We start from the raw sequence: 144,179 nt of genomic DNA, 5'->3' as shown, positions 1-144,179 counted from the left end.
CTTCGCCTTTCGCGGCTTCACTCTATCGCGGATTTTATATGTAAGCATATTTAAATATATATCGCGGATTTTTTGCTGGTTCGCGGATTTCTGAGGACAATGGGTCTTTTAATTTCTGGTACATGCTTCCTCAGTTGGTTTGCCCAGTTGATTTCATACAAGGGACGCTATTGGCAGATGGCTGAGAAGCTACCCAACTTACTTTCTCTCTCTCTCTCTTGCGCTGACTTTCTCTGATCCTGACGTAGGGGGTGTGAGCAGGGGGGCTGTTCGCACACCTAGACGATACGGACGCTCGTCTAAAAATGCTGAAAGATTATCTTCACGTTGCTACCTTCTGTGTGCAGCTGCTTCGTGAAGTGACATGCTGCACGGTGCTTCGCATACTTAAAAGCTCAAAGGGCACGTATTGATTTTTGACTGAAAAACAAACTCTCTCTCTCTATCTCTCTCTCTCCCTGCTCCTGACGGAGGGGGTGTGAGCTGACGCCTTCAACAGCTTTGTGCCGCGGTGCTTCGCATACTTAAAAGCCAAACAGCCCTATTGATTTGTTTGCTTTCCTCTCTGTTTCCTTTGAAGAGGAAGATATGTTTGCATTCTTTTAATTGTGAGACAGAACTGTCATCTCTGTCTTGTCATGGAGCACAGTTTAAACTTTTGAAAAAGAGACAAATGTTTGTTTGCAGTGTTTGAATAACGTTCCTGTCTCTCTACAACCTCCTGTGTTTCTGCGCAAATCTGTGACCCAAGCATGACAATATAAAAATAACCATATAAACATATGGTTTCTACTTTGCGGATTTTCTTATTTCGCGGGTGGCTCTGGAACGCAACCCCCCCAATGGAGGAGGGATTACTGTATAGTAAGTTTCATGTCATCCTGTAACCATAAATTAGAATAAGAGAGTTTGAAGTTATTTCATGCTATGTTAAGTTTCATGAATGTTTGTCTTGGTAGAGTAATATATTACTCTACTTTTCCTTTTGTATTATTAATGTGTGGCCTTTATCAGACTTACCACTGTTTATAAGGTATTGTACCATATAACTTCTCCCCACCTTCCTTTCTACATTTATAACCTTAGGAAATTAGGTGTAGTAAAAGACAAGCAGAAGTTAAGTTACACTTTAAATAATGTATTATTGATAATATTCATAAACAATAACAATAAGCAAAGTACAAGTGAATATTGGCAACCATACAACCTGATAAATGCTGATGTGTAGTTTCAGACAGCACACAGTAGTTATCTTTAAATGTCTCTAGTTAAGGCATCATTTTTGGTCAGCTTTCTTCAGAACAGGCCACATGCCTGTCTCAATATGACTGCAGAGTTGTGCTCCTCATGGCAATGGTGTGACAGAGTGATGGGTGCTTCTTCATGGTGATGTTTGTAAGAGAAAGGGAAGGGTAAAGCAAGTCAATTTATAGATTCTCTGTCCAAATTCTACAGCCAATAGGGCGTCATGGTACTTAATGGCTTCAGGCAACTTTAGACCAATAGAATTCTGGTGCAACACAATCGTTTCACACCTGCCCCCAAAACCATTTGTTAAGGTGAAGCTTGCCAGGTCGGTAGATTGGCTTTCCTGTGGAGGTTGATTAAGAGAGTCCTGCAGAGATTCACTTGCCGAAACTGTTTTTTGGCACTTCCTCCAATCCTGTTGTAAAATTACAAAATTTACAGTTATAAAAACCAGGCGGTGGGTTGGGGGGGTTCTTAAGCATCAATCCAATGCTATTCTTATCAACGTTGTAACACTAATGGTTACGTTACAAATAAAGACATACAAAATATTTATCAGTTTATATACAAAATTTCACACCACAACAATGAATTTGTGAGTGTCTCGATATGTGGGTACTGTACTATATTTCGGAAACTATAAATTGGTGGATGTAGTAAAAAATATTACAAATCAAGCTACAATTTCATTGAACCTAATAATAATAGTCATCATCATGTATACAAATCTGCTGCTTTGGCTATTGACACAAAAGAGTTAAGCAGAAGAGGACAAGTGTGGTCTTAGACTATTACTTAAGTACAAATGACCACTTGATTTTTTTTTTATTAAAAGGTCAAAGCTTTAGTATATTAACAGCAATATGATGCCTGGTTACCAGACTGAAGAACCATGTGAAATATAAATTGACATCTTACACTCAGTCCTATTAACTAGCTCTCATTTTCAGGCTTTAAAAATCAAAACCATTTTAACTGAAAGTGGCTGATAATGTGGCATTGTGCCAGCCCTGCAATGCTGTACTAATGTGCCTCCAGCTTGAAGGCAGTGTGCTCTGTGCGCCATATTTATCTCGATCACTAAATCTGTTTCTTTGTTTGGCTGCTGCACTCCATTAATTTTTGTTTACCTCATTTCACATTTTTCTTCAATGTTTCTGTGTATTAAATTTGACTCGATGAGCCTGTTGCCCTGACAACAAGTCGCCCCTATGGGTCACATGTGATGCATGGAAATTGGCAATTGCTATGAATATGTGCACTGTGTCAGGGCCACTAGTCAGAGCTGAGCAAAACCAGTTTATTTTGCATTTTCTTTTGGAGCTGTTGGAATAATATGTCAACTAGCACAGCTCTTCCACAGTAATTACTACAACCTACTAGTTTCAGGAGGACTTATTTGTGGACAGAAAATAAAAAAAAAAACTTTTAATCCTTATATTAGGTATATTTCATTGTTTGACATGAAAGTCAATCGGCAATATAAGGTATTAAAATTACTTACTGTACTGTAAAAGTTTAATCACAAAAGTCTTCATTATATACAGTATTTATTTGAGATAGATAGATAGATAGATAGATAGATAGATAGATAGATAGATAGATAGATAGATAGATAGATAGATAGATAGATAGATAGATAGATAGATAGATAGATAGATAGATACTTGCACTCTAGATATACATTGTCTCTCACGGTCAGTAAATGTTGTCACACCATGAAAAATGAAAACGTAGCAGTAATTAGAGGCAGCTCTGTGAAAATGCCCAAAGCAGTAGATGTGAAAAGGTCACAGTGATTGAAAAATAAAGAAGAATCAAAAGGTTTGCTTAAATAAATAATGATACCATAGCACATTTCAAAATGTCAGTTTTTTGTAATGTAAGATTCAAGAGGCATTAACAGAGCAATAAGCGTTAATATTCTGCTTTTGTCCTATTCAACTCCCAGTGGATATCATCTCAATGTATGCCTGCGATAGGAAAAACCTACGCAGAAACATAAACTTCTCAGGGATATTTATTTATTGCTTCATTTTCCGATTTACAAATGAATCTCCTATGCCTGAAAATTCTATTAGAGCTAATTGACTGCTGATTGCCTCTGCGCTTCTTACATTCAATCATTTTCAAATTGTGAAAACATAAAACAAAGGCAGACAACCAACACGGTGCATTTTGGTGATTGATTTATTCGTTTATTTCTGTCCAGATCCATTTTATTCCATTGTATGATCACAGGACTGACAGCCAATCAAATCTGCATTAAGCAGGACCAAGTAAGAGATGCCAGTATAGTGCAGAATACACGTGTGTTTACACCAGCTCTGGGCATGAAATGGGCATCTTTGTGATGCAGAAAGGAAAGGAAACCCACATGAACATGAGGATAAATATGCAAACTCCAGACAGACAAAATTAATTGAAGCTAGTATACTCTGACACTAACCAGCAATTAATTAATTCATGTACGTACAGTACTGTGTGTCTACAGTTCATAACTGCCAGTTACTGTACATCCAAAGCTACTTGCAAATAACAAAGGAAAACAGGAGCACAGCTGGATTAAGTGTCTTGGCTTGTTTCAGTGACTACAGGGGAATTGGGTTCCCAATTGGTATTAATTTATTTTATCTTGAAGCTGATGCATCAAAAAAGGTTAACAGAGGCCCAGCTTGTTGATTTCAGAAAGGTAAATTCTTGCCAAATTCTGAATAAGCTCTGGACTTTTTCTCATAGAGAAAATAAGATACCTTCTACATTTTCTTTAACCTTATATGACATGAGTGCCAGGCATTTCCAAAATATATGTGACCTAATGAGCTTGATGAAACTGTTTTCTTCTTCTTAATACCATTTGGATACTCTTAGCTGAGATAGGTGTAGTGTTTGCAATGTGCAGTTTTTAGCTGAATTACACCACAAATTCATGGAGTGTGTATCATGTTGATGGTGGCGCTCCATTCATTATCTGAAATTCTAATTAAAACCTTCTAGTCCTGAGGCTGCCTTAGATCAACTAGGACAACACTCTGAAATAAATTGGTGGTGTCTGGAGATACTGCCTTCTTTAATGTAATGCAAAGAAAGACATAGCCAGTATATGTTTTGTTATAAAATGTTCCGTGGTAATGTTGTTGGAGATTAGAGGTTTCTTCCTGGATGTCTTTCTCTAAGAACCAGTTTTATTCAGTCTTTTTATTCTGACATTTAGCAAAGCAAGAGAGGCTGGGTGTAACCTTGAGAAATTAATCACATACTGGAAAAAACGAGGTAAGAGAGTCATCCACTCTTTGGTTAAATAGACATCATATTGAAAAGAAATAACTTTGTGATCCTACCCAAATATATACTACTCTATTTTTTAAAGATGGATGAAAATCTCCTTACGTCCTGTCAAGATTACTAGCTGCATTAACTAAAAGTCAAGCTTGCATATTGTCTGACTGTATACAGTGTACTTGAAGATTTACTTCCTAATAATTGACTAATTATTTATAATTGGCTTCTTAATAGACAGAAGAGAAATAAGAGTAAACATTTGTTTGCTCAACATGTTGAATGATTTTTTTGTGAATACGGCTAATAGCGTAGCATAATCTTTAGGACTAAGTTAATATCCATCCATTTTCCAACCCGCTGAATCTGAACACAGGGTCACGGGGGTCTGCTGGAGCCAATCCCAGCCAACACAGGGCACAAGGCAGGGAACCAATCCTGGGCAGGGTGCCAACCCACCACAGGACACACACAAACACACCCAGCACACACTGGGGCCAATTTAGAATCACCAATCCACCTAACCTGCATGTCTTTGGACTGTGGGAGGAAACCGGAGCGCCTGGAGGAAACCCACGCAGACACAGGGAGAACATGCAAACTCCACGCAACCCAGGTCTCCTAACTGCGAGGCAGCAGCGCTACCACTGCGCCACCGTGCCGCCCCCTAAGTTAATATCTTCTTTCAAAACCACTCGGTCCAGTTTAGGGGCCAGAAGGTATCTCAGCAGCACTGGAGAGAAAGAAACTGGTAACCAGTTCTGGACAGGTTGGCAGATGCACTCACTTATCAGTTTATAGTTGACAGTTAATGTATCGGAGCTTGCCTTTAGCATGTACAAGGAGAAGCAAAGGACCCTGGGAAACACCCAATTGGAAACAGGCAGTGTGGCTTTCAGACCCTGAGGTTGTGGATTTAAATCCCACCACTAACACTGTGTGACCCTGAGTCAGTCACTTCACCAATTGGAAAAACAAAAGAAATGTAACTAATTGTATCTCATATGTTGTAAGTCGCTTTGGATAAAGGCGTCTGCCAAATAAATAAATGTAAACAGGGAGGACATGAAAACTAAAAATAATAATGCCTAAATTTAAATAATACATATTTTATCTTTACTTTCAAGCATAGCAAATATTTTAATCTTAGTGTTCCTAACAGTAAACCATCATGAGCATACAGTAGAATAACCTTTGACTTCTTCTTTTTTTTTCAGGTAAACAGATTAATAGTTTGCAAGTGACATCTTTATATATAACATCAACAAAATTGTTTCCCTTTTTTTGCCTGAATTTGTTTCAGTCAGACAGACAGTGGTTTCCTTAGCGCCAAACACTGAGGCTTAGGCAACTTTTTCTGGATTAAATTTATGTTTTTAACAAAACATTTTCAAAGTCTTGTGTGGAATTTTGTTAGCACAAAGCAAATGCCAGAAGGAAATGATTCCTTGAATTATTATTCTTGTTAATTAATTATATACAACTTTTCTATTGCTAAACAAAACATCCAGTGATCTCATTACATTTTCCAATAACAAAAGACATAGATGTCTGCCCTGCCTAATTAGACCTAAATAAAGACAGACAGCAGGAGCAACTCAATTACTTTTATTCTAATTACTTTTTACCAAACATAGCAATTATCACTCTAGTAAGCAAAACACAGGGTAACAATTGCATTATCTACAGAAAAGGGATTTCAGAGGTGTTATTCTTTTAACAGTATTTATGGTACACTTCACAGTTCACGCTTGTTCCTTTAGTTTAGTGATTAAAGAGTTTATTTATGTAATCTGCTCTTTTGTTTAATGCAGGTGTACTCTTAGTTTAAGACATCAGATTTGCGATTAAAAATTTTATATATTTATCAATTATTTATGTAAATATGTGAAGACATAGATAGATAGATAGATAGATAGATAGATAGATAGATAGATAGATAGATAGATAGATAGATAGATAGATAGATATGAAAGGCACTGTATGACAGACAGACAGACAGACAGACAGACAGACAGACAGACAGACAGACAGACAGACAGACAGATAGATAGATAGATAGATAGATAGATAGATAGATAGATAGATAGATAGATAGATAGATAGATAGATATGAACACAGTCTTTCAGTGGATTCTGGCAGTTACTTTAAAACTTTAAAGTTGATTCTTTAACAATAACACAGGAATATAGTTTGAAAATTGCCATGAGTAAATTTCACACAAACATTAAAAAGCTTTTCTTCCTCCAAGTATAGAATTATAGACACATGGAGTTATCAAGTATTGTGATATACAGTAGCATTCTGAGTGCTTTCAAACCCCAGCTCAATGTTATTTTGAAGAAATGAGGTGAAGAGAGTTGGTGAGTTTCTTAAAGTGAATGTCCTGTTCTTGTCAACATTGTTCTAATGCTCTAATGTAGATTTTGTTGTAAGCTTGTCTGTTTCAAGACAGACAAAAAGAAGCTGACGCCATCATGGTTTAGGGTGTTTGACTCCTGGTTTGGCACCTTTCTGTGTGGATTTTACATGTTGTTACCTTTTCCAGGTCCTTTGGTTTCCTTCTTGTATTTTGATGTCATTCATATTTGGTTCACTGGTGACTAAATTAAATTGATATTATGATAGAATTTCTGGAGGGCAAAAGGGGCTGAAGGAAAAGTCTGGACAAGATATTGGCCTGGCTGAGCCTATCCAGGAGAACAAAGAATTGCTGATTGGGAAGGCTTCTCCAATGACTAGCTTAGGTAAACAGCTCACAGGGCACACTTTTCACTCTATGTTTACAGAGCTCCATGAAATAAGAGCACAACTGTGTGGTATAGCGGGTCCGCGGCTTCCGAAAAAAAAGGTCGGTTTTTAGATCAGTATAGCCGTGCCGTTCTCCGTGAGCGTGACTGCACGACCCTGGGGAGGTAATGAAGTGATCGGAGGGAGTCGCACCTGCACGTGGGGGTGCAGTCATTCTTGTTTGCCTCATTGGCTTCCTGCGGCGTGTAATTAAGGCGCTGCGCCCACAGAGGCACCCGTGGGTGTGTGTATATATAGATGAATGTATAAGTGAGTGGGGTGAGTAGGAGAGGTGCCCTCCCAAAGGATCTGAGGAGCGACTGCAACTGCGACTGCGACAAGGATCGAGGGAGGAGAGTTGACCTTGGCGGTCTGGCAGTGACATCCTGATGGAGGCCAAGATGGAGGTTAACTGAAGGAGCTCGTGGCTGTTGGTTCTCTGCCGGCAGAAGGTGCAATGGGAGGAGGGCTGGAGAGTAAGGAGAGACTGCGTTTTAATTACTGCATATATTAACCTTGTGTTTTATGGAATTATTTATTGTTGGTTTTTATCCTCACTGGACCCTTGTTTTATGGATTTATTTATGGAACTTTGGACACTGCACTTTTGCACTTTGTTTTGATTGTTTTAATAAAATCACTTTTTCACCTTTGAATATATCCCCTGGCTTCATGTGAGATTTGTCCCCATTTGTCAGCTCATCTCGGTGACATTACTGACGGTGATGGGTTCAGGGCTCCCATAAGGACGTTGGGAGCCTGAAGAGAACACGCATCGTCACAAACTGGTACACATAAAAGTGTTGTGACCTCAGTGTAATGCTGCCCCAGAATACTAGCTGACAGGAAGCCAAGTATACACTGGAGATCCCTAGTCCTGGTGAATCAGTCGATTTGGGGAAAAGGTAGCAGTCTGGGCTAATTTCCCCAACCACCAGTTACGCACATGGTGAAGGTGCAGCCCTGTGTCTAGTTATGCAGAATGGGATCAATCGTGTCAGAAATGCCTAAACCTCTAAGCGCATATTTGGGATCAAGGATAAATGGAAAACTGGGGGACATCAGAGGCAGATCTGGGGCAAAGGCCACACAATCCTTTTGAGAGTTTTCCTAACTCTGGAAGTGGTTGCAGGGATCACCCCAGAAGATATCTATGGCTGGAGTGTAAAGCCACCTTCAGCACCACATGTGCCCCTTCCAGTACTGATGATATAAAGGCCAGATAAGCAGGGAGCCTGTTGACTTGTGAAAGAGGAGGACAGAGAATCTGAATCCTGAGCTACAGTGCACTCTACAAAACAAAGATATTTAGAGCCAGTTTTTGTTTCAGTTGTGCCACTGCGCTGCTCGATTTCTGTTACTATTAAATGGGGTGATCCAACTAGTGCCCCAACTTTTAGCCTGCCTATGACAATCTGTTCCCAGCCATATTACAATACACATAAAGTTTTAGATTTGTTTCAACACACAGTGAAGCAAAGCAGTTCCAAACTGATTAATATATATATAACCTGACAACATAATATATTCATTAACATTTGTCACACTAACATTTGTGACACATGTGTGCATGGGAGGCAGCTAAAGGGCCTGAAAGAGAGTAATCCCACACCAGACCAGGGGGTGGTGGAGTGCGCCGACTCATTTTCTTGCTTTCCTGCAGACGTTCATGGGGAATTCCTCCTGGCCTTGATGACGTCATTTCCTATTACGGCCCTTTAGAGGACGTCACATCCAGGTCCAAGTCTATGTAGGAAGATCCTTCTGGTTCTGGCCCTTATGATGACATCATATCCTATTTTTACCTTTAAAGCCGCCATTTTACAACCAGTAAATCAGTTCTGTGTTGGACCCTGACTTGCACACATCATGCAATTCTATCATAACCCTTTTGCAGCCAAGGAGAATATACGAATGGCTGCCCCAAACCTTTTTATGACTTCTTGGTCTAAGTCTTGTGACACATTATTGTTTGATCTATGGGCAATTGATTCCAATCAGCAGCATCCCTTTAGATGAAATAAACCTCCAGGGTCCATCGTCAAGAGACAAGTCAGACATAGTCACAGTCCTGGAGACCTCGGCCAACTGGATGCCCACCCCTTCCAGGGGATTCTACAGTACAGTCTGTGTTTAGCTGTCTAATATGATGGTGGAATCTTTCCATCTGTTGATTACAGAGATCACAGTATCCCAGGTGTACTTCTCATGTGCAGGAAAAACAGATTAGAAGTAGAGAAGTGGCACAGCAGGAGAGACTAACAATTCATAATTTTTGTAAAACAGATATTTTTATGCAAATGACTAACAAACAGAAATGCAATAAGCACAGTTCATCAGTGAATGTTAGACTGAAGTAGTGAGTCGTCAGCCTGGATTTAAAAACTCAGACCAAATGTGAATCTCTGTAATAAGCAGGAAGATCATTCCATAGCTTTGAAGCCCTGTGTTATTTGACAGCCTCGGCCTAAGATTATTTATTTTTTAATTATTATTTATAATTTTTTTTTTTGCAATTTCTGTTATGTTTGTTAATTATTTAGTTTTTTGTACTGTGTCTCTAAATTTAAGGGACTTGTGGTCTGTGGCCACCATATTGTCACACTTATTGAACTGTTCTCCACTTTTATATTCTTTTGGGTAACATGGATTCCCTCAGGTTGTCAGTTGTAAGTATTACGTTTGTTATGATTTTTCTGGTTTATTGGATTTTATTTTACTTCTTCGATTTGCTCTTTTGACCATTTTCCTCTGTTTTTCTACTTTTGTTACTAAATCTTTAAGATTTTCTTTTGTGTACCAGTCACAGGATTACAGTCACTGTTTCCCTTATAGAGTATTTATTGATATATTTTGAGACTTACAGCTTATTTCTGAATTTTTAAAAGCTCTATACCCATCCATGTATAGGTTCTCTACACGTCACCCAATTACAGGACTGCAGGGGTCAGGTCCATCATAGAGCACTTTCAAGATGGGCCAATTTAGAGTTGATAATCATCCCAATATGCATGTTTTTTATCAGGGAAGAGAACCAAGCAGAAGGGAGTACAAGGACCTGTGTTCTTTACACTTTATGTTAGGATATTTGTAGGTTGTTCAGTGTTGGATTATTCCATGGGACTTCTTTACTATTTGTATCTTGTACTATGTCTGATGTTCTTTTTTTATTGTTAAATTGACTATAAAGCATCTACCTTTGATAACCTCTGTAACAGTATTATATTAACTTAACATCAATTGCTTGATGAAGGTACAGGAACTATCATTGTCTGCATTTCATTCTAGTGAATATTGCGTTCTTTTTCAGGGAATTTTAGCTCTTTCTGGGGAGGGAAAGTTTGCTCTGTTCTGATGGGAAAAACACATTCCAATTTCCCATTTCCAAACTTATTTAGAATTGGGTGGCCTGAGGCTGTTCTGGCAGCAGCAGGCTCAGTTATGATCTATACTCAGAAAAAACAAGGACAGACCCATGATGCTTTTTTAAGGGTTCAAGAGATAAATATTGTCAGATTTCAGGCCAGGATCATCATCATTATGTAAGAATACCTAGCATTAAAATCCAATATGAAATCCTAAACTCAAAGTCAAGAATTTTGTACACAGATTTAATAAAACACATGAACACTCGGACAACCTAGAAATGCTCAATTCCGATCTATATTTCTACATGCTACACGATTCTGATTGTCAGATACTAGCAATGTAGTAGAAACCACTAAATAAATATCCATAAAATGGCGGTGCCCATGGAATTCAAGATGGCAACACGGAAAGACAGGAAAGATAATAACATTCTCAAAATGAAACCAAAACAAAATAAGAATATTTGGATTTACCAAACCCCCAATGGGAGCTCAGTAGTTGGAATAATGTCAGACAGTATCCTAGAAAAAATTAAAAAATTAAACACAGGAAGAATCAACATACCATCGCAGACTTTGCTTGCATATACACTCACACTCACACTGGTCCAAATAATTCATGTTTTTTATGATGTGGGAAGAAAACTGAAATGTTCTGAAAAACTACACAGGAATAAATGTACAACTACACACAAAGCAGAGACAAAGCTAGGATTTGAACCTAGTCTCCCTGAGCCAGTTCCCCGGTAATGGTGCAAAGACAGGTTTCATGGATGCCAGTGATGAGGCTGATCAGTTTAAACGATTTGGCAGTTGATCATATTTTTGTGATATTTCAGTTAGAAGGATAACAATCTGCCTCCAGCATTCCCTTTATGTCATTGACTTTGTGTAAAGTGTGACAGAACCTCAGCTTTGGGGTTCTCTACTTAAGGTTTAGGAATTCTTCTGTTAGATTTTATTGCAACTATTAGATTTTGTGTTTTTTGATGGGATGTTGGTTGGTCAGACAAGTAACCATTTGGTAAGAAGCCTTCTTTTTCCTCTTCACCTTTTCCCATCAATGAGCTTGGTCAACCTTTTTCAAACAGTTTGGTCCTGCACCTCCTCGCCAGTCAAGCCCTTTTCCTTTAGATACCATCCCACTTTCCTGTATTTTCTTAGATATCTCTCCCACTTTTATTGTCCTCTCATTGTCTCATTTCTTATTGTTATTTTTTTGTAACACCATACATCCATCTCAACATTCTCATTTCTCCCACATCCTACATCTTCTCCTGCCCTCCCTTTACTGCATATGTCTCAGCTCCAAACATCATTAGTGGTCTTACCAATATCTTAAAATCCTAAATTGTAACCTTCATGTTTCATTTAGTCATTTTTGGTGGTCTATTGTCTGTTTCTGCTGCATTAGCCCTCGCCGCAAAGCATGAGCAATTACTTGAGACCAAATTTACAGTAAGCAGAGTCAAAGCCAACAAAAGCACATAGAGTTATTGTCATGGCTGGATGTGTTTACTGATGAAATGCTATAATATATAACATCTGACAGATTTATATCCCACACATATTCACAGCACCCAGCAAATGTTAGTTTCCTGGCTGACAATAAAAAAGGAACTCCTTTAACAGTAATGTAAAATTTTGAACATCTACTTCATTCATTCAGAAATTGTAACTGTTTCTTTAAATAAAAAATATGCTATTATATATTTCATAAAATGACTTGAACTTTGTCCTCTAGTAAATAAATATTGATGCAGAAGATTGCCAACTTGAAAAAAAACTATTTTGAGAAATTTCTTTCATTAGTTATCACTAATCATCATTAAGCCACCACTTATCGAAAGCCTAGTAGTGCAATTAATAACCCAAAGGAAGCTTACCATTGATGACTGGCTGCAAGATACTTCTAGATTATATTTTTGAATCTAATTAACTTTCATTTTCAGTACTTGCAGTTATTGATCACTCCGGTACCTGATATCTTTCCAGTAAAGTTGGTGAAGGGAAAGGGGTTAATGCTTGCATCTGTGATTCTCAGCACTATGCACAGTCTGAAGGCAAAGCTTGTGGATTGTGGTTTTATAGTGCATCAATCGAGTTGATAAAATTATCTGAAAATTATGCTGCATTTATTTACTACTGCAAAATCATTACAGCTGAATGCTCATGTTTTGCTATTTAATGCCCGCAGTAGAGGAATGCTGACTTTAATATTAGACTGAACAACAGCTGTCATTACCACTTTCCACCTACATTTCACATACACCTTTCCTTTCATATTTCAAAAAGTAATCCTATGTGTGTGTGTTTTTTGTTATGTGTTTTAGTTTTTGACTTAGTACTCTGCTTAGTTATGCTTCAACTGATGATGTCTTATAAAATTAGTAGTACAACTCATTATTTTGTACAATCCTAAAGAAATTATGAAAATGGCAAATATTGGGATACTGTAAGTGATGTACAAGCTACTACATTAGCATCACAGACCACATCCTAAGCCTTGACAGAAACCACATCTTAAGTGAAGTGGCCTCTAAGAAGAATGAAATGCTAAGATCATGTGGGAGATTTTATCTAATTATTTTTGAAAGTGTGTACTCAAATTCCAAAGAGAAATAAAAAAACAAAGAGAAAATACTTAAAAACTAGTTTATGGAAGAAGCACCCTGTGGAAATGGGAGATTTTGTTGCAAACTTTTATTTAAAAGAACCGCTGAGATCACTTCTTCATTGCTTTATTGAACAGATCTGAGGGGGCACTGGCATATGAGCACCTCAGTTCACTATGACAAATGTCAGCTATTAATTGGTTAAGCTGAGCTTGTATAGCCTGAGATAATTTGCACAATACAGTTGTATAACATGCATCCCATCATCGCACATCAAAAACTTCTTTTGGTTAGAAAATTTACTGAAAACTGTTAAAATCATTGAATAGCTTATAGGGGATGTAGGACAGGGCCGTCTTAACCACATGGGCACGCTGGGCAGTTGCCCAGGGGCCCCACAAACATAGGGGCCCGATTCTAATTATTGTATGTTGTGACTTGCTGAGTGGTTGTGTAGGTTGAGGCCCCAGTGCCCTGTTTTGCCCGGGGGCCTATAATGCTGTAAAGATGGCCCTGATGTAGGAAAGATTAAAAAAATAATTTTTGTAGGGGGACAAATCACTAATAATAGTGTGGTAACAGGACCACTCATTAGTTAATAAGGTGTGACCAATTAGTGGAACCATCAGACCTCAATTAGACTAAGCTATATATTAGTTCATATGGGAGAAAAATGTGATAACTTCATTCACGTGGGGCCAACAGAAAGATTTTGTTTTTTTAAATATTAAACAGAGAATTAAATTTCAAGTTACTAATGAATGACTTATCAGTAAATGTTACCCTAAGTTGGTCACTATGAGATGGATTCAGAGATGAATTGGTTCTTCGTATTTTAACTGTTATTTTATTAATAATTTCAGTACCCGTTATCTGAGAACGTGTACATATTTGTAATAACCAAAAATATAATCGATGGTGGTAAAATATTCAATATATAAAATCATTTGAGACTATTCAATGTTAGAAGAACACAACTTCATTACTAATAATGAGTGAAACTGTCAAGTTTCGATTCTCATACAGTTTTCCGAAACTGACACTAACATTAGCTCTACAGATGTTTCGCAATTGCAAAACACAGAACTCACTAAAGAGTTTTTTGAGGCTTTAAAAGATTTTTTGGGGAGGCTAGAAAATAGCGAGTATTGTTTCCTAAAGTCTTGTTCACACTTCTGTTCTAGTTATGCCTGCCATCCATATCACTGAGTAGTGCACTACATTTTTTTTCAGATGTTACGTTCTACACATTTTCCAGGTGAATTAAAACTTAAACACATCGTTTTGTACATTACTGTGTTTTCTTCACAACAAAATCTCAATAAATGAAAGCCACTTCTGCCGAACACCAACCACTCCTCTCCAACCCACCCTGCCTTACCAAGCTGAGGTTATTCAGACTTCTGGGTGTGTTTTTCTTTCCACTGGAAATCTTAATTTTAATTCTAAATGACAGGCTGACACATGCGGAATTAATGCATGAAATATTTCTGAGCTGGAAATACCGTATATACTCACGTTTAAGTTGTCCCATGGATAAGTTTGGGCTTGATTTTACCATATAATTTCCTGTATTTTATAATGTCAGTCGTATAAGTTGTATGAGGAAATCTCACACTATTAGTCTAAGAGATTGTGATATGCTAACGCCCACCTGAGAGAGTAACCACAGAACACACTGCCTTTTCTTTCAATGCATTGTGCCTACATGACCACACAGTAATACCTGAACTATTCCGAAGCGACGTTTGCACTGATTTGTGTTTTTTGTATCTCACACCCTCATGCACCTTTATTGTAAGAGCATCCCTTATCTATGAAGGAGCATTCGATCAGAAGAAAATTAAAAGTCATTGAAGTGTCGAAAGAAATTGGTAACTGCACTGTGGCAACAAAATTTGATGTGTCTGAGAAACTGAAACAAGATTGGAGGAAGCAAGAAGATGCAAAAAAAATGTAAGTGTTATATTTTTGAACGTCCATATAAGTCAGGGTCTAATTTTATAATTGATTTTTGGGTTTCAAGACCTGACTTATATGCAAATATATACGTTAAACATTTTTCTAATTGTCGTAAATGTTACTGATTCCACTAGAAATGAAATGCAATTTATTTTACTAATTTGTTTGGGAAGTAAAACACTGAGTTTTACTGCAAATTCAACATGACTCAACACAATTTATTACTGAATGCTCCAGAAGTGACATTAGTGAATAATATTTTGTTCTACTCGATTTGCTTCAATACAATAATCATTTATTTCTTTGTAGAAGATGCTATGATCTTTAAGGAAAGAATTATTGTGTATTTTTTTACCCAAATGTGGCTATTGTCTGCCACTGATTTCAGAAATAAAATAGATTCAAAGATGTATTAGTTCTTTGTATTTTAACTGTTATTTTATTAATAATTTCAGAAACATTGTTATCAGAGATTGCTGCCCTGGATTTAAAATACTTAAGAAGCTTAAAAACTTAGACACTTAGATGTAAAAGTGGAAGCTGATGCTTCAGACATGGATTTTGGTGCTGTTTCATCATAGAGATTTCTAATGAAATTACACCCTTGTGCATTTTGTTCATGTATACTCTCTAAATCAGTGCTCCGCAACCTTTTCTCACCTACGACACACCAAAGTTCTTCCTAGAATTCCGCGGCACGTCAAAAGCTAAAATATATAGCAGTGGCGTAGCTGGGCGGGGGTGGGGGGGCGGTCCAAACTACGGCACAGTACTTTACTTTTTTTTTTGTTCCTTGAGGAGGCGCAAAAAAAAAAAATTTCTTTCAGCTTTGGGGCGTCAAATTTTTCACCGCCCCAGGCAACATGATCTCCAGCTACGCCACTGATATATAGATATTAATTTAATACACAAATTTTACAATAATTTTTCATTTTTTATTATAAGTATACATTTATTATAAGTATACGTACATACATAAAAACTATACTATATTTACTTTTATGCAATCTTAATAATTATTATAACATAATGACTGATTAATGTGATACCTGCGCTTGTTTCAATGAACACAAAAGTTTTTATATTCGGCTCAATATTTGACTGCGCAACCCGAAGTTCTTGGTCAAGATCTTTTAAGCATGACCGCTTATCATTTTTAATTAACACAAGAGTTGTTTGTCTTTTTTGGCGTAACTGGGATGGTTTGAATTTAGATGGCGATTTAGTTTACTGGGTGCCATTGCCTCGTTTGATGGCTGATCGCCGCAAATGATGCATTGTGGCTTTGGAGCCGTTTCGTCACCACACCACGAAAATCCATATCGAATGTAGTCTTCGTTGTACTTCCTTTTCACAATCTTCTTTGGTTTTTTTTTGCAACACTTGTGCTGGGTTCTTCATCATCTGTACGTGAAGACGAATCTTTTCCACGTAAAAATTTATTCATATTTAAAGGGGTATAAAACTAATTATGAATCACACGAAGAACGTTAACCATACACAATTCAGCAACACAACTAATAGTAATGAGTGATAACTACTTTCGCAAGACGAGTGAATGCGACGTAGCACGACTAATACGTTGGCTTGAATTGAATCTAGGTGAGGACACGGAGCGCTCTGCCTATCAAAGCATACTACGGAGTTGTCTGGCGACTACGTAGGGCCTACGTCGTAGGCGACAGGCGATGGGAGTTATTATTTCAGAGAAATGACACATAAAATTATGAAACCTTTAAAAGGCTATTTACACGAATATTCCATTGCACGTATTCTCGTTTTTGTGTTTCTAAGGAGGACCGTTGAAATATTATTTAGTTAGAAAATTGTCTTATTTAACCGCGTCACACCTGTATCGGCTCAAGGCACACCAGTGTGCCGTGGCACACCGGTTGCGGAGCACTGCTCTAAATTATGATTTTGGAAACTGAAACTTATTTGAAATTGGAATATTACTATTGCCTGATAATGATTGTAATATCATATTCACATATCATACATAAAATAGATATACAATTGATAATGAATTCAGTTCAGCAAGATTAACTTTGCAATTCTAGATCACACAGAGAACAAAAATACAAATGATGATGCAGTGTCTTGGCAATTTAATGGCAAAAAAGCTCATTGTGACAAACAGTTTATGTGACAAAGAAACATTTTGGGCACCTTTAGAAAGGTCACTAAGAAGTCATTTCTTGATCCTGTAACCCTGAATTTAATAAAAAGGACCCTTTTATGACTGCCGCTTGGTAAGCATATTTATTTTTAAATAAATAATTGAATGGTTGGCTCACACAGCTGTAGGAGGTTGGTGAGGTAGCTGAGGCAGTGTGTGCGGTGTGTCTCAATTCCTTAATGGCCTTTCTGAGGTGCGCAATTGAGACACTGTAGCCAATAAGGCATATAAGGGGGAATTGGCATGAAGAAAGGGGATTAAAGAGAAAGAGAATGAAGGAAAGAAAGAATAAAAGGGGAGTTTAAAAAGACAGGAACTGGGAAAAACAGTTAGGAGTGAACTAGAGCTGGTGCCAGACAGGAAGATGCAGGTAGACAGGAACGTAAGCCCTAAGAAGGAACATGTGGTCTGCACTCAGGATGGGACTGAGGGGTCGTTCCTGTTGAGCAACCATGTAGCAGTAGTGGCCATTATCCTCAGGGTGAGCTCTCGCTGGGAGGAATCAGTTATTGGCAGCGGTGTGATCGTAGCAAGTCTCGGTGGCTCCCTGTGGAACCCTAGATTGACAGCAAGGACACTGGCTGGGATGAAAGGTTGCCTGTGCCTGTTAGATGATCGTGCTGCGAAGCTCAATTGGGGTAAGACGGAGAGACATCAGTTTTAAAAGGAAGACACCAGGGCTGAAAATTGTAAGGTATAGTTTCCTACCTGTGTTTTAACCTCATTTTTAATGAATTCTGTTTATTGAACTTTTTTAACCTCCACAGAAACATAGATTTTTATCAGATTATTTATTTATTATGGATTTTGAACACTGCCCTGTTTTGCACACTGATTCGTTTTAGGATTGTTTTTAATAAACACACCTGCACTATTTCACCTACCCTTTGCTATGTGTGTGTGTGTCCTGATCTGCTAGGCTCATTCCTTGGATATGTTATACACAGTGGTGGGGTGAAGAGACTCCCCGGAAGGACCCAGTAGCATGGGGCTGACACAAAACATCACACTCAGTATTTATTTTGGGGTATGAATATTTATTATTCAACACTTAGGTATCAATAAACTAAAGAGTTCAATTTAAAGCATGTTTGATGTAAAAGTCAGAATTTCACAGCTCTTGAGTGAAGGTTCATACTGTTTTGACTGATTTAGGGCCGATTTTAGAAACTCAGTTTTATCCATTGAACCAGTCAGTATATATTAACTTTAACAAAGTTAACAAAGTTATCCTGTTAATACAATTCCCCACATCTTCTGTCATCCATAGACATAGTCCTTTTCACTCAGCTCCCTTAACTGATGTCACATTATTGTGAATGATGAAGACAGCTAAACAGGAGAATAAAGTTTACGAAGCAGAAAACAATAACAAGGGCCAATTTTAAAAACAGAACTACTAGTCTTTATTGGAAAAGAAAACCCACACAGTAGAACTGGAAATGTGGCGTGTCACACAGGCTAAGAAAAAATATGTCTTATATGTGACATGACACCTTAGGGAGGCATCTGTTGCTAAATTCATGTAGGGGTGATTTAGAGCTCATCACATTAGACAACAGACAGTGCATTTAGCAGAACATGGGATGCCAATCCTATACTGGTATATTATCAAGAGGCACTGGTCCTAAGAAAGCTGTTGGACATTTGATTAAAGTTGTAATTTCTTTAGTATCTTACATTGTTTTATGTCTGTTTGTTCAATTTTTCACCTGGGTTTTCTTTAGCAGATGAAAGAATTACAATATAGTAGTATACCTACATTCTGGAATTAAATCCTAATCTTTCACAATCATTCTACCTTTTATGAGAAGATTTAAATAAATGACAGAACATAGGGAGATGATGTGGCGATTCATGGTGATGGCTGGCTACAGCTTGGGCTACAACGTTTTGCTTAGAATATAACCCATTACTCAATTTTCTATCCCATCTCAACTACCAAACACTTAGAAATGTGTTCTTTTTTTTGGGAGAAAGAAACATTTCCACAACTTTTAATTCACCAGTGAAGCAGCAGCATCCATCGCCAGAATCCAGCAATGGCATGGACTCATACTGGGACTCAATAAAACCTTCATCTAGTTTATTCCACCAGAGTGAACACATAGCTATGCAGGCCAACTTTGCAGAAATATGTTCTAAAAAGTGGTGTTGTTAGGCTTCAGAGGCTTTAGCCCCTGATCCCATGCATCCAGCCCCTGATCTTCGAAAGAACCCAACTCATCTCATGATTCCTGGAGTCCAAACCTTGATCTTCAAAAGCCTAGCCCTCTCTTCCTGCCATTTCCCTTTCTGACATTTATGGATGAGAGAGGAGGTTAGGAGCATGCACTGATACAGCGCATTGCCACACCCATCACATGACAAATCAATTCGGGATCCCAGATTAAGACCCGAGTGCAGCCATGCAATGGGCAACACCTCAGCATCACACAAGTTCAGGTGGAATGGAACAGTGTGAGGTTTTTTATGGTGGCTGGAGTGCCATTCATGAATGACTCTTGCGATCTTCCACAACACACTTGTCCCCACTCCTCAGCTGCTCAAACCTCTACAGGCACCCCCTGTGGGAGTGGACCCACTCTTTAATCCTGCAAATCTATAACAGAGAATCACCCCCCCGCCACTACTCTTCAACTGTTCATTCTCCAGGGGGGACTGCACCACTCCTCTTCAACTAACCACATTAACAGAGGTAGGGCTCAGCCCCGAATGAATGCTGAAGCTAGCAATGCCTATGGTTCTAAACTGGTCACCATTACAGCAGGGGAGCCAAAATTAAAAATAGATCACAACATATAAAGCTCAAAGAGGGTGACAAGAAAGATAATCTGATCTCTTTCCTAACATTGATGTGAGCCATGTGGATCCTGATATTCCTCAACTTTGCCCTTGAGGTTATGTGGATTAAATAATAATAATAATTTTTACATTTTTATAACACTTTTCTCACTACTCATAGCACTTTACATAGTGAGCGGGGAGTCAGTTCAACCACAAGTCAATGTGTAGCATCCACCTGAATGGTGTGACAGTAACCATTTTTGCACCAGTACATTCACCACACATTATGTGTTAGGTGGTGAAGTGGAGATACTTAATCAGGTATATACAGTATATGTGGTGTATATTCATTTGGTTCTCATACACTGAAAATTTAACTCTTATCCAAAGAGACTTCTCAGGTGTAAAGCATCACATTTGAAGGATCTTTTGAAGGAAGGACACTCTTCAGTCCTGGCCATGGCCATGTTTATTAAAAAAGCAGATTACACTGGGCTTAAGACATTTTTACTATATTCTGTTAAAACAAAATATGTTTTGGATCAGTGCACTTTTTTCCAATTCACCCTTCAAGGCACTTACTTCAATGGTTAATATTGCAGTGGGACCCTACTTGCCATAAAGATTTGGTTGATCCCATAGCAACTTCATTCAGCCTTTTATTAAACTGGATCATGTTGTGGCTGAAGTTATGATAGTTTTCCTTCAGGCTTATTGACTCACTAAATAATTTTTGTGTTGTTTCCTAACATCCATTATAGGTTGTTCTGGGTTCTTTGAATTACACTTAATTTTTTTTACTCCTGTGGTCATACAGGGACTTATGAGATTTTAACTATGATAATGGGTTCTAGAGGGGTCGATGGATGACTTATGGCAGCCACACTACATCAAGGTGTTGCCAGATGCTACATTTAAGCCTCACCTTCTTGATTACTTCTTCTTATATGCTTAATTACCACGTTGTCTATTGTTTTGTAAAATTTACTTTTTTGCTTTATTGTGAAGATGAAAGTTGGGAGTGGGGTTAGTTTCAAGCCCCATTGCCTGTTTTTGTTCTCTGACAGTTTTTTGTATTTCACAAAATATATGGTGCTCAATACTGTTGGTGGTTAATGGGTTAATCAGGGTTGGGAATATGGCTTGGTGGTATCAAGGACATATAGAGTAAAGATTACTACATCAAAATATTTACTTACTTTTCCAAAACCCCTCCTTCAGTTTTGAAATCATGTTTTGGTAACCATCATTTTGCCGCTCACACAGAATAAGATACCTCTCTTTTAAACGACTTATTCCTTTAACCAGACTCAAGGAGACTATAGAATCTACAAGTGTTTGTAAGGCCAAAGGAATGAATAGGCTTCCTTCTGAGTTAATTTCCTTCTTTTGGAAACAATTTAAATTCCTCTTTTTTGAAAGAACATAAGAGGCCACCTCATCAAGTAATTTAAACATGGAAGATATCACTTCGGTTTTAAACATGGCAAGGAGCCTGCTTTTTGTCAAACTTGTAAGCAACTCTGTCTTTTAAATTATTACCCAAAGTTCTGGTTCTGGCCTGTTACTTGCAACTAAGTTACTGATAAATTGATTAATCCATGAAGAGTCTGGTTTTCGGGCAGCACGGTGGTGCAGTGGTAGCACTGCTGCCTCGCAATTAGGAGACCCAGGTTCACTTCCCGGGTCTTCCCTGCGTGGAGTTTGCATGTTCTCCCTGTGTCTGTGTGAGTTTCCTCCGGGCGCTCCAGTTTCCTCCCACAGTCCAAAGACATGCAGGTTAGGTGGATTGGCGATGCTAAATTGGCCCGTGGGTGTGTTTGTTTGTCCTGCAGTGGGTTGGCACCCTGCTCAGGATTGGTTCCTGCCTTGTGCCCTATGTTGGCTGGGATTGGCTCCAGCAGACCCCCGTGACCCTGTGTTCGGATTCAGCAGGTTTGAAAATGGATGGATGAATGGAGTCTGGTTTTATACTCTCACAGCAGGCCTCTGATAACATACACAGACTCCTTAATTAATATACCAGGGGTGTCCAACTCCGGTTCTGGTGGGCCGCAGTGGCTGCAGGTTTTCATTCTAACCCTTTTCCTAATCAGCGAGCAGTTTTCACTGCTAATTAACTCCTTTCCCTTATTTTAATAGCCCTGTTTTTAAGAACTCAGTTCTCTGAATTGATTTGTTTCTTCATTAAATGGCAGTCAAACAGAAATGAGATGTGAAGTGAGCCAACAGATGACCAGCTAAATTGGAACGTCAAACTCCAGCCATGTTCATTCCAACTAGTTTCTTAATGAGAATCCAATTCTTGCTGTTAATTAAAGCCGTTATTGAATATCATGATTCGTTGCTGCTCACATTCTGCCAAAGCAAACTGTTGATGTTCTGTTTTTTCTAAGACCACCGTCAAGATGTTTTGGTGACGTGAGCAGACCAAAATGACCAAGACCTTCACCTTTCTTTATTTTTGGGTTAGCTGGTCATGTGGTGGCTTGTTTTTTGTCTCATTATTGTTTGGCTGCTCATTAAGGAAGAAGAAACAACTAAGGGGTCTGAGTCACGTCAATTAAAACTAAGGCAAAACAAGTTAATCTGCAGCAAAAACAGCTCACTAATTAAGAAGATGGTTAGAATGAAAACCTGCAGCCACTGTGGCCCACCAGGACTAGAGTTGGACACCCCTGCTCTATACCCATCGCCATTTGCAGTACTTCTGACCAATTCTAACATCTTGAGTTTCTTCTTGCAGTAGAGGATCTAGGCAGGCTTTTTCTTCCCTTCACCATTAAAAATCTCTCAAACAGATTGCTGTCACCATCAAAAACTCCCAGATCACAACAACTATTATAGTTTTCAATTACAAATCAATTATAACTTTATATGCCAATGTCGTTCTTTATTTATATAGTGTTCTGTCTGATATCCACCACATTTTAAAACTTTTCAGGACTTTTGAAATCTTATCTGGTTACACAATTAAGTGAACCAAATCCTCTCTTTTACTTCATGATAGTTTTTTTGTCCAAGCCTCTCTTCTCTCCTTTATTCAAATGTATAAATATTTCAGATATTTACAGTAAGAGTTGTTGCCTTTGGTTACAGATAATCCTTTAACAATGTATTTAAGAAAAAATCTATTAACAACTGGTTTCAGCCCACTCCTTTCAATCTGCCATTATCAAAACAATCCCATTTCAATTTGATAAATGCCCCTTCCTGGCATTACATTTTGAGCTGAAGTCAGGCCGTTAGTTTGGTGTGAGTCCTAAATCTTAAGCTCTTGCCTCTATGACAGACTGAGTGTTGGGTTGTCACTTTCTAACCCAGACATCCACCACTGTGTTGCCTTTCCCCTCTGTCCTATTTGGTTATGGTTATGTCTTTCTTCCCACCCACCTCCATGATTCAACGCTGAATTCAACTTTGCTTCTTTACTTTGTCTTCAGTTTATTCTGTTTGTCATCCTGAAGTATTGAATTTCCAGACTGTCCCTATGATCTACCTTGTCATACGTCATTTGTGTCTGACATTGTGTAGAAAAGCTCCTTGTATCCTGGGTGTTTCCTTATACGCAGCACAATGTGATTAGCATATTTGAAGATGTGGTTGATAGCTCAGAGTTGATGACATTGCACTTTTTACAGGCTTATCACAATTTTCCTTGCATGACTTTTTTCTTCAACTTGTTTCTGTGTGCTTGGGACATTTGAGACCCCTCTTACCTCACCTGTTATATTCTTTTTCATTCTTTTTTTTTTGCCCAAGAAAAAAAATGTCCCCATTCTCTACTCATTCCTTTGTAACGTGCCTTACAAACCTCCCCCTAACTTCTCTTTCGTTTCAGTGACCTTCCTCCTCTGTTTTCCCCTCACTGCTGGGACTTTAAATTCTCCAATGTTAGATGCTGCTACAGAAACTCCAACTATCATACAGTCAAAGCAAAATTCTTCAATAGCTTTTAAACAATGACGGGATTCATCACTGACCCACTCTGCCATGTCTGTCCTCTTGATACATCTCCCTCTTTTCTCCACATATTTTGGAATTGCCCTGCTGTTTTTTTCCTTGTGGCCTTGCATACAGTATGTCACTCTCCGTTTTCTTTAAACAGCCTTCAATTATCTCAAACCCTTCGTCTCACAGACCTTCCTATGCTACCTTTTAAACTATCACCTAATGTAAATTACTCTGTCCCAGCACTCTGTCAACCAAACTACTTCATGCTGGAAGGCCTCCAAGCTTGTTATTGTGGGCATCTGGCAAGCTTCCTACTACAATTTAATTCACCTTGAATGGTCTGTGTCACAAATTAACAGGACATCCAGGAGAATCAATTGTAACTGGACTTCTTTAGTGCAGCTGTTCAAATCCTGACTTGCTGTTTTCCCATGTTGCTTTCTTTAATCCTAGTAGCATGGTATGAATGTAATTCCTCTGTCTCCTTTACTTCTGACAACTGGTTATCCTACCACATCTGTCCCTTGTCCCAGGCAAGGAGGTGGTGGTATGGGTTGTTTTCATTTTATAAATGTATTCTTCCTATATTTTCTGTATTTAATATAATTAAAAAACATGATCATAAAAAACATGGAACACAATTTGCTGGAAACAAAAGAACAAATTTATTACAAAGTACCTTAAAAAAATGTTTGAATTAAATCATAACACAGCAGACATTATCTATCTATCTATCTATCTATCTATCTATCTATCTATCTATCTATCTATCTATCTATCTATCTATCTATCTATCTATCTATCTATCTATCTATCTATCTTACTGTAGCACAATATTTCATATTTTGAAGCATGCTATAGGTTGTAATTAAACAGCAGATATGATCATGAAAAAGTGTTAATGCTAGGGCTTTTCACCTTCAAATTAATATACTTTTAAATATCACTTTCTATCTCTCCTTAACTGATTTTCAGATTTCAGATTGGCAACTTGCTTTTATCGGTTCTTTATCAAAATAAACTGTTTTGCTGCCAATCAAGACGTGTCCAGACTATCTCAGTAAACAACAAGGATTTTTTTTTTCTGATCAAGTTGATAAAGAAATGTAATCCTTCACATATCAACATCTTGAAATGCCTTAAGCTAAAATATTTTACTGACAGATAGTTAATCCTTAAAGATACTTGAAACAAAAAGTCAATGCTTGGCCAAGAAATAAAGAAGCCTATCAGCACAGAACTTGAGAAGATAGATTTTAAATGACTAGATCTATAACAACAGTTCATTCTCTTTACAGCTACACCAGCATATCACTTTACACTTACAGTATATAAGGCCTAATGATAACACCCTCTTTCCAACTGCATCACTATCTACAGGAACACTTATTCAGAGCTCCACACAGCCCACAGAGAGCATAGAGTACTGGTATAAATGACAAGGATGAATAAATACACGTGGAAAAGCACTTTATCCACTTCATAACACAAAGCCAGCCAGTCAATCTTCATGCAGTTTGTGTTATCCACTTGTCGAAGGCAGTAATTCAGCAGAACAATTTCCTCATGGATTTTTTCTAATATTAAATTCTTAGTGTGTTCTCCATTGATTACCACACTTTCCTCATCAGAACCAATTTCAGCATCAAAACCTTTAAAAAAACACATAACATTTAGAAAATTCCTAAATACAAATAGAAGCTTCTTTTTAAAAGGAATTTAAAAATTATGACCAATGACTTCTATTTGCTAGTTTAAACTAACCATTTAATGGGTCTAACTGTGTATAATTTGGTTCTGATCTGAGATGGGCTGGCATTCCTTCCAGAGTTGGTTACTGTTTTGTACCTGATGCTGCCAGGGCCAGCCCAGAAACTCTTAATTGGATTATGGGGTCAAAAAATTAGTGTTTATAACGCACTCTGAGCTGCTTTTATCTATTAAAGTCTGTGTAAGAAGTAAATGTTGTTGTTGCAGTTGCTTAATTTGATTATTCCAAGACTCGATTCTTCAAAAACATTTATATGTTGTCTTATCAGTACTCTTGACATTTAAGTTGGAAGTGTCAAAGTATATGCTAATTTATCACAAATTGTGAGTAATAAAGTTTGCTCTTTTGAATATTTCTATACACTTCCATTTTCCTGACCAGTGTCTCAAAGGGCCACAGCTTTCACAGGAGACCACAAGAAAATGTATCATATGATGGACTGTCTTACTGCAGACTGTATTTGAGGCCGAATTTCTAGCTTTGCTTCTAAGTTAGCATGCAACCAGTTAGGCCAGGATGTTAAAGACTTTTATTATGATTGATCATAACTTATATGATTCTGATCGATCAGTAGTTTACACCAGTGGTGTAGCTCGAGTTCATGCCACTCGGGGCGGGGCAGTGCTTCAATTTGCCACCCTCCAACATATCTGAATATGTTAACCTATTTAAAGAGAAAATTAAAATGACGTATAGAGAAAAATTAAGATAAATTATGCATAGATTTATTGATATATAGAAAAACAGCATTAATTTTTCACATATAGTTATTTATAAGCATCAACTAGACAAGAATATAGTGTAGACGCACTGATAAGCCATGTTCTAATTATTAGTTTAATATAATTACGCTGAGAAAACCGGAACCAGTGTAGTGTACAAATGATAGATGAGGATGTTGTTTTCTGTGCAGAGCAAGAATGCATTCGGATTGATAACGAAATGAAATTATAAATTGTAAATTATTTGTTTATCTTCCTAGAAATTATTATCGGTGTAATGTTTATGTTTATTTTTGTTATTGCCTCATAAATTTCAACTGCTGTATCTGATGCCATCACAGAAGGACAGTCTGAAAATTATTTTTGAAGCATTTGTGGATATAAATCAGAGAATTTTACTTTTTTCATTCATGAGTGATATTTTCTGAACCCTGCTGCTTACACACGAATTGTACTGAGCCTTTTAGCCAATAATGCCACCCCCAAAAATGTGCTGCCCGGGGCAGACCACCCCCTCCACCCACCCCTGGCTATGCCACTGGTTTACACCTTAATCCATATAGTGGAGGACCTAATATCTAAGTCAAATATTTTGTTTAATTTCTCCAAAGAAATTGTAACCTCTGTTCTTATTATTAAAAGCATATTGCAAAGATGATTTTGAATTTTTTATATACAAATGTATGTACTATTAGAAACATTACAAAAATTGCAGTCCGCAATACCTATGATATAGATCACGTTAACGCCCCAACGTCATGTAAATCCTACAATGTCAAGTCACAAAACGCCCATCATATGCTCTGTTTACACTGTGGTTAAGATTAGGGTTGTGGGAGGATTATCTGACTCAAAGGGCATTTCATGACTGATCATCATGTGATCTATGTCTTAGGTACTGCTTGCTGCATTAGGGTGGCAATGGATGGTACTGCCAAGTCATGGTTTCTCTCTATGTCTTTGTGTTGTTCTTCACATACTATGATCTTCCACCCACATCCCTGTAGATGTCTTGCTCAGTGATTCTAAATTGGCCCTACAGTATGTGTGTGAATGTGCCCTTTGGTAGACTGGGTGCCTCCTCTGGACTGTTGTTTCTTGTTTAGCACCTAATGCTTATGGGATAGTTTTAAGCTCCTTATGCTCTTCAAATTTTAAAGTGAGTCTGAAAATACTTAACTAATCTCAGTAACAGCATAAGATGGCAAATTTCAGACATTGATAAACTTTGAATTTTTCTACTTTATTTAAAACTGACTCTAAGGTTATGAAACAGCGCAGTTTCAGAAATAAGAAATCTTACTTTGTATAGTTTTTCCGTACATTCTTTTGTCTTTTTTTAAACCCACTTATACAAAGTGAGTTCATGGACAGTCAAAGCTTATCCTAGCAGTGTAGGGTGCAAAGCAGCAACCAGTCCTGAACAGATGCTAGTCTGTTACACACACTCACTTACCTCCTGAAATAAGGGCTAACCATCACACAAATTTTTATTGCATTTTTATTATTTAATCAATTAATATATCCACCAGCTATTTAAAAAGGTTTGGGTTCATGAGGGACTTAAGCTGTCTTTGCACTTTATTTATTTGCTTGTTGATTTTTTTGCTTAGATGAATTCCTATGAAATGAATATCCTCATGAACTGTAGGGGGATCTATCTATCTATCTATCTATCTATCTATCTATCTATCTATCTATCTATCTATCTATCTATCTATCTATCTATCTATCTATCTATCTATCTATCTATCTATCTATCTATCTATCTATCTATCTATCTATTGTGGTGGACGGCTGGGGATCCTGCCCAGCCGGGACACCTGGAAGGTCCGGGAGAGAGACAACACCTCCCTGGGACCATGAGAGGGCAGCCACCCTGTTCTGCATTGGGTCCAAGAGATCAGAGCTTAAATGCTCAACCCAGTTGGGGCCTGTGGCCACCGCCAGGGGGCGCCCGGAGGATTGTGGAGGCCTGGATTGCAGCACTTCCGCCACACTCAGAAGTGCTGCCGGAAAAAATTCCAGGAACACCTGGAGTGCTTCCGGGTGCTCATGCGGCACTTCCGGAGGAAGAAAGGGCGGAGCTTAGGAGTGAGGGTGGCAGAAGAATAGAGGAAAGAGAGAAAGAAAGAAGGGACTGGATAATTGTGGCTGAATTAAGCATTGTGTGGTGCTGTAAAGATTGGGAAGAAAAAGTTATTAAAACGTGTGTGATTGTTGAACATCTGGGGCTGAACTTCCACACTATCTATCTATCTATCTATCTATCTATCTATCTATCTATCTATCTATCTATCTATCTATCTATCTATCTATCTATCTATCTATCTATCTATCTATCTATCTATCTATCTATCTATCTATCTATCTATCTATCTATCTATCACAAAATGTTTCTCTTTATTCACAGACCAATTCTAATCAGATTTTTTTCCAAGCCAATCATTGCATTCAAATCCATGTTGCAAGACTCCTTGAATGAGCCCTATACACTTTTCACCATTAGATTTTTCAGACATTTATACAGATTGATTCTGAGGAGCTAAAGTAAACTTTGATTTATTAAAAACAGTAGTTTATAACATCAAAATAATGTACATAGATATTGTAAATTTATACCCAGAAGACAGAGATTTACAGCCTTTGCATATTGACTCATCTGTCACTTCCAACACATTTACTAGAAATATGCTTGTCAAAATCATTATAGTATTTGTAATGTCTTACCTCTGATCTGATTGAGGTCTTCCTTTGTTTTCATGGACACTAAAGAGTTTTCATTAAAGATCAGGCTGGAAGACCCATACTTGGTGAACATAGAAGAAGAGATTGGTGTTCCTTTCACTGTTTTACCATTGTGATGTAGAAGTTTTACAATGAAAATGGATTTTGCCAGACTAAGAACCAATAATGCCATGCAAACAGCAAAGAAAACTCCTGTAAACAGAAAAAAAATGACTGTTTACTTGCTCCCTTTCCACATCTTGACAGGTGCCACTGTCAGTGATTTTAATGTTGTGCTAATCGCTGATCCCATTTTAATAAACACACAGAACACCAGTTACTGATTGTTTGTTTGTTTGTTTGCTTATTGTTGTAATGTCTGAGCTGTATTGTTTGGTACAGGCATTTGTGCGGGACAAGCCAAAAAGGGGAGATACTGTATTAGGGACAAACTGGTTGGGCTGCAGATTATGCAGAAATTAGAGAGGGTGCTTCAAGAGAGTAGTGGGGAAACACAATGCTTGTGCTTGGTTACAAATAAAGTTAAAGAAAGAGTCATCGTTGAATACATATTGCATTTTACACAGTAATTTAATGCATTTAAACTTTAAAATGTTGTAATTTTAATCAGTTCCTACATAACATTAATTGATTAGTTATTATGTTGTATGTACTGTATATACTGATGAAAAAAGAAACACAACACTTGTTGCTGGACTGAAATGCAAGCCTTCTTTGCTGAAATAATAATAAACAAAGAAACTAATAGTAGGAAAACAAAACAATTTACCAACAAATGGGGACAGCAATCCTAGCTGTGAACACTAACAACAGATGTCTTATAGTCCTTCAGTATCTTGTCAGACCGCCTCTTTCAACCACCACTGCTTGACACATCTGACACATTGAGCTTCTGAATCTGCAGTTGTGCCATGTTTTCTCATTTCTCCACAAAGGCCTGATGAAGTTGCTGCCCATTGGCAGGGAGTGGGTCACGTCTGTAGATGTTGTAATCCGGGGCATCCCGAAGGTGGAACGACAAAAGCACATGGGACAAAGGAGCCGACAAATGCATTCTGACAAAGGTGTATAGGAAAAATGTGCATAGCTAGCAAAGGGCCACTTTACTGTGGCAAGTTATAGTACCACAAATAAATCTTGCAAAGCAAAATATATAACATGAGCAGAAACAGAATACAGAAACGGAGTGACAACACAAAGCCATGTAAAAAATAGTAATGTGGCACCTTCCATATGTCATATTAACTGCTGGTGAAAATTAAGCTGGATGTATCTTGATTTGGACATGTCTGGCAGTGGACCAAAAGTAAGGTACTCAGGGCCGGATTTATATGAAAAGAGGCCCTAGGCTATTTCACTTATGAGGCCCTTTCACCTTCCTTTTTTAAGTTTGTAAATTACATGAGAGATAATAAAATTTTGCTAACAATTTGAATGTAGGCCCCTCTTGATCTTGAGGCCCTAGGCTGAAGCCTAGTTAGCCTATAGGAAAATCCGGCCCTGAAGGTACTGTACTTGGCATGAAGGCGAGAGCTTACAGACAGACACCACACAGAACAAGCAGTTTGAGCCTTGAGACATGTGGACATATTTACTGTTTCATTCACAACAGAAAAGGTAAATTGCTGAACTTAAGCACATCTGAGCAAACTTCCCCGCTGATAATTGTGGAAGTTGACTTTTGCTACCAACACCTGTCACTGCCAGTCTGTCTTAACTCCACTGAACTGTACAGCTGCTCTTCGATCCTCACACTAGTACTTTGACCTCAAATCAGACTTCTTTGGTCCACACCCAGGGGGAGGCCCTCTCCTGCTAACAAAATTGATAGAACATCAGGTAATCCCAGTGCTCCTATTTAAAGTGCCAATGCTTTGGCATACCGAGACCCTGGACAGTGCTTCCCAGAAAGCTATGGAACTTCCACTGTTAATCAGGTAGATGGTTTCACGCTCTCTGTAAGTGCTGTGTCCAGGTACTTGGCCCCAGCCGCTCAACAAGCACTTCTGTCTGCCAGCCACCACATTATCCACACTCTTTTCAAAAGCATCTGGCACAAACCCTAACTCTCATATTATTTAGACTTTCTGTAAAGGATTGCACATAAAGTGGTGTATAGTTTCACTTTAATTTAATATGTTTCACTGTTGTCCTTCCATTTCTGCATTGCATTTCTCCTTGTGGTTTACATTGTTTTTTACTGTAAGTTTTGTTTGACGCAGTATAATTTTCACAGTACAGCTGGTTGTACTCATTTCTCCTCCACACATTCGTCACGGCCTGTTGTTCATGGCACTGTAATGTCCCATGTGCACTCCAGTATTCCTCAAGGCAGCTTTGATCACAGCAGCCTAGCCTCCTATTGTAGGCTCAGGCTGTGTAAGAAGTGTGAGAAGAGGATCTCTGATAGATCATCATGTCAACAGCATGAAGCCTGTCCTGCACTGTCCTGCTGGCAGTTTATGCAGCAATTTATGCAACTGTAGAGATCAAAGACTATATATATGTCCTTCTCTGGTGTGGTCTGGATGACGAGATCTTGGGTTTGTCTTGTTGGTTTGCTGAAATGATGCTTGCAGTCATGACGCAGTGAAACACCTATAGTGTCTGGGAACAGTAGTACATGATATACCAATGGCCCTCCTGCTTGCTTCTGGGGATAGTTGAGACATTTGAGGCAATATGTCCTGATCTGTAGCTCACCACAATTTGATCACAGTTTAATCCACAAAGAGTTCCTTTGACTTTGTGGCTTGTTTTTTATGTTGGCACACATTATGAATTGTGGGACCATATATATACTGTATATGAGTGCATTTCTAAACAATGTCTAATCCATTCAGTTTACCTCAGGTGGATTCCAATATAGTTCAAGACACATCTCAAGGATAATGAAATCATAAAGGTTACCTGACCACAATTTAGAGTGCCACAACAAAGGGTCTGTATACTAATACTAATATGAAGGAGAGGTTTCAGTTTTGGGCGGCACGGTGACGCAGTGGGTAGCGCTGCTGCCTCACAGCTGGGAGACCTGGGGACCCGGGTTCGCTTCCCGGGTCCTCCCTGCGTGGAGTTTGCATGTTCTCCCCGTGTCTGCGTGGGTTTTCTCCGGGCACTCCGGTTTACTCCCACAGTCCAAAGACAAGCAGGTTAGGTGGATTGGCGATTCTAAATTGGCCTGTGGGTGTGTTTGTGTGTGTCCTGTGGTGGGTTGGCACCCTGCCCGGGATTGGTTCCTGCTTTGTTGGCTGGGATTGGCTCCAGCAGACCCCTGTGACCCTGTGTTCGGATTCAGCTGGATGGATGGATGGATGGTTTCAGTTTTTGAATTTTAATAAATTGCCAAACCTTTCTAAAAATGTGCTTTTACTTTGTCATTTTGGGTTATAATGTGTAGATTGATGAGTAAAAATGACAAATAAATTGAATTAAAATTAAATCAACAACACAATAAAATATGAAGAAAGTGAAGGGGTCTGAAAAACATCCTGAATCTACTGTATACAGTGCACATTGTAAATATATATATTTTGATATATTGTGGCGTACGGACGGGGGAAGGGAGCATATTCAGAGCATTGCAGTGGTGCCTTGGACTCAGACAGGGCTCCATGGGAGCTGAAGTGTTATACAGGCTTTTTGGGTTTGGTGGGCATCACCAGGGGGTGCTGCATCTGCTGCAGAGTCCTTTGGTGCAGCTCTTCTGAAGTGCTGCCAGAAGTAACTTAACAAGCACTTGGAGCATTTCCGGGTACCTTATAAAAAAGAAGCCAGCAGCCACTACTTGAGGAGCCAGAGTCAGGAGGAAGTAGACGAAGCTTGACCAGAAGAGTGGGAGAAAAAGAAAAGAAATAGTTTTTGTGTGAACTGTGCTGAACTGTGTTGTACTTGTGGGGAATGGAACAAGGCGTTTCCCATGAGGAAAAAGGAGAAAATAAAAAGCGTGTGTGCTTAACTTTTGCCCCAGCGGCTGTCTGTGTCAGGTTTTGGGCGGCAGGAGCGCCCTCTGCAGGCCACAATTTACATATACAGTCGATTCCGCTTAATCGGGACACCGGTTAATTGGGGCAGCCATTTATTTGGGCCAAATTGTAAAGAACAAATCTGGACAGAGTAATCGTACATGTTTTTTGTTCGGTTATTTGGGCCACCATTCCGCTTATTCAGGACAGGAGTCACTGGCTGTTTTAAAGCCGAGATGGGTAAGATGAAAATGAAAGAGCTCAGTTCAAAGTAAATTTTCCAAGAATCGCACAAATTAAAGATAAGATAAGGAGTCCTGTTAAGCGAGCCACTCGAGGATGCCCGCAAGGAGCAAGAGAAGGGTTGAGCCAGTGTTATCTTTAGGAGCTTCTTGGTCATTCGCTTCGGGAGCTCCGAAAGTCGTGTTTGAAACGTGAAGTGGTGCTGAAGATATTTTGTACGCTGAACTTCGACACCGCCTTTTTGGTAAGTGATAATAAGCAGCAATTTTTTTACCACTTGTTTTAAATTGAGTCGTGCAAATCGCCTGAAAAATGACGAATTCCATGACGGTTGATAGAATTCTTTTCTTATTTTCATTCATGATAGGGTGCCGCTAGTAGGATGCCACGGAAAGACCTAACGCTCTCCGATAAAATTGACTTGCTTGATAAAATCAAAAAACAAGCGCCTAACACAAGCACCAGTATGCTGGAGAAGATAACGGGCGTTTCAAAATCAACAATTTTGCGTGTTCTAAAGAACGAGCAGAAATTGAGAGGTGAATGGGCATTGCGAGAAAATGCACAGGGAACATCCCGTAAACGGAAGCGTGAAGGCAAGGAACCGGAAGTTGAGGATGCTCTCAATCAGTGGTTCACTAAAGTGACTACACGTGACGTAGCTGCACGAGACGTGCATATCAGTGGGCCTATTCTGAAAGCGAAGGCAGAGGATTTAGCTAAAAAGTTGGGTCGTGACGAATTTAAGGCAACAGATGGATGGTTGTCTAGATGGAAATCTAGGCATGAAATTAAGTTCAAGAAAGCACATGGCGAAAAAGGCAGTGCTGATGCTGATGGCTCTGAAAAGTGGAAGTCCAGTAAATTACCCGAGTTGCTTAAGCAGTTTTGTGCAGATGATATTTACAATGCCAACGAAACTGGCCTGTATTATCGTGCAACACCTGACGGTTCGCTGTGCTACGAAAATGAAATGCTAGTGGGTTCCAAGAAAGAAATGGATCATGTAACTGTTGTGGTGTGTGGCCGGCTAAATATTCCGGCCCTCACCTCCAGGCTGCCAGGTGGAGCTCTCCCAACAGCGTGGACATTCCCTGAATTCCAGCAGGGTCTCATGGACTTTGTTGTTTATATGCACAGCCCTGCTGGATACCATGGGGACCACCAGGAGTCGCTGTGGGGAGGCTGCCGGACTCTTACTTGCCCTATAACCCGGAGGTGCGTCATGATCACATGACAAGAGGCAACGACGTGCTTCTGGGTTGAAGAAAGGAGCTTTTTATCCGACCCGGAAGTGTTCATGATCACATGGACAGAAGGGAGAAACACTTCCGGGTCAGGGACTATATAAAGGATTCTGGGAAACCAGTACACTGAGCTGAGCTGGGCGGAAGGGTGGCGAAGTGTCTGGGAGTGTGGAGGATTGATTATTGTAGTGTTTATTGATTAGTTTATGAGTATTGTGGAGTGGAGGGTGCTTTGTGCACTGTATGGTTCAAATAAAAGTAATATTTGGACTTTTACCTGGTGTCTGGAGTCGAGTCAGAGGGTTCAAGAGGACGACAAGGGCCTCAAACTGCGACACTGTGTTATGCTGTTCTAACATGTCAGGAAGTGATAAAAGGAAATTGTTAGTTATAGGTAAAAGCGCTAAGCCTTGATGCTTTAAGTGGCTTAGAATGGACGAATTGCCAGTTCTGTACCATGCAAACAAAAATGCATGGAAACTTCTGAAATTTTTTCGAATGGTTGTCAGAATGGGATGTGGTATTGCAGCACAAGTTGAAAAAATTCTGTTGCTTCTTGATAATTGCGCGGCTCACCCTCACTTAGATTCTTTGAAAAACATTCAATTGGAATTTGCAGGTGCAAAGTGTGGAAAATTACGAGGGATTTATCAGCATTGATGACAACATCAAGTGTTACAATGAAAATGAAGATTGTGACGACGCGATCGTTGAGGAAATTGCTGCGAAACGCGAAGAGACAACAGATAACCAAGAAACTGACGAAGCCAATGCACATGAAGAAATTGAGCAAGTGACTCATCGGGATGCCAGGAAATTTATCGCTGGATTGCAATTGTATTTCATGCAGACAGGCAACGAGGGCAGTCCTTTATCTGCATTAGATGCATGAGCTGAATTTGTGCAATACCAGTCCATAAAGAGAACAAGACAAAGCAAAATCGACGGCTTTCTTAATAAACAGGATTAACTATCAGTAACCACATGTATGAATCGATTTACTACCTTTCTCTTGTTATTTGGATAGAAGGGAATATTATAATGTTTGGATGACAAATTTGTCAAGTCATTTTTAAAAGAATAAACGGCAATTTATGGTGTGCAACATATATTCAAACGTACGTAATGTCTTTCTATTACAAAATTTTACCTTTTTTTGCAAACTTCGCCAGTCGCTTAATTGGGACCAAATGTCTCCATCCAGATGTGTCCCGATTAAGCAGAATCGACTGTATACTGTATGGTACGTGTTATATAATGCTATTAATCAAGCATCACAGGAGTTTAAATAAAAACCGGAGAGTCTTGGTAAGGAACAGTGAGCAGTGTGTGGTGACCGTAAAGCATTTAGTAAGGAATATGCTCTGACCACTGTTCGTATATTCCTAATTTGCCCCCAGAGGACAAATTAATTAATTAATTAAGTTCTATCTATATGACCAAAATGTGAAGAAATAATAATATCATTTAAGACTGATAAGAATAAAGACTCATTTGACAAATCACCAGAAGACAAGTGACAAATTTTACAGATGAGCAGTCTGATTAGTGTAGTTATATTGTGGACAAGTCAGATTCCCCCAACCAGAATGAAAGGGATAAAAATCTTTTGGGTTAAGCCTTTTGGATTTATCATTCTCCTTTGTGCACATTTTGTGTTACTGTCCTTTATTTATATCTTTCTGTTGAATTCCACTCACAAAGCATTAGCCTGCTGTCAGGGACCTGATTTCATCCTGCCATGTCATGCCCCACAAAGTCCTACTCTCTGTTTTATGTTCTGAGTACAAATGTTCTCTGTCAAATGAGAGTTCAACCCCTGTGGTGTGCCTTAAATGGAAAAAAACTAAGTCTTTTTTCCTCTTTCTTTTGATTTTAAAACTTCAATTAAAGTTACTTACTAAGGACCCCCAGGTAAAGCCCATATGGGAAGAAATAATAATCACTGTTATTATTATCATTATCATCACCATAAGCACTAAAATGTAGATTTATTGAAAGGTTTTCAGAATATATGTTAATAACAGTTACCTGATTTATTATTCTAAATTTGAAGCTGTAATTTAAAAAAATGCTTAACATACTGTACCTATCAGAGGTGTCTGGATTGCAGTGGCCGGTAAATCATCAGAAATGTTGACTCTAAAAACAGTGTAGCCAAGCAGAAGACTGGCTTTAAAAGTAATTCGGGTACCACAGTTAGGGGGCAGATAAAAACTCATGACATCTACAACCATTAGGAAAATGCTTGGAATCAGCAAGCTAACAACATAGAGCAGAGGGCGCCTCCGAATGATGACCTGTGGGTGAGAACACAGAGACCCTGTTTTTACATTGGTACATGCCACATAAACATTTCAGTAGTAACAAAGTATAAAATTGAAATCATTTCAGTATGCATATAATAGAATGTAATTCCCTTTCTGTTGTAGGAAAATATGAAATGTGAGAAGAAATTCCAGTTTTATCTGTTTTCTCTGGTTGCAAGTAAATAGTACATAAAAATGCAAAGTCAGATGTGATCTTCTCTGTATGAACTCTAGTGACTTTCAAAGAAAGCAAACTTACATGGAGCACCAACCCATCACAAAGCACACTCATTCAGTTTAAGATTGTTAATCAACCCAACATTCATGTCCCTGAGATGTGGATAAAACCCTTGCAAATATAAAGAGAATGTACAAACTTAATGTAGACAATGTTATGGCAGATAATTGAACCCAATCTCTGAAGCCAACAGAAGCAATAGTCATTGGGCTATTGTGCCACCTTTGCCATTTTTCTAGGTGTTCGAAGAGTTTTGTGCCAGTCCCAATTAGGTTACTATTTACTCTGGAAACTGGGAACATTTTTTCCATTTCTTGGAGCAGAGAGCTACCACAAAGTGTCTCCTGTGGGGCCTGAGACACTGCATGTGGATTATAATAAACATGTATTATATTCATTCAGTGAATTGCATTACTGTATATATATATTGCACGTATACAACAGGGAGAATCAAGTGTCAGAGGGTATAAAAAACTGGAACTCAATCGAAATTATTGTTATGTAAGGCTAAAATAAATGAAAATGACTATTCAAACACTTGCTTATGTTGTTGGAAAAAATCTTTCTATTATGGAACAATTATATGCATCTCAATTATTTTATTCCTACAGAAGTTTTCTTCATAGATCCTACAATCTCTGAATTACTGTCAGTATATAAGATACTTTTGTGTTTTAGCATTGGCAGACTTTACCACTTAAAAAAAAATTGGTATATAACAGTTGCTATAGCTTTTGTCCTGTGTATAGTCAAAGCATATTTTGATTAACTTTAAATGATAGATTATTTGATACTTACTGTATTTGTTCAGATTAAATAATTAATAAATCATTTTGTGTAGTATGATGCTGATGCTGTAATAAAGTTGTTCTATTCAGTTCAATTGAATTTATTGAACTTATTGTCACTATTCCTTACAGTACAATACAAATATTTTTGCAAGTGTTATTAGTAAAGAAATAGACATCAACTCTTGTGTGGAGCTACCTCATTGCACATTTCATTCTGTACATGTGTTATGATATAATTAGGGGGCTTTGTCCCCTGCTCGCTTCGCTCACCAGCCCCTTTCCCCCACGCCAGCACTTTGGGCCAAGGAGAAGTGGCCGCCCTCCGAAACCCCTCCTAAATGGTGATACAATGGGAAACAAATACAGTGTTGTTTAAACCTCCTGTATGCTCAATCAGCTGCTGGCTTGCTGCCTCTGCCATGCCACGTGATTTGCACTTTGCTCGCCTATCCTTAAGCTGTTGTGACACGCCGTTGTGAAGTGAGGGGGCTGAACGCACTCCAAGGAGACGATGTCACTCCTCTGAAACACCTCTTTAAAGGTGATACAATGGGAAATAAATAACAGCTGTTTTTTTTACCTCCTCTTTGCGCGATCAGATGCATGGCTTGCTGCTCCTGTCATGCTGCGTGAACTGCATTTCTTGTGGTGCTGCAATCATTTAAATGCCTGTACAACACCTTCTTGTCCCCCAGACATCCTCAAACACCATGCGATCTCGTTTAACGGTGCTGTTATTTCACTGAGTATTATTTTCTGTTTGTTTGCGCTGATGCAATCTTTACTCTCATTTTTTTGAGACTTTCAAATTTTCCTACTTCCATTATCTCTAACCTGCTCTGCATGTGTATCACTGGACTTGCTTCCAAAGGTTGTAAGTATGACGTGACTTGTCCATCTCGTGGGACGTGAAAGTGTCTCTGTCTCTCTTCAAAAGATCTCTGTTCCAAAGATCAGGTGTCATTGCAAGATTTTTATTTATAATAGAGAGACAGGTAATCTTGAGTGAAGGAAAGTGAGCTGCTCAACAGTTGCTCTGTGAATATGGATGTGGTTTTGGAACAAATGGTTTAAACTGCTCTCTCCCTCCTTTTAAGGTGAGATACCTCCTGGTGAGGACGAGATGCAGATAACAATAGTCCACCTGGAAAATCAGATTGCCAAAATGGGAGTTTAAGGTGCCGTGTGTTACAATACAGGTGTGCAGGATGGTTTGGTTAACTCGTTTGAGGTAAACCTTGATATTGTTGCACAGTTAACAACATCACTCAAGATGATCAACAGGTTTTACACCACATTACAGAGATTATGGAATTTTTAGTTATTATATAACAACTAGTCATTTAGCCCGTTACAATAACGGGCACTAGATCAGTAGTGCATAAACATTAGTAGGAACAGTCTATATTAAATGGCAAGGGACTTTGACCTCATTCTTTTTGTTGGTCGTATTTTTCTTTCTTTCAGCCTTTCTTTTCTTGATGTTTACTTGCTGAGCTGACCGTTCTTCGTGGGCTGTCGCCGTGTATTGTGTGTCTTTAATTTTCTGTGACAGTAATACTGTCTTGTACGTCCGCTGGCTTGTACGTATAAATATACCTTAAATTTTCTCTGGCGGTAATACAGGCATGCGCGTTGGTTAATATGCCTTTAATTTCCTCTGACAGTAATACTGGCTTGTATGTGGCTGTAATATGAGTCACTGTATTGTGTACCTTTAATTTCCTCTCCCAGTAATACTGGTTTGTATTTCCGTAAAACGCCTGTAACTTTCTCTGACAGTAATATCGCACATCGCACCGTGCCCCGCGCATGCGCACTTCACCAGTAGACACACACACACGGACACCTGGACGCACACAGGGATTTTATTAAAGAGGATTTTTACAATTTACAACAAGTGTATAAGTATATGAACCCATAACAGAATTAATTATTAAATATAAGGAAAAGCAATGAATGTAACTAAATGTAACTTAAAGTTGAAAGTGCTAGAGGTGTTTGCCTCTTCTTAAGGAAGCTACCAATGAAATTTCCCAAGGTTAGAATGAGGTAAATGATAACTAGCACTACTCCGGAAAGCAAGAATAAACTAATGGGAAAGCCCATACACTTCTCCTATAAAGTGGTGCTAAGATCAATAGGTCAATCTGTCAGACACCTCTCTTAATAAAGCAGTGTTCAGAATAATGGAAGAACTGACATGAGTCAGAAATTACTGGTGGTGTTAGTTGATTGGAGGAGGCGATAAAGTTCTGCATATTAAGAGTCAGATGACAAAATGGATTAGATGAGGTAATGATAATTAGAAAAAGTATAAAATCAAATGAATTGTTTAATTAATTGCTCACTCCATGGACTGAGACATTTTTGTATAACTCAACTCTGTGCAAGTAAAGAAATGTTCTGCATTTTCATTTGGGTTCAGTGTCTGCCTTCTTTGAAGATGGAGGAAAGTTTTTTCCACAACAAGATTCTTTCACTTAGACATTAAAGAGTCTTGTTCTATTGATCATTGTCAAGAAAGTCATATTTAATGCACTGTGAGTCATTGTTGTATAACAATAAAATGTGAAATCTTCTAAGGGGGTGAATACTTTTTATTGGAACTGCATGACAACTAATTTCTATACAGTGTACTTTTTGTATTTTATGACTTGCACTCTGAATGTTTTCTGAATGTGAAAAATGTTGGTAATGTACATTAAGGTGCTCTTTACTCCTGGCAAAATGTATTTTTATGATCTATTCACATTCAAATAGCACATGACAACTTTAAGAAACAGAAATACTTGCACTTGTGATTGAATTTTATTCATAACCCCAGGACCATGTTCAGAGGTGGTTAGAAACAGATTGCAAAAATATTTAACATACATGAAAATGCAAATCTGTTTTCTGTTCTCACATAACAAACACATAATTAGAATTTTATTCATGGAAAGTGGCATTGGATCTCTATTTGGATATGATGCAGATACTGGAGTCACATTTTAATTCCAACTGCAAGTGGAATTTGGCTATTTTGTATCTGGATATTGTTCAGATAGAAAACGCAGGGTGTAAGGGGGGCAATTAATCTGGTTAGTCAAAAGATGTACATGCTGCTTAGCTGAGTATGCTTTCAGATGTTAGTTAAATACAGTATGTGGTCGTTTTTTTAACATGAATCAGTAACCACATCTTCTGTCAAAAACAGTTATGTGTTTGTTTTTTCATGCATTAACCACAACACCACAATCTATTAATTTAATGAAAAAGGTACATGTAGTTGTTTAGTTCTGCAGGAATAATACCTAAGATGTTTGATTCTAGGCTGAGAATTCAATCAAGTGGGGTCTACATTTTCAAGATATGCAATTAATGTATCACCTTTAAGTGGTGTGTAAGTGTGTGCAATGTCAGCATACACTCTGAAATAGACTGATGTGGCATATATAAAGTATTCCTACTGTGTGCCCATTGCCCTTTATAACTTCTGTGATCTAACCATATTAAGTGGCTGAGGAAAATGGTTGCATATGTATAAAAATAATAGTATCATTGTAGGGCTGTGTCAGTGGCGAACATCTGCAAAAGAAAAAAGGTTACTTCCATGCTGAAAAGGAAAGAAGGTTAAAGACACAACTTTTGGGTATTTAGCCTTCATCAGGTGTGTAACTGAAAGAGCAGGTAACATATATAGGTGGGGACAGAGGGAACAAAACAGGGAAGATGAAAGGAGAGAAGGTGACAGTATGTGACAAAAGGCTGCCATTAGAGAAGATGAAGGGAGAGATTAAAGTTAGTCGGTCATTAAAACCAGGAAAAATATGTGATTCCAGGGTGGCAATGACCTTAGCTTCTTCTGATTTTATTTAGAAAGCCCTGTGATAGAACACAAACAGTGAAATCAGTGTAGTTATGATCAAATGATGTGAAATGTTCTATAATAGGCTTTGTAAGTCTTTGATACTAACAGCTCAACCATGCAACCCTAAACGTTCTGCTAGCTGTCTCCCTGTTTCACCTACAGTATGCAGTTGGCTGGACACCACCGACAACAAATTCAGTAAATAAGATTTTTAGACTTGCAAGAGGCCTGTTGTTTAAAATTGAATTTACCAGAGGGACCAGATACAAAGGTATTGTTAGAGGTGTATTTGCAAGTGACACAGCGACTCCTGTTACAGCTCAAAGTGCCTGGTGAGGAATGTTGCTCTCCTCTAGTGGTGTGTGCTTCAGGCGAGATGCCTGCATACTGTAGGTTACATGGTCCACAGAAGGAGACTGGGGCAGGGTTAAGAAAAAAAGGCTCCTGTGGAAGAATCAGTCTGTCAAATACAGAAATACTGTTTCAGGACCTGTGGGAGAGGTAGAGTGTTATGGCAGAATGGGGGAACCAGCAGTATGCAGGTTTCATTATTGGGGTTCCTCTTACAGTGGATGCTACAATGTCCGCTCTAGGCTTAATTGACTCAACTCTCCTAATATGAGAAGGGTATTCTCCATCAATGAAGAAACTCCTCATTTTGGGTACTTCATTATAAAAGTCAACATCATTACTGCAGAGGCATGTAGGCTAAGGAACTGTAAAACAGGTAGTTTTTAGTATGTCAGGAGCTTTAGAGAAGGCAACTGTGTGTGTCAGATGGCTCAATACAGACAGAGGTTTCAAGTCCTGGAAAGATGATACTAAAGAGTGATATCTAAAAATGGTAGAGTTGTTTTAGGAACTTTGACTATAAACAAGAGATATGGATTAAAACTACTGTATATATTCGTGTTTAAGTTCTCCCGTGGATAAGTCGGGGCTTGATTTTACCGTATAATTTCTGGTATTTTATAATGTTGGTCACATAAACTAATGTTATCGGTCCAAGAAATTATGATATGCTAACGCCCACCTGAGAGAGTAACCACAGAGCACAATGCCTTTCTTTTTTCTATGTATTGTACCTACATGACCACACGGTAATACCCAACCTATTCTGAAATGACATTTGCACTGTTCTGTGTTTTTTGTATCTCACACGCTCATACACCTTTATCGTAAGAGCATCTCTTATCTACGAAAATTGGTAAGAAATTGGTAACTGCGCTGCAGCAACAAAATTCGATGTGTCTGAGAAACTGGTGCGAGATTGGAGGAAGCAAGAAGATGTAAAAAAAATTGTGTCTCATTTTTGAATGGTCGTATAAGTCGGGTCTGATTTTATGATCGACTTTTCAGGTTTCAAGACCCGACTTATACGCGAGTATATACGGTAATAAAATCATTAATGAATTCCTGTAACTGGCTTCTGGAGCAAGAGGCAACAAGAAAATAATAGTGTCTTTCTAGGAAAAAGATATATTTGGTAAAAACTTTTCACAAGAAAGAAAACACATGACAATACATTAATAAAATACAGAATAATATATTAATACAAAAATGTACCACCTGAAGATAACAACAACATTAGCAACTGTGAGCAAAATTCTCTGTGGATGTGATTGGGTCCTGTTAGTGTTGGCTGAATACTGAAATATGTAAATATGTAGTAAATTAGTATTGGAGGATCCTATCACTTAGGAGATTCATATTTTGAGTAGACAACCGGCACCATACACAGACACACAATCTGTAATCAAAATCCTTGCCACCTTCTCTTTCTGACCAGCATTAGTTGCTATCTGTGCAACACTAAAATTGCTTCTTTCTTATGCAGAAAAAAGCATTCCTTGAGCCAACTGGCATATTGCCACAGGCCAACACTTTACCTCTACCCAGTTCAGAGCACAGAAAGTAGAAAAAGGTCATTCCAAGCGTCTCCTTTAAACACTGCCAGTATTGAGGTATTAGTAATCTCCATCACTTTCTGCTGTTTGTGATTACTCTCTTCAGAAGAGAGCAAAGCAAATATTAATGGCTGTGTGGGATTTTTCACTAAATGTCTCAGTCTTGATTCTCAAATCCTCTCAAGGCTTATTAAAGGACACACTTTCCTTCCCTGCCAGATGAGCTGCTGCCATTCAGCCGTCTAGCAATGCCCATCCTGAAGAGCCAGACAGCAGTTGTTTGCCCATCAAGCCTGTGAAGAGCTGTCCACCAACCACTTCAGTACTTTCTCACAGCCCCAATAATGGATGCTGTCTGATTTATTTCACCTTAATGTGTTTTTTATATTTATTTTCTTGGAACCCTTACAATTTTATTTTCTGGCTTTCAGGTGGTGCAAAGGGTTAATTAAGGAATCAGACTCCCAAAATCCTGTGTGTTTTACAGCTTGGCTAGAATCCCTCATGACTCAAGCACCTCCTTAAATCAGCCATTTAGGGTACTTTTGTGCCCTCTCCATGACACTGAGCTCAAGGTTAACAGCTTGATTTCGGGCTGAGGACAGGCCAGAGTGGTCAGTAAGGAGGGACCTGATCTTGCTTGCTGCATACACTTTACAAACTTGCATGACTACAGTAAATGAAATATCTTCAATCAAACAAAGTGTTTGTGTGAAGGTAGGCTTTTCAAAGAAAACTTAATTACTTTCTACTCTAGATATCCTTCTGTTACAATAGATTTAAAAATTAAGCAGTGATGTTTTCCAGAGCAATTACAGCTTTCAATAACCCTGACATTCTGAACAAGATTTTAAATGATCAATGTAGCAAATGGTAACATTTAGCACAAATAATGTCTACAGAAATACCAATATGCAATAATTTCTACCCAGACATTACAGTGCAGCTATGATGGGCTTGATAAAAGTAAAAAAAAAAAACTAAAGATATCTGAAGAAATTAGCAATTTACTGTTGGGGGGGGGGGGGGGGGTGTTTACAGCTTAATTAGCCTAAATTCTGCCTTAAGCTTAGATGTCAGTTTTTCATGCAAGAGTACATTCTCTTAATTTAATCAGGAATTTACTAGAAAAAAATGTCATGGCTTCCAATGTATAGTTTTATTTTGAATCTGCTATTTATATAAAGTAAAGTAACACTCTGAAAAGTAGTTACATTATTAAAATCAAAAGAGACAGCAAATGCAAGAAAATCATTTGCATTAAAAATAACAACTCAACTGGACTCTTAAAAATGAAAAGAAAAAAGAACATCAATAGCATGCTTGTCATTTTAATAGAGTTTCAACAATATTAGCCATAATCCTGGTTTTGGCTCCTTTTAATATCAGATTTTACCTTCATTTTACATCATAACTTAGGTGAAACATTTACAAATATACATACCCATAATCCAATTCAGGGTTTTAGACATCTAGAGCCCAGACTGGCAGCACTAGTCAGAAGGCAGAAAACAAACCTAGAAGGGGTGCCAGTCCACCCCAGGACAGACATATTCACATTAAGTTATGGTCACCAATTGATCTAACCGATCTGAGGAAATCAACAATGAAAATACTGAAAGCGTGGGCAACCACAGTGCCAACTACTGTGCCACCTATCTTGGTAACAATACAATGCAGCTGGTCAAGCTCAGAGGCTCTAAATTTGGGCCTTAGAAATTAGGGCCTTCTTTCCTGTAGGTAACTGTGAAAATGGAAAAAGTTAAAAAAACTAAATAATAATTAAATATCACACTGGAAATGTGTTAAATATTATTTGAATTTTATTATGTGGAATTGGATTGCTGAAGGAAAACTCATTGCGATGAAGAATATTATGAAATCTTTTTCTTTCTTTCTTTCTTTCTTTCTTTCTTTCTTTCTTTCTTTCTTTCTTTCTTTCTTTCTTTCTTTCTTTCTTTCTTTCTTTCTTTCTTTCTTTCTTTCCACAAGATCATCAGTAATACATTCAAGTAGAACAAATGACAGAAGGATATGTGTGAAATAGTAAGCTGCTGGAGCAAATGTGTCAATGTATTCCAGCCCAGAGGTGAGTGCTTATTATTGCTTGCTTGTTCGCAAAGTTGCTCTGAGACAATGCTTCGTGAAAGTGTAATGTCGATGCAAATAACTTTATTTTGTTTTTTTTCTCTCACAGATGTTGGACTGACTACAAAAACACAATGATTGCTTGATTTCTAAAATGTGTGCAAGACTTTGAAAATCCTCATAGGCAACTGTTTTCATTGTTGTCTTGTAATAAAGCATAAAGTTAAAAAATACTGAGTAATTCATTTTTCTCACGTATTTGGTTTCAATCCACTTTTTTCTTATACATACATTGCTTTTCTCACCATCTGTTTTTTAGGACCATGTGCCGAGTCTGCTCAGTGACAAAATGTAGGAAATTCCAGGATTGCAATGCTATAAAGCTGAAGGCAAGCTCTGAATCCTGAAAGGAACTGGAAATTTTTCCTTAATCACTCGCCCATACGTAGGCACTGTTTGTCCCTTAAGGTGTTTAGTCTCACAACTCATTCTGAGGCAGAGACACCTTCTGCTCGGAACTCGTATAAACATCTTTGGCATTCTCCTGTTAACATGGTTTTTCTGCACTGTTTCCAAAATTAAGAACATAAAGAAAGGTTTTGACAAGAACAGGCCATGTAGTGCAACATACAGTAGATTAGCTCAGTGATTTTTATTTGTCAGCCATGTCCACTGCAATGTTAAGTCAAGATCTGAAGGTGAGCCTTATCTGTTCCACTAGTTAACTGGCTCTACATAGTTAAAGTTCTCTATTTGAAGAAATACACAATTTTCCTAATATTTGTGCAACATTTTCAGTCAGCCCTGTATTACCCATTAAGCAAAATTAGCATGTCTCTAGAACACCAAGGGAAGGGGGGGCACCACAGATGTTTTCCCCTAGCTATCATTTCCTTAACTCTTTCAATACCACACTCTACTTTGGCCAATTTTTTTTCGTAATTTATCTTACCTGCCAAGTAGTATTTGAATCTGCATTGTTAAAAAAAATCCTTTGGTATGGGGAGTGACTAAAGTTTAAAAGTTTGAGGGTGTTGTCAGATGTCACATTTGTTCCCGTCTCTTGCCGTAAGTGTTTCACTTCCGTCAAATCTGACTGTGCTGATTTGTGTGTCACACCCTTAATCTCTCTATTTTATTATTTCTTTTACTGTTTTTTCACATTAATAAGGTAAATTTTAATTTCTTATTTCACATTTAGCACTTATTGAGACTTAATGTCTTGTCAAGTTAGCAGTTGAAGAGCTGAGGGGGCACCTTTGTTGGGCTGTATTCATTTCTTTCATTTGTGCTCTTGTGTTCTTTCCGAAGAGGTTCATTTAACAGTTGCCATACACCATAGTTATCCTATAACATATTCAAAACTGCATAAACCAAATAAGAGTGACAGAACCTGAGACAACCTGGCAGTATGAGGCGTGATGCAGGAAATGACCCACACAGAGACCACTGAAGGACACTTGATTGCTATAAAATAACCTAAAACATAGTCTTTTGGATGTGGACAAACACCCTACTGAAACACGACAAAAGCAACATTCTCTTCATAACTTTAAATTCTTCTTGTATGCCTGCTCTTCATTTCTCTTTGATTAGCCTGAAATGTTTCAATTCCTTTAGTGTTGTCATTGCTAAGTCCTAGAATAATTGTAATTATATCATCTTTATATAAAATCTTCATTTGGATCTTGATCTTTGTTTGTCCGCGAATTCACTGCCTTGTGTGGTGTTCCTGCTGTGTTCAGTAGAGGGCAGTAGTGATGGAGGAGGAGAGGAAGTGAGGCGGAGGATCGTTTGATGAGGTTGGAGTGTGGTGATTAAAGAGGATTGAACTAAAGGAGACTATGTGCTGTTTGTACTGGCTGAATACACAACACCTTGGTTGTTACTTTTGTTTACAAACACTGTCGATACCACTCTTTGTGTTTAGATCTGGCGTCGACACCACTCTTTGTGTTTAGATCTGGCATCAACACCTGCTTCATTGTCGAGACTGTGGTTTTTTGTGTTTCTATCGACCGTCGTTGGCAGCACTTCGTCCAAATCGAATGTTCACCCACTTCTTGGAGTCGGCAGTCAGAGTATATAAGTCGGACACACTTCTGTGATTTTCCATCAGTCGGCGTTTGGAGTTCAAGAAAGAAGCATTGGTTCTTCCTTACTCTTTGGATTGCCACAAAGCAACCTGCGAGATTGGAGAAAGGTTGAGAAGAGATCGTGAGAGGAAACGACTGCGTCATGAAAATGAACGGACTGTGAACGGAGAGAAGCAGAAATGCTCCTCCACCACCACATAATTACTATTCGGACAGTGATTCCGAGTAGGCTGTTCCTATCGAATCAATGTCCTAGGGTTTTGTTTTGTAATTTTGTTTCCCTTATAAAAAATCATAATGCTGTGCGACGAAGGGCCCAGTTCACGACTGGCAGCCGCGTTTAAACAGGGAGCCCTTCACAGACAACTTTAACACGTGCAACGTAGTTGGGCGCACATGGCTAGTTGAAGAATAAATATGTACTAAATCAAGTTTGTTTAGTGCAAATATGTGTTGCTTGTCATATGGAAACCATACCAGTACACATTAATCTAGATGTGACCTCAAAAGCAGAACAACTTCTAATTGCAACCATTCTTGCACTGTAATTCACAGCAATACTGCTATTGGCAGTTTCCATTCTTTTTATATCCTCTCTGGACGGGGACTGTGGTGAATCTATTTCTTCTGATCTATTTTTTATTTGCTTTTGATACTTCGATCTATTCATGTACTTTGTTAACTTGCCTAATATCAACCAATGCAGAGCTGAGAGGAATGCAACCTGATCTCTGGGAACCATCTTTTAGGCTCTGAGGAGGTAAGCTGTTCCACCCCGGGATGAGAGGGGGCGCTGACTCTAACAGTATCTTCTCGTTTTTCTCCAGCAGCAAGCCGCCATCTAAGGAGGATCCCCTAGCTACATGTTAATGGCAGAGAATCTCTGCTCTTTCTGGTTCCATCACTATAAAATGAGCCATTTCCGGAAGTTGGCATCTCATATTGACCTGACTGTCATTGAAGAAGAACTCTCTGGAGTTTTAAGGCATTGATTTCTGTTACACAGGCCAGTGTGCCATCTTTTCTTTGATGCATATTAGTAAATGGGATAACCCAGTTGGTACCCCAACTGTACAGTATTTTGGAGTACACTGGTTTCTCTTTGGTCATGCTACACCTCTCAGGAACCATCCATGGACAGGATACCAGTGTATTCCAGGGCACACTTATATACAGCCACATTATCTCACACAGAGACAGTTGCCTTTGTGATGTGCTACAATTCAAAAATGGGCCCCAGATCGGTAAAGCAACTGAGCTTTTTACCGCACTGCCATGCCACTCTCACTTGTGATTTATTTCACACATCCGAAATTTGTCTTTGTCCTTTATGGAGATTAAGGAAGCTGACTAATTAGGTATTGTATGCAGTCTTCAGTGGACTTAGCACTGCTACCTGCCAGATTCTACAGCAGCCGAGCAAATATAAACAAAAAAGTTTTTTTTAACTGAACTGGAGGATGGATTTGGGCAAGTTGGAAAAAAATAAATATCCATTGATCCAGACATATTGACCACTTGCACAAAGTCGAATAACTCACATTACAGTACATGGCCACAAAAACAAAAAGCAAGCAATGAAATTAACAACATCAAAGACAACATTTCAACCAAATTAAAAAACAAATTTACTCAAACATAGCAATATATAATATTTTGTTGTCTATTCACAAACCACTTTATTCAGGTAAGCTGAAAATCCAGAGGAAAAAAACTCAATATAAAATAAAATTCTGTCTTGCATTGGCTTAGGATGCTGCTATCGTTTATTGCCAAGTCATGCTGAAAAACATTTCAGACATATTAAGACAAGAATATCTAGTACACATCCAAGCCTCATTACAATTGTTATTTCTGCAGCACAACACACAAATTAGAATTCAATAAACAGATTACTCTTTTAAGTCTAGTCATTAAGCTGAGCAGCCATCATAGCTTCTAGATTCAATTTCCGGTGTCAGCAGCCTTCTTTCTATAGTTTCATCTGAAAATTAAGGAAACAATTAAGAATGTGTGGGCTAATTAAAGGACATTAAAACAGTTTTGTTAGAATAATCAAATTTGCTGATATTGGCGTGTGGTGACTACTAACATATTGACCTTTGAATTGAGTGCATACAACCAGACATAACAAAACTTTATTATGAGACTTTTATCATGTGGTGATTTATTAGCTGAGGGTGACTAGCCTGATAGCCATAGCCAGGTGCTGGATACAAGGAAGTCTAAGTTTTACAAAATGCTGTACTGGTAGTAGAAAAAAATCATTCCAATAAGCCACTGTGGACCTGTTTAACAGGAGATATACAATACACAAAGTATGTCACTCATTAGATACGCAGAATGCTAAACATAGGGTTGAGGAATTTTACTGAGGACACTGCGACTAATCTATTATAATAAAAAAAATCCTGGGACGAGACAAGACTTTTTAGCCTAGAACAGCAAAAAAGAGACTTGTAGATCGTCTAATTGATGTTGCTATCAGGGAAAAGTAGTGTTTCTTCCCAATGAAGAGGCGTATCTGTGAGAATTAAAAGATTTGTTGTTTAGTGAAAGTAAAATCCACATACGCGAGTGGCAGAGATGTGAAGTGGCTGGCACATAGCGCAGGCCAGGAAGGTTGGCAAGCGAAGCGAGCAGGGGGTGAAGCCCTCTAGTTGATATAAACAACAGCAACAGCAATCAAAAATCTAGAACAAATAAATGTATGTGCATTGAGTTTTCTATAGGTAGGCTAAGTGACAACTATAAATCATCCTTTAAATTTGCACTAAGCTTATCAGCTTCTACTGTACAGTATAACTGAGATTCAAAGGTGTAATATTACATAAAATTATTTGTTTAAATATATTTTAAAATAAGTTCAAACTTGTGGGGTCTATGTGCATGTTCTTATAAGAGGTATATAAGTCTAGCAAGAAGACCTTTGACAATAACTTCTTTATTTAACTTTAACACACAAACCGATCAACTGTTCTTAATTTAGTTCCAAATTATTTTGCCATTGAAGAATACCCTAATGTTCCACATCCACTTTTTAAAGCAGTTTAACAGCAAAATACCTTGGGATTGCTCTAATAAACCTTCTTCTGTTCTGGATTTTAGATGTATTCATCCTACCATGGGGCGGCATGGTGGCGCAGTGGGTAGCGCTGCTGCCTCGCAGTTGGGAGACCTGGGGACCTGGGATTGCTTCCTGGGTCCTCCCTGCGTGGAGTTTGCATGTTCTCCCCGTGTCAGCATGAGTTTCCTCCGGGCGCTCCGGTTTCCTCCCACAGTCCAAAGACATGCAGGTTAGGTGGATTGGCGATTCTAAATTGGCCCTAGTGTGTGCTTGGTGTGTGGGTGTGTTTGTGTGGTGGGTTGGCACCCTACCCAGGATTGGTTCCTGCCTTGTGCCCTGTGTTGGCTGGGATTGGCTCCAGCAGATCCCCGTGACCCTGTGTTTGGATTCAGTGGGATGGATGGATGATCCTACCATCTGTTGCTTAGCTGTGGTTTTCTTAGACTGCCTGATTCCATGAAAAGTTAAGACCAACTACAGTACTAACTTCTCAAGCTGGACTACTAAACTTTATTGTTTGGCATGTGTTCATTTTGTTTTTACCTCGTAGTCACTCAAATATATCTCGCATATACTTATTTTTGTATGGTGGCACAGTGGTAAGTGCTGTTATCTCTGAGCTATTGAGTCTTAAGTGTAAATGCTAACTCAGTATTGTTTGCATGGAGTTTACGTTTCTTTATTGTGTTTGAACAGGATTTCCTCCAAGCAATCCAGTTTACCTCACAAGTATGTACTACAGTGCTGCCATCACTTGGTAAGTATTTGGAAAAAGATCTTTGATAAGTAATAATAATGATTAATCACTCACTCTAAACAAATCCAAATCATATTATGTGATATCATCTACTGTTAAATTCTGCTCCATTCTTGTAATATTTTTATTTTTATACTGTATTGAGGATTACTTGTGTTCTGTTCTGTGTATTGTATTGTATTGACCCCCTTCTTCTTGACATCCAACCTACCTGGAAAGGGGTCTGTCTTTGAACTGCCTTTCCTAAGGTTTCTTCCATTTTTTCCCTACAAGGGTTTTTTTGGGAGTTTTTTCTTGTCTTCTTAGAGAGTCAAGGCTGGGGGCTGTCAAGAGGCAGGGCCTGTTAAAGCCCATTGCGGCACTTCTTGTGTGATTTTGGGCTATACAATGTACAAAAATAAATTGCATTGTATTGTATTGTACTTGTCTCTACAATATAATTTTATGAATTCAATTGTTCCATTTGTGAAACACATAAAAACTCACTCTGCCCCAGTTTACATAAACGATAGGCTAACAGTGGCATTACACGTTCAAACATCTGACAGCACAACATAACATCTAGAAACAAATACAAAGTGTAACAACAAAGTAATGTGTTTGATTGATCTTGGGAAATTTTACAAGGATTTGTTTTTTGTGCAAGGTTCCCATGGCTCCACTGTGTGTTACAGATGAATGAGACACACATTGCAAATGGAGAGATTCTAGCTTTTCCAGTTAACTACAGTACATTTATTTGTGCATAAGGAGGGTCCTGTATGTGCCTCCACATGAAGTACTGTATTAATCAATGTTCAAGCTCCACTCTTTCTATTAGAAATAGTTTAAACATTAGAGAAACATGGCAAGCTGAAATGGAGGATCTCCAGAGCTGTAAGCATTTGAATAGGACAAAGCTGCTTTTTCTCATTGGACAGTAGGTTGCCTATTTAACAGATAGCAACACAAGCTATCCAAAAGTCTCTTCCTGATAAGTGAACATGAGAGAGGATTGTGAAACAGAGACAATAATACATAGCAGCACGCAAAGTTTTAGAAATGCTATAATATTTAGAATAATAGAAGATAAAGCAAGTCACAGGTCCTTCACAGTTGATTGTTAGCTTTGGCCTTTGTTTAAGATTTTGTAGCATATTCAAATTATATTCGATGGGTGAGGTTTGTTGTGATAGTGTGTACACGAGTGTATCCAGTGATGAGTGCCTTCATCAAGGGCTGCATCCTGTATTGCACTTAAAATCCAGTCCCCCATGACCATGAATTGGGTAACCAGGTTTAAATATGATATGCATATACAAGTTAACACAAGAAAAAGTTGCTCTGCACATGGTAAGTGGACTCACTCTGGCTTTAGAAATAGCAACAATTCAGCTCAAGCAAGATGGAGATCCATGTGCACATGTTGTTTTCTTTTGTTAGTTTCATTTTCCACCTGAAGCTAAGCACGTTTGGACACGGCCAGTACTTGGACGGTAGACTATGTAGGAAAGGTTTGGGTTGCTTCTGACAGAGGTGTTGGTGAGGCAAGCTGGGGGCACTTACCCTATGGTCCAAATGTGGATCAAAATGCCAGAGTGCAGTGATGGGGACACTGTGCTGTAAAAATGGCCCCATTCTTTGTATGAGACCTAAAATTGAGGTCCTAACTCTATGTGGTCATTAAAGATCCCCAGGCATCCTTGGTAAAGAGCACAGTGTATCATGATGTTCTAGCTAAATTGCCCTCCATGGCCTATTCATTCTGACCCCCTAATCACCCCCTAACTCTGATTGGCTATCCCTCTCACCACTTAACCACCTAATAGCTCATGTGTGGTGAGCGTACTAGTGCACAAATGACTGCCATAGCATCATCCAGGTGGATGCTACACATTAGTGGTGGTTGAAGTGGCTTGCCACTAACTATGAAAGTGCTTTAAGCAGTGAGAAAAGCGCTAAATGTAAAGAATTATTATTATTATCTGTGCTGGGGAGAAGACATAAATTCATACATGCTTCTTCAAGTTGATATGCAAGGCACCTAGCTCTCCATCCCACTTGCTAACATTGCCTGACCAGTCCTGTGTATCAAGTGAGCTTCACCTCAGGGTCTTCTTCCAGATGTTCCTCATATGGGAATGTCAACTCCAACATCACAACTTGCTTGGTGGACTCATATAACATTGACTGTTCGCAAGGTACTATAGTGACAACAGTCACTGGAAAACATCGGCCGGCATTTTAGGTAAACAAAGAACTGCCAATCCCTTGTTGGTTCCAAGGTATCTACAGATGTTTTCCCTGTGATTTGTGGTTGCTTGCCTGCACTAGCAAAAGCAGTCATCTACTTAGAGGGCCAGGAATGCTTGGCTATAATAATTCATGTGCTTATAGTTTTGGCCTTCAAGATTTGATCATGCATCCATCTGTAACGTCCCTCACCAAGTGATTTGGAGCTGCTGCTCAGAATGTACTCCAAATGGCCTTGCGTGGAGCACAGTAGGCAGACTAGAGACTCTGTTTTACCCCTTATGTGTAGGTTGGATGGAGTGGGTTGTACATCATACTCTGCCTAGATAAGAAATTTTATGCGATGTAGCTCAGATTTCCATATCTCCTCACAGGTTACCTTCCTCTAGACCACATTCTCCCATCTAATATGCTCCTTGTTGTCTCGTCACAATTGCCCTATGTGATCTTTCTTCCTCAACTACTGCTTTCATTTCTTGTTGAACTTGCTGCCATTCCTCAAAGTGGTTCTAATGCGGAGAGACTTAAAGGAATCCAGTCCACTTTGACCTTGTGTCATTACGCCCAAAAGCATCTTGTGGCATAGCCTTGCTTCTGTCTGTTCAACGGCCTTTTCTGCCCTTCATTTCTTTGCTGTTTTCATGCTAATTCCAGCCGCGGGCTACCTTCACATCACATATTTCATACCAGCACAGTTGTGCTTTTTGGCCCGGTGCCTTTTACTAAACACAACTAATTCCCACATCCCATAGATGTGTGTGGTAGGTTGCTTTGCAACTATTTATTGGTTCACTATAACAGAGTCTGGATATGTTTGGGAGTGTTTTGCTCTTCATTGAGGGTTTTATGGCCAGGATGATACACTTGACCTTGAAGTGGTGGAACAGGCTTTGGCTTTTTGAGACACTGAACACAGTTCAAGCTGGGTCAGTAAACAGAATTATGTATTATTAAAGTGCAAGTGCTGAATGTTTTTTTCTAGCAGTGTAGCAGTTTCCAGCATTTTCTTTATTATGCATTCTGGTGTTTGTTCCTTTAAATTAAAAATCATGATTTTTCCATCACTGACACTTCCTTGTCAATGCAGCATCAGAAGGAAAAGTGTTGTAATATAAATCTTGGATCAGTTACATTTAAAATATTCTGTTTTTCTGCAGTGGTTAAAACTATACAGTAAATATTATACAGTAAAGGATTCTTTATTTTATTATATAAGCAAATATGTAACACCCCAGTAATAATGAATACACTTGACTTGAGCAGTCATAGTTTTCATACTCTTTCTCTGTACGTTTATCATTCGTTTGCTCTGAGGTTGTTGCGCTTGCTATTTCCTGACCAGCTCTTCTTTTCTCCACCCTAGCGACCCGCATTAAAACTGATTAAATCAGTGTTTGTGTTGCAATTACTTAGTATGTTTTCTTTATTTCACTTAAGCTGGCACTTAAGTCTTCAATCTGCCTCAAGAATGATTTAAGATATGAAGAAGTAGGGAAAGTGACAGTGAAGGTGGTAGGGATGAGAACGGCACCCATATGCATGTGCCACATGGCTGCCCTGCTTGTAGAGTTAATTCTACAATAAAATAAAATAAAAAATAAATAGAGGAATAACCTTGAAGGTCAATCATCAACTCAAAAGCAGATATTAGATGTCACGTAGTATATGTGTCCCAAATTTCAGGTCAATAGGTGAAACAGTTTGCGAGGTACAGGTGATTTAAAATCCTGGACAGACAAACGGACAGCCACAGTAGCGTATTACAGTCATATGAAAAAGTTTGGGAACCCCTCTTAATTCTTTGGATTTTTGTTTATCATTGGCTGAGCTTTCAAAGTAGCAACTTCATTTTAATATATGACATGCCTTATGGAAACAGTAGTATTTCAGCAGTGACATTAAGTTTATTGGATTAACAGAAAATATGCAATATGCATCATAACAAAATTAGACAGGTGCATAAATTTGGGCACCCCAACAGAGATATTACATCAATACTTAGTTGAGCTTCCTTTTGCAAATATAACAGCCCGTAGACACCTCCTATAGCCTGTGGCAGGTGGCCGGGTGTGGTCATCAGCCGCCTGCCTATTTAAGGAGCCGCCTCCCCTCACTCAGGGCTGGAGTCGGGTGAGGAGGTTGACAAGGTCGGAGAGGAGGCAGCGAGGAGAGACCTGAAGGAAGAGAGAAGGCTGAGAGAGAGAGAGAGAGAGAGAGAGAGAGAGAGAGAGAGAGAGAAGCCTGGACTTTGGGAAACTGTTGGTGTTTGTGTGTGGCAGTGCACTTAAAGACTTTGTAAAATAGTGTAAATAAACGTGTGGTGATGACTGTAAACGTGTCTGCCTGTCTGTGTCCCGGGGCCCTCCATTAACAGGCCTTTGATGAGTGTCTGGATTCTGGATGGAGGAATTTTTGACCATTCTTCCATACAAAATCTCTCCAGTTCAGTTAAATTTGATGGCTGCCGAACATGGACAGCCTGCTTCAAATCACCCCATAGATTTTCGATGATATTCAAGTCAGGGGACTGTGACGGCCATTCCAGAACATTGTACTTCTCCCTCTGCATGAATGCCTTTGTAGATTTTGAACTGTGTTTTGGGTCATTGGTTTGTTGGAATATCCAACCCCTGCATAACTTCAACTTTGTGACTGATGTTAGAACATTATCCTGAAGAATTTGTTAATATTGGGTTGAATTCATCCGACCCTCGACTTCAACAAGGGCCCCAGTCCCTGAACTAGCCACACAGCCCCACAGCATGATGGAACCTCCACCAAATTTGACAGTAAGTAGCAGGTGTTTTTCTTGGAATGCGGTGTTCTTCTTCTGCCATGCAAAGTGCTTTTTGTTATGACCAAATAACTCAATTTTTGTCTCATCAGTCCAAAACACTTTGTTCCAAAATTAATCTGGCTTTGTCTAAATGAGCATTTGCGTACAACAAGCAACTCTGTTTGTGGCGTGAGTGCAGAAAGGGCTTCTTTATTATCACCCTGCCATACAGATGTTCTTTGTGCAAATTGCGCTGAATTGTAGAACGATGTACAGATACACCATCTGCAGCAAGATGTTCTTGCCGGTCTTTGGAAGTGATCTGTGGGTTGTCTAAAATCATTTTCACAATTTTGCGCATATGCCGCTCCTGTATTTCTCTTGGCCTGCCAGACCTGCTGGGTTTAACAGCAACTGTGCCTGTGGCCTTTCTTTTCCTGATTACATTCCTTACAGTTGAAACTGACAGTTTAAACCTCTGAGATAGCTTTTTGTAGCCTTCCCCTCAACCATGATACTGAACAATCTTTGTTTTCAGATCTTTGAGAGTTGCTTTGAGGATCCCCATGCTGTCACTCTCCAGAGGAGAGTCAAAGGGAAGCACAACTTGCAATGACCACCTTAAATACCTTTATATCTGATGATTGGACACACCTGTCTATGAAGTTCAAGGCTTAACGAGCTAATCCAACCAATCTGGTGTTGCAAGTAATCAGTATTGAGCAGTTACATGCACTCAAATCAGCAAATTACAATTTTTGCACAGCAAGTTTTTCACATTTGATTTAATTTCAAACAACTAAATACTGCTTCACTAAAAATCTTTGTTCAGAAAACACCCCAGTACTCAGATGTTCCTAGGAAATGAAAGACATACCACTGTTATCTTTTTTGTTGAAAGTATAGTCAATTATTATGTAGGCTGAGAGGGGTTCCCAAACTTTTACATATGACAGTATATAAGAAGATAAGCAAACAGTTTGTTACTGTTTCTATTTCACCTTGTTAGATGACTAAAAAGCCTTTGTTTAGTTTCCTAGTTGAGGACCATCTTATCAACAGTATCTTTGATGGTACTGTATAACAACAAGAGAGTTTACTACTAATATTTCATAAATTTTCCCTCCCATTTTAAAGCAGGCTTTTAGTTTTTTTGGTTTGCTTACTCAACCAATGTCTTGTGGCTTCTCTGCTTATTCAATTTTAATTTGTTGTTGTATAGCTCTTTTCAAAGAGTACAGGCTCAGAGCACATATATATATTAACAAAAAAAAATTCTACAGGCTCAGAGCACATATATTTATTAACAAAAAAAATTCTAACATTAAATACTAAACCCTTCAACATTATAAATAAAAAAACACAAATATCCATGTAAAGTAACAAGCCAAAAAGATAACCGTCTAAAGGGTTTTACTTAATAAAGTTGTGCTGCTATAAAGGACTGTTAGTATTACACTAATGATATAATCAGTTGACCAGGAGGAAAAAGGAAAACACAAAAAATATTTTGGAAAAACTAAACCTCTGGGTTCTTTATAATTGGAAAAGTTACACTTTTATTTTTGCTGACCAGTGCTAACTGGCTGCCTTCCTCTCATTGGCATTCTACAGTTCTGCATTCTCTTTGTGCTCCATGTTGTTTCAGCAGTCCAAACACTCACATTTTTGGTTAAGTGGCAGCTCTAACTTTTTCCCTTGTGTTTGTGGGTGTGGGTGTATGGGAGTGTGTCCTGAGCTGGCATCCTGCCTGAGCTAATTCTTGTCTTGAGTCCAGTGCTGCCAACACAGGTAACCAGCTCTTCATGACTATAATGGAAAAAGCCAATGACAAAAAAATCATTGGTTACATTTATCATACAATTGTCATTGCATTTTAATTTATTGATGTGCATAGTTCAAGAATACTTGAGAAAGAGAAAATAAGGAACTGAGAATTAGGAGTTACCATCAGAATAAGTTGATGTGTCATGATTAAAAGCTAGTTGGTGGAAGAAAAATGGCAGAAATGGTAGATCAGAGTACTGTGGAGAGAAACAGTGAAACTAAGTGTATATGTATATGTATATGTATATGTATATGTATATGTATATGTATATGTATATGTATATATATATATGAATTGTTATGTCCTCACATTAGTAGTGCTAGAAGGCCGGATTACTTTTTCAAGTTTTCTCAAAGAAAAATGTTACTCTAGCCAAGTAGGACAGAAAGATCATATGTCGTACTTTGGCAGTGATTCTCATTTCCTGTTGATAGCAGCCTTTATATGTACCAAATCTAACAGCATGGCCAAATCCAGTGCTTTCTAATTAGACTCTACCACGAATGGTTATGTCATCTGTTAACCTTTGAAGGACAGATTTTCAGTAATTATTTGAGAAGCTAACCTGAAAGTATCCCTCCAGGTAGCACATTGCTAAAATTATGGTGGTCATAGTTTCATCTGTAATAATTAATAATGAAAAAACAACCAAATGAAAATGTATGACATTTGCTGTAGATTGAGTATGTAATGTTTTCAGTCCTTCAGTTCATGATATAGGTATGGTTTGATCCACTCGACAGTAAAGGTTGTTTAGAAATATTTTAAAAACTAATACAAATTGCAAAATGAATATCAGAAGCTGAGTTGGAAAAGGTGTCATCTCTTGTCTTATACAGTATTGCCTATGCCTTTATTCAAATAATATATAATCTTTAAATGATCAGTAGTACAGTATGCCATGCTTTTTTTCTCCTGTTGCAGAAATGACATTCAACAGGAATACAGAGCGAAACAGAAATTAAGATGTCACTTTTTATTGTGTACAGTCAGCATACACATTAAAAAGTATGTAAAGGAAGAAGTAAGATTTAATTAAAGTAAAAAAAGTAAACCTTAAGATATAAAAAATTAAAGTTCTCTGAGTTTATTGTATATAAAAATGGTAGTAATACTAAAGGTCCTATTATTTGCTTTATTAAATGACTGACCAGTTGACCCTGCTTTCAGTGCATTTTAACCTCTTTCAGATGCCCATCTTTTCCTTCTGTCCTCCTGCTGTTCAAACTCCCTTCCAGTTATCTGTTATAATTACATACATCCCAGGTAACTTGAGACCAATTTTGCAGCTCTGCTTATGCATCCCTGTTGCAATCATATATGTAGTTACCTGATATCAATGTAACCTGTGCAGGAGGTTAATCTGTATGGGCTGAAGCTGTTATACACAGTGATGACTCCTGTCTTGTCTGATTATTTCAGAAGCCTGACACTTGGGTGTTCCTGCTGTGCTCAGTAGGGATGAGAAAAGAGGGAGTGAGCAGGGAGTCTATCTACTAGGGGTTACCCATATAGTGTAGCTAACTTATTAGATGGCTTCCAGGCTTTAAATGGATTAGAAGCAGGTAAGATGATACTAATATACAATACTTCCACTGCTGACAGGCAATATAAAATTAGTTCCCAAATGTTTATATCATTGTAAGCTTAATCATATTAAATAAAACGTGAGAATGGAAAACCTAACCATGTGCAACTTTAATGTATATCATCTCTCGTTTTCTTGTATTGTGAAGATGGCCAGCCTAACTGCCATAGAGAGAAACAGTAATAAATGAAGTAACTCTGGCTGTGTGTAATGGATATTGAAAGCAGATTTGTAATGCGTAGTGTGGAGACAAGTATAAATTGGGGTTAAACTTAAACAGTTGTCAAGACCCAAGAGATCACAAAAATTGTAAAGTTGATTCAATTAAACTTATGGTAACAAAGAGATCAGATTTGAATGTTCTTCCATCCAAAAACCAAAGTACAAAAATAAAAAGTTAAGAAGTTAAGAATTTCAGTCCAGTTTAGTTCGGGATGGGATCTCTAGAGCTCCATTTTTAATACAGCCCTGGAGAAAAGGACCAGTTAGGCTACAATAATGCTAATATTTGAGGTTAGCGGTTTATCTTACTAGATGAGCTGGGAGGGAGAGACCAGTTGAATTGGGGCTGTATGCATTGCTTTTTCAGCCCAAAAGGCCAAGTGATTTTTATTATAAGTTTGATTTATTTTTTTTTTAATGGAGAAGGTACAGAAGACTGGATAGTTTCTATTTTGTTGTGCTTTCATTGTACACAATTTTTTCACTAAATTGTTATTCATGTTGATTTATTCACTTTGTTATTCATTTTTAGCAGAGTGTGATTTGAACTATTTTTAAAACTTTTGAGATTTTTGTCACTTAATAAAAGCAGTTTGATTATGTACTGCCCCATTTGTGTCTACCTCCCTTATTGTTCTGCTGGCCTGGATCCTAATCATAGTGTTCCTTGATCAAGTCAAAAGATTCTGTTGCGTGACAAACACAATCAAAATCAAAACACAAAATGGCAGTGTGCTAACATCACCATATTAAAGGTAAATTAATAATAGTTGAAATGAAAATAAAAGTACAGAATTTTTGCAAAAATAGAACCTACAACAATAAAAACCTAAATCAGCGGTTCATGAACCCAGTCCAGTGGACTCCCTGTGGCTAAAGGATTTTTGTTAAAAAAATTTCAAAATCTGTGCATCATATTACCTTTGATTGATCTTAATTTCTCTTTTCTTATTCTGCATTCTGAAAATCATAACACTGTGGATTTTTATATTTATAAGACATTTAGAAATATTGTGTTTTTTTACTATAGCTTTTAACAGTTTTTTGTGTGTTTTCCTACAGTAGTGATGAAGGTGGCCTTAGTTGCATTGAAAGCTTGCATTTGTAATCTATTTAGTCAGCCAATAAAAGGTGTCATTTCACCCTACTTTCTCCTGTATCAATCTATGGCTAACATGGTACAACACTCTGTTGTGTTTTCCAATAATTTAGATTTTTGTTCTAAGTATTTTGCTCTTTCAAATGTTCCCTAACAAGGAAAATTAACAATGAGCAGAGGAGAAACTCAGACAAATGACAATGAAGGCTGAAAGGTTAGAACTACTGTACATGCCTATTAGTAAATAATAAACTAAATACCCAGAACAATGAAAATGATAATCATACAGATCTTAAAATTGAAGAAAAACACACATCCCTCTGTAACATTCATAAATGCTTGGCACATTCTAAAAAAATTAACCAAACTTAATATTTTAATTTCTACATTGTCTCCAAAACATAGAAAATGAGAAAGAAACAGTTTGCTTAATTAGACTAGTGGTCCAAATGAAAGCAGAAGCTGGCCGGAAAACAAACTTGCAGTTACACAGGGTCCCCAGGACTGTTCGAGAACCACTGCCCTAAATCGCAACAAAGGCACAATACTCGAGCACCAATTGCAGGTTTTGCCCTCCTGTCTGTGGAACAATACAAAAATACAAAAAATAAAGAAAGAAAGAAACAAATAATCCACAAAATTCTATATTTGGGATGAAAGAGAAAAAATAAATCATGAGAAGTGTTTGGATCAAGACAACATGTGAGAAGCGGGGCCAGAGGTGAAGTTTAGACTATTTTATGATTCTCATAAAACTAGTATGGGAGTGTCTATTTTTTTCTGTTATAACATTATTTTGGATTTTTCATAATTTTATTTTACTGATATTTTGTGGCATCATTTGGTGGCTTGTTTTTGTCAGACACTCCCATTTTGCGTCTGATATTGTGGTCGCACCCTTGTTGTTTATAATGACAATGTTCATTGTCCATCACGTGGTTTGGCATCATTATTACACATCATCAAAAAAACAAACCATAAATTTTAACACATTCGGCACTGTATAACAAACATTATTTAAACAGATCCACCCTCACCCCCACTGTTTTATTATTAAAGGAGTCATTTTACAATGGGAAGAATTTTTCTGCATTATTTTCTTAATTGTGTTGAATTTTTGTATTAGTTATTTAACTTAGTAAGAGAAGGAAAGCCACATTAGCATGCTTCAAAGTTTGGAAGATTGCAAAATCGTCAAACCCAAAAGACTAGCAATACATTTAAAAGCAATAAAATATTTGCATTTTTATTCAGACCCCCTAGACACAGGCTAATATTCATTGCATCCTGGTGTTTCTAACTAGAGAAAGTACCTCCTAACTCGAAGTCATTCTAGGCTCACTTAGCAATCTAGGAGAAAATGTAGAGCAAAAAGATCTTTGAGCCACATCATCACCAGACTGGATAGGTCGGCCAGAGTGTAACAATGAGAGATTAAATATATTTTTAATATAACCTGACCTTTCCCACCACCTGATCTACAAGAACATCTGTGGAGCAACGTTTCCATACTAAATGCTAAAAGGAAATGTTAAACAGCACCTCAGCTCAGGAAAAGTCACATGGCAACCAGCCCCATATACAATGACTACTATTTACAGCGGCTATTGAAATCCCTACTATGACAGATACTCACATTAAACTGAATCTGAGCATAGTCTGTGGTTTCCATATGAAGTTGTTCATATCTGGCAGGAATGGCCACAAGCTCCCATTCACCATCATTCATGAAGGCTCTCTTGTCATTTTTCACCTCTTCAAAGGATCTCCACATGGCCAAGTCTACTTCATTCACTTGGGGAAAACACAGTCCACAGATTATTTTAGTGTTAAACTGGGCATGTGATTTGGATAGCTTTTTTTTTCTTTCTTATCCCCTAAGAATTGCATAGAAGAAAGCAGTAAACCCCTAAATGTTTTAAAAACATTTATTTAAGTTGTAAAAGATTAGAGTCTAGTGATGGTTTTGGCGTGCTTTAACAAAATGGTTTGTTTCTATAGTGCCTGCAAAAACAGACAATGAACAAAGCAATCATTTAAAAAATTCCTCTAATTTGCAAAAGGTAAGAATCTAATTATTGGTAACCTGAGTGTTTTTATTAATATTTTCCTCTTGCACTTATCATAAACACATTTTTTTGCTCTGTAGTATTCATGGATAATAAATTTTAAAAAGCAAATTATACTCATTCACCTATTAGTGATTTTCCAAAGTGGGTAAATTTGTTCTGACTCAATTCAACCTCTACAGTATATACAGTAACTATTAGAAAAAAAATAAGAGATGAAGTAGAAGCTGAACAAATGCATTTAGCCCCTCATAATTCAAACATGGATGGCAAACTAAAGAATTGTAATTGACAGCATGCATGATCTAAATCTTAGGAAATGTTTATAAAGAAATTTGTGAAATATTATAAAACAAAAAGATCAGATTAGTAAAGAAAGATGCATCATTTAAGAATGGCTGTGGCCTTTAAACCTAAGTTTGCTGGTTAAATTCTCACTTACTTTCTGACCTCAAGCCAAGTTATCTAACCTTCATGTACTCACCTGCTAATACACAATAATAATAACAATTATGTGACAGATATTAGTTAAAAGTAATTCTCAACTTATGTGCATATTGCTTCAGATGATGTGTAGTACATATATGTATTACTGAATATACCTGAATAAACAATGCAAACTGTAGACACATGTGGTGTACAGAGGCTTTACATCCTGCCTAATGTAGCATAACATGCATTAAAACTGTGCAGTGAACCCAGTCTAACTGGAATAAGTTCCACCTATCCAACACTTTACAAATGTTTAAGCAGATTTGGTAATGGATGGATGAATTAGACTACATTTAATAACAATCATTAGGCTGAAATTGTAACATGCTGTGACCGACTTGAGCCTTGGTGGTTTATAATGTATGTGCAATTACATTTTTTAATATTTCTAAATTCTGTGCTGTAATGCCAGTATTAGAACTCATATCCATATCACTCAATGACGTTAATGCTGTCCAAGCATGAGACACCTCCACAGCACTACTTCTAGAAGGAGGCCCTATGCTGCCACTCAAATCATACAAACTGTGTTTGTTAGCTGATCAAGAATGAAGACAATTGTTCATCTGACCAAATATTGTCAGCCCTGAGTCACAGGAATTGAGTATTTTAAACAGCACTACTACAAAAGAAAAAATATTACTACACTATACTACAAACAGTGCATGCCCCCCTAAGACTTCCATGTTGGTCTTGTTTGCGATTTGCTATTCCTGCTGTAGTCTGCACCTGACATGTCCATTTTTTTTCTACCACTTAGCCTTTATATGAGCTTGCCTTCCACTTGTAAACTTCTGTAACACATGGGCTAAAGCTGAGCCACTCTGACATGTGTACGGTATTGGGAGAAGGTGTATCCACCAAAGCATCTGAGGTGACAACAAAGTTCATCTCTTCTTTGTGCTGGATACAAACTCTTATTAAAGAATCTGAGTTCAGGAACTCCTCCACTTCTACCTTTCCCAATTTTTGAATATTATCCCTGCATTGACTGCTGGAGGGTTAAAGCTTTGAATAGTAGGGAACCAAAGCTATTCCTGAATTTGTGATTCTGGGGTTACTGTCTGCTTGGTTTCTCATTGTATCCAGATCATGGCTTCTGGCTTCTAGAGTCTATTTTCACTAGACAAAGAACTATTAGCTCAATAGTTAGTGCCTGAGATCGAGAGATTTTGGGGGGGGTCAGACAGGCTATGTCATAATGCAGGATATTCTAAAATATTTTGGCCTGGAACAACTAATATTTAAAGATTACAAGTGGTCTAAAGTTAACTAATTTCTTTTCAGAAGTGGATTTCTTTATAAATCACAGCTGGCCTATATAGTAAATATTCTCATATTTATTAGTACATGTACCAGAGAAGAAAGACTCTCTTGACATTTGAATCTCTTCCTCCCCATGAACATTTTTAAATTGTAAGCTGTATGACATTTAGTAAAGACCACAAATTTTATGGTTATCAACAGTTTAAAATGTTAGTTGGACCCAAAAGCTCTGAAAAGGTATTTTTTTCCTTCGCACTCAGTGCATTGAACAAGGTCAGAAAGGAAACCTCATCACATTACCCCCCTCAGATGAGTATTATGAGGGGATCCATTCTTTAATCTGTTTTTTCTTTCTTTAATGTATCAGTCTCCCCACGCTTCTGGTGTAGGGCGGCTTCACGTTGTGCGTTACATTGTCTGAATGAAGCCAATCTTCTTCTATGATGGACCTGTGCTTTGGGAGGCATATAATCAAAAAAAAAGAAGAAGCAAAAAATAAAAAAATAAAAAAAGACCTGGCATTTTGAAAAGGTTAGAGGAAAGTACTGATTAAAAAAGAGAGCAGTCTTTTTCTGAAGTTTGTTTCCTGTGGCAGAAGAACTTTTTATTTTGTTACTTTTTTTTTCCGTCATTGCTCCTTCACACTGATGTTGTGATGTTTATGTTTTTGATCATTTGTATTTAACCATTTTTCCTTTGTTTACTAGTTTCATCTGATGATTTTATTCTTAAAAACTCAGTAACCATAATCCATTCCACAAGCAAATACATTTGTCAAAGTACATTTTTATTTTCATTTCTTTATGTTTTGTTAATCTAATGGGGCAATTCAGGGTAGAGAAGACAGAAGTAAAAGAAGACATCCTTCATACAAGCTGAGCATGTGTCCGTGAGGAAAAAACAGGAAAGCCTCCGTGTTAATAAATTAGCCTATGAGAATAAGCTGCCCACACTGTCTGACTGAAGTAAACATGGGATTAAAGACAAATAAATCTTCTTTGTTATAAACATTTCCAGAAGCCATACCACCTGTACTTCAGAACAGGCAATCCACATGAAGCTAAGCATGTTTGGGTCTGGCCAGTACTTGGATAGGAGACCAAGTAGGAAAAGCTTGGGTTGCTGCTGGAGGAGGTGTTGGTGAAGCCAGCAGGGAGTGCTTACCATGTGGTATGAATGTGGATCCCAATGCCTTTTTGCAGTGACGGCGAAAATGTGCTGTAAAAATGGCGCTGTGCTTTGGATGAGATGTAAAACTGAGGTGTTAACTCTTTTTTTTGGCAGAAAAGATGCCTGAGCATCCATTATAAAAGAGTAGGGTGTATCCCAACATCCTAACTAAATTACTCACCACGGCCTAGTCACGGCCTACCCATTATTACTACTGCTCTCTAATTGTCTGTCTATCTCTCTCACCCCTTCACCATCTAACAGCTAATGGGTGGTGAGTGTACTGGCACAAAATGGCTGCCATCGCATCTCCCAGGAGGATGCTGCACATTAATGGTGGTTGAAGTGGCTTCCCACTCATTATTTAAAGTGCTTTAAGTAGTGTGAAAAGAATTATATAAATGTAAAAAAAATTAATAATTATTATTATTAAATTAGCCACAGACCAGAGGAAGCCACACTTTCTACAATCTGACCACAGTTTCTTGTTAAGAAAACACCAGAAGCAAAGGAAGACCATTCTACAATATTATTCAGAGTGCATCCCTTCCAGTAGGTAGTGTATAAGTTGTGGTAGTGTAGCTTCAAAATTTTAATTAGGGCTGCAAGAAAGTTTTACCTGCTTCATGTGGTTGTGGTCTGAAATATGGATTTATCTGATGATATATTGCTTAGAGGAATTTCTTAGACATGTAAATATTGGATTACGAGAAACTAGAACCTTCACCACAAATGAGCGACATGATCTGACACATTCCTGTGACTCAGTCTTGTGTTAGATTACACCAACTGCACAGAGCAGGACACCAAAGTAGAATACAGTTAGAGTTTTCTGATGCTTGTGACATATCAACTAACAAGAAGGAAGACTTAACATAGAAATAAATTGATGGAGCTAATGCTGTTATGGTATAAGTGCATTATTTTCTGTATTACTACGTTAGCGCTGAGCTATTTAGTCACCGAACGATTAAATTGATGATTACTGGGGATACATGTCCTTAATGACTCTTCCATTAATTATTGAAATCATTTAATCCAGTTCAGGGTTTCTATGACCACAGTCTGATTTTTGAACCCAGGGTTCTGCATCAGTGTGGTAGCAGAATTAACCACTGTGTCACCAGATCATAATTATGTGGCTTTTAAAGCAGAGTATAAAGTGGAACTAGACAAAATAGTCCCCTCAAATCTGTGAAAGAAGCTATAATAAGATAAGACTTCAATTTAGTAGTTACCAGATGACATCATGAAGTCACACTGTCAGGCTAAGATAATCAAAACCTTGTATTTAGAACAAACCTTTACCCAACTAACTTACAAAATCAGGACACATAACAATAATAATTTGCTTACTATGATATCTTTACAGATGTAGCACCCAGAGATTAAATAACTTTGTAATTCAGAGGTTTAGAATAACAGGCCACGAGGACAGTTAAAGCATACCAGGAGATGAACATCTATATATATAATTCACTAAGCCGCCGACAAGTAGCCACCCATGGAAAGCACGCAAGAAAGCCACGCCCACCAACTCTAAGACCATTGTATACGACGACAACTCGCAGAGCCACGCCCACCAACTCGGACGCAGCAACTCACAGAGCAGAGCGTCATTCACGTTTGTCTCTGCTACACTCCACATGCACCTCTGAAGAAGTATGTTTGTCACGGATGTGAATCGCTGTATGCGGCGTGTAGAACAGTTTGCGAGGGGTATCCCATGGTCTTACAGTTGGTGGGCGGGTCTCTGTTAGTTGCTCTTGCGAGGTTCAGTCTCTCCCTGTGCATTTCCTGTGCGACACACACACACACACACACAGACAGCGCCAGAGAGAGAGAGCCGCACACACACAGACAGCGCCAGAGAGAGACAGACGCACACACACACAGAGACAACGAGAGAGAGAGCCGCGCACACACACAGGCAGCGCCAGAGAGAGAGCCGCGCACACACACAGGCAGCGTGAGAGAGAGACAGAGGCACACACACAGGCAGTGAGAGAGAGAGAGCCACGCACACACACAGGCAGCGCCAGAGAGAGAGCTGTGCACACACACACAGGCAGCGCAAGAGAGAGAGAGGGCTGGACTCATAAGGTAGGAAGGCAGTTAAAGAATGCACTGGGCTTGATTTTGTTTTCACTTCTGTTTACAGCGATTGGTTCGTAGTGTGCATTTTTGAAATGTTACTTTTCTTGGTAATTTATTAAATTACAGATTTTTTCAAATGTTCATTTTTTGTTACTATAGTGCAAACTATTGCAGTGTTAGTTTTCTCTGTTGTTCAAGGTTTACTCAGTGTTATTCAATGTTTTTACATTTAGTTTACTATTACGCTGTGCATTCTATGGTTTAATTAACTATATTTGTGCTTAAAAACTTACAAAAATATATATTTACATACAATTCGTATGGTCTGGAACGGATTAATTGTATTTACATACAATCCTATGCGAGAAATTGCTTCAGTTCACGACCAAATCGGTTTACAACCAGAGTTTGGGAACGAATTATGGTCATGAACCGAGGTTCCACTGCATTCTTTTCGGTTATGACGCATGACCGTGTCCACCATCGCAAACTGTTTTACACGCCATGGTCTTAGAGTTGGTGGGCGGGTCTCCGTGAGTTGCTCTTGCGAGCGGGCACATGTCCAGGCGGTGTGTATGCTTCGAGAACAAGGGTGGACGTGGCAGGACCATCTAAGAAGAGGCATGTTTGTTGCGGATGTGAATCGCTGTATGCACCGTGTAAAACAGTTTGCGAGGGGTATCCCATGGTCTTAGAGTTGGTGGGCGAGTCTCTGTTAGTTGCTCTTGCGAGCGGGCACATGACCAAGCAGTGTGTATGCTTCGAGAGCAAGGGTGGACGCGAAAGCACCATCTAAGAAGAATCATATTTGTCGCAGATATGAATCGCTGTATGCAGCATGTAAAACAGTTTGCAAGGGGTATCCCATGGTCTTAGAGTTGGTGGGCGGGTCTCTGTTAGTTGCTCTTGCGAGCGGGCACATGACCAAGCAGTGTGTATGCTTCGAGAGCAAGGGTGGACGCGAAAGCACCATCTAAGAAGAATCATATTTGTCGCGGATGTGAATCGCTGTATGCAGCATGTAAAACAGTTTGCGAGGGGTATCCCATGGTCTTAGCAGTGTCTATGCTTCAATGTGAATCGCTGCATGCAGCGTGTAAAACGCTTTATTGTATGTTGCTCTCTCCAGAGTAACATCTTTTCATTCACTTAGAGTCATATCCTCAAAACCAACCCCATTTGGACAACTGTGTCTTTCAGGAAGTGTTCACCCATCAATACATAATTATGCGGCGTATGCTATGCCGCGGGTTGGCTAGTATACAGAATAAAAGGCAAATATCAAAAACCAAAAACAGTTGAAAATCCTAGCCAGAAGTCAATAAATGCACACACAGTCTTTTAGAAGCTATCCACAGTCTTGGACATTAATTAACACACAGCACTGGCTGTTAATGCCTCATATGTGTGATGTCATGAAACACAACAACACAAACCACTCCCCAGCAACCAAAATAGTGCCTTAGTAACAGAGCCACAAAATGAGAGCATCCATGAAAACTAAAACTACAGTATATTAAATACAAAACAAAACATTAAAAAAATAACTGTATTCCATTGATAATTTACCTTGAAAGTCAGCCAGCCATTTTCTAACCCACTTAGTCCTGAACAGGGTCACGGAGGGTGCAGAAGCCAATCCCAGCTATCAAAGGATATAAGGCAAGAACAAACCCTGGACAGGGTGCCAGTCCATTAACACACCCCAACCACACCATAGGGCCAAGTTAGCATCACCAATCCACCTAACCTCCATGTCTTTGGACTTTGGGAGGAAACCAGAGCACCAAGAGAAAACCCACGAAAACACGGGAAGAACATGCAAACTATACACAGGAAGGACCCAGGACGTCAACTTTGGTAACAATAAAAGAGAGATTTCTTGTGTGCCACCTACAGTTGACAAAAGGCAGTATCTAAATAGAGGGACCAGAAGAAGAGACTTTATTGTAAGACAGGATAAAGAGTCATTGTCGAAATCAGTTCTAGCTTTCAGTATAAACAAAAAAAAAATCGGAAACCAAATTCAAAGTCCAAAGAAATATTATTCACAAAAATCTCAATCACAATCTCAGTTGTCAACAATACTGACCTTTACACCTTCACACCAGTGACAAAACACATCACACATTCCTGACTGTTTTACCCTAACAATGAGGCAGGAATAACTAACAAAACACCCACTAACTTGGTGGTGCTTACAGGAATCCACAATGGTGTTGCAGGAAGATGTGAAAATATTTTAACAATGTAAATCAAAACAAAAAAAAAAGTGTTAGAATTGAATTTGTCTGGTATCAAAACCTTGAAACAGATTTACAACTTTTGTCTAAAACCCAAGGAAAGTTTAGGAAAAGTAAAATAAAATGACTAATCATAACATTTTAAGGTTTAAAACTTCTATAAATTTGACTTTAATATTTTAGAAAAAATCACTACAACTGTAGAATTTTTTTAAAGGATCCCAAAGCACAACAGAAATGGTCAAACAGTGAATCTGAAGTAGAGAATGTTTAATATTCTGCACTTTCAGTCCTACGTTATGCTGTAATACTGTTCATATAGTGTAACCGTATTCCTCTGTGGCCAAAATAGTATGGTATTGGGTTTGAATGATTGCACTCATCATTTAGATTAGTTATTCATACATGCAATATTTTCTTTCATATTTTTTAATTTTCTGATATAATGGCAATACCCATTATATACAGTACCCACTCTCAAATGCTTACCCATGCAACAATCCCACAGACCTATAAAGAGGCCCTTTTCAAATTATATAGGGTAGTCAGAACCTGAAGGCAAAGCATAACGCACATCAAACCAGCAGAATGGGGAATACCTCATAGGTTATATATCAGTAACTATACACTTTAAAATTGTATATCTAAATTATTAATTAAACAAATTATAGTCCATTCTCATTTACACAACTAGAATTTGAAAATGTTATTTTACAGGGTGCAGACATGGCTAAAGCAATAACATACTGTGAATTTCTAGTTGTTTATTTCCTAAAAGTATTTGAATTTGGTTATTTCATTATTTTTACCATAATTAAAATAAAGGAGTATGGGTTTTGTTTGGTTATATTGATACTTTGATTCCTAGTTTCTGACATTCTGCTTAGCTTCTTTAACATTTGCATAACGTTTTGGTTTCGTTGTTTTGATCATTTGTCATTTTGGTAAAAACAATAGTTTGAATTTATTGCCTAAGTCCTCCTGGTTAACTTTTTTCAAAAATGTCCGTTTTAACACAAGCTTTTTTCCCATCAGGCATAAAACATGACTAGTAAGCACATTGATAAAAGATTATTATCATTACTGCTAGCAAGATTCATAATCACAGGACACCTGAATGGTCAGAGAATATTAATTTTGAGCTGATGTGTTTATTGATTAAAGGTAGTGTAGCAATGTACCTACAGTATGTAGCAAGGCGCTGTGTGTCTGCATAAGTTATTGCTCTGAAGAATTAGTCGCCTTATCATGGGTTCAGCATCTGCAGTTCTGAGTCACTGTGGTTCAATATTATTTTTAAAAAATCCAGAATATTCCTGAAAAAGAACATTTGAAATTCCTGCATGCAGCGCTGCCTGCTAAATGTGCACAGAGAACAACATGTGTAGGTTAATGCTGCTGAGCCATGGCATACCCAAGCACAGCCAACCCTCACCTCAGTCCTGCTGTATCAGTTCTTGTGTTCACTTCATGTATACAATCGTGTTTATGCTTTTATATAAGTCCTGAACATCTGTGGCTTTTGCATATCTGCGGGGTATTCTGGAACTACTGTATATACCTGCGGAACTGAGGCTGATTTATGGTACAGTCTTGGTAATTACATAACGTCTGGTCAAGATAATATTTCTTTGAAACGAAAAGCACTATGAAAGACAAAAATGGAAAAGAAATTCATAGCAAGCAGACACTTACACAAATATGTCTCTTGTGATTGTTCTTATTTGTTCTTATTGAACCAAGTTAAAAGATATTGTTAATGTTTTTGTCTTTAAGGCTAATGATGTTACCTGTGTGGAGCCAGCTCCTAAAGGTCAAGGTGCAGTTCTGCTTGTCAAATGGGAACGCATACATTTCCAAACTGCAGGCAGACACCACTTGAATTGGTTTATAATTCTTGACCACGCCGGAGGAGTTCACGTAGACATAAGGAAGATATGGTGACCTTCCCACATCGACACTGCCAAGTTTAAGAAAGAAAAAAGATCTATTGATATGATGCCTTACACAGTGAACACTTTGACAAAAGAGTCTATTAAGCAATCAACAATTTCAACTATAAAGCCAACAAATTTTTAATCCCATTGCTTTCTATTAGGGTGTAGCATGAAGAGTAAGTCATGAATCAATAGAGTGTGATGGTCAAGGCAAAATCATTTTCTGTTTATTTGCCTTTTAATTGTATCTTGTACATACAATGGTATTAATTGGCATCATGTTTAGGACAGACTTACAATGTGAAGTATGAACTTTAATGGAGCTCAAGGAAAGGCTACATATATAATAGTGTTCTTTTTTTGTATATAATTTCTTTTAACTTGTCTTCATCTGAGTTAATCTTTTCCATGCTGCTACTGTGTATCTGAAAATCATGATGAATAAGCATGGATGTCCCCTTGCTTTGGTCAGAGACAGCTACCTAGCTGTAACCTACATTAACAGAAAGAGCTACATAAGAGCAACAGGAGAAGACAAAAAGAGTCCAAATACTGAGGTTTTGCAAGTGAATTGTAGGAGGTATCAACAATCCCATGAAGAAAGGAGATTGGCTATCTAGATGGATTCACTAATTGTTAATAATATGCCTATTGTGTTAAGTTACTCTTGTTAGGTTACTCTTGAGAAGTACAGAAAGATTTGCAGGGGCCTATGCAACTACCATGGCTAATCTAGGGGCCTGGTTGTTGTTTGTTATAAAGCATTGCTCTTCAAAGGTGTTTTTTAAGCCAGAAGAAGGTTATCCTCAGAACTAATTTGTTTTACAGAGAGTCATTAAGACAGACTTTGTAGAAAACGTAAGCATAGGTTGTATTAGTCTGTAGCACTCGGCGGGGTTTGTCGCCCGCCCGGGATGCCCAGGAGGAGCGGAGGAGGGCTTGTGCCTCCTACAGGACACGAGGGGGCGTCCTCCCTGGTTGCCTTGGGGACCACGGGTACAGAGCTTGGAAGCTCAACCCTGCAGGGGCCCGTGGTCACCGCCAGGGGGCGCCCGATGCCTTGGGAGCACTGGACCTCAGTACTTCCGCCACACCCGGAAGTGCTGAGGGGAAGAGGATTGGGGACACCCGGTGGACTTCTGGATACACCGACAGAGCTTCCGCCACACAGGGGTGTGGCTACAGAAGCCCTTAGGATGCACCTGGAGCCCATCCAGGGTGTATAAAAGGGGCCGCCTCCCTCCAGTCGAGGGCAAGAGTCGGGTGGAAGTGGACGAAGCTTGGTGGAGAGGAGTGGAGGCGGACCAGAGACATTTAAGGCATTGTGTTGTGGCCAGGACTTAAGGGGTGATTGGTGCTGCAGCACTGGGTATTGTGCTCACCATTGTTGTAAATATTAGTGTAAATAAACGTGTGTGTGGTGAATCAACATGTCTACCTGTCTGTGTCTGGGCTGTTCCCCACAATGGCATCCCAGATGGGACTCTCTGCCTGGTGCAAGGCAGGGACCCCAAACAAATAATTTTGTGGGCAGTCCGGAGCAGCAGGTTAGCCCACACACGCGCCGCGGGAGCGGTGCATGCACAACCCCGCGAGAGCGATTCACCTCATGGCCCGCCACCGGTTCATTAATCGGCCGTATTCCCCTGGTGCGGGGTGAAGATCAAGGACGTTGCCGGAGTGCAGCAGACTCCAGCAGGCACACTGTCACTAAGGACGTCCGAGGCAGCAGTGCGACGAGGACGGCAACACGGAGGGACGAGACCCGGGAGGTGAGTGCCCTGCCTAATGGCGATCAGCCCCGCAGGGGCAAGCTTACCTTTTGTGTTGCAGGCAGGGATTGCCTGGGTCTGCGTCAGTATCAGAGAGATGCTGTGCCTCAGGCTGTCGTCGGCGCCAAAGCGGCAGCATGCTGTGCCACGAGAAAGGAGTCGCTGCAGCTCGATAAGCAGCAGCGGCTGCTAGATTCCAGGAAGGCTTGTAGCCGCACCAGGAAACAAGGAAACAGAGCCAAAATGGCCACGGAACGGAAGTCCCTCCCTGTGACAGGCACGGGATTGGACGGTGTGTCCTGTGAGCCCGCCGATGATTGGATGGAGGCGGGCCCAAGGAGTGTCAATCCCGGGCTGAGGAAGGACCCGACGGGGCCAGTGGGAAGGCCCCTCAGAGAGCAGCCGGCGGATATGCCTGACAAAAAGGTAGGGCAACTGCCGACTGACTCTCTGTGCTTGCCAGCGGCTCTGCGTGAGCTGGAGGAATGCCTGCAGCCCACAGAGTCGCTTTTACAGGTGGTGCGCGTCCTCCGGAGAGGATTGAAGGAGCTGGAGGTGAAGGCGGCCGCGTCTGTGATGACGCTGCGACAGTGGGCAGATCGGCGCGGCGCTGGAGTCTTCAGATGGAGGGACGCGGCGGGGAAGGTGAGTGAGACCGACCCTGTAAAGAGAAAGGGAGATCCCACCAATGGGGACCGTGATGTCAGTGATCGGAATCATGTTGGTGGGTCTCTGACAGCGGATGCGGTGGGGCAGGCTGCTTGCGAGGTGAGGGGAGAAACAGTGAGAGGGCAGAGCGGACAGGGGCTGATGAGTGCCCTGGGACCTAGCGCCCGATGCCCAGAGCCCGCGGCAGTCTCCCGTCGCTCTGCATGGACGCAGATGGGAACGGGACTGTGCATTTGTCATGCGCCAACTCAAACCATCAGGGCGTCCAGGAGGGAAAGGAGGGATCGAGGGCTGTGTGACGATTCCTCCAACAGGAAAGGACGTGCAGCTGGGTGCGCGCATCCAGTGAAGGGCCACTCCCCAGAGACAGTGGAAGGGAGAGAAAAGCAGGCGGTCCCATCAGCTGGAGGGACACGCAACCTGCGGAGGAGGTTCCGAACAGGCAAGTTCCGGGGTCCTTGTAAAAGGGGGGAGCACTGCCAGTGCGCGGCACAGAGGGACACCAGGGAAGGGTGTCCAGGCAGCGGCTCTGCCCCTGTGTTTCTGTCTGTTACAGGACTGGACCCGGGACGAGCAGTAGGACCTGCTTTGTGGGAAGCCGACCCTCATCAGATGGACCGTCTGGCGGACGACATTTCGCTGGCGATGGGGCAGCCTCACAACTGGCGGAGGCTGCGGAGGCACGAGCAGCGCAGAACAGAGGGGCGCGACGGCCTCGGAGAGGGTGCCAAAAAAGAGAGTTCCAGGGTGCCGGAATGGACCCTGGACAAGTAGTAGGAACCACTTCGGGGTTGAACCGCCCTAACGGGGTGTGTCGCGCGGACCAATGGGTCTTCACTGGCGTTGGGGCACTGTGGCACCCGGCGGGGTTTGTCGCCCGACCGGGATGCCCAGGAGGAGCGGAGGAGGGCTTGTGCCTCCTCCAGGACACGAGGGGGCGTCCTCCCTGGTTGCCTTGGGGACCACAGGTACAGAGCTTGGAAGCTCAACCCTGTAGGGGCCCGTGGTCACCGCCAGGGGGCGCCCCGATGCCTTGGGAGCCCTGGACCTCAGTACACATGTGAAGTGCTATAAAGTGGCTCAGGTTGTGTAATATTATAACTATTGCAAGTTTACAGTGAGGTAATTGTATTAATAAGTACAAACAGTTCTACAAGGAGTACTTGATGGACTGATTGAGTGCATTTATAGTTCTTGGGATGAAACTGTTTTTAAACTGCAATGTCCGAAAGGCTCTGAAGCGTTTGTCGTATGGAAGCAGTTCAATAGACTGTGCGCATGGCTGAGGCAGTGTGTGCTTAATACTGTATACCGATAATTATCTTTCCGATCAGCTGTTGTAGAGCTGTGATTCCCCACTCAGATACAGTGAGATAAATACTTGATAGTAATAATGCTAAAGCAGCTATGGTATTTGGAATAGTTTGGCCATTCCATGGATTATCATATTGTTACAGGTTAATTACAATCAGATGCCTTAAACTAATAAACAATATGCGTTTAATTTCATTGTATTTGATAAAGCCATGTCAGGGATGTGGATCTAAAAAAGAAAAAGAAACCACACTGGAACAAAAGCACTGTTTTGACGCTGGGTGCCGCCAGTTTGCAAAACCGAGATGAGAACTTACGTACAGCAAGGATTGAGTTGGCGTGAAAATGTGCGTGGCTTTATGCCAAGTTTAGTTTTTATACATCGCGATGTGAACGTGGAAATGGGAGTATGCAACATTTTATAATGCCATGCGTAGAGCTCACACTATAACATGGCGTAAGCACAGAAGCAGATATATTTGTACACACAAAAAAATCAAGATGCATAAATCTGTGCGAACGCCAACTTCCATGTTCTTCTGCTCCATAAATCCCAGTCACAGTGAAAAGTAACACACGTGCACATGCCAAGACAATGGCAAAAGCACGAGGGAAAATAGAAGAATTTCAGCGAATACTAAGTGGAGGCAAGGAAAAACATACTATTTGTTGGTTTAAACAGTGGTATAAACAGCAAAAGGAAGTTGATCGAGTGACATAGCGTGTTGGAGAAACTCGAAAGCTCAAGTTCACAAAGTCGCACAGTGCCCAAAATTAAAAAGAAGTTGTCACATATCAAAGTTGCCATGAAAAAGCGAGTCGCAGCCAACCGTCTGAGTGTTATATGAAAGCTTATTAGGGTACAGAGAAAAATAAAGGCACACAGTGAGAAAAAAAGCATGAAATGTCAACTTTAATCTCGCAATTTCCACTTTAATCACATAGTTTATATTGTCATTAAAGTAGAACATCATAAACTCCATCTTAAAATCATTTAATTTACTAGTTTCTCAAATCCCATCATAACTAAAGTAGCACGTTAAATGCTTTGTTTTGTATTTGATCTTCGATGTGCTCTATGTGTGTGAATCACTACGTGCTTCCGGGCTTTCTCTTCCTCCGACAGGACACAGAATCCATTACATTCGTAATATTACAGCTCTCTGCATAATTAAAATACTGAGATGTATAGGTGATATCATTTTCATGATGATAGGAGTTAAAGCATGTTATTAATCATGGGAACACGGTGGCGCAGTGTGAGAGCAGTTCAAATAGGCAGCATGGCTGAGGCAGCGTGTGCTTGATGCTGTGTAGATCTGTGATTCCCCACTCAGATATAGGGATAAAAATACTCCAAGTGGTGCAGTGAGAGTAATATGGAAAAAGATGATCCGCTGTGGTAACCCCTAACAGGAGCAGTAACAATGCTAAAGCAGCTATGGTATTTGGAATACTTTGGCTATTCCCTGGACCATTATATTGTTACAGGTTAATTACAATCAGATGCCTTAAACTAATAAACAATATGCAGTTAGTTTCAGTGTATATGATAAAGCCGCGTCAGGGATGTGGATCTAAAAAAGAAAGGGTAACCACTCAGGAACAATAGCACTGCTTTGACACTGGGTGCATCAAAGGATTAATAAAAGCATTATGTATACTAGTTTTGATATATTTTCTAATGTTGCAGTACATAGCTGGCACATGGTTGTTGATTTTTTACAGGTATTAGTGCCATATAAACTTCAGGACTCATACACATTGTTAAAGGCTTAGCCAGCTTATTAAGTCCACTGAGTGCTGTTGCATTGAGGATACATTTGTCCAAGAAGAAGATTTTGTTTAGGACCCTGGTTTGGCTAAGGGGCGGCACTGCTCCAAGAGACTCTTTCCATCACAACTGTATCTACAGTATTATAATTATTAATGTTGTTCTTCTTTATGGGGTTTATCGTGGAATTTTCCAAATTTAATAAAATTTGAAGTGATTTACTTATTTTACTTAAAACTTAAAAAATCCAACACATTACATTGGACAACGTGAAATTGATATGGCTTTGCTGTTTTTGGTGATGTTCTAGTTTATATCTTTAGATATAAAAACATAAGAACTGGGAATCATTCACATGTGAACAATAATTTAAAAACTGAGCCTTAAAAAATTCCTCCATAGATATTGGATAGAGGACCTGAGAAACAAACAGACTTACAGCTATGGTGTTAGGAGTCCACAGAACCGCTTTGACAAATTATTCTGAGATATAAGGTGCAGTTAATAATATACGCTTAAGTGCGTGCAGAAGGAACTCCGAGTCCAGCTCAGGACAGTGAAGGAGCAGTACAGGAGAAAGCTGGAGCAGAAGTTGCAGAACAACAGCATGAAGGAAGTGTGGGATGGGATGAAGATCATCACTGGCTGCAGCTCGAAGCAGTGTGCCACCATCGAGAGAGATGTGGAGAGAGCAAACCAGATGAACAACTTTTTTAACAGGTTTGACCACCCTAACCCACTCTCACCTCAGAGTACTGCACCCTCCAACCATCCTTCTGCTGATACCAGCATAGGAGAGTTTCCCCCAACCCACAATTACAGCAGCGCAGGTGAGCAGAGAGCTGAAGAGACTTCATGCCAGCAAAGCAGTGGGTCCAGATGGAGTATCACCACGACTGCTGAAGGCCTGTGCGTTGGAGCTGGGGAGTCCTCTACAGCGCATCTTCAACCTGAGCCTGGAACAGGGGAGAGGCTTTGGAAAACATCTTGCATCACCCCCATCCCAAAGATATCATGTCCTAGTGAGCTGAACGACTTCCGGCCTGTCGCTCTGATGTCACATGTGATGAAGACCATGGAGCAGCTACTGCTTCACCACCTAAGGCCACAGGTCTGCCATGCCCTCAACACTCTGCATTTCGCATACCAGGAGAAGGTGGGAGCAGAGGATGCCATCATCTACATGCTACACCGATCACTCTCCCACTTGGACAGAGGCAGTGGTGCTGTAAGAATTATGTTTCTAGACTTCTCTAGCACCTTCAACACCATCCAAACTATGCTCCTGACAGAGATGGGAGTAGATTCATACCTGGTGGCATGGATCATGGACTATCTTACAGACAGACCTCAGTATGTGCGTCTCAGGAACTGCACGTGTGACATTGTGGTCAGCAACACAGGAGCGCCGCAGGGGACTGTACTTTCTCTGGTCCTGTTCAGCCTATATACATCGGACTTCCAATACAACTCGGAGTCCTGCCACGTGTAAAAGTTCGCCGACGACACTGCTATCGTGGGCTGCATCAGGAATGGGCAGGAAGAGGAGTATAGGAACTTAATCAAGGACTTTGTTAAATGGTGCAACTCAAACCACCAACAACTGAACAACAGCAAAACCAAGGAGCTGGTGGTGGATTTTAGGAGGACCAGGCCCCTCATGGACCCCGTGATCATCAGAGGTGACTGTGTGCAGAGGGTGCAGACCTGTAAATACCTGGGAGTGCAGCTGAATGATAAATTGGACTGGACTGCCAATACTGATGCTCTGTGTAAGAAAGGACAGAGCCAGCTATACTTCCTTAGAAGGCTGGCGTCCTTCAACATCTTCTATGCAGTGGTGTGCTGGGGAAGCAGCATAAAGAAGAGGGATGCCTCACGCCTGGACAAACTGGTGAGGAAGGTAGGCTCTATTGTAGGCACGGAGCTGGACAGTTTGACATCCGTGGCAGAGCGACGGGCACTGAGCAGGCTCCTATCAATCATGGAGAATCCACTGCATCCACTGAACAGTATCATCTCCAGACAGAGGAGCAGCTTCAGTGACAGACTGCTGTCACTGTCCTGCTCCACTGACAGACTGAGGAGATTGTTCCTCCCCCACACTATGCGACTCTTCAATTCCACCCGGGGGGGTAAACGTTAAAATTATACGAAGTTATTGTCTGTCTGTATACCTGCATTGTTATTGGCATTGTTATCACTCTTTAATTTAATATAGTTCTTTATCAGTATAATAAAGTATAATAAAGTATCTATCTATCTATCTATCTATCTATCTATCTATCTATCTATCTATCTATCTATCTATCTATCTATCTATCTATCTTAAAGATCCAAAATGTAAAGATACAAATAGAAACTCCAGGGCATTACCGAGAATAACAGTACTGACACTAGACCTGGTGGTGTGTGTAGTAGGGCAGTATAACAGTTAAGTATGGAAGTTCAGTGTGATGTCACTTTGGTGACCAGCAGGAAAGGAAAGGAAAGGATTTAGACAGATAGGCCGAAGTATCAAACTCAGATTCTGAAGGTCCACAGTGTCTACAGGTTTTCTATCCAGCCATTATCTTAATTAGTAACCAGTTGCTTCTAGTAATTTAACATAATTCTTTAACCTTAATTATAAATGACTTACTTGTTTTTTTCCTTAACTGTCAGCCAAACAATAAAAAGATGTAAGTAAGCCAACAGATGACCTGCTAACTCAGAGGACTCAAACAGTCCTGAAGGGACACCAATTTTATTCATTTAATTTCAATCAATTATTTAACTGATGATAAAATCAATTATTTAAGTCAGTGGCTTTATATTGCTCTCATTCTGCAACACCAGTCTTTACCAATACTGATTTTCTAAGATCACCATCCAAATGCTTTGCTTTTATTGAGGTAAATAGTGCATGAAAGACACCAGTGCAAATGGCACCTGAGTTAGCCTGCTTGTCTCTTGACTCACTTTGCATCTCATTATTGTGCAGCTGTTGCTTAAAGAAAAAAGTGAAACAATTAAAATCAAGCCAATAAAGTATTGTATGTTTCATTAGCATTAGTTATCTAATAAATAACCAAGAAAGTTTGTTTGTCCTGATGTTTAGCACAATCGTCAAGTGGGAGGAAGAGTAAATATGTAAAAGCTTCATGATTAATAAAAAAGGTTTAAATGCGTGAACATGATTTGAAAAATTAAGGAATACCCAAAAATAGTAAATTCTAATTTAATTCGGGAAAAAAAATTATATACCAAGGTTGTGAGAAATGTGGCAACACTATCATATCATCCACACATAATCAAGGCTACTATTTTAACCAGAATCAGAAAGGGAGAAGATATTTTTATTCCATGTATACCTAGGTTTTCTAATTAACTCCCTTTCAAATTCAAACAACTTGAATTTCCAATACGTCTTGCATTTGTGATGTCCATAGATAAAGTGCAAGGACAATCACTTAAAGTTACTGGAGTTTACCTCAAAGAAATGTGCTTTTCTCATGGCCAGCTATACTGTATGTTGCCTGTTCCAGAATAGGATGTTCTTGCTCCTAATATTGAAACGAAAAACAATGTGTACCATAAGGCACTCTTAATCTGTTATTCGTTAATAATAACAGTTTCACTTTTGAACAATATTCAAATAATAAGTTAATTGCCAAATAGTAAATAACCCTAATCTGAGCAACAGCTGGGTAACCTCACTAGTAGGTTATTAATGGTGAAAGTTGCTGGAACAAAAACTTGTAACCACTAAGGTCCTTGAGGGACTGAGTTTGACACTCATGGACAAGATCTTGGAAACTACACTTCTACAGATGGAATATCAGGATTCCATCAGGATGTTATTGATGAGGAAAGATCCACAACTGGCATTGGATGCTGAAAATTATCGACCAGAGGTTTTTGTTTGCATTACCACCAGAATATAATCATTTCATTATTTGAGCACATCCCATATCACATTCAGAAGGGATTGATCTCCATTTCTGGAAGGGTTAGGATCTTGAAACCATTCAAAATTGTCATTTTCAAACCCACTTAATCCAGATCAGTGTCGTGGTTGGGGCTGGAGTCTATCCCAGCTAGAATGTCAGTACATCACAGGGCAAACACACACCAAACACACAGTAAGGCCGATTTAGCTTTGCAAATTCATCTAACATACAAGTCTTTGGACAGTGGGAGGAAACCAGAGCACCATGATGTAATCCACATAGGGAAGAGCCAAGACACGAACCCTGGTCTCCTCTAACTGCAAGGAAATAGCGCTACCACTATACCACCCACCATTCAATATTTCAAGAGGAAATGGTAGGATGGAGTAATGCTGACCACAAATGGGCAGACTGATAAGAAAGAGAAGAAGCAGATGAAGGCAGCTGCCTTAGTTTGATTTTGCTGTTTTACACAGTGTTTCATATATCTTGAGCAAGCTAAAGTGGTGTCAAAGAAAGTGTCTGTTACTATGCCTAAATAATTTCATGCATATATTTCAACAGACTAACAAAAAAAAAAGAAATGTCAGTTGTATTTCTATTACTTCAGCCTTTGTTCATGATAATCTTTTAAAACTCTGGGCATCTTTCCATCCATTTTCTAACTCCTTGCCCAGTTCAGGGTTATAGGAGCTGGAGTCTGGATAGTCAAACTGAGGGTAACATGGGAACCAGTGCTGAAAAGGGCCCCAGTCCATCTCTGGGAGTACTTATTCACACACCCACATTCACTTATACTATGAAAATGTAGAACTATAGATTAATCTAAAAAGACATATCATGGGAATGTTGGAATGGAAATTGAATTACCTGGAGGAAATGCCACACAGGCAGTGCCAAGGCCAGAATTCAAAATACAAGGACCTTCTATTTGTGAGGATGAGCTGGTGAAGATTGGCTTTTAAAAGATGCCAACTTTCTGAGTACCAGCATAGTAATATACCAAAATAATTCCCTGTGATCCTCTTTAATTTAATGAATACAATATTTTTGTAAAAAGATTAGATTCTTAAGGCAAAGAAATAAAGGAATTTCTGAATAATCTTACAGTTCACTGATGATGATGTCAGGAACCCAGATGGCATCTGAAGACAGGGAGATTTCATTAATACCATCAAATGCTGCCGGGTCCCACATTAAAAACTGATCATTCCAAATCTGCAAATGATATAAAGTTTACAGTGTAAAATAAGGGAAAATGAAAAAACCATTTGATTTTTTTTTAAAGATAGTCACAGCATAATCTTTTGACCTTGGCAAACATCTATGTATTTGAGAGATGACACAGATGAGATGATACAAATTCAACTGTCAGATTCATCCAGACATATTATATCTTTTGTGTATAGAAATATTTTTCACTTTCAGCTCTAACCTGACCTTGACTCATTTTTCATTTATGCCCTGTGGTCCTTTTTATCTGAAATTCCGCAGAAGCATTATTCTATAATATTAAGCATACTATCAAAAATACTTCTACATTGCAAAGGTTATGTAGTAATGACAATCCTTTGATAATTCACGCTCGACACATCTGCCAAGTTTGGCTGCCTTCTGATTTACGGTGTCAGTGTTCATTTTCAGAAAGCATTTTTTTTGTTTGCTGTGGTTCAGAATATAAAACTAACATCTTACTTTCAGGAACAAGTTGACTCAACAAGACTGGTTAAGAATTCTTCCTGCTTCAAAAATAATTGCTACCTTCAATTGAGTCTCAGGAACTTAACTTAACATCTTGTTTAGCTGACATTGTGTCAAACCACTTGCTTCCACAGTTCTGTGAGTCTTTGACTGAACTTGGAGATGGAGATACAAAAAATGACCGCTGTCATTCTCACACAAAGTTTGATACACTATCACAAAAGAAGAATTTTAAGTGCTATTCTAAGTTTGTAATTGATAGCTCATATTAAAGATTATTTCTATGTAGATTTCAATGTTGAAAAATGAGTGTCATTAAAACTAATTAAACCCAACTGCATTTAGTTATTCAATTGAAAGTCTCTAGTCAAAATGGTGACTGATATGCATGTACTTCCTTTTATGCTGAGAAGAACCAAGGACCAAAACCAACATAAAGTAGCAGTCGTTGTTATGTTTTAGGCTTATATATACATTCAGTTTCCATTTATGAAGGGAATTAATCCAGTGGATCGAGACTTATTTTAAAATGAGTTCATCAAGAACAACAGGATGCAGTTGGAAACTTATTAAGGGTAAATTTCACACAAACATTAGGACATTTTTCTTTACACAGAGAACAATAGACACTTGGAATAAGTTACCAAGTAGTGTGGTAGACAGTAAGACTTTAGGGACTTTCAGAACTTGACTTGATGTTTTTTTAGAAGAGTTAAGTGGATAGGACTGGCGAGCTTTGTTGGGCTGAATGGCCTGTACTCATCTAGACTGTTCTAATGATGTAATGCTCTAATTTGATCATTTTTAAGTTTTTGTACTTGTTCATATCAGTTCTGTCAATTTTGTTCTACTTATGTACCATGTAGTCACTTTGTATAATGTATTGTAGTTTTTATTACATTTAGATATGTTTGTGCTCTGTCCCTTTTTGTATTCGATGTTCTTTGTGGGTGGTTCCCTCTGGCTATATATTGAGCGAGGGAAGAGGCCTCAGGAGCGGTTCATTGAAATTTGTTAGAGGATATTCAGGTATTGCATTTTGATTTTGATTTAGGTTTAAGGGTTATTGACTACTGCGGTGGGCTGGTGCCCTGCCCGGTGTTTGTTTCCTGCCTTGCGCCCTATATTGGCTGGGATTGGCTCCAGCAGACCCCCGTGACCCTGTGTTCGGATTCAGCGGGTTGGAAAATGGATGGATGGATGGATGGGTTATTGACTACTGCGGTGGGCTGGTGCCCTGCCCGGTGTTTGTTTCCTGCCTTGCGCCCTATATTGGCTGGGATTGGCTCCAGCGGACCCCCGTGACCCTGTAGTTAGGATATAGCGGGTTGGATAATGGATGGATGGATGGATGGATGGTTATTGACTATTTTCTGCTCTGTTTCTTGGTTTTTCTTAGAAAGTGCATTTAGGGATTTGGTTACCGTGGATTGCTTTTTGGCAATTTCTTTTTGTTCATATTTAAAAGTTTTTGTTATTGCCCATTTTTTTTGTTTAACATATCTTTCATTTATAAAGTTCCAGTATTCTCAATATAGGCCAGAGATTTCACAGTTCTCCCTCTCGTGAGATACTGTTGAGATTTTGAGACTTTTAACAACATTTTTAAACTTTTTAAACCAGTTTCCCTATATTGGGTCATAGTCAGCCCAAAGCCTGTTGTTCATAGTTGAGGACTAGATGGAACAGGGTCAGGCTGTTCTGGACAAGCCAGTGGGAATTCTGGACTGCTTTGGTGGTCTATTTGAAGGCCTCACACAACAGCTGATTTGGGACTCTAATTACAACAGTCGTAACTGACATGTTAATGGAAACCTAAAGATTTTTATCATTCTTTAAAAGTTGGAGTTTGGTAAACATTTATTTTAATTAATGAAAAAAGTCCAACAAGTTAATCGGTTCATTACTGTACCAAGAGGCATGCCGATTGAAACAAAGCAAAGTTATTGGCTCAGTAAGCATTTGTGGCAACTTTTGCTAGCCAATACATTCCCAGTTGCTATACACCTGACTAACATCACTTTCATGCACATATTTTGACATAAAGTAGTCAAACATTCTCCTCAACAGAATGCTACGTATCAAGCCTCTTCACATCTCACCCCATCAGTCCTCACTCCTCTCTTATGTCCATAGGTTTTTATATACAAATCCAGCAGAGACCATGGTGCTGAAAGTAACATCTACAATTTTTTGCTTTCTGTTTCTTTACTTTGCCTTTCTGAGCACACAAATCCACAGAAATCCTATGCCAAAACAATGTGAAGAGCAGTCATCATGCTGTTGAAGTTTATATTGGTCTAATGAGGCACATCTGTCTGATAAATTTATATTTATTAATTTTATGAATGTAGGGTATTTTCAGGATCGATTTCTGTACACACTCATATCAGATTTGTTTATGCTTTTCATGCAGGAAGTAGTTTACTTGCTGGTCTGGGTCTGGAGTGGGAGAGATCTGTGAAACCAGCCATACAAAATGATTCCTCCTTATATACACTTGATTATTTTTATGCATATAATATTAGAGCGACAAAGAAGAAAAACAAAAAACTGTCAGTGATGTCCTCTAGAATGGCCCCAACATTAGTGGCTCTAAACAACCATAAGCCTGCCCCCTCTCCAGCTTCAAGACACAATGTATACGTGAAAAGGGGAAGATTAAATCTTCATAACCAATTAAAATGAAGGAGAACCCCATTAATCTGCTAAAGAGTGATGCAACTTATAAAGTACATTTAAATACTCTGTAACTACAGCAGTCAAACCCTTTTACAAGAAAGTAATACTCAGCACCATCAATAAGTTGGGGTTCAAGTGACATTTTTAATTAGGGAAGCAACAAAACGTGTGGCAGTCGAACATTAAGATGGCAAGACAAAAACATTTTCTTGGTAAATGGATACATTTTAAAGTCAAAAGCTAAAGAAATCTAGTGAATTATGTACCTGAAGTAGAAAAAGCAAATTCAGCAGACAAATGAATGGTTGGATGTATAGACAGATTATTCATCCCATAAAGTATGATGTGTTATTGAAAGCCCTTGATTAAAGTCAAAAGGATTTTATATTCGGACCCCCGTGACCCTGTGTTCGGATTCAGCGGGTTGGTTAATGGATGGATGGTTCACCCCTATAAACTGTTTGTCTGCTTACCCTTCAATGTCTTTATGTTTTGTGGAAACTATTGACCTAATTTACGTGTGAACTTCAGTACAGTAATCCCTCGCTACTTCGCGGTTCACTTTTCGCGGATTCACGACTTCGCGGGTTTTTAAATACAAGTGATTGCCCGCCTATCGCGGAAGTTATGTTCCAGACCCATCAGCAACAGGAGAAAATCCGTGATATAGAAAGACCATATAAATAAACATTTTTATAGTTTAAGCCTTAAAATACCCATCCCACATGCTTTAAACACATGTAAACTTATAAAACACACTTTGTTAACACATATGATATGTGGATGTCGGGCTAAGGATATGAGTAACATCTCACTATTATAAAACATTTTAACTTCACGCAAGACAAGACAGTGAGACAGGAAAATTGGTGATGTACAGGCTTAAAATTATTGACACGCAGAGCGACAAGCAGCACAAAGCCAGCACAAAGTCCACTTCTCCTTAGCGTTCATTCAGCTCCCCACCCCCTTGACAATGCGAAGTGGCAGGAGCGTACTGCGCTTCCGGGGAGGGGGGGTTTGAGCGAAGGTGCGTTCAGCTCTCACACACCCACACACACACACACACACTCCTCCTTCCGAACGCGCAGAGCGACAAGCAGGCATTTTGGCAGAAGCAGCACAAAGTCCATTTCTGCTCAGTGTGAGTTCAGCTGCCCCCCTTCACAAAGCGAGTGTAGACACATTGACATCTGATCGCTGCGTGCAGTGTGCAGTGTTGGTCTGAGGTGTTTAAGAATGTAGAAAGTGTTTAAGAGCATAGGAAGTGTTTATAAGAGCGTGGGAAAGGTTAACAAGAGAGTGAGAAAGGTTTATAAGAGTGTGGGAAGGGTTTATAAAGCCTTAAAATATGTATAAATAATAAAATAAATATAGGTCACTACTTCGCGGATTTTCACCTATCGCGGGGGGCTCTGGAACGTAACCCCCGCGATAGGTGAGGGATTACTGTATATGGGCTCCTCAAAACCCCAAAACTTTATGAGTGTTTTGTGTTTTCTTCACTATATATATATATATATATATATATATATATATATATATATATATATATATATATGGTTGAAATAGTTTACTGTCAAATAAATGCAAAGAGTACACGACACGTGTTTCGCCCTCATTCTGGGCTCATCAGATGTACACACTCCACTGCACTCCCTCTCGGGAATCGAACCTCGGACATCAGCGCCAGAGGCGATGCCCCTAACGTTGCGCCACGGCGTGTGGTTCGTTTATTTGACAGCATGTAGATCGGGGTAATTACATTCACGGCATTCGTAGTCTGTGTCACAATCTGATTGTATGGGTGGTTACCTACCAGGTAACGCTTGTGGTTGGCCAGCAATCTGCTAACATCCGCCACGGTGCCCTCAGTTTGTGAGGAGCAGATCATAGAATGGTTGAAATAGTTTACTGTCAAATAAATGCAAAGAGTACACGACACGTGTTTCGCCCTCATTCTGGGCTCATCAGGTGTACACAATCCACTGCACTCCCTCTCGGGAATCGAATATATATATATATATATATATATATATACACACAGTATATAAAATTTATATTTATATGAGTGTGTGTTTGTTTTTAGATGATATGAAATTTTCAGACCAATGCATATATGAATGTTAACAGAAAACAAGTCAGAACTAGATTACCAAGCATTTTAGTCTACAAACTTCACTCCAGTCAGCTACTGATTATAACAACATCCATCCATCCATTATCCAACCCGCTGAATCCGAACACAGGGTCACGGGGGTCTGCTGGAGCCAATCCCAGCCAACACAGGGCACAAGGCAGGAACCAATCCCGGGCAGGGTGCCAACCCACCACAGGATTATAACAACATAACCTATTCAAAACTCACTTACTGCAATGAACACTGATAAGGGGCTGGAGCCTATTTTCACTTCATTGAATGCAAGGTAGGAAGCAACCTTGACCAGGGCACCAGTCCATCACAGGGCCAGTATAACTGAATACTCTGCTATTATTTTCAGTCAATTTTATGGCCCTCAAATAACTGGCAATTCAATTGACAATGAGCTATGAACTAATTGAGTTAAACATTTTAAGATTTGCTGTATATTATTTCTCTAATGGCTATTTTGACAATGAGGTCAAAAGTACTGAGGTAAAGAATCATTCTGTCTGTAGATGGAGAAAAATGTGTGTGATTTCCGTAAATACTTCACTTACCTGCCGGTACCATATGCTTGTGGTCACTTTCTGGTTTTGACCATCCTAGGAGAAGACATAAGGTTTAGACATTCTTTGATGCATTTAACAAGAACACTTTAGTGTTTAAAAGGATCTCAGACAGAAATCAATGTCTTTTTTGCCATTAATGTGATATGCCTTTTGTTAGCAGATTTTCAATGAAAAGAGAATGAAGTATGAAAGACCATTTTCAATAGGTTTTTTTTTTTTTTGGATAGCAAATGCATCTGTATTGACTGTCGTCTAAACATCTATCATACTGTGTAAGAAAAGCTCTTTGTAAATCAACTATTTTTAGCGTAAAATGGATCACTTATTTGGAGAGTTCATGCACAGATTTATTATAAAGCTTATAACATAAGGTCATACTGCATATCTCTTTTTTGAATAGTAAATTTAAGCAATGCATTCATTTTTTATTTTTGAGTGAGAAATGGAAGTCATTTTATAGCACTTTACCTCCAGTAGAAATTAACCATCTTTTCATTGTGAATTTTCACTTAGATTGGCTTTTTTCTACTTGGGTTTGAATTAGGATTTCAAGTTCCTGGTGCTTATCCATTAGTAGGGTTGAATCTACAGAAGGACATAATAGCTGAAACACAAAGTCTCTTACAAGCCTGGGTCATCTTCTGTGTTCAAAAATGGTGAAGGATGTGTGGATTGACCCCCCGGTGCATCCTTATTGCCTTATGTGCATGACTGCTAATCTAAGTCAAGAGAGGTAACTTCTATAAACTAGAAAATAATGTAATGGAAAAACAACAATTTAAAGCAATAGCCCACTTAATGTAGTCATAGTATGAATGGGAAGGTTCAAAAAAAGATATCTCATTTCTTGGTCAGTGTTCCACTGCTTAAAATCTAAATGGCCAGTGTTTGAAAGCTATGCATGTTGTCCAATCAAAGCCTGTGAAAAAGTAAAAATATTGACCTTTGACACTGATATTTGTGGTGCAGTTTTAATATCTTGACTGTTGAAGAACATCTTCTTTTAAGAACATTAATTAATATAGTACAAGGACATGATATAGCAGAAATGCAAGGAATGATTTGACAGGCAATTGGGCAATCTAAAAAAATTCTCACCCTGATATTTTAGTTCACAGATGACTTTTCAGGTACTGATACTGGTATGAAAATGATTTTGCTCTTCTAATTTACTGTTCTAAAAAGAAAATGATGAAGCAAATAAACATGGAAAATGTATGTTGGTTTTCTTTTGTAAAAAATTTTAGTATACAGCACTTGGTCTGCCACACATGTTGTGCATACAATCTTAATATGCTCATAAAAACTCAGTGCACATGCCTGCACATTAGCAAGAGACAAACATGCACACTAAAGGACATTTGTTATATAAACTGATTTATTGTTATACCTCAAATTTCCATATTTGTTAGAAAATATTACTTTATATTCCCCTACCATGCCTTGCTGTTTGTAGCAGTTATCTTTGTACTTCTCTTCAGCTACATTTTTTGGTGCATAACACTGTATGATGATAATAAGTTAAGAGTTGAAGTGAACTCTGACCAGCCTGTCACATAATGGTTTCCTTTATACAATGTGCTTACCCTCTCCTTAGAGACTATCTAGGCTACACCTTGTATGTGTCGATCAACATGCCCTGAATAGAAAATGACTGATCCATTACTGGTCACTTGACATGCGTAGCCAGTCCAATGACATTCAACAATTCAATTCTAAATATGCATCAGAGACAGAAAAGAAAATTGAAACTCCAAGGTACTTGGAGAGTTCATATTCTCAACCTCTTCTGCAGGAATCAAGAAGCCGGAAATAGTGGTTGCTAGGTAACAGGCAGGGGGAGATGATGGCTTCCCATGCAGAAAGATTTTCCAGAGGAAGAAACACAGTAATGTGCATAATGGTGTATTTAAGGATATCTTTGTGGGAATAATATGTAGCATGTCACATTTTTTAAAAATGCACTGCACTCTTCCATTGTCATGTTTAAGAGAGGCATACATTATATTGATTTTACTGGTATGCAACAGACTACATGCATTACACGGCTGCAGATGAGAACACAGGCAAACATAGACGTGTTAACAAGATTTTTAAGAGCAATATTGTTTTACAGCTTAAAAAACCTTTAAAACCTCCAAAAGAATCTTTTAGTGAGCTTCTCCTTTCACAAGCTTACCTGCAAATCGAATTTTAGGAAGTGGAGAGGAAGTTAGAAGAACAGAAAAGGGATTTGGTAGATAGAGGGTTGAAGACAAATAGGAAGAAGACAGAATATATAAGGTTTAATGATGATCAGGATTAAGAAGTTGGAGAGAGCTATTGAAAAGCATGGATAAGTTTAACTCTTAGAGGGCTGAATATTTTTTCCAAAAAACAGAGTTTTCTGAGAAGCACACAAAGCAATGGTTTCACACAGAAATCGACATAATATGTTTGTTGCTGCATGCTTTGGCCGCCAGTTCGTCGGGAACGCATGCCAGGCTGGAGCCTTATGCCTTAGTGCATTGCGATCTGGTTTGTATCTTTTTATCATTGTAAGTGGTAGTCCTCCCAGGCAAACGTTGTCATAGGTGTGTCAGCTACACGATCCTGTTCAGCACTGTGATCAGCTGATGCTGGTACCTCACGTTGTGTCAAAATTGGAGTCTGAGAAGTCAGAGTCCAATTCAGCGATAATATGCAAACCCTCAACCACGGAGTATTCTGCTTTATGCATTCGCTTCTCTCTCTCGACAGATACCGATGCCACTGTTGCCACTGTTTTCACCTCACTACTCACGCAAGCACAGGGACTCTCAGTCAAACCAATGAAGCGAACTTTCCTTCTAGCAATGGGAGTCCAAGTAAAACATAGCGGTGGGTTTTGTCACCGTTTATAGTGGATTACCACCTCCATTTGACAGAAGTCGACATCCACTCTGAAAGAGTTAAGTATCTAAGATCAGATGGAAGATTAGATGTATAGATAACCCATTGAGTGCAGTGTGGATGGACCGTTTGGAAGAAGGAGTAAGGATTATTGTGTGATTGAAGAATTAAGGTTAAATGTAAAATGTTTAAGACAGTGGCAAGACCAGCAATGTTGTATGGAGCTGAGACAGGAGGAGTTAGATGTGGCAGAAACGAGAATGTTGAGATGGATGTGTGGAGTTACAAAAAAGGGACAGAATAAGAAATGAGACCATCAGATGCACAACAAAAGTGGGAGAGATACCTAAGAAAGTGCAGGAAAGTAGGTTGAAGTGGAATGGACATGAGATGAGGACAGACAATGAATATCTGGGAAAAAGAGTGATGGGAAACAGAGGAAGAGAAAGCAAGGAAGGCCAAAGTGGAGTTGGAATGATAAAGTAAACGAAGATTTGAAGGAAAAAGGCTTGACTGGTGAGGAGGTGCAGGACTAAACTGTTTGGAGGAGGGTGATCAAGCACATCAACCCCACATAGAAGTGCAGGAGCCTGAAGCTGAGGAAGGGGCGCTCCTACTGAGCAATTGCCAGGGAGTAGGAGGCCTAACTGATGACATCTCACACAAGGGCCGAGTGTGAGCATCAGGAGAGGTGTGTGTGGCTCGACAGGTTGCCCCACAGACGCAGATGGAAGGGTGGCAGAGAACAGAGCCAGGATATGAAGGTTGACTGCACCTGTCGGTCAACGTCTCTGCCTACTGTGAGTTCCGAAGGAATAAGGGGAGTAGGCGCGGGGTTTTAAAGAGCAGTCTCCGGGGCTCAAATTTTTGTGGATTGTCTCTGGTTTTACCCTCTGATTTTAATGGATTATTTATTTGTTTTTAACCTTTACCTTTACCTTGTTTTTATGGATAATTTATTTTTTGAACATTTTTTAACACTGACCTTATTGAACACTGTTTTGTTTTAATAAAAGCACTGGAGCACGTGGCTCTGAGGCTAGAGATCTGCACTGGCAATCGGAAGGTTGCCGGTTCGAATCCCGTCAATGCCATTAGGGACTCTGCTCTGTTGGGCCCTTAAGCAAGGCCCTTAACCTGCAATTGCTGAGCGCTTTGAGTAGTGAGAAAAGCGCTATATAAATGCAAAAAATTATTATTAATTATTATTATTATTACTTGCTTTGTGTGTTGTGTCCTCATCCGCTGGCTCATCCTCGGGTGCGTTATCGCTGTTAGTGGGTTCAAGAGGCTCCCATGAAGAACCCAGTAGCGTGAGGCCGACCCACACCATCACAGTCCCTCAGGGCCTCTTGTCGAATTCACTACCATAGTTCCAATTTCATGACAGAGGATGACTGTACAACGGGGTATTTTCTTCCACCTTTATTTCTGAAGATCTTTACTTCTCAGTTATGTAGAGACAAGCCAAGCAAAATGACACCTTTTATTGGCTAACTAAAAAGATTACAATATGCAAGCTTTCGAGGCAACTCAGGCCCCTTCTTCAGGCAAGATGTAATCAAGAAGAAGAAGGGGCCTGAGTTGCCTCGAAAGCTTGCATATTGCAATCTTTTTAGTTAGCCAATAAAAGGTGTCATTTTGCTTGGCTTGTCTCTACATTCATAATGGCTAACACGGTACAACACCCTAGTACTTCTCAGTTATGTAAGCCATACATAAATGCAGGCTCTGTTATACACTTTTTCTTTTGTGTGTTTGTTTTATGTCATCTGCAATTCCTTTGCCATCTAGCCTCATAAATGAGAAACACAGTAAGTACCTGTAAATGTAGCAATTCCTTTACATTAGTATATGAAATGACACTTAAAAACTGAAAAATATATTTCCTGAACCTCCCCTCCTGGCATACAGACAACCACCAAACCTTCAGCAACTAATTGTCCGAAGCTCCCTAAGTGAACCAACAGAAAATAGCACATCTCTCTGCCTACAGCAAAGATGTAAAACATGTGCCCACATTTATAATACAGACCATATAGTTATACCACACTGCCGACTAGAACATCACATAACGGGATCATTTTCCTGCAGATCATCTAATGTGGTCTACCTAATTCTCTGCATGAAATGTCCTGACACGGCACTCTATGTGGGAGCAACTGGACAAACACTCCGCCAGAGAATGAATTTACACAGGTTCCACATTAAACGTGGCAACACAGATGTTCCTGTAGCGGCCCACTTCAACAGCCATGGACACTGTGAGAGGGACTTTAAAGTCACAGTGCTTATGGACAACTTCAGAACACAGCAAGAGAGAAACTCATGCTAAGATTTAACACATTGCAACATGGTTTGAATAGAGACAAGAGTTTTATGGCCAGATATGAGGATTGCTTGCATCTCTCAGACTGACACAGACAACCTGACTACAGATCCACATTGTTTTGAAAAACTCATTTGAAACTTCTAAAGACTTTGTTGGACAGTTATCTTATCCAAAGATCTTGACCATACATTGTTCTTCTCTCTTGTTAAATGAACCCTAGCCTGAAGGAGTCTATTAATTTTTTACATTTAAGATTTCTCACTTAAAGATTTACCACTGTTGTTTCTTGTCCTAGGGTGTATATAAACACAGGGAACTCCAGTTTCTGTATTACATCTTGCCTGAAGAAGGGGCCTGAGTTGCCTCGAAAGCTTGCATATTGTAATCTTTTTAGTTAGCCAATAAAAGGTGTCATTTTGCTTGACCTTTCACTATATGAAATGACCAAATAGTGGGCAAAGTATCTTCTCAGACACAGCTTATTGTAAAGGCAAAAGGACAGTTTATTTATTTATTTTTTTTCATGACTCAACTGACCTATGCCCACATCAATGTTTATCTTTAAGATCGCTCACTTTCCCACTTCACTTGGTGTTTTCCTGAAAACTGCACTCACCACCCATGCCAAGAAATAAAAAAGGATTGCCAGACTTCACTGTGCTAGGCTGATGAACGTGTGATGGTCATCTATGGTACATCAGACTTAATATGCAGCAGATGAGTAAAAGTTTGTATGAGACGGCCTTCTTTTACACTTACAAATGTGCCAACATGTTGTTGGGTGTAATATGCTGATTATGATGACGATGCTTCAAATTAGTGAGCTATGGAGGAGGGCATCTTGCCAGAAGTGTAATTCTGGTTGCATAGTTTCTGATGTTATTTACTGGTTAACTCAGTCCATATGTGTGATGACACAAACATATTGGAAGATGAAGAATGAGTCAGAAAACATTTTTTTTTTGCAATAAGCTATGCGCTGTTTTATGGTAAGGGGTGCATAGAGTTCAAAATAGCAAGTAGCTGTGAGAACAGCAGGCATCCATTGTGCTTTAAATTTACAGTCATGTGGGAAGCACTCTTAGGGCCTACAGCATATCTTTGTGCACATTGGGCATTTCAGTTAATTTGTGTTTTTATATGTTTATTTATAAGTTCTTTCAAAATAAATGTGGAATAATATATATAAAAGGATATATATAAATGGAATGAAAAATCCCTAAAACAAACATTCTGAATATAAAAGTAAGCAATTTGCTTTAAAAAAAAACAGTTGTGCCTTTACAACAGTACATCACTGATACTGTAGAAACACTATTATTTTTTATTGATTCATTCAATCATTTATTTATCAAAACTGCTTATTTTAATATAGAGCCTGAGAGAACTAAATTGGGATTGGGGTCTTTCCATCACAGTTCACACTCATACATACATACACAATTATTAATATGGAGTGAATTTATATTCACAGATCAAATCAAGCTACATGATTTTGGGATGTGAGAGACTCCAGGAAGAAATATGCAACTTCCACACATACAGAGCTTGCTATTGAATTTAAATACAGCTGTCTGGAGCTGTGAGGCACTATTGTCTCAGAGGTCCAGCATCCTGGGATCAGCTCCCATGCTTATTCGTTATCTGTGTGGAATTTGCACATCCTCTCTGCATCTTTTAACTCGGGAACACCTGTTTTATTCCAAATTCCCAAAAACAAATAAATTGGCCCATTGTGGCTATGTGTTTTATTGTGCCCTGCTATGGACTAACACCCAATACAAGGCTGTTTCTTGCTTTGTGCTGCTGGAATATCCTCCAGCTTCCATGCGATCCAGAACTGGATTAAGCGGGCATCAGAATACATGTATGTAGTAGTAGTTGTAGTATTAACAATGTCATGTATACAAACTATACAAAAATATTATTTGCATGTCTGACCAAAGACATCTCCATTCTTGTTTGTATAAATATTAATTCATGTGATCCTGAATTAGTATACTATACATAAGTTCAGAAATTATTTTTTAGTACTGGAATACAGGCAGGTTAAGAGAATTGCTGAGGGTCACATGGTAAGTCAAGGATAAGGATTGAAGCCACATCCGTGGAAGGCCCAAAAAATATGGATGGTTTTATATGCCTTGATTGAATGGAAGATGTTGGTACTGACCGGTTAAAAATGCACTATTGTTAATACTATCAGACTATATAATGACTTTTCCCATAGTCCCATCTTCACACTATAACAGATACAATGCCTATTCCTTTGCATTATATAATTATTATATTGTATGTATAGATTTTAGGGTTGCACTTACATACAGTAATAGCTATTTTTTGTAATATTTTTTGTTCTGCTGCTGGAGCACATGAATATCCCTTTGAAGATCTATCTATCTATCTATCTATCTATCTATCTATCTATCTATCTATCTATCTATCTATCTATCTATCTATCTATCTATCTATCTATCTATCTATCTATCTATCTATCATTTTTCCTAAAACTCTGAGTTAGAATAAACAGGTTCTTATGCAACAGTGCTTAGTATTCACTGATACAAACATCTCCTGATTATCAATATTCCTGATAATTTTGAGGAGCTAAGCTGTAACCCATAGAACATGCTGTGAATCTGATGACAGAGACTATAAAGGACCAGTGGCATATTCTTTTGCTCTCGTTTTTTGGCCTTTCAGATAGACAAAGTTCAACTTGCTATGTTTGCTATTTCTGTCTATATACTTGGGGAGTTTGGGGGGATACCATCGTATGGGATTGTGTTCAACCCAAGTTTTCCCCTTTTGTGCTATTAGCCATAACTGACAATGTCTAATAAAAACCAACAAAACATGCTAATATGATCCAATGGCAATAAAAAATAAAATACAAACACAGCAGAAAGGTGTTTGCAGGCTTAACTCATTTTTTTAAAAGTTGAAGTACTGGATGATTCATCTCAAATTCAATGATGACAGAAATCTCTGATGCTGTTTTTCTTATCTAAAAATTTTTATATTTATCTCAGTGATTGCTCCTTCAGGTCAGCTTGCTACAACTTTCTAGAATTTTCTCAGCAGGTCTTTCAACATAGCTCCATCAGGCGTCTTATGGAAGTCTTGCTGTAACTAAAGTAGTACTTAATCTTGTTTGTAATTTAACAAGTGAACCATCCCACTATTTTTATGTACTTTATTTGTCACCCTAAGTTGATCATAAAAACACACTGATGGTTTTACTTGGCAATGAAATAATAATAATAATAATAATAAAAGGTTGATGTTGCAATATCAATATAAAATTATAATGTAAGCTATAGATTAGCTCTTTGTAGCATTAATACCCCTATAGATAATTTGCATATATAGTGATTTAACTAGGTGATTAGTTACAACCTATAAAATCACAAGGGTTATGACAATGACAATGGACAGCTGTCCAGAGAACTGTGTAGTTCAACTGGAGAGCCATCCAAGAAGCCAAGTCACAGGGTTAAATGCTCTTTTGTGGGAGGACATAAACCCTTTGAGTCGTCTCAGGAATCAACAACTAACAGAGAAATACAGGCTGCCCAGAGGTGAAATAATAACCCTACTTGGTCTAGTGCAGGGAAAAGTGAAATTTTGCCCTTAGTCCCACTGAGCAACTGCTGACAGCTCTCAGTTTCTATGTCACCGGTGGATTCCTGCCGACTGTTGGTGATGTACATGGCTTTAGCAAGGTTGCTGTGTCAAAATCTGTGCGTGCATGTGTGACCATGCGCAAGGCACTTCACCTGCCTGTGCTCCAATTTTAAAAACAAATGAAATGCAATTAATTGTATCTCAGATGTTGCAAATTGCCTTGAATAAAGAGGTTAGCCAAATAATTAAATAATAATCTTCTTATATAATACGCTACCGTGGCTGTCCGTTTGTCTGTCCAGGATTTTAAATCACCTGTAACTTGTAAACCATTTAACCTATTGACCTGAAATTTGGTACACATATACTACGTGACATCTACTATCCGCTTTTGGGGTGATGATTGACTTCCAAAGTTATTCATCTTTTTATTTTTATTTTGTTTTATTGTATAATGAACTCTCAGCAGCGGCCAGCAGGGCAGCAGTGTGGTGCATGTATACGGGCGCCATTCTCATCCCTACCACCTTCGCCGTCACTTCCACTACCTCTTCATATCTTAAATCATTCTTGAGGCAGATTGAAGACTTAAGTGCCAGCTTAAGTGAAAAATTAAGGAAAACGTACTAAGTAATTGCAACACAAACACTGACCTAATCAGTTTTAACATGAAAAGATGCCGACGAAAGAAGAGAAGAAGCGGGCCGCTAGGGTGGAGAAAAGAAGAGCTGTTCAGGAAGCAGCAAGCGCATCAACCTCTGAGCAAATGAATGCTAAACATACAGAGAAAGAGAATGAAAACTAGGAATGCTCAAGTCAAGTTTATATTCACTGCAGTGAACCGTTACTGGTAATAATAATAATAATAATAATAATAATAATAATAATAATAATACAATGACTTGCATGACAGTAAAATTGGTTTTCATGCCACTGCAGGCATTGTAGGCACATGAAATGGAATGCCCATCCCTATTCATACTCCCAGCCTTGCTAATCCTATCCATACCTGTTAAAAAGGGTTCTTGATTCTAAATGTATAAATGATATGCAACCATCAGGGACTTTTTAAAGACCTTACGGCCAAGTGGCCTGGGAGTACACGTGATGTTTATGTCTTCTCCAACTTTGAAGTGAGTCAGACAACAAGGGATGGTGCATTGGCTGGTGTCTGGATACTGGGAGACAGTGGGTATCCTTTTTGCCAATTCCTACTAACTCCAGTGTCCCCAAACCATGGCAGAGAAGAGGCAGAACACTGCACACCAAAATACACACATCATTGCAGAGCGGGCTGTACAATCTTTGTATGTGGAAGATGCAATTCTGTCCTCTGGGACTTCCATGAGCTTTGGAAAACAACACTTCTTCATTTTTTGTCACCTTTTCTATAAGTTTTTTTAACTCCTCTTTTGTAGAGTGTTGTTTTTTTCCCTATCACTGCTCACCATTGTTCTTTCTTGCAAGGTAAACACATCACAGTTTGAGTCCATTTGTAGATTTTTGACTAATGGGTTAAATTAATTTTACCTATTAGTGGAAATGTTAATTTCTTTACCTTGTGGTTTTTTTGCATAGTAATTGATTCTTTTGTCACCTTTCTTTTACATTTACACATGTCTGGTGTGACAATATAATGCATATTTAACAACTGAAGTAAATGTGGGATCAATGATTTTGTTTTCGACTGTCTGCTTATTTGACATGGACGCTGGTAAAGAGCCCAAGAAATACTTTAAACTCATTCGTTAAATGTCGAGTGACAAAGGACTTTCAGGAAACACTCAGAAAACTCATTAATTTTTTAACCTACGTCACTAAGATTGATAGTTTTCGGGCCATGCACCACTGATTGTGGTAGTACTATATTGTCAGTTTATTTTATCAATTCACCTTGCTTTCTTTTTAATTGGCTTTATTTATATATTATTGTGTTAAATGATTTTATTTACTTTGAATTGTACTCTTTGATGCTTCATAAAGTACCTTGTAACTGTGTTTGCTGTGAGTGGCACAATATTAGATTGATTGAATGCTTGATTGACTGATAAGTTGACAGATTGATTAACTAATTCAATGACTTGTAGAAAATATTAATTTTCATTGAATGCTTTGTGCAAGCTGCCTAACACTGAAGGAATGCCATGTTCGTGTAGCAAACATGAAAATCCTCTTCAAGAGGTGACACTTCACACCGAGTGTCCTCTGTCACATTGAACTTAGGACCCAGACATGAGTTTATTCTGAGTCATCACTACAGAGCAAGACAAAACTGAAGTTTTTAACCAACCTCTATTGGTCTCCATTATTTGGAGTTATATGGCCTGTTGTAAACATGGAAACATATTTCTTTGCTAGAAAACAAGAATGCATGGCATATGAAACCCTGAAGAAAGGAAGCACTCAAAATGAAAGATGGGGAGATGTTTTCATCAATTTTTGATTTAGAGGCTGCTCACAAGGTGGAAAAGGATGACCCCAATAACAACAAATAACGGTTAAGTGATCTGGGAATAAGAATACAGTATGATCAATACCTGAGTAAAGGAAGCATTTCAACAAGGGGTTTACTTTGAAACATGACCACTGGCACTATTTGTACAAAGAGCTGAAAAGCCAATGTCAACTGAATAGGGAGAAAAGATAACAAAGGAATCTGGAATAATCTTTCCTGCTTCTTAAGCTGTCAGACTGTCATCACCTTCAGGCTGGGCAAGAAATGGCCACATCCTCCAGGGCACAAGGTACTGAAAATGCTATGAAGCTGCCTGCCACACCAGTATTGCTGTAAATACTGCAATTCTACATTCTATAAATGCTTCACACACTTGTTTATGTACCATTTTGATGTGTTTGATCAACAACACAATGAATTAGTAAAATAACATTTACCTTTTCTTTTGTAGTTAGATGATATTGCTTTTAGAATCGTGGTGTATTTTCTAACTTAAGAAAGAGTGTAAATGTGTATTTCATAACTTTGATCTCTTTCTTCAAATATGTCCGTTCACTGAATAGATGTAATATCAACTGAACATTTCTTGACATCATTCTCTCTGTTGAGTTTAGGCTGGCATACAAAAAATATTTTCATTTAATATTTACACAACTATTGTGCAGAAAGATACAATATACATTTTTGGCTAAGAAAATGATAAGAGAAGTACTGTTTCTACAAATTCTCATAATTTGTTATTGAGTCAAGCCACTTGCAAAAATCTTTATCCTTTGGTTTCTGTATTAGATAGATAGATAGATAGATAGATAGATAGATAGATAGATAGATAGATAGATAGATAGATAGATAGATAGATAGATAGATAGATAGATAGATAGAAAATTCAATTAATTAAGCATTCTTAAACATTGGTTAATTCTTATGAGAGGCTACATTTGTCTTCGGCAGTGATTTTCCTAGGCTATGCATGCCCTCTAGTGGTCAAATAAGGCTTTGCATTATTCTTACCACATCTAATACTGATTGAAGGATGAAATCAATGTAAACTACTGTGGCCTCTGTCCAGTTGTTGACTGGTCGCACTCCTTTGCTGTAATTTTTCAAAAGCCTTTTAGTAAGCTGATGTAAAGCTGATTTTTTGGGCTTGGCAGTAAGAGAAAAACTTCCTGTTAAAAAAGAAGTTTAAAAAAGAATACATTACATTATCCAAACAGCTTATGAACTTTCTGCAGTTCTTCCTTGTGGTCTATAAATATTTAGCGCAATGGTAGACAACTGCCTCACAACAAGGACACTGGAGTTCATATTTTTAGTCCTCACTGCGTGGCATTTGCTTGTTCTACTGTAATATCCGCAATCCAAAGACATGCAGGTTAGGTGGACTGGTGATGCAAAACTGGTCCCCTGGTGTGTGCACCTGTCTTGCACCAGAATCTTACTGTAGTAGACTTCCCCATGACCCAACTCTGGATAAGTGTATTTAGAAAACAGATGGATGAATATTTAATGTTGGCATGGTTTTAAATCCTATGGATATTCATTCTCTGTGCTGAATTTGTATATTCTCTGCATGTTGTCATGGATCTATCTATGGATGATCAGTTTTACACTCATGTCTTAAAGAGTTGTATGTTACATTAATTTGGTATTTCTACAGGGTGTGTGTTTTTTTGTGCTAGTGGATCTTGCAATTGCTCCATCCAAAGTTGTGTGTGTCCTCAAGCCTGATGTTGTTAGGGTTGGCTCTGGCCTCCCATGACTCTTAATTAGATATAGTGGGTTTGACAAATATAATATTTATATTGTACATAACAATACTTATTACATTAGTCAAATGAATGAGTTACCACATGACAATTGATCAATTGACAAAATAGTGAAGTCAAAGTTTAAAAAGTGTTAGGTTTAAATTCACATTTGAATAATGAGGAGAAAAAACTGAGTAACAATTGGTTAAGTGTGTAATAAGCGTTGGTCATACTTGTTTCATTCCACTTTCCTAAATCACTGAATTTGTAGGGTGCAATTAGTTTATACCTCAAAGCAGTGACGGGAGTCCATTTTAAAGCCTGCCTCATTTGCATGTTGCTGCCCTCTGGTGGGAACACATTGAACTCATCCCTAACACAAAGAAACTGATGAATAGGATGATCATACTGTAGGTAAACTGTGAAAACAGCAGGAACTTTGAACAATTCACTCCAGTCAGACCAATCTGATTTATCTTCTTCTTTATACTCTTTAATAAATTAGCATCATAGTTGATGACTGGAGAAATACTTCAAAATTTAATATATGGTATTTTTCTTCTTTTATGACTCTTAATTTCTTTACTTTAATTTTGACTGCTAATTACTTTTTCTACACACTTCATATATACATTACGTGTTCTGTTCTTCTGACCTTTTGCTAACAACTATTAGTTTGAGCTCTTATCACAGTAAATGCCTTCATGATGGGCGTGAAGAAACAGTGAAGTGAACTGGTGACTCTAAATTGGCCCCATATAAGTTAGTTCAGCCCTCTGATGGATTAGCATGCCTTGTGTCTCATACTGTCTGGATAATTTCAGACTGAGATGGATTAAAGAAGTTCAAGATTTATGGACAAATGAATTGCATTGGCTTTCCGTGTCTATTCTAATGGTGTTACTATGATGTCGTCCTGGCATAGGCACTTGGATATGCAGGGAGGACAACTAAATGCCAAATAAGGTAAAATTTATTTTTACTGATTTTTCAATTGGTGGGTGGACAACCCTTTTGGATGGGCACTGCCCACCTGTAGCCAAGTCCCTGCTTTGAAATTGCAACCTTTAATCACATCCTAAATATCAAGTGAAACACAGCACATTTTCTACTCATTGATGCTTGGGCCTTGCACTACATTTCCAGGATAACCTCTCTCTATTAAGATATTTTAATTTTATCATTAAAACCCACGATGCTTTATATCTCTAATTTGGATTTTTTCATCTGTTTCTGTATTTTTGTACACATCATTGGAATATTTATGCACTTTTCATTCTTCATATACTCTACACTTAACTAGATATATCTAAGTACCCAGAATGTGAATCTTGCTGCCCTAATATTTGCACTTACACTCTGTAAGTGGCTTTTGATTAGTATGTCTGTTCACTAAATAGATGTAATATCAACTGAACATTTTTTCACATCATTCTCTCTGTTGAGTTTAGGCTGGCATACAAATAAGTATTTTCATTTAATATTTACACAAATATTGTGCAGAAAGATACAATATACATTTTTGGCTAAGAAAATGATGAGAGAAGTACTGTTTCTCCAAATTCTCATAATTTGTTATTGAGTCAAGCCACTTACATAAATCTTTATCCTTTGGTTTCTGTTTTAGATAGATAGATAGATAGATAGATAGATAGATAGATAGATAGATAGATAGATAGATAGATAGATAGATAGATAGATAGATAGATAGATAGATAGATAGATAGATAGATAGATAGATAGATTTATCCAAAGTGAAAAGCCCTCTTCTTCTTGGCTATTTTCAAAAAAATACTTTTGGAGGGTTTTTTTCTCTTTACATTTGTTGTTCATTACAGTTTATGGCCCTACTTGGCCTTACTTGCTTGAATAGGTTTTGGAGTTAGCTTTGCATAACTCATTTAAAAATCGTGTGTGAAAACAGTGTGGTGGCTTATGGCTACTGAAAATAATATGGGCTGAACAGCTGTGGCAGTACAGACATAAAGTTCATACAGAATCTGCATACTGTACTTTAAAGTTACCAAACTCACAACTACACTAATTTAACATCACTATGCTGCACTTATGGTAATAGCAGTGCCTAACTGATAATCTGCATCGTCTTTTCTCCTATGTAATAGTGTTTTTAAGAGCAGTTATTGTTTGTTGAACTTATTCCACCTGAAAGCTTTAGAAAGTCTTTGAAGCGAATATATATTAAGTAACAGTGGATTCAGAAAGTACTCAGACACCTTCACTTTCTGCACACTTCATTGTGTTGTATATTTAATTTAAATGGACAAATTTGCCATTTTTGCCCATCAACCTACACTTAGTAATACACACTGTTAAAGGGAAAACATGTTTACAGAAAGATTTGCAAATTTACTCATATAAGTTTTCAGTCCCTTACTCCAGTACTATGAAGAAGCCTTTTTGGCAGCAATTATAGCTTCAAGCCTTCTTGGGATAAGTCTCTACAAGCTTTGCACACCTGGATTTATCTCATTCTTTCTGGCAGATCCTCTCAAGCTCTATTACATTGTATGGACAATGTCTGTAAACTGCCATCTTCATGTCTCTCCACAGATATTCTATAGGTTTTAACTCTTGGCTTTGGAAGAGCCACTCATAAGCAGTTAATGACTAGTCCAGAAGCCACTCCAGCATTATCTTGGCTATATGCTTCAGGTCACTATCATGTCACCCTAGTCTGAGGATGTGTGCACTCTAGAGCAGGTTTCCTTTAAGGACCTTTTGTATTTGGCTACATTCATCTTTCCCTCAATTCTGACTAGTCTTCTTTGTCCTTGCCAATGAGAAGTACCCCCATGACATGATGCTGCTACCACCGTGCTTCACCATAGGGATGGTAATTGGCAGGAAAGTTGTAGTTCTGCCCAAACAGTTCAATTGTTGCTTTATCAGACAAGATATTTTTTCCTCATGCTCTCAGAGTCCTCTAAATGCTATGTGGCAAACTCCAAGTGAGGTGTCATATGCACCTGATTGATGCAGTGCTGCTGAGTTGACCATTCTTCTGACTGGTTCTGCCATGTCAGCAGAGAGTGACCAATGTGTTACTGGTCGCCTTCCTGACCAAGGGCTGCCTTGTCCAGTTACTTAGTTTGGTCTAGAAAAAGTCCTTGTGGTTCCAAACTATATTCATATAAGCATTCAGACTGTTACTTCAGTGCTTTGTAGAAGCCTTTTTGGCAGCAGTTACAGCTTCGAGGCTTCTGGGGTCTGTCTCTACAAGCTTTGAACACCTGGATTTGAGCAGTTTATCCCATTCTTCCTGACAGATCCTTTCAAGTTCTAGTACTTTGGATGGGAAACATCTGCAAACTGCTATCTTCAGGTTACTCACAGATGTTCTATGGGGTTTAAATCTGGGCATTGGCTGAGCCATTTAAGGACAGTTTGAGACTTGTCCTGAAGTCACTCTGACATCTTCTTGGCTGTATGCTAAGGGTTGAGAAAACACTTTAGAGCAGGTTTTCTTCAAGAACCACTTTGTATTTGGCTATATTCATCCTTTTCCCAATTCTGACCAGTCTTCCTGCCTTGCCACTAAAAAGTACTCCCACAGCATGATGTTGCCACCACCATGCTTCCATCATTCTTCACCACAATTAGGCAGATTATAATCAGTACCTGTTCTTTGCCACATATTGTGCTTGGAATTCTGCCCAAAGAGTTCAATTTTTGTCTCATCATACCAGAGAATCTTTAAATGCCATTTGATAAGCAGGTTGTCATATGTCTTTTAATCAGGAGTGGCTTCCCTCTAGCCACACCACCATAAACACCAGATTGATGGAATGCTGCTAAGATAATTATCCAAGGTTCTCTGACCTTAGCAGAAGCTCTGTTACTGTGACCATTGGGTTTTTGGTCACCATCTTGCCCAGTTAATCAGAATGGCTGGACAGTCAGCTCTAGGATGTGTCCTGGTGGTGCCAAACATCTTCCATTTCACAATTATGGAGGCCATGGTGCTCCTGTGAATGCTGAAAAGCTTTATAAATAGATTTATCACCTTGTCCTGATATATGCCTCACCACAATTTGATCATAGAAGTCCACAGAAAGATTCCTGGACTTCATGCCTTGGTTTTTGTCCTGACATATAGAGTGAATTATGGGTTCATATACAGAGAGGTGGGTGACTTTCTAAATTATGTCTAATCAATTCATTCTGCCACAAGTGAACTCTAGCCACATCTCAAGGATAACTAAATCAAACAGGATGCACCAGAGCATTTTTTTTTAATTTTTGATAAATCTGTAAACTTTTTTGATTAACAAAAATAGCAAATTTATCAATTTAAATTTAAATCTACAATACAATAAAGTGTGCAGTAAGTGAAGGGGTCTGAATACTTTCTGAACCCACTGCATGTATTGTGTCAGTGGCATCTCCTATTTAGTTCAGGAACTGAAGTGAACATATTAAACTAAATAACATAAGCCACATAATTCAATTCAAGGCCATGTGGTACATCTGCTAGTCCATCACAGGATCCACTCATACATAAACCCAAACAGGGGCCGGTTTGAAATTTACAAACTCAGCTAGTCTAAAAACATTTAGGGATGAAGGAGGAAAACGGCAATTTCTATTGGAAAACCCAAGTAGACACCAGGAGAATGTGCATATGTCAAACAGATAATGCACAGGTACAAGATCTTAAAGTATGATGAGAGAATATGTAAGGCAGCAGTCTTAGTTACTGTACTACTGTGCCACCTGTTATTTAATCATACATTTCCAGAGTTGCTTATTCCACTACTGGGTCATGTGGTACCCAGGAGGTTCAGAAACAAAGCAAAATTTAAACCTGGATAGAGTGTGTAAAGGGTGTTTATTTTAAGGGGGCTTATGCACTTTATTATATGTGCAGCTTACATATAAATGCTGGGCATTGCTTTGGAATATATAAAATATCAAGATTAGGCAGAATAGAATTCACCTTTTTTCAAGCCCCAAATTCATGACAGAGTACAGATTACAGAGTACAGACAGGCACATATTCTGTTCATGGTTATCTTTCTTTTCAAGAATTGCAAGAATGAAAAATGTCAATAATTTCTCTTCTTGTATATCACAAAAAGGAACCCAGGAGTAATCCACAAGACATATCCAATGTAATAAGTCAAACAGGATACAGTTGACCTTCAATGACAGGTGTCTAAAATTGTTGGTACCTCATATTCTTGTTAACCCTACAGTTCCACAGGTGAAGGAGAATGAATTCAAAAAATAGGGCTCATGAGAACAGATTTTAACCACAAAACATGAAATGTAGGATTGATCTTTAAATGAGCTGGTAAAGACAGTTGATATGTCTCCAGACCAATACACTTCATAACAACATACAGACCAATACATTTTGTAGCCGATTACCAAGATTTCACCTTCTGGTGAATATCTCATGTAACAAGTCACATCATCTGCATAATCTGTTACTCTGAGGGTGGCTTTCTTGTGCAGCCCACATACCTCTTAGCTGAGGTTTCCACTGATGTCAGGTTATCCTGAGCTAACCTCCATATGGTGCTTAAATTAGTAAAATAATCAGTCAATTGATTCTTGATTAACTCTCTCTCAGTTTGATCATTGGTGTTATTGTGATAACCTAAGGTCAAATTAACCTTACATTTGATCTTGGAGTAAAAATATTGGCAGAAATCAGAAACAAACTGAGTCAGAGTATCAGATGTGATAGATTTAGGAAAAACATAGAGTCAAAAATTCTTTAAAGTAAAACTACATCCAAAATGGTATTTTTAGTAGCTACCCAATGTAGTTTGTAGTGGTGGCCAAGAAAAAAAAATTATTTCAAATTTCAAGAACAAACTTTCTTGATAGAATGGGCATCTATGGAGACACAAATCGAGTCTACCTATTGAATGCTCAAACTGGGAAAACGAATGCATTTTTTGCTAAAATATTGTTAAATGAATACTTCTGGAAAATCAGAACAGTGCATACAGGGAAACATGCTGACATGGGAATGAAATTTTTGAATTAAAGACAAGACTCCTCACAGAGCATTAGTCTTCATAGGTGCTCATTTGTGACGCTGCGGGTTCTGCTCCATGCTCTGGGAGCTCTGAACCCAACACTATCGGTAATGTCACCGATGAGCTGGACAGTGAGGCACAACAATGAAGCAAGGGGTTGGTGCAAAAAGTGCAAAAGTGCTTTTATTTAAAATCAACAAACCAAAAACAAAGTGTCCAAATTAAAGTGCAGTGCATCAAAGTTAATAAATAAATAAATAATTCGTAAGACCCAGTGAATTGTGGAGGTTAAAAACACACTAGAAAAAATCCTTTAAAAATGAGGTTAAAACAATGGCTGGAAGCAGTCTTTTAAAACAAAGCCCGGTGTATTCTTTTACTGGTGACTCCCCTGTTTCTCCCATCCAGGCTATGCGCCAGGGGAGTCACCCTACATGCAGCTGACCTTCTTCACTTCTCTGGTCTGGTGGCCTTTCCAATCCCTGGCTCTGGTTCTGCTCACCCAGACTGAAACTTGAGTTCCCCAACGACCAGGACACTCACACTGGGGCTTCCACTTCCCAAGTCCCCGACTTCTGCTGCCTTCGCTGTGGCGAGCCACCTTTCTCTCTGTCATTCCTGCTCCAAACAAGCGCTCAGCAGGAGCGACCACTACCGTCAGCCCTCGGGTGCTGGCCAAATACCTCACTCGGGCTCGCCTCTCCCAGCTGCCTCGCTCTCTCTCACCAGCTTTCGCCGTCCTGCTTCCTTCTTCTCTAATAACCTACCGTTCTTTTTTCTTTCCCTCCTAGCTGCCTCACGCTTCTATTATTTATCACGGGGACGTGGATCAAGTGTGGCAATTAGTAGTTCTGGCATCAATTACGGATGCAGATGACTCCTCACCTGTGCACCTAAGCGAGGACCGCTCGCATCACGAATTCACCCAGGAACCACTCTGGCCACACTACCACTCCCCCTCTCTAAGCCGCGAGTGCTGCGATTATTTATTTAAAAAGTGGCCCTGTTGACTTGAGCTGTGGACCCGCTACATCATTATATCATAAACTTTGTTATGTCTGACATAAAAATAAAATTTTTCCTCAACCATCACTACAAACCACATGACATGGGTAACATATAAAATATATCCTTTCTGGGTTGAGTAAACCTTTAATAAATACATCAGCTAGATCCTTTGAATTAGGTACTTTTTTCAACTGAACATAATGTACCCTTCAAGAAAAGAGATTTGCCACAACTAAAATTATGGTATAACACTGTGAAGCTAGGAGATTCCTAATAAATTGACTAGGCTGACTAGAATGAGAAATTGGTTAACAAACCAAAAGGAGGACATTATCGAGTCCTAGCACTACTATAATAATTACAAGTTTGCACAAAGTCATTCATGTCTTTGTTCATATTTTCCCAAGCAAGATATCTTTGAACTAACCCAGTGCTTTGCAAAATGCAAGGGTGAGCAAACTCTGGACAAAAAAATAGTTCTGAACTATCTATGATTATGGTGACCAAAAACAATTCTCTGCAGGCAACATTTTTTCAGGTTCTCCAGAAGATTCATCATTATCAAACTGTCCAGATAATGAATATTTTTGCTTGTTTTTATCTCCTGAGCTTTATAAGTTGACCCATCTGGCACTTAAGTAATTTCAAATACACTAAATGTTTATGAATCATATAACATATAAATGGATGTTCTGCTAATCCCAGCCAGCTAAGATGCAATTTAATGGCCTACAGTACAGATCACGCATGCGTGCATATGCCTTAAACTATTCACACATGTGCAAAACAGATTGGTTAGTGCTGTAAAGTGTGAGGGGGAGTACACTTACAGAATGTGTGGGTGACAGTTCTGTGCATGTGTGATGCAAATCAGGCAGTAACACAGATCAGATAATGACAATGCTATAGCTCTGTGATATCACATTGGCCTTGCAAAGCATCATGGGGCACTGGAAAAAAAAAGTTTGCCTAAGCCAGCTACACGGTAATTTTTCATGGAAAAATTCAGTTTACAAGGTCACCTGTGAACTCATTGTTCAGTCTGTATGAGTTTATTAGAGTAGCAAAGACATGGGGAGAGTTTCTCTATATTTGGAAATCGTTGAGAAACAATGTCACTTACTCAGAAGCTAGATGTGTCAATCTATTGTTTTAATATTTTAGTGAGGGTGGTTAATGTCTTCTCCAATTATATGAAGACATTATTTTTCAGAAGACATCAAAGGACCTTTCATGTAAAATGTATTGTACCATACTTCAACAAAAAAATGAGTTCAGTATATCTTTGATAGACCTGCACATATTCCTAGAATATTTGTAAAAATGTTATTGACAAAGATGTGGCATGACCAGCTTCTTGTAAAGAGCTGTGGTTGTACAGAATGATATTTTATGTTCATCTCCTTTCTCTTTCCTGATGCGATTATAGGCACTCCTTAAATTTAATTTTTTCAAGATCCTTGGTAAGGACAAAGTTAGGGTAATTCTTTTTTTTTTGTATAAAAAATAGCAAACACCAACAGGACTGTTAGATGGTTTTATAAAATTATTTTGTTAATTTTTGTTTATATAATCTACCATTGCCCTAGCCTCAGGATGAGATAAATTGTATATTTTTACCTATCAACAGCTCTATAGCACAGTTATAATCATGATATTGAGATAGTTCTAATGATTTTTGTTTACTAAAAAAAATGATCAAATCATGGTACTGAAGAGTTTTCTGCAAAACATTAAATCAATTTTGTATTTTATCCTTTCAAGATAATCCTCAAATCAAAAAGACCCAAAAGGTTCCAACTGATATGCCTTTTTAGCTTTGGGTTGTGCTTTTTTAATAATAAAAAACCCAAAATAAGGTGATGTGAAGAGCTTTTAAACACAAGTTTATTCGTTCAAAGTGTAAATTGCCAGTGTGTAGCATAATGTAACAAGTCAAATACTCTTAGAAATAGCCAATAGGATTGCCATTATTAGACAGAATCCAAGCTTTGTGCATAAGGGGAATCTGAGTCATATTAGTTGTTTTCATATTTCAGAGCAAATAAAGTTTTCAGCTGACCTTGAGTCAACTAGAGTGGAAATAACATGGAAACCAATTTTAAAAGAGATTTATAAATAGTTGTTTGCAAAGATTTGACTATTATGTCTGGCTACCCAGCTGTTAAAGGAGACAGAGTTGCAGCTCAGGGCAGGTTGAACAAAAATGATTCAACTCCCCTCATTAATTTGCTTTCAAAGATTCTCCTCTTATTCTGTATTAGAATCACAAGAATCTGAATCTTATCAAATAATTCCTCCATTTCAGGGTCAACGTTTTAAAATGACCCGAGTTTATGTTGTGAACATATGAAAATGCTTGGTCAGAAAGTACTAATATTTAAACAAGTACTTAATATACCAACAAGGGGCAAGAAAAGAGTACTCAAAAAGGCACAGGTCTAAACCAGGAAGTCAAAAGAGCTGATGGTCAAAGTCACACATGTGAAACAGAAATTTTAAATGAGAATTCAAAGCTAATGCCCCAACTAGCTTATATAGTAATCCCTTCACCAAATAATTACACACATTAAAAGACTGTTTTTAGTAAAGAATCAAGAAATAGGTACAATGGAAATATTGCACCTTCAGCTTTAAAGAGTCTATGGAGTGTGATGTTGAAAGTCAATGACTAGGTGATCACATGACCATCATATAACATGATTGTTAAAAACAAAAAACAGCATGTCTGTGTGCCTCTGGTTCCCTGCGTGATGAAAATGTTTGCAGAGTTTGTATCAAATTTACCCTAAAGAATTTCCCTATGTTCTTGTTGGACTCATTTTAATGTAACAGCCTAGATCGATTGTACTAATTTCTTTCATAATTTTAAAAACATCAGTCATGTCACCACTTAGTCTCCATTTGCTTAAACTGATATGGTTCAACGGTTTAATCATTCCTCATAGTTTATACCTCTCAATCCTGAAATCAGCCTTGTTGCTCTTCTCTGGACTTTTCTAAAGCTGCTATGTCTTTTCATAGCCAGAAGATCAAAACTGTACACAGTACTCTAGGTGAGGCCTCACTAGTGTGTTATAAAGCTGAAGCACAGACTCCCTTGAATTGTACTCTACATATTGTGCTATATAACCTAACCTAACATTCTGTTAGCCTTCTTAATGGCTTCGTTAAACTGTCTGGATGTAGTTTGTGACTATTCCAGAATAATCCAGAAGTTGGTTCTTCAAAGAGTATTTTCAAGTTTCAGACCTCCCAAATCTAACATTTTTAGTTCCTATATGGAATACCCTACATTTACTTACATTAGATTTCATGTGCCACAAGTTTGCCCAAGCCAGTAATCTGCTGAAGTCCTCTGCAATGCCTCTTCTCAGTCTGGATTATCTGGTATTCTACCCAGCTTGGTATCATCTGCAAACTGGAGGAATTAGTCCTATATGCCTTACACAACATTGTTTTTTTTTTTAATCTCCTTATTTACGTATGCAATGTGCCATTTTCTTTAATTTCTTACTGCTTCCAAAGTTTGTGGTGAACAAGTCCAGAATTGTATGTACATTTTTTTTTTGTTTAAACTTGTTCCACTGCTCAACTGGTTGTACACAGAAAAGCTTATCACATTACCACAGCTGCTCAAAATTTGCCCTACTAAAGTTAAACTTAATAATTACCCATTATTAGTACACATAGCTACACTGTACTTTAGGAAATAAATCTTGGATTGCCATCTACTAGTTTCATTTCCTGGACTCACCTGTTGTGTGGAAGCAAACTCAGTTGTGAGTTTGACTGGAAAGTTTTCCAAAAGTGAACCATAATGGAATCATGGGGCTGGGAAGTTCTAGTGACTTTGTTAGCGTTTCAACAAAAGCTTGTATATTTGCCTGCCACTCTTATGTTATTCTTTTATAGCCATCAGAAAGTTGTTTAATGAAAAGGAAAAATCAGAGGAAGAGAAATTTCTAGATAACAGTGGATTGGATAAATCTTTGCAGTGCAGGAACTCTCTTGTAAAGGAGCTAGTTTGCATTGGTAAATAAAGTCATCCATAAGAGTTTACTTTCACAGAACTAGCAGGCACATTCGAAATAGTGGGATAAGTAGTGAAAAGAAAAATTCAGAAAAAAAGATTCTTTAAATATATATATATCAATCTAATGGCCATGCAGTGTAGTTTCATGAAACTACTGAAGTCTAAGGTTTTTTTTTGTAATTCCCAGGGTTATCAGTCAGACAATAGTGTTGCCTCCAGTATTATAATAATCTGTCTGTTTGGTACAGTTAAGAGAGCAGACATCCAGAAAAAAAATGTATATATCAATTATATCATTATTTTTCAAATGCCTAAGGCCTAACACTGTTAAATATTTCATACCATAGATTCCTCAAATCTGTCTAGTATAATTCTGGGTCCTTAGGACTGTCTAATATATAGTGTTAAAGTGCTATTAGTGTAAACTGAAAGGTATGCATTTATGTCTATAAATCAGTATAGGATATATGTTATTTTAAATACATAAACTGAATAATACACTGATATAAACAGGAGATATACTGTACAATGGTACATGTCAAAAATGATGATACATTTGAACAGAAAGATGGCCAAATTTAATCTCAAATGTACTGCAGTCCTTACAAATAAACAAGTCAATTTAGTCAACTGATTCTTCATATAAACAGGGTTTTACCAAGAACAAAATCCTGTGCCCCTGCTTTTTTGCCAGCAATATGCAATGATGAAATAACGTGTTATCAGTTTTTGCATGATTGCATCAAACATTCCAAAGTCATTCAACACAATACAGCAGAGATGGATGTAGGCAGATGTTCAAGCAGAGATTTGAACTTGGGGACGAATGTTCAGTAGGCATTAATGTCATTATATCTAATTCCTGACTCCTCCTTCAAGTGTGCATGGCTATCAAATTTTATTTCAGCCATATAAATAGAACATGATTTTTCAATATAATTCATCATATTCAATTTTGAACTTCCCAGCAGTGAGTACAAGATTTTCTTCAGTGCAATTTAGTGTGAAGAGCGTATTTTATCTTCAGGTTTTTTTTTCTTATTCTGGAAGTGAATTAGAAAGACAGATACATATAAAAATATTTTAAAAAGTGACATTGAAGGATTGCTATTACATACAAACTGTGTGTGTGTGTGTGTGTGTATCTGTGTGTGCGTATTTATAATAATTTATCCAGGTTACATTATATGGAAAACTAAAGAAAATGTATACAAGAGAATCATACATATCCACACTAAAAATCCATCATGGAATAATACTGCTGTGGAAAATGTATTGCATAGTTTCATAATGTAAAATATTAAATCATCAAAACATTTATTTTTAAAAGTGCTTAATCCATTTCAAGGTCATGGAGTCATAATGCCATGAAGTCATAAAGCATGGTCCAGTCCCAGAGAGGGTAACCATTTACTCAGACCAGGCAAATTTATGGTAACCAATTTATTTAACACCTATGTGTTTGTGGTGTGAAAGGAAAACCCAAGTATCCAGTGAAACACCCATGGTCACAATGGGAGATAGATACTGTACAGGCCACGATTCACACCCGGGTTTCTGGAGCTGTAACATATTAGAGCTCTCCACTGTACTACCATGAATACATATGAAAGTTTAGAAATAAATCTAAAGGTCCCACAATCCTGAACCTGAATAGAAAATGTTATAAAAAACACATAGGTACTTTAAAATTCAGATTCACCTGTCTAACCTGGCAGTACAGAATGAGAAGTGGAAAATAACGCTGTATTTTATATGCCAGTCCATCGCATAGCACACACATATGCAAATACTCACACTCACTCATATTGGGCCATTTTAGAATCTCCAGTTAACGTAACCTGCATGTCTTTGGGGATGTAAGAGGAAAATCCACATCAACACGGGAAGATCAAACTCCAAACAGACCTGAATAAATTTTTCATTTGATTTAACATTTATTAGCTGACCATATTCACTTTATTATATTGTGATTACTGTTCTTATTAAGTACAACAGTTTCCAGAAAGGAACTTCCAGGTAGCGCCACTGTAATATATTTTGCTATTAATAGCTAAGAATATTAATGATCAGAAAGTAATTTCTTCTGAATTTCATCTTTTTAAATTAAGAAAAAAATTACATAATTTTATGCAATTGATATTAAATGTATATAACTATGTAATTTTTAATATAAATGTATATTCATACCCACAATATATATATATATTATATACCCTGTGAAATACAATGTATTACATACAGTACACTCTTCATTCATGTATGCATTTATCATTTTACCTTAATGTGAGTCAAGGTCTATTTATGTACTCTATACACTAGAAAACTGGTATTAAGCCTTGTGAAATTGCACTTCTTTCTGTAGGCAACACATTTATTTGGAGATAAATACACAAAAGCAAAATAAAGATAAAATTAATTAAAACATTAGAATCTAAACTTTGCATTTATACAGAAATAATAAAGCCTTACCTGAAAGAAACAGCAATAGCAAAATCACAGGAGACATGGCTTTCTCAAAATCAACTTGCCTGCCTGCAAATCCACTAAAGAAATGTAGCTGAGGTCTCAGTTTCGATCCTTGCTACTGACAATGTGTATCTGCTAGCGAGCTAGGCTTTACTTTTTTTTTCCCCCAATTGACTTGACATTAGCTGTTCATATCTGATCTTGCAATTGCCAACCATTAATGCATAAGACTTTTTTTCTTTGAGGGCGTTTCTAAAGGGTTGCAGGCTTAAACTTTGGTGTATTCTTGCATTGAATTTTCATTACTTCAACTCAATGAGGCTAAGTGGATAATGGAGGAAAGGCACATCTCCTGGGGGACAATAAATAGATTGATAACACTTTGAAAGCAGTGAACTCCTGTAAATAACACCAGCTTCGATAATGTTTACTAAAATTGGATCCAAGTTGTGTTTATTTGTTTAAGTGTTCAGAAATATGTAATAACAATCACTTTAAATTTATTATTTCAAAATAAATTAAATGAAAGATACAAAATTCCCTTTATAATTTTGTTTTTTATTTTTATTTGTTCTGTGCAACGGTAGGCACCCCATCTATGGTTGGTTGCTGCTTTATGCCCGATCCTGCCTAGATGAGATCTTTCCACCTGTGATCTCAAGCCCAAACTGGATAATTGGATTAAGTCAATTGTTTGTTTATAAATCTTTCTTTATTAAATGCCAAGTAATGCAAGAGCTGTTTCCCACTCTCAGTAATAAGATGACAATAGGCAAGTAAAAACTGCGTGGATTAAAAATAAAACAAAAAAAAGTCAAGTTTGCTGGTTCTCTTCTCAAGAATTTAAGAGTTGGGAGTTTCCAAATGAGCTGCAGAAAGAAGAAAGAACAAGAAACGTCTTCAGGATAGTAAAGCAGATGACAAAAGAAAGACAGGATTTAGCAGGTGTGAATTGCTTGAAAAATGCTGAATTAAACATTGTGATTTGTAGTAATGGGATTAAGCATACCTGGAAGAACTACTGTACATGGGGAAGCTGATGAATAAGGAGAATGAATGGGACAGTGACGTCTGAGAAAACAGAAGGACCGAGATGTAATTTTCCCCCGAAGAGGAAGTTGTAAAGGTTTGTAAAGTATGAAGACAAGTAAAGCACTAGGGCAAACTGAAGTGGTGCACAAAATGTTGAAGGCATGAGAATGTCTTTGAGTTGGCTGTTTATATTTTGTGCGAAGGAAGAATTCCTGAAGATTGGAAAAAAGTGTACACATTCCAGTATACAAAGTAAAGGGTAATCCATTGGAGTGCTGGTCATATCGAACAGTTTCTTGATGAGGTCATAAAAGTAGTTGAGTGCTAAAAGGAATAATCAGTTAAAAGTTTGGTTTCATGCCTAGAAAGGGAACAACAGGTGTTATTTTTTTCTATTGATTTGATTTGATTTGATATATTTTTTAATGCAAGAAAAGTATCAGGCAAGGGGAAGAAACTGCATTATGCATTTATAGATCTGGAGAAGGCATTTGACAGAGTGCCGTGAAAAGTGATAACATGGGCACTGAGAAAGCTAGATCTGGTTAGCATCTACAGTGACGTCACCATATCACGAAGCATGAAAGATGAGTAGAATAACAGATGTGGATATTGAAAGCTTTGGGGTGAAGATGTGGCCTATCAAAGAATCCTTTCTAAGTCCGTTATTTTTCCAAATAGTGATAAAGTGGTGATTAAAGATTAGATGAGAAAGGCACTTCTGGGGCCCAACGGAGTAGAGTCCCTACCTCAGGGCCACCACTCCACAAAAACCAGCCATGGACTGGGTGACCATTTCACCCTATACATACAGTAGAGTTACAAGGCAGCAAATTAATTAGTTTTTCCAACACCTGCCTTGTACCCAATGATTGCTGGGACAGGCTCCAGCTGCTCCATGACCCTGCCCTGTATAAGTGGATTAAGAAAATGGATGGATGGATACATTTGAGTTTCAGGAACCTGGGTTTAGACTCTTCCTCAGTCATTGTGTGGATTTTACATTTGCTTCCTATGTGTATCTGCAAGTTATTCAAGGTACTCTGGTTTCTCTTTCGCCTCACGAAAACATGCATGTTAGGTTAATTAGAAGGCTGAAACTGATTTGGTCTAAATAAGTGTGGATTTGTGAGTGTGTCCTCTGAAAGACTGCTTTCTGCTCTGTGCCAGATGTTCCTGAGAAATGGTCTGTCTTCCTGTTACCCGAAATTGGATAACAAGGTGTAGAAACAGAGGGAAAAAAATGTCATATATGTATAAAATATAAATTTATGTAGTAGGAATGCATATCACATTCTATATACACACATCCTGGGGATGCCATTATACCATTCTCTTGTAACAGTTTCATACTTTATTTTTCCTATCTTATGCAGTTAAATTCCTTGTCCATTGTGAATGGCTTTGTCAAATGTTAAAGTCTAAAAGGCTAGGAGTGTATCAGCCACAATATGGCCCTCCTTGGACCACTTTCAAGCCAATATCTTTATGTTAAACATTTTTCAGGCAGCCAAAAATAACAATACAGAGAGGTATAATCCAAATAGCCAACATGCGCTCAATGGTGTTGGTAAGGGTCTCCTTGAAATATGTTTGTGCACCCTCCGACAACCCTAATCTTAACTAAAGTGTAACGGGGGATGCGATGGGCGTTTCGTGATGTTGGCCGTTACGTGACCTACCTCATAGGTACTGCGGTCTGCACGAAGCTTTTGTGGCAGTGGTCCAGAAGAGGCGTGTCGTTATGAAAATCGAGCTAAAATTTATCAAATTTATTTATCTTGACAAAATTCTCTCTTTTTCCCAGTTTTTCAATCTAATAATTTGAATTCTCCAAATGTATCATATCTGTCCATGCATCAGATAGTTCTGTATTGTACAGCTCATTACAAAACTCCTTTAGAAACAATGTAACAATCACTAACATGCATTAGATACTAGGTACTGAAATAACTCCGAGCAATGGAATATATGCAGTGCGTTGCTTTGAGATCGTCCAACTACGCTCGTGAGTTCCCATGATCAGGATTAACGGCAGTATTTCTTAAAGAAAATACAAGAAAAGAAAGAACTTCATCTAGCTTCATGCAGCCCGGATGTTTATAATTGCTCCACCCCCAACATAGACTCGTTCACGCCAAAGGCGCGTTCATGTGCAGCAGGCGAGAGTAGGCACGACCGGGTGGGTGCGGGCTTGCTCGTGGGGGTGGCGGAGGTGGTAGGCGGCGGCGAGATTGTGGGCTGAAGTTTTAGCAGTAATTTATTAACAGAGAATAAAAAAAAGAGTTATTGGGCGTGGGAGAGATGACCGCCGAACTACAGTGTGAAAATGAAGAAAGCGCGGAAAAGACGGTGAGCAAATGCGGTTTTACTTAATAAAAGGTAGACATAAACAACAACATCAGCATGTGGCATTAAAGCCAGCACCTCGGGTGGGGTGACGTAAGTTGGCAAAGTGTTGTTAACATCTTTTGTACCATAAAACACCGATGTATTATAAAAGTGCTCCATGTCTTGTCATACGTGTGACATAAAGTTTTTTTTTCTTTTGTGTTGTCATTGGTCGCTATGTCACTTTTCATATGACTGTAGTGGGTGCATGCCTGTTTAGAGGAATTGCCATCTAGGCTTGTGCTTGTTATTGTGAAGCACGTGTACGGAGAAAGCCTTATATTTTCTTTCGCTATTCTTGCACATGAAGATTGGGACCGAGTGCCCCGTTAGTTTGTCCCCTCTCTCGGGCTACCAGCCAGACATATCGTGACACTCTTTGTTGGGCTTTATAGGAATCGAGACCTAGAACGATGAATGACGAGCATATTTCGTGTGTCCAGCCTGAGAGTCTCCGGAAGTAGAATTGTAGTTTAAGGGTTTGCACTTTTCAGGGTCTTGCGAGGTTAGTTAATAAGCTCTATTGTCTTGAACAGTTTGTTTAGGGCTTCTGGTATTTTAAGCAATTTTCATGGTAGCTCAGATTTTCTGGATTGCGCGTCACTGATAACTCTCTGACACTGTTTTAGTTGCATTCTAAATTTCTTTTATAACTTGGTAAGTGTTCGTTACACATAACCAAAATTAGATTATATGGAAGTTTTACATATAGTTAGTGCAAATTATAATTAAAAAGAAGGACAAGATGTATACACTGATCATTCGAGTGAGTGGATAGACAACTGCACTACCTAAATGTAGTATAGGATGTATACCAGTTTTTAAATCCCTGGGCTATAACACATGGTTTATCAATTTTGTTGAACTTTCTTTATATCAGTTCCCAGTTCCCATTTCTGAAGTCTTCTGCTTTTTAACCCTGAGGTGGATGAGTGGGATATATTGCTTATCTTGTATTTTAACCCAGTTGTATGCCTGGAGTTTTGGACCAGCAAAAATTGTGATTGCTGGTAGGGAGGGGAACCATACCATTCCAGACAGGAATTTCAAAAGGTTATCAGTTTTTTTTCTCTACATGCATTTATGAAATTGACATTTCAATTTAGGGGTATATAACTGAGATGTTTATTTACTTTAGGACATTGGCCATTTTATTCTGGATTTTAAATAGACCTTTGTTGGCTGTAGTGACAGTAACTTAATTCATACCAGATGGCTTCAATGGCAGTAACTTAATTCATCACATGTGAAATATTAATATTGAATGTGATGAAATACAATATTGTTGAAGAATACCTGAAATGGGTAATGTGTTGCTTATTACAAGAATTATGACCTAAAGGCTTTTATTGTGTATTTATGTTTGCAATAATACTTGGGTAAGCTGGAGCTGAACAAAAAAAAAAGTTAAATTTGTCTACAACTGATGCCCTATCAAGGTGTTGTTCCTGCTTTGTGCCCTATGGCTGCTGGGATAGGCTTTAGCTGCCTGGCGAGACACTGTGCTGTCTAAGCTGGTTAGGATGCTGGATGGATGGAAAAAGTGCTACATTCTTTCTGTCATATCATAAATAAAAGTGTATGTGAACAGTTAGCGCACCAATGAGTACTTGTTAGAAATGAGTAACATTAGTGCATCAATGAGTACTTGTTAGAAATGAGTAGTATGGTTAGTCCTTTGGCCCTAAATCCAAAAGCAAGCTAAAATGCCAATCGTTATTACATTTAATGCCTCTACAATTTGGTTTTTCTATTAGTGTAACTGATTAGTCCTGAATCTTGTCAAGTAAAATACTCTTCACAAAAGCAACATTGTTATATGATGTATGCCCTTTGCTTGTTTCTTATTTATGTATGACTCAAAGGGTACAAATATCATTTTAGCCTTTATTATGTTCAGATATCAAATTATTTTCTATATTTTTATTTTATTAATTTTCATTGTAATCATTCCATACAAATAGATCAATTTATAACCCAACAAAATTGAAGACAAATCAAACCCCACCCCTGAGAAGGAGAGCTTAGCTAAAGGAAAATTGCTTTGGGCTTTTTAATACGGCAACATTAAACAAAAGAAAGGGAGAAGTAAATATATATGTAAATAAGAGATGGAGAAGGGAATTAAATGCGGTAATAGTTATTTCTCTTATTCTAAAATAATATTGATTAAATCCTGCCAGGTTTTGAAAAAATTTTGTACAGATCCTCTAACTGAGAATTAGATTTTTTCCAATTTCAGATAATATAAAACATCGGTTTCCCATTGACTTATCAGAGGAGAATTAGGATTCTTCCAATTTAACAAAATAAGTCTGCGTGCCAAAAATGTAGTGAATGAAATCACCGTTTGCTTGTCCTTCTCCAATTCAAGTCCATCTGGAAGAACACCAAACACAGCTGTTAATGGGTTAGGAGGGATTGTGACACCAAGGCTGTCTGAAAGGCACTTAAAAATTTTTGTCCAAAATGATGTTAGTTTGTTGCAGGCCCAGAACATGTGACCCAGTGAGGCAGGAGCTTGGTTGCAGCGTTCGCAGGTTGGATTCTGCCCTGGAAATGTTTTGGACAGTTTTAAGCGAGACAGATGAGCTCGATATATAATGTTTAGTTGAATAATTCTATGCTTTGCACATATAGAACTCGAGTGAATTCTCTGCTTTGCTACCTTCCACTCCTTTTCTGATATATTGATTAAGAGATCTTCTTCCCAATGTCCTCTTGGATCTTTGAAAGGTAGGGACTCTAATAAGATTTTATATAATGCGGAAATAGTGTTTAATTCCTCGAAAGATATCAAATTAATTATTTCCAATTACTTTTACATAGCAGTTGGATGAATTCTGACTTAGCTCTTTGATGATTTTGCATCTTATCCCAATGTTCATGTGATTTACTCCAAAGACTCTACTGATCTGATGGCCCAGAGAGAGTGAGTGTATGGCTGTGTGACGCTTTTTGTTATCATTGTAGTAGACATTTATCTGCACATATTCTTCCCTTGGGGGTACCCATGAATTAGCTTAATAGGTTAGGTAAATGGGTGTATAATTCTTTAAAAATGAGATACCTTTACCTTCAGTTCTGGTTAAAACCTATGGTCACAGATTTTCTTGTAAGTGGAATTCTTTTTTAACTAAACATGCTTTTATTTCCTAGGTAAGCAGCATGTTGGCACAGTGGTTAGAATTGCTGCCTCAAGGATCCATCATCTTTGGATTGAATTTTGATCCTGAACATTGTCTGTGACGAATTTACACTCTCCCCTTCTGTCTGTGTTGGTTCTGTGTTAGGTAGTTTTCCCCTACATCCCCACAGATGATCATGTTAGATTGACTGATGATTCTAAATTGGCCTTGAGGTTATATCAATAAGAATTCCCCATGACTGACTGGTCTCCTGTCCTGGGGGCCTGTTTCTTCTTTATACACAATGCTCTTTGGACCCGAGTTGGGTTAAAAGGTTTGGCAATATAATGGTTGATGCTGTTATTTCATAGTTACTTTTTTTGTATCAGACCAGTTATTAGCAGCTCAGTTTGTTAAATATTTATAGAAGTGTTGAAGATCATTAAGTGTTACTCACTGATAAAATAATTCTCTTTTTTGATTTTTAAGATTTCTGTTTTTTTCTTTGCTGTATTGATTCAAGCCATTGCTTGCTAACAGGTAAACAGGTGACTATGACCCTGAAGTAGCTGGTCCCCTTTGCCACTCAGTTTTGCTTGCACCAGTGTCTTGTCTGCTCTTTGCTAATCATCAGTATTTGGATTACATTTTTTCACTGCAGTATTTGAGCACATTTAAAAGAAAAATGTCACCTAAAAAGTAGAAAATTACAATTGTGATTTTTAAATATCTAAAGCAATGGAAAAAATGTCCATCTTTCTAAATTTCTTAGAAATTCAGAGCTTTCCAAATACAGGTAAATACGAGCAGGTAAAAGGTTAGACAGTTAAATAATGAATTGTAAGAATGAGTTTCTTTATCTACAGGCGTCCATAGAAGTGGACTTGGATACAGTGGTATATACTATGTATGCAGTAGAGGTGTTACAGAGAAGTGGAGATCATGCATGTTGTCCAGATTGTTTAGTTGGTGAATTTGCTCAACATTAATTGCAGTCTTTGTTGTTTTTAATAGATGTCATATTTTTATATATATATATTGCTTGTGTACTGGATTTAGTGAATTTCGGGATGGATTTTAATTAATAAAAACTGATGGGTGTTCACTGCAGTTAACTGATTCATTAGTTTATTCTACATTTACATAAAAATATTTATAAATAAATACTTTCACATTTGCCCATTGTGGGTTTATTAATTAAGAGGGACTTATACTTTAAGAACTATCAGGAAAAACACAGGGAAAACATGCAAACAGCCCCTAACCAATGACCAGTGTGGCATTCGAATCCAAGGCCAAGGAGCTGTGAGGCAGGGGTCGTATGTAACTTATCATACACAGAATTATAAAGGTACAAAAATATTTTATATTTCAGATTATATTTAATAGTTATTTGTACAGTGTAAATATGTTAAATTGTACTTATATTTTCTGTTTTTATTTAATATTTATTTTTAACAAAATGCGAGGCATTCTCATTTGCATTTTTCCAAGTATGATCAGTTATATTTATGTAAAAGGATTTACTTATTGACATTAGAATCATTTAAGGACCTAATCTGTGTATAAAATGTAGATATATTTTGATATATAGGCATGTTTATCTCATATTGTGTTGTGTTTATTTGCATTTTTTTATTTCATAAAATGTTGAGTTTTTTTATCACAAGGATTATTATACTGGAGGCTTGCATTATGAGTATTCATTGAATTGAAGTGAAATGAATTACCAAAGGTTTAGGTCCCTGCATGTCTGATAAATGTATTGCAGACTTACACGCTAAAGAACTAATTTTTTAATTATTGAAAACATCTGGTGTTGGCAGTTGGTGTTAAACCATTTTACCGTACCTATTTATGTTCTCTATTTTAATGCAATATCTTGCAAAGCCTTAATGCCATTCTGGAGTCATTAAAGCATTTGTCAGGTAGAAATATGAATTTCATGTTTCGCAGTTTTAACATGCGTACAGCTGTTAAGTTACAGATCTAGGATCTTTTAAATATCATACATCAAACACTTGGCAAATAAACTACAAAAAAATCATGATGTATATTTAAGTGTATAGTGTTACTTTTCCATTACCTATATCTAGGGCATGTAAAGAAGAATTTGTGTGTTTCTTTCAAGGTTACTATGGAAGGTAATAATGATTTTTTACATTTATAAAATGCCTTTCTCACTACTCAAAGCTTTTCCACGCAGGTAGGACCTTGCACACAACCCCATTATCTCCTTGCTGCAAGGTAGCAGCGCTACCACTATTCCATCTGCAAGGTGCTATCTGCAACTATCCTAAAAAATAACATTAATAGGAATGGTACACATTGGTTGCAGAGTCCATGGCTTTGCCCTTAATACACAATGTGTTGGCAAAAAAATGAGGAGCATGCTGCAACAGACCTCAAAGAGAGCCTTATTTTCATATACTCTTAATGATTGGGATGGGTGTAAGTATCTGAATGAACTTTTGTTAATCCTGTTTTGAAGTTATGAAAACACTAAATGTTTACCTTTATATCCTAAGGTAGTATGCAAATTTGTTTGTATTCAGTCTCATGGAAATAGTGCTTCTTATATGGCCTTTTCTGAATTATATCATATATGGTATTATTAATTTGTTGATAGTTAGCAAGTGTTTCATTATTTTTATTTCCATTTATTAGCTAAACAAATGTAAAGTTTTTCCATACCACTATCGCTGAATCAAGACTCTTTCTTATATATTTCAAAGTAAAACAATTAATTTGACTTTTTGTATTAATGGTCACCGTCTTATGGAAAAATAGTGTGTTAGTGAATCATTTGTTCAAGCTTGAAATCCATCACAACATAGCCATATCTCTGTAGCTTTTTCTTACGGGTGGATTAATGTTTGTTTAACATTTTTCATGCATATACTGTATAATATAACTAGATGTTCCACTTCTAATTCTTTGATTACCTACACTATTATGTTGGCTCTCCTCACCAAACCACTTATTGCTCTGAGTACTCTATGTGGATATTTCCTTGCTTATCATGTACACATCTGGAATATCAACTCAAGAGAAATATGTATCTTAGATCTCTTCTGTAATTTCTGGTTTGTGCTCTGGAAAGGTAAATTGCATTTTACCTAAGTATAAAGCGTTAATCAGCTGGTACTATTATTCAGGGGTGTTTTTTGCATTTGTTATTCACTTAGAGAAACCAGCACCAACACTTGCTATCATATGATGCAGCTGTTGAGTTATATTTCACTCTAACATGTACATCTTGACATGTAGTTCTGATGGAACGAGATCAGGGATGTGCTTTGTAGGGAGCACATTTATGTATTGCCCCGAGCTGTAGCCACAATGGTGGGAAGGCATTTGCCTAATAACATCTATCCTGAAATGGATGTCTAACCTTATTATGGATAATATTTTTTTTTTAGAAATCATAGGTTTCATTTCATGGAAGTTTTTTTCTTACTTGTAACTGTTTTTCTTTATTTGTGTTGTAAAAGAAAGAAAATTGTTCACAAGCCTTCCTCCATCTTACCTCCAAATCTCATGACATAGCTCATCTCCATGCCACAGCTTATCACATTAAAATATGGAGAAACATTTTTGAGTCAGATGCATGAACACACAGTAAGTAGGTCTCAGTCAGTTTCCCAGCTCAAGTCCAAATCTCAGCAAACCCTCTTCACACCCAGCTAAGTATGAGAACTACCTTTTACTGAGTCACGTTTGTATTTTAGAGAGCCAGTTGCTGTGGCATTCTTATTTGCTCTTCTAAGGATAAGTAAGTGGCCTGTATTATTGTGTACGGTATATAATATGTGCAGTACAAGTCAAGAAAAAATAGATGATTATGGGCTAGGTGGTCTTTATAAGACTGAACAGTTGGAGGCTTTTTTCCCATGACTTTCCCATTCTTGCAATAGTAATGTTTTAAAATAACCAGGGGTAAGTAAGAAATTGGGTGAAGTGCAGTGGCTGGGGATCTTTCTAATATAGTTATTTGGTTTGTTCAGTCTATACCTTGCAGGCAGGATTGGAATGAAAAGCACTAATGCTATTTGTGCAGTAGCTTAAAATAAACCCTTAGCAGGAGCTCCATGCCCCTAGCTCTCCTTATATGTCTTCTGCTGCAGGCTGTAAGATTTCATCTGGGAGGTCAGCTGGTTAAACAACTTTTCAGCTGCATGGGATCACTTGCTTTTTATAGCCCCCTTAGTTTATTGCTTGGTGTGAGTTTCTTTTTTTTTTTTGTTTTGTTGAAAATGGGTTATGTGAAGTTTATTTTAGTAAAGTATTCAGAATGTTACTGTAATACTTTATTTCAGGTATAACCGTTTTGATGAACACAATTTAAAATAAGTAATTTGTCAGTGAATGACTTTGTCTTTAGAAATGTACATACATCATATTGAAATTTCTGTTTAGGAATCATTTTGTTATCTGCTATTTCACTAAAATGCTAATTTAAAACATCACACACCTCCCATAATTATACACAATAGTTAACTGTAAGTGCAGTAAAGTATATCCAGGATTGAATTGATTTTGTGGTGGAGGGTGAAGATTTCTCACATTTGAGTTTCAGGGTTTATAAAGCAAAATGACACCTTTTATTGGCTAACTAAAAAGATCACAATATGGAAGCTTTCGAGGCAACTCAGGCCCCTTCTCTTGCCTGAAGAAGGGGCCTGAGTTGCCTCGAAAGCTTGCATATTGTAATCTTTTTAGTTAGCCAATAAAAGGTGTTATTTTGCTTGGCTTTTCTTTACATTCATAATGGCTAACACGGTACAACACCCTAGTAATACAGGGTTTATAAAGAATGATATGATCTTCATGGACTACCTTATTCAGCTTACAATGTGCCTGTACTAAATTTATTCACACATGGCACATTTCTGTTCAGTAGCCGAAAACTAAATACTACTTAGAATTAAGTATTAAAAATAAAAATTCAGCTGTGCCACATGCATTTATGAATACCTAGATAATTCAGGATATTTTCGTTTACACAGATTCTTTAATGCTGTTTTTTTTTTAATACTGAGTTTTCAAATTAGGTTGTCATGTTTGTGACATTTGCATCAATGTATGAAGGGGAGATATTATTAGCCTAGTAAAACTTAGAAGAGTAATACTTAATGGACGTGTCAAATTCATTCAAATATTCAAGTGTCACAAACTCTTTAGTTTAATTCATTACTTCAGGACCTCTGTAGAACAACCTTTGTTGTGTTGTATTCAAGGTGACTTATATACCGGTAATTGGTAGACTTTGTTATTACTTTTACCTGTGTAATAATACAGAATGAACCACTTAACTGGACTGATACCAGTAATTACTTGTGGTTACCATTCAGATATGATGTGTCATATGTGCTATAGTTACAGCTCTCATCTTTTAGGCAATATACTAATCCCCATTACAAACTATGCAAATTTAAGATTTGCTGATGTGTTTTCAACAATGAAATATGCATGCATTGTATCTGTACTGTTGTGTGTCTCTGTCATTATTCTCTACCATTAATACAAACAGAGTTACAAATTCAGGTGCCCAAGGGCTGCAGCACACTTTGCTCTCTACCTCTGCCTTGTTTGGTTAAATAACATGAAAGGTGGAGAAAAGTAATGTAATGGGATGAAAACAATTCAAGCAATGACAATATCACAAATGAAATTGAAAAAACATAAATTGTTGCGCTACAAACATGAACAGAACAAACCATTTCCACTTTGTAAAATACAAATGGCCACACAATTTCAAGACATTCAACAGAGGATGAATGTAACAGCTTGACGTGGAGGACAAATAAACATTAATTTTATAACTAACTTGTTTTAAATTGTCCAGTTAGACCAGCCCTTCTTAAAATTTTCTTTCTCCTTTGCCCCCTTGTTAACATGAGCACCCCTCCCCATTATATGTCAATCTTTTCATAACTGTGTAAATTCAGAATTCATCATAGCAACATTTCATAAATGCAAGTAGTGGAGCAGACTACCATCTGTAAGTTGATTCATCTAATTGGAGTTCAAGTTCCTCCTTCTGCAGGATTTGTTAAATCTGTCTTGGGCTAGATCAGGGGTGCCCAACTCCAGTCCTAGAGGGCCGCAGTGCCTGCAGGTTTTCATTCTAACCCTTTTCTTAATTAGTGGCCTGTTTTTCGCTTCCTGGGTCCTCCCTGTGTGGAGTTTGCATGTTCTCCCTGTGTCTGTGTGGGTTTCCTCCCACAGTCCAAAGGCATTGGCGATTCTAAATTGTCCCTAGTGTGTGTGTGTGTGTGTGTGCACCCTATGGTGGGCTGGCGCCTTGCCCGGGGTTTGTTTCCTGCCTTGCGCCCTGTGTTGGCTGGGATTGGCTCCAGCAGAGCCCCGTGACTCTGTAGTTAGGATATAACGGGTTGGATAATAGATGGATGGATGGAAATACTTCCAAAGCTTAAGTTACATTTTTTTTAAAATGACATGCCATATACCTCCACACCATCATTCTCTTAGGCCCATTAATTCAGCCATGAATGCAGAGAGATTCGTCTTGTTCTTCAAAGCATTATGATCTGAGCTACTCATATGTCTGGCCAATGTGGAAATTATGAAACACCAACAAAATTTTATTTTGAAATTAATATAAGGACTGGTTCATTTCATAACCTTTGTTGACTTGCCACTTGGGACTGAAAATTGCCTTGAATTTTACTTGCTACAGCAATAGTTGTCACAATTTCTGCTTTTAATTGGGCTGCTAACTTAATAAAGCAAGCCATTATTTTCCAATTTCAGTGTTTTTGTGTCAACCCAAAAATTACAAAACTATTTGCTAAATTTTTATTGGAGTGCTGGAAGTATTATTTACTAACTATTTATGTTATCTGTCAAAGACAATAAAATAAATGAAAAATTATTTGATACTTCTTGCCCTATGTCTCATGACTTATGTCATTTCGAGGTAGCTTGCTCGCCTCCCTTCTGCTTTTTTTCTGCTGCTGCGAAGTTGCGGTTTAGAGTTCGGGGCCTCAGTCATTCGCAAATTTTTCCTTAGAACCTATGTAATAATTGTTAGCAGAAACTGCAAATATCCTCCGCAATTTTTATGGCTTTCTTCATGGCAATACTGTACTGTAGAGAGAACAGGAAGCAACTGTAGAGGAAACGCTACAGCGTTATTCATTTCTCCTTGCTGCTGATTGACTGTGATGCATCTCCAGCTGAGTGTTCTTGTGTTTTCCGTTTTGTTCCTCTTAACCCTTAAACCGCCACAAGCAGCTATAGTCGTTTCCCAGTGCCATTTGTGAGTACGCAGGAGCTGATCAGTCAGTGCTGTACATCTAGGAGTGCGTTCAGCCCCCAGCTCAACAGAAGACATGGAAGCTCCTCAAAAAATCCCTTTTAAAAAGCGCTGGTAGACTACTTTCACATTGCTCCCTTACTTGCTGAGCTTACTTGGGGCTTCTCTGTCACGTGATATGCTTCTCGCGCGATGCTACGCATACTTAAAAGCCTGAACAGCACCTGTCCTTTTTGGCTGATTGCTTTGTTTCTCTCTCCTCCAGCAGACATCCTCTGCTCGTGTTGCGGGTCCCTTATGATGTTTGCCTATTCTTTTAATCGATAACTAACTGCATATTGAGCTAGTTTTACTTCTGAAAGAGACATGTTTGTTTGAAGTGTTTGAATAAAGTTCCTGTCTCTACAATCTCCTGTGTTTCTGTGCAATTCTGTGAGCCAAGCATGACACCCTGAAGCCTCACTGTCTCTGGGATTGAGCCGCTGCACTAGCCTGCCAGCGCCAGCGTTTACCTCTGTGTGCTTGCGTGCTGCCAGTTCAAGCGCAGTTGGCTCTGTGATTTACTTAATTTCATCCATGGTGTCAGTTGCCTCTCGTACATATTGTTCCAGTAGTTTTTTAGTTTTTACAGTTCATTAGCAGTGTGTAAAATGATCAGTGTTGCAGTAATTGTGATGCTCTTCGCATGAAAAAAATGTGTTCTATTAAAATTTCACTTTTTTTTTGTGAATTGTGACGTTTACTTAAAGTGCAGCAAAAAAGTATTTGGCGTCCAGGGATGCATTAACCCCCAAGTATGTGGCAGTTTAAGGGTTAAAGCCCCAAGATGCCGCCGAAACGCCCTGCTCCTTCAAAGGCTTCTGGCAATGAAAATGCACTTGCATGAATTACAGTACTGTACATATAGCGGTAACATCAGTATTTCACATTCTAGCACTGCGGGAGACATAGCAGCACAGTATACAGGTTTACCTTTACATTTTTTTTTTTTTTTAGGTAATGTATTAAGCTGAGTTTGAAATTAAATTGAAGTGTTTTGGGGGCATATTTAGGGTTTAAACTATAAAAATAGGCCATTTTTTAACCACATCCAAAATTTGCGGTTTTTCACAATTCGCAGGTGCTCTAGGAATGTAACCCCCATGAATTTGGGGTGGGGGTGGGGTACTGTACTGTATTTCTGAATTGTTTATAAACACAGTGTATATCAATATGCTTTTCTGAGTACAGAATAAGAGAAGAACAGAGTCCACCTAATGAAACATTTAAATTAATTCAAAGTAAAATGAGTGTGAAATTGGTTGTAAAAGAAAAATATCTTCTTTCTCTTCCTCTTTTCCCAGTTAAGTGAGGTCGATGTTTTATAGGTTTTGGCGTGATTTTTATGAACGGATGTCTTTGCTGGCGTCAATCCTCCCCATTTATCCGGGTTTGTACCTAGCTACAAAATTGAGGCTGGGTTGGGAAAAAAATATTATCTAATGACTCTAAATTAACCTCTTAAACATGACTGCATAAGAGTGTGGTGTCCTATTCAAGGCAAGTGTATGCCATATATGACCAACTCACACCAACCATCTCTTAGGTCTCTTCGAAAAGGTTGGATGGACAGTTGTAGCCATGTTCATCACAATGTGAGGATAAATATGAAGCCTTTGTTTCTTTACTATAACCTTTATTGTATGGTGTTGTATTTAAAAGAAATAAATCTCAACATCATTTCTGTTCCTTCATTCCCTGTTTCAAATGTGTGACATAAGTTGCTCTCAAAACATGCACAAATCAAGTATTTTTATATCAGATTTAACTGAATAATGGAATGAAAGTGTCAATAAAGAAAGCCTTATTCATTAATTTAGTTGTTTATTACTTTGAAAGAGTAGTGGGATATTCCTGCTTTATTAAGTTAAACACATTTTTAAATAATAGATACGAGTCTTGCAATACTGCACTTAAGTTCAAGCCCTGTAAAAGCTGCTCATCTCCTATTTGTCTTTTTAAACATTTAGTCAGCAGTTTTCTTTTTTATCTTGATCACTGGTCAGTTTTTAAAGTGAGATGTTCTACTTATTCTACATGCTTACATCTTTGCTGTATCATATGGTATACTGTGTCGTATACGGGAATTTGACTGTTTCCTATTCTACCCCAATTTGTTAACTGAGATCCAGCAAAAAGAAGGCCCTTAATCTCTGGATAAATTATTTTTAAATTTTCTTTTCATGTTACCTGTATATTTTTATATACTTTGTAAGCACATGGTTAACCTTAACGGAGCTTATTGTATGGATTGTCTGCTTACTTATGGTATGCCAAATACGCCATCTCATGTCCTGTTCTATTTTATAATCTGGTGCTACTTCATCCTAGCATGGTAGCTTTGCCCCGGTCCAGATTTAAGGAACCCTATTGCCTTTACTTCTGATACTATTTCTGGAGTTAGACATGTTCTACAAATGCCTGAGGCAGTTTGCTTTTCTTTTAACCCTGATCTCATCCAGCTCACAAGTAATAACCTATGTTTAAAGTACAAATCATATTGCCAAGCATGTCTTCCATTCATCATTATAACTAGAATCACCGTGCCAGTCTAAGGGAACACCGTAGGCAAGGGCTTTCTGGTAGTAATAGAAAACATAACTGGTACAATTCCAGTCTCCCATTGCTTTTGTTTAAAAATTGATGTGCCTCCTCCATACCTTTTTCACACCAATTGTAATTTGTTCAGTTTAAATTATTCTTATAAAGTGTACTTCTACTTATGAGCCTTTTGGACTATATAGTAATTACAAATATGAAAAATGAAAGGCAGCTTAAATAGAAATCATAATATTGCCTTTAGGGCTAGGCAATATGGGCAACAATTTATACAACTAGTGAGAAAAAGAAGCTGTTGAATCTGCTTAGCAGTCACCTGTGATACATTATGTGGATTGCATAGCAATTGCCAACTTTTGTTAGCAGTTAAAATTGTGTTGCAAAAATTTTGTTTTGCATTTCTCTGCAATTGCAACATACACATCTCAGTTATAATGCTATAGAGTAAGGAAAGTGTTTGGCGTTAATGTAAGTTCATGGGCAAGCACTTTTATGTTGAAGTCTGTATATAACCATGAAGCTCTTCTGTCATAAAGGAGATTTCAAGTAACACCCGCTCAAGCTTTTGAATTTCAGGTGGTGTGAAATTATTCTGTTTCAGAGCCTGAAATGAAAACTCCTAAAAGTAGACTCAGCTTTGCTTTATTTTGAGAAATCATTTCTTTGCGAATAAATGACAATATTTTCTTTTTTTAAATCTAGCATCTTGCCCATAACCTATGTACTAAAAAACATTTCAGCAATATTTAAGCCGTTCAGTATTCTTTTGACAAACAGCACCACATCGTCACCACCTGGTAATCCTTTCTGGTCTCCTTTTCTAACAACTGTCCTAATGGATCTGATTTTTGCTTCCAGCTGTTTATTTTTTTTAAAGATATTACACTACTCCCAATATTTCAGTTTCTTTCAATATTTTATCACAGTCTGTTCAGCAGTTGAAACTTGATTCTCTTGAAAACACAAAACTGTGTTGCAGAACACATATAAACCTGTTTGCTGTTTGTCTAATAGACTAGCAGATATCTTCTGATATGCTCTAAAATACAGACCCAGCCATTCAAAGTGGCATGAGGAACTCTGCAGTGCTTGGGCTATAGTAGAATGCATATATTTCATATATCCACAGACTCATCTGTTCCTACCCCCTTTGCAGTTCTCTGAGCAGCTTGTATTTGCGTACATGCAGGCTTCTGCTTAGAAGTGCCACAGTTTCCAGTAAACTCTACCATTTGTCAGAGCTTAAGCCTCCTGACTGGTGATTCCCTGGCCTAATCATTACAGTACTGTATTTCAGATGGGATAACGGACTGTGGGTCTTTCAGGAACATCAGTTTCTTGTTGATTTACTCTTCAAATTAACACACGTACTGTGGTTGTAAGTGTGAGAAAGGGAAAGTAACAGGAAAAGGACATAAAAAGTGTGTGCTCAGGAAAACTGGCAAAAGTCACAAAGACATATGCCAAATCCAAAACAAGGGTTTATAAGCCTAAGGAGCACAATCTCATAAACCAGAAAAGTAATGTAAGTAGTGAAATACAGAAAGGGTTATGTATTTAAAAATTCGAATGTTCTTCTAGATATACAGAGGAGTTCAAATACTGTCGCTGTTAGAGATATCAGAATGGCCTGACTGCTGGTAAACCCTCCTTTGCAACCCATGATTTTTGTCCAAATGATGAGCATTCAAAATAGCATGATGGCAAAATGGCAAATAATACCTTATTAATTAATTAGTTACAGAGTTTTCATATTTGAATTGTATTCATATATAATTTTGCTGGAACTTTAGTATTTTACCGTAATGCCAAAGATGTGACAGACACGTGAAGGAGAATGCTAGCACAACATCACACATGCTGCCAATTGATTCACTTTCTAAGACATAGTCCATATTATCTGCCCATGTTTCAGAGCTGGCCACCGTCACATGTCTTACTTGACTGCTGCTACCATCCTATGTGATTTTGTCGTATTTTCCATATACAGTACTTGTTTATTGCATACAGGCTAAAATCACATTTGCATTTACAATTGTGTTAAACATGGTCACTATCTGTTTTGTCTACCTTGAAATATGGTGTGAGAGATCCAATTATAGTCTAATTACCAATGTATTTACTCTTGATTTTTAATATGGTCAAGTGCTATTCAATCATAGTCAGATCATGAAACCTCACATTAATGCCAGGTGGTCTCTAATAGAGCTTGACATGAACTGACATCATTTACAGGCTTTTTTTGCATATTCGATGGATGGAACATACTGGAAAATACACTACAATGTACAGAGAAGCTGACTGTGCTTATGCATTCTGCAGGTGGCCCATTCCATGAATGTTAATGATTATATTGTGATGGCTGCCATAAGGCATGCCCACTATACACAAAGAACACTAAATGGGACAGCATTAATAGGGTTATTACTAAAATGTATTTAAAGATTCCTATTTGGTTAGTATTTTGTTATTAAAAAAGAAACCTGAAATTAAAACGAATGTTCTTGCCTTGACCTTAGATTGAACATCAATCTCTAGTACTAAAGAGCCCCTGGTTTACTGCTATGCCATTATGTTACAGTGTTTGATTGTAAAGCAACAAATGAACCAGTCAAATTGTAGTTGTGTATAAAAAATAATGTATCATCTTGACTGAGGAATGGAGTTAGTGTTCTGAAATTCTTGATGGTAGCTGGCCTTTAAAAGGACTGTTAAAACGACAGAACCTGCTGTGTCCTTCCTCAACTACTCTTCATTGGTGCTCTGGACCTTTGTGGCTCCACATGCTGCTAGCTTCCTTGTCCCCAGCCTGTGCATATACGCCACCAGCTCTCTGTGATAAAGTGGGTTGGCTATATGCTCCCACTCCTGTTTGGGAGCCTCTTGAACCCACCACCATTGATAACACAAGCAAGGATGAGCCTAGCAAGTGGAAACACATACTGTACATATAGACAAGGGATAGGTGCATAAAGTGAATGGTGCTTTTATTAAAAACCAAACAGTGCTCAAAACAGTGCAGCGCATCAAATTATCTTATCTACTGTCTATTACTTAACGAAGGTTGTATATATGCACGGATGCCACAGGCCAGACACACCGAAGGCGCACACGCACTGTGCCTCAGCGCCCCAGAGTCAAATCCAGCAGCTTCCCAGACTCAGTAGGTGGCGCCCAAACAACACAACACAACCTGTAAACTAAACTTCAGGTCACAATACAACCGCCGCCCGAACACGACCGTGCACACCACCGCATATACAACCTTCGTTTAGTAATGTTTATGAAGGTTGTATATACAGTGCATCTGGAAAGTATTCACAGCACATCACTTTTTCCACATTTTGTTATGTTACAGCCTTATTCCAAAATGGATTAAATTCATTTTTTTTCCTCAGAGTTCGACACACAACACCCCATAATGACAACGTGAAAAAAGTTTACTTGAGGTTTTTGAAAATTTATTAAAAATAAAAAAATTGAGAAAGCACATGTGCATAAGTATTCACAGCCTTTGCCATGAAGCTCAAAATTGAGCTCAGGTGCATCCTGTTTCCCCTGATCGTCCTTGAGATGTTTCTGCAACTTAATTGGAGTCCACCTGTGGTAAATTCAGTTGATTGGACATGATTTGGAAAGGCACACACCTGTCTATATAAGGTCCCACAGTTGACAGTTCATGTCAGAGCCCAAACCAAGCATGAAGTCAAAGGAATTGTCTGTAGACCTCCGAGACAGGATTGTCTTGAGGCACAAATCTGGGGAAGGTTACAGAAAATTTTCTTCTGCTTTCAAGGTCCCAATGAGCACAGTGGCCTCCATCATCCGTAAGTGGAAGAAGTTCGAAACCACCAGGACTCTTCCTAGAGCTGGCCGGCCATCTAAACTGAGCGATCGGGGGAGAAGGGCCTTAGTCAGGGAGGTGACCAAGAACCCGATGGTCACTTTGTCAGAGCTCCAGAGGTCCTCTGTGGAGAGAGGAGAACCTTCCAGAAGTACAACCATCTCTGCAGCAATCCACCAATCAGGCCTGTATGGTAGAATGGCCAGAAGAAAGCCACTCCTTAGTAAAAGGCACATGGCAGCCCGCCTGGAATTTGGCAAAAGGCACCTGAAGGACTCTCAGACCATGAGAAAGAAAATTCTCTGGTCTGATGAGACAAAGATTGAACTCTTTGGTGTGAATGGCAGGCGTCACGTTTGGAGGAAACCAGGCACTGCTCATCACCAGGCCAATACCATCCCTACAGTGAAGCATGGTGGTGGCAGCATCATGCTGTGGGGATATTTTTCAGCGGCAGGGACTGGGAGACTAGTCAGGATAAAGGGAAAGATGACTGCGGCAATGTACAGAGTAGTGCTGGGCGGTATACCGGTTCATACCGAAAACCATTTTTTATTTTTTTTATGATATGGATTTTTGTTATACCGCAACACCGGTTTAAATTGCCTAAACGACGTTCGGAACGTGGCGCAGCGGGAAACTGTTCAAGTGGGGACCTTTTTCACTGCTACACCGCTAAACACAGATTTGTTGCATTAGGGCTCTTTTTCACTGCTACACCACCAAATAGGTAGCAGTAGCGTAGGTATTGCGTGGTCAAAATGGACAGAGAACATTCCGAAACTGAAGCCGACGATAAAGTTGAACATGATGAACAGAGGAACTTTTGCCGAAAAAAAGGAGTCACGTCCGTTGCCTGGAGATACTTTAGTTTTAAAAGGTCAGATGTGTAAATACTGTTTCTATACTACTGAATAATACTGCAAGCCAAGTTGTACTTGTTTTATTTGTTTTCAACACAGTGTAATGTACCTGGGTACTGTGTAATAGTGTGACGACATGTTGGCATTATTCTCGACATTTCTACTTTATTCTCGCCGTTTATGTCAAGATTAAAGTCGACATGTTGACTTTATTCTCGTAATTTGTCATTAAAGTAGAACATCGTAAACTAAACTTCATCGTAAAATGAATAATTTACTAGATTTTCTCAAACCCCTTCATAAGTTATATAGCACATTAAATGCTTTGTGTTAAGTGATTCTTAAACTGACTTCTTCTTGCACTAAGAGGAGGCGCCGGCAGCGATCGCCGCACAGAATACACTCACTTCATGATCTTCCTGCTCTCTGAACATTTAGAATGCTAAGATAAATGCTTAATATAATTTTCATGGTGAAATGCATTAAAGCATGCATTAATCATATGGGGGCACGGCGGTGTGCCTGCCTTGCATTTGCATGTTTTTCTGGTGGGTTTACTCGGCGTGCTTCAGTTTCCTTTCAAAGTCATGTAGGATGTGGGGTTTTGTTGTGCTATATTGACCCTGCTAGTGTATGTTTTGCTTGTATTCATCCTGCGATGTGCTGGCGACTCGTTCAGAGATGGGCGCAACTCTGAATGGATGGCATAATTAAACATGTATAACGAAGATATTTTTAAAGTTCTGAACACTCCGTGGGCTAAGTTTATAACTAGTTTTAATTTCACAAACACGTTTATCGTGTGGTGATTGGTTATATGGTGAAAGAAAAAGGAAGGATAGGAACTGGGGTTTTGGTACGTCAGATAGAGACAGCAGGCATGCAATAAAGATAGCCCGCTCAGAAGAACATGCATTGAATTCTGTGTCTCCAACCAGCAGATCACAAACCCAACATTTACACAATATTTAAGTTAAACCTGTGCGATAGCTGTTCATACATCCAGTTTTCTGGAGCCTTGTCACACCTGCCATAAAGTTCTCTACACTGAACATACACCTGGGGACCCCTAACTGCGAGGGAGCAGCACTACCACCTCACTACCCTCATGTGTAATACCTGCTTTAATGCATTTCATCATGAAAATGATATCAAGTATTTATCTTAGCATTCTAAATTTTCAGAAAGCAAGAATATCATGAAGTGAATGGATTCTGTATGGTGATCGCTGTCTTCTCTTAGTGCGGAGGAAGTCAGTTTAAGAAGCGTAGTGATTAACCACTGGGTCGGGGAACGTAACACAAAGCATTTAATGTGCTGCATTAATTTATGACGGGGTAAATTAAGTAATTGATTAAACATTGATTTTAGGAAGAAGTTTAGTTTACGACATTCTACTTTAATTATGAAGTAAACTATGAGAATAAAGTGGAAATGTCGACTTTAATCTCGACATAAACGGCGAGAATAAAGTGGAAATGTTGACTTTGTTCTCGACATATAGTTTGTTTTTTTCTTCCCAGTATAGCTTAGCTTGAAGCAAGGTCCATATTAATGCAGTTTGCCTAAATGATGGTTCGGTTGGTAAAGATGTCATCACCAAGTTGCACTTGTTTTATTTTATTTTAATTTGGTGAATACTGTGTAATGCACCTGGGCTTGAAGTCTTGAAGTAATAGTGCAAGTATCAGTAATAATACTATTATTTATTTTATTGTTATTATTTATTTAGTTTAAATATTATGCAGTTTAATGATGATAAAGTTGTTTAAAAAGTCACTTTAACGTGTCAGTGGACAGAGATTGTTAACATTAACAGAAAGTGTAGTTGGTTTACAAAAAATATTTACTATTTATTCCTTTTCTAAAACATATTCGGTGCAATACAATTTTTGACAAGCACTTCTGGATATTTTACTAAGTCTAAATGCCTCTTTGTATGGTTGAAAATATGTTGTCAAAATTATAGATTGTTTTTGCAAAATTTGTTCAATAAAAAGGTTCTATATTTTGACTGCATCTGTCATGCAATGTGATACCTTCTCCATTAGTGCCACCCCCTTGAAAACTATCACTTTATGGGGCAATGCAAAACTGTATTAATACTTGTGTGCACATTAAAATGTGTTTTTTTGTACAATGTACAATACTCTTGACAGTGGAATAGGTTATTCTTAGCCAGTAATTGCAGTGGAAAATGTGGTTAACATCCACTTATGCATGGGGAAAAAAATACCGTCAAATACCGTGAAACCGGGATAATTTAGAAAAATACCGTGATATAGAATTTTGGTCATACCGCCCACCCCTAGTACAGAGACATCCTGGATGAAAACCTGCTCCAGAGCGCTCTTGACCTCAGACTGGGGCGACGGTTCATCTTTCAGCAGGACAACGACCCTAAGCACACAGCCAAGATATCAAAGGAGTGGCTTCAGGACAACTCTGTGAATGTCCTTGAGTGGCCCAGCCAGAGCCCAGACTTGAATCTGATTGAATATCTCTGGAGAGATCTTAAAATGGCTGTGCACCGACGCTTCCCATCCAACCTGATGCAAAGAGGAATGGGCGAAACTGGCAAAGGATTGGTGTGCCAAGCTTGTGGCATCATATTCAAAAAGACTTGAGGCTGTAATTGCTGCCAAAAGTGCATCAACAAAGTATTAAGCAAAGGCTGTGAATACTTATGTACAGTTAGGTCCATAAATATTTGGACAGAGACAACTTTTTTCTAATTTTGGTTCTGTACATTACCACAATGAATTTTAAATGAAACAACTCAGATGCAGTTGAAGTGCAGACTTTCAGCTTTAATTCAGTGGGGTGAACAAAACGATTGCATAAAAATGTGAGGCAACTAAAGCATTTTTTAACACAATCCCTTCATTTCAGGGGCTCAAAAGTAATTGGACAATTGACTCAAAGGCTTTTTCATGGGCAGGTGTGGGCAAGTCCGTCGTTATGTCATTATCAATTAAGCAGATAAAAGGCCTGGAGTTGATTTGAGGTGTGGTGCTTGCATGTGGAAGATTTTGCTGTGAACAGACAACATGCGGTCAAAGGAGCTCTCCATGTAGGTGAAAGAAGCCATCCTTAAGCTGCAAAAACAGAAAAAACCCATCCGAGAAATTGCTACAATATTACGAGTGGCAAAATCTACAGTTTGGTACATCCTGAGAAAGAAAGCAAGCACTGGTGTACTCAGCAACGCAAATAGACCTGGACATCCACGGAAGACAACAGTGGTGGATGATCGCAGAATCATTTCCATGGTGAAGAGAAACCCCTTCACAACAGCCAACCAAGTGAACAACACTCTCCAGGGGGTAGGCGTATCGATATCCAAGTCTACCATAAAGAGAAGACTTCATGAAAGTAAATACAGAGGGTGCACTGCAAGGTGCAAGCCACTTATAAGCCTCAAGAATAGAAAGGCTAGATTGGACTTTGCTAAGGAACATCTTAAAAAGCCAGCACAGTTCTGGAAAAACATTCTTTGGACAGATGAAACCAACATCAACCTCTACCAGAAAGATGGCAAGAAAAAAGTACGGAGAAGGCGTGGTACAGCTCATTATCCAAAGCATACCACATCATCTGTAAAACACGGTGGAGGCAGTGTGATGGCTTGGGCGTACATGGCTGCCAGTGGCACTAGGACACTAGTGTTTATTGATGATGTGACACAGGACAGAAGCAGCCTAATGAATTCTGAGGTGTTCAGAGACATACTGTCTGCTCAAATCCAGCTAAATGCAGTCAAATTGATTGGGCGGTGTTTCATGATACAGATGGACAATGACCCAAAACATACAGCCAAAGCAACCCAGGAGTTTATTAAAGCAAAGAAGTGGAAAATTCTTGAATGGCCAAGTCAGTCACCTGATCTTAACCCAATTGAGCATGCATTTCACTTGTTGAAGACTAAACTTCAGACAGAAAGGCCCACAAACAAACAGCAACTGAAAGCTGCTGCAGTAAAGGCCTGGCAGAGCATTAAAAAGGAGGAAACCCAGCATCTGGTGATGTCCATGAGTTCAAGACTTAAGGCTGTCATTGCCAGCAAGGGGTTTTCAACCAAGTATTAGAAATGAACATTTTATTTCCAGTTATTGAATTTGTCCAATTACTTTTGAGCCCCTGAAATGAAGGGATTGTGTTAAAAAATGCCCTAGTTGCCTTACATTTTTATGCAATCGTTTTGTTCACCCCACTGAATTAAAGCTGAAAGTCTGCACTTCAACTGCATCTGAGTTGTTTCATTTAAAATTCATTGTGGTAATGTACAGAACCAAAATTAGAAAAAAGTTGTCTCTGTCCAAATATTTATGGACCTACAGAACCAAAATTAGAAAAATGTTGTCTGTGTCCAAATATTTATGGACCTAACTGTACATGTGATTTCTCAGTTTTTTTATTTTTAATAAATTTGCAATAACCTCAAGTAAACTTTTTTCACGTTGTTATTATGGGGTGTTGTGTGTAGAATTCTGAGGAAAAAAATGAATTTAATCCATTTTGGAATAAGGCTGTAACATAACAATGTGGAAAAAGTGATGCGCTGTGAATACTTTCCGGATGCACTGTATGCACGGATGCCAGACGCAACCCGTGACGAAAGCGCACACGCACAGCGCCTCAGCGCCCCAGAGTCAAACCCAGCGGCTTCCCAGAGTCAGTAGATGGCACTCAAACAACACAACACAACCTGTAAACTAAACTTGAGGTAAAGCGTTCACGCCAACAAGTTGTCATGGTGACATATTTAAACATAGACATAGAATAACTAGATGCCTCATGACCAGCAGAATCGTACGTCAACGTCGCCGCCATATTGTGAGTGGCACTGCTGTGGAGTGAAGTAATGAATAATGTGCTGCTTGGGATTGTACAAACCGCTGAACTCTCCAAACCAGATCCCGGGGGATTACATTTCATAGATAAGGCTGAACAATTGTTTTGGTTATAGTTGGCCATTAGAAAATCCCGTTTTATAATCTTTACTTTAGCTAAGCCAGGCTAAGCTAGCAAAGCTATGCATTTATGTGCTCAAGTGAGCCTCCAAACAACGTTTTGGCTAAACGTATTTAGTCACTACCTATGTAGATTGTTGTTAGCTGTTAACATTTCTCAAACTTGATGATGTTTTTTCTCAAGGAGCACATTGAGGAAACACAGTTTAAAATTGACAACCATCATTTTATGCTGATGAACCTTCAAGCCCCATCTTGAGCGCAGGCCACATGCTCCTTCCTCGGGCTCCATTCCCGTCAGCCTGCTTCCGTCTCTTTTGCACTTGCTCACTCACTTGCTTTAGCCCTTCTCTCCATTCATTAACCTCCATGTTTGTTTCTCTCATTTTTGTTTCTTTTTCATTTTCCTTTGTTTCATTTCTGTCCTCATCTGCAATGGCTTGCCCTTATATGCCTCTGTGGGCACACTGCCTCAATCACGATCCATGGAAAGCCAATGGAGCAATCAAGACAGAACACACCCTCATGTGCAGGTGCGCTCCGTCTCAATCACTCTAACAACCACCAGCAGCTGCGCGAGCACGCATGCCCACAGAGATCAAGCCAACTATTTAATTATTTATTTACTTAAAAAACAACCACTTGCTGCTTATATGCAGACCCACTATTCCACAATCCCCCTCACATCATATGGTGGCAATACCATCTGCTGCACTTTCCCCACTTCTGTAAGCTGATCAGAAACCAAGATCTCACCTGAGGCTCACTAGAGATCACACATCCAGGACATGGAACTTTAGTGGTGGAGGGGCACCTCCATACTACACCCTCCTCTCTACACTCTGTAGAGCTGCTTTTATGAGCACCTCCATAGTACACCCTCATCTCTACACTCTGAAGAGCTACTTTTATGGCCATCTTCTAAAGTTAGCCTTGCCTTTCTGATAGTTTGCAGTCACTTGAAAAACATTTCCCTCTCAGGTCTGTAATAAATTTTATTCATATTTTATAGTATACTAGTCATTTAGCCCATTACAATAACGGGCACTAGAACAGTAGTGCATAAACATTAGTAGGAACAGTCTATATTAAATGGCAAGGGACTTTGACCTCATTCTTTTTGTTGGTCGTATTTTTCTTTCTTTCAGCCTTTCTTTTGTTGATGTTTAGTTGCTGAGCTGACCGTTCTTCGTGGGCTGCCGCCGTGTATTGTGTGTCTTTAATTTTCTGTGACAGTAATACTGTCTTGTATGTCCGCTGGCTTGAACGTCCGTAATATACCTTTAATTTTCTCTGGCGGTAGTACAGGCGTGCGCGTCGGTAATATACCTTTAATCTCCTCTGACAGTAATACTGGCTTGTATGTGGCTGTAATATGAGTCACTGTATTGTGTACCTTTAATTTCCTCTCGCAGTAATACTGGTTTGTATTTCCGTAAAACACCTGTAACTTTCTCTGACAGTAATATCGCGCATCGCACCATGCCCCGCGCATGCGCACTTCACCAGAAGACACACACACACAGACACCTGGACGCACACAGGGATTTTATTAAAGAGGATTTTTAAAGTAATAACACTGTGTAAACCTGCACTGTACATCATTTACATCCTTTATACTTATGGAAAGGACAATGAAAACAAATTAATATTACCGGTATATATCCTATTAAGCGTTTCTGATAAGTAATGTGTTTTATGTGATAGCAAGAGCAAATATTCAGAGAAAAGTATAAAACATTATAAATCTTTTATAAAGTATAAATGTAATGTAGTCAGAACAAGTATGTCATAACTTTTTCAAAATAACCGTAGTAAGCAACCGAGTAGTTGTCACATTCCATATCAAGTGGATTGAAATGCTAATAGGAATGAGATTAAATGAGGCAATTCTATCATTTAAAGTGTGATGCATCACAGGGTATATACAGCCAAGGAGGGTTTGAAA

At 38.4% G+C, this 144,179-nt stretch overlaps 2 protein-coding genes across 4 annotated transcripts in view; one reads left to right on the top strand and one right to left on the bottom strand.

Annotated features, from left to right (window-relative positions):
- Positions 1-25,569: 25,569 nt before the first annotated feature.
- Positions 25,570-109,223, bottom strand: htr3b (5-hydroxytryptamine (serotonin) receptor 3B). The gene is made up of 10 exons (XM_028809538.1): positions 109,110-109,223; positions 103,229-103,264; positions 101,857-101,991; positions 89,549-89,593; positions 83,574-83,683; positions 72,858-73,027; positions 63,367-63,524; positions 36,969-37,179; positions 29,407-29,616; positions 25,570-25,835 (listed from the first exon to the last, which is right to left on the bottom strand). The coding sequence occupies exons 1-10, from the start codon at positions 109,221-109,223 to the stop codon at positions 25,570-25,572; spliced, it is 1,455 nt and encodes a 484-aa protein (XP_028665371.1).
- A 10,086-nt stretch (positions 109,224-119,309) lies between these two features.
- Positions 119,310-144,179, top strand: part of usp28 (ubiquitin specific peptidase 28) — a 162,065-nt gene continuing 137,195 nt past the window's right edge. For 2 of the 3 annotated variants that reach the window (XM_051932276.1, XM_051932275.1), the window contains exon 1: positions 119,310-119,504. In XM_051932276.1, coding sequence (XP_051788236.1) covers positions 119,457-119,504 — 48 coding nt within the window. In that variant the 5' untranslated portion in view covers positions 119,310-119,456. The remainder of the gene's footprint in view (positions 119,505-144,179) is intronic. The other variant, XM_028810304.2, reaches the window with a different exon arrangement.

Source organism: Erpetoichthys calabaricus, chromosome 9 (genome assembly GCF_900747795.2).
Source record: "Erpetoichthys calabaricus chromosome 9, fErpCal1.3, whole genome shotgun sequence".
Classification (NCBI taxonomy): domain Eukaryota; kingdom Metazoa; phylum Chordata; class Cladistia; order Polypteriformes; family Polypteridae; genus Erpetoichthys; species Erpetoichthys calabaricus.
This window is presented reverse-complemented; position numbering and strand designations above follow the sequence as displayed.

Bases quoted from the DNA above. Each gene is read 5' to 3' on its own strand.
- htr3b (XM_028809538.1), bottom strand. From the start codon at position 109,223: ATGACAGAGAGAAAGGTGGCTCGCCACAGCGAAGGCAGCAGAAGTCGG. The intron at 83,684-89,548 runs GTAAGTGAAGTA...TATCATTTGCAG, and splicing joins CAAGCATATGGTACCGGCAG to ATTTGGAATGATCAGTTTTT. The intron at 63,525-72,857 runs GTAACATCATTA...GTTTTCCCCAAG, and splicing joins TAGGAGCTGGCTCCACACAG to TGAATGAAGTAGACTTGGCC.